Source organism: Heloderma suspectum, chromosome 2 (genome assembly GCF_057233095.1).
Source record: "Heloderma suspectum isolate Gila_16-S chromosome 2, 16-S_ref, whole genome shotgun sequence".
Taxonomy (NCBI): domain Eukaryota; kingdom Metazoa; phylum Chordata; class Lepidosauria; order Squamata; family Helodermatidae; genus Heloderma; species Heloderma suspectum.
This window is the reverse complement of record NC_139459.1, coordinates 300,307,182-300,420,862: the sequence shown is the minus strand read 5'-3', so window position 1 is coordinate 300,420,862 and position 113,681 is coordinate 300,307,182. Positions and strand designations below refer to the sequence as shown.

Sequence of the window (113,681 nt, the reverse complement as noted above, 5' to 3'; positions counted from 1 at the left end):
CAGTACAGCTAGGAAATTTCTTTCCCAAATTTCTCCCCCATGAAAGTCATTTTTGGAAAACAGTCCCAGATCCATACAAAAGCCAGTTAATTGATTCATTAACTTCAAACAAATGTAATTGTGGCATCTTACCATGATCCAATGGATTAAAGTTTACTTTTACTTAATTTCTTTTTGAATAATGAGTTAAGGAAGGTGTCTTTGTAGATGACCCTGTTCTTACTATAATTTACTGCAGAACTTACCCCCAACCCTACGAAAATAAACGTTTGATGATTGCGTCTCACCAAGAGATTACGAACACTAGATGGCAGCATTATAGAGCTATACTTAACTAATATTTTCAGTACAAAATAAAACAAAAAACAATTTAATATTAACTTCTCACACAAAAAAGAAACAAACATTTTATCTATGCAGTTAATCTGTTATTTCTATCGCATCTCACCAAACATTGAAAAACACATTTGGAGGTGGCCCACTTTAAACCATCGTTCTTTTACCATGAGAGTGGTGGCCATCTACAGTAGACAATAGCAAGATTTTCAGATTTAGCTAAGAAAAACATCAGTCTTTAATACTTCATATAAAAGGAAGCTAACCTCCGCACAAGGGGAAGTGGAAGAAGGGGAAGTGGAAAGCTAACCTCAGGGGAAGTGGAAGCTAACCTCCTTACAAGGGGGGTGGGGAAGGTACACAGAAAGAGATTGTTGTTGGAGGAAAAGGATGGGGATTCCCTCCACCACCACCACCACCACCACCCAATATGGGGGTGAGTGTACAAGAAGAACAATCCAGAAATCAGAAGTTGGGGGGAAGAAAAGCAGCAGAACACAATCGGGATCCAAGATGAGGGGATATCCCCACATACCATTCCATGGTGGCGACCACATGACCAGCATTTGAGGAATCACAGTGCATCTCTGGCCCTACTTGGCTGAGACATCATGGCTCACGTAGAGGCAAAGAAGGAAAACTCACAGAGCATGGGGCTTCCTGTCGTTTCTGCAGGGAAGGTCGTGGCTCAGTGGTAAAGCACATGCTTTGCAGGCAGAAGGTCCCAGGTTCAATCTCTGGCATCTCCAGGTAAGGCTGGAAAAGTTCCTGCCTGAAACCCAGGAGAGCCACTGCCAGTCAGAGTTGACAACATGGGGCTTGATGGACCAATGATCTGACTCAGTATAAGGCAGCTTCCTATATTCCCTCGCCCAGTGAACCATCAACACTGCTCTACTGCAAGGTCATGTAGCTGGCTGGGGATGATGGGAGTTGTAATCTAACACACCTGGATGATGCCAGGTTGGAGAAGGCCGGCATAACCCATCAGGAGCAAGGATAGAGGAGAATTAAAATCCTTTAGAAAACTGAATTTGCACAAGAACCCCACGCACATGTGAACCCTTGTAGGGAGTAGTGGCAATGCCCTCGCTATCACATCTGCTCCAGGCCCCATAAACCTGGCCAGCCCTGCAGTTGAACAATTTCTTCCCCTTGGGCTATCCTTCCCAACAGCCCGCTAAAAATAAACTATTCCCTGCAGCAGGCCCATACTCAGTCTAAAAGTTCGGGGAGGGGGGGAGCATCCAAAAAGTACAGGCGCAGTTGGTCTGGTCTGCAGGCCGGTTTAAGACAGAATTGTAAACTGTTTTTATCTGATTGCTCTGACTGTTAGGAGGTTTTTCCTGATGTTCAACTAAAAACTGTTTTCCTGTAACTTAAAGCCCATTATTTTGTGTCCTACAGTCTTGGATGACAAAGAACAGGTTGCAGCTCTCTTCTGTGTGACAACCCTTTAGGTACTTGAAAAGTGCTATCATCTCTGCCCTCAGTCTTCTTTTCTGAAAGCTAAACTTACCCAATTCCTTCCATCTTTCCTTGCAGAATTTGGTTTCTACTCCCCTGGTCATCTTTGTTGCCCTTCTCAGAATTTGTTCCAATTTATCTGAATCCTTCTTAAAGTGTGGGGTCTAGAACTAGACACAGTATTCGAGGTGAGGTCTGACTGGTGCAGAGCAGAGAGGAGTTATCACTTCCCGCGATTTTGAAACTATACTTCTATTGATGCAACCTAATATTGCATTTGCCTTTTTTGCAGCCACATCACACTGCTGACTCATATTCAGCTTGCGATTGACTACAACTCCAAGTCCCTTTTTACATGTACATTTGCCAGGCCAGTTATCCCCTATCTTATACCTGTGCATTTTATTTCTTTTTTCTAAATGAAGAAATTTGCCCTTGTCTTAATTTAATTATTTGTTTGTAAAAAAAAAATTAGGGGGAAGATAATGGGGGAGGGGCAGGGCTCCCTCTAGCCTTGCCCTGGCTATAGGCCTGCCTTGCAGTCAGGCTTGATTTTTGTCTAGAAAACCTTATTTCTCTAGGCTAGGATCAATTGTCTTTGCACCTCCGTCTTTCTTTTTCTTTCTTTTACTTTGCTGCACTACATTAATCATGGGTGGGAGAGAGGAGGGGTCTGGAGAACCTTGATCTTCCCATTGGCAAATATATTTTATTAATCTCCCCCCCCACACACACATCTTACCATAGCAGAATATTTTATTTAAAAATAAAACAATGGCACAGTGCATTTTTCACTCTTATGCACAAGTTGTTGTTGAGATGCTCCATGCTGGACTGTGACTGTTGCTATGACCATTTCCATTAAAGAAATCAGGGTTGTCTACAATTATGTCTCCATGAAATACCAGGGGCCCCCTATGCAGTGAAAGAACAGAGGACTCAAAGGTAGTATCACACATACTTCGACTCTTCCTGAGTCGCAGAATGATGGGACAGGAGGAGCAACTGAGTTTCCCATTCCTGCTTTGAAAATATTGGAAAAATGAAATACCCCGCAACAAACAGAATGGAGATATTGTTTATCAACATATTTTTCTTTAAACACCTTTCTATATGCTTTACTTAGCTCATTTAAAAAGGGGGCTGTAAAAACTAGTCTTTTATGAGAGACATGTATTCCAGTTGTCTTGACACATAGGTCATATGTCATATACCACATTGGATTATGATGAAAAGATGAGCGTTGTCTCTTTGAGAATCAGTGACACAGGATATGATCCTGCTTTGTTGAAACTGAAGGATCTTTTGCGCTTGATTTCCATGGGGTTGTTCTCCAAAGTTTTTCTACAAGTATTTGGTGGATTCCTCTGAGAATGTCAGCATATGCTTACCTTTTGATAAAGCAGCATCAAAATAATACAAGTCGGGGGGGCAGGGGGGAGGAAGAAGGAAGCAAATTGCTACCTCTTTAATGGTTCAACTGCTCCTGTAATCCAAGCACTTGGAAGACAATTAACAGAGCTCTGACAACATTGCCAACCCACTGCAGTGTGTCTTATGCCAAACACCATTGTTATTTTATTGACCATGTTCACCATGACATATGCATATGAAAAAATCCCAAAGCTTTTTCATCAGGATTACCCTAATAGCATTAAGAGATTATTTTTTAAATTTCATTGGAAGAAAATTCACTTAAATGAGATTACTTATACTTGACTGGTTTCCTATCATACTGTTATGTTTAGGTAACTGGAGTCCATTGGAGTATTATTTTTTTTAAAACTGATTTTATACATTAATGATTTCAAATAAAAGGGAAGTGCTATATTTGTGCACTGTTCTTTTGAGAAAGTTAAGTCTGATGTTCTGGTTAGACTAGATAACACTTTTTGTCCCACTTGGTGGCCCCCCTGGTGTCACCATTAGTGGCTAATTACTTGCAAACAAATAAACAATTAACTCCTCGTGCCTCTTGGTGGGGGAATCTTCATTGACATGCTAAAACTTTCTAATAAAAGATTTTAATTAATGACGTGGCAAATCCAACCTCCTTGTCAACAAAGCTATAAGGAGGACCTGCAAGGAAAAACCTGAACTATGGTGTGTTTGGTACCTAGATGGAGGAAACAAGAATGGCAGGCAGATCACTTTGTTCTCATAATGCAACTTCTCATAATCATCCGAACAAATCCAGGCTTGGGGAAAACAAAAACACGGCGTGTTCCTTTTCCATTGAAAGCATTTTGGGGTTAGAGCGGAGAAAAGATGGCACTCCAGCTGCAAAGCCTTACAGGCCGTGGGTGGATAAATACAATGATTTGGGTAAGATGGAAGCTTCACTTCTGTGTATTCTTAACTTCTTCTTTTTTTTTAACCCTGTGCTCAGTGCTTCATATTACAGTTTGCATCTATCAAATAAGCTGTAATTAAAATACCAGGTAGTTATCCTTTGGTTTTGTCTCTTTAAGTTTGAAACAATATGACCCAACATCTCATGAGTTACCATATTAAAATACTTTCGTATTTGTGCCTTTCTAGGAGAGGATTGTAACCCCTGCCTGCGTATTCCTGCTATTTCCTATGCAGTCCCTTTGTTTAATGCAAGCAACTACCCGGAGACAGAAGAAAGAGTTCTGAAATCTGAAAACTATTTTGCAGGCGATGAAAGGCTTTCTTACAAAAGGGAATTGAGTTGGTACAGAGGTAGGAGGCCTAGGACAGCGTTCACCCGAAACCAGGTAGGGATTTAGTACATTTCACCTATTAATGAAGCTAAGAATTGATGTTTTGCTTTGCTCATTGTTTAGTAAGAGGGCAGTTGTTAGTCCCAATCCGGAACTGCCCTGTTTCACGCAAGTTCTTATAACTGTACATTTGCTGCTGAATAAAGAGATCTGCAAATGTTATACGTAATCAGCTGTGTTGTTTGTCCAAAATAGCTTAATTTATTTCTGTTGACACGATATATGTAAGATGAGAATCTGACCCAGATTTTTATCAGAAGGTTCAACTTTACTTGAACGAATTCAGGTTTTTTCCTGCAGTGGAAATAAATAAATAATAGTGTTTCTGGATTTGTTTTGTTTTTTCTCCTTAGATTGAATTACTAGAAAATGTTTTCAGGGTGAATTCCTATCCCGGCATTGATGTTAGAGAAGAACTTGCTCAAAAATTAGATTTAGATGAAGACAGGATCCAGGTAACTTTTAAAAAAAGGAAGAATTATTTTAGTATTTCTGTGTTTGCAAGTATGGTGTTAGCTCAACAGGGATTACAGTGAATGGAAATAATAATGCTCTGCCAAGATTCTGCCCCCTATTGATGTGGTTAGATATATGGCTGTCTTTGGAGTGTTTTATAGGACGAAACCCCCGTTTTTCTCCCTCTCCATTCCTTGACTTCGCATATATTTGCATCAATGCAAACTTAGCGTGAAACAACTGCATTTGCTTTGCCTACCAGAAAATAAATGTATTGCCAAGATTTAAGGGACTGGAAGCATGATCCTATTCACATTTAGATAGAATTCATACATAATTCAGTGAGATTTACTCCCATGTGGAACTGCAGCTGGACAAGGTAACGTTACAACTTTTATCCGACATTTACATTAGCAAAAACTAAGGCTGCAATCCCATGCAAACATACTGGGGAGTAAGCCCCGTTGAATCCAGCACTGTACATTTTTCAAACTTCTGATTAAGTGGTACGAGTAAATGAAAATAGGAGTTACCATATCTATGAGGAAATTTAGCAAGCTGAAAATACTACCCAATGTTGAATTTAAAACTACATTTGGAATACTTTAAGCCTGTTTCAAGCCACTTTTTGTTGTTGTTGAATCAATATTCAAGTTGATCAAACTTCTCTCTTACTTTCAGTAACATAGAGGCATTCTTTTTATGACCTAATCTGATTTCTACTTGTTCTGCATCTAGTCCAGCACATCACAATTTGATAGACCTCCCTGTTTCAGACGCTGATGATGGGCTTCCCCTTTGTTTTACCTGTGCATTAGCATTTAATGCTAAAGACTTTGTAGTGCACCATCTCATGTCTTTTTTTCCCTACATCAGTGGATGCTGAAGCATCCGGAGTCAAGACTTTCTAGGATCTGTTCCTAGAAGTCTGGATAGACCTGCATCAGTGAGGCTTGTGCTTCAGTGAAAACACAATCTGATCTTCCGAAGCCAGCCACCAAATCCAGCCATTCTTACACATGAACTACCTTGGTTTTTGATTTTTGGTTTTAATCATCTCATCTTTACCTACAAAACGTACATTTTAATTGAGCATGAAGATGGGGTGGGTAATAGCTCAGTGTTAGAGCTCATGAATTGTACGCAAAGGTTCCCAGGTTTGGCCCCTGGCATCTCCATGAATAGCTGGGAAAGACCCCTGTCTGAAACCCTGGAGAGCTGCAGCCAATTGATGTAGGTGATACTGAGCTAGATGGACCAATGGTTTGTCTTGATATAAAGCAGCTTTCTATGTTCCTATGGTAGAATTTTCATATGAGTATATGGTTATACATTTAGGCCTCGTTTTCCAAAAGCCTCCCCTTTATATGGTACTGTATTATTACACACGTGTCTTTTCTTTAAATTTTAGATATGGTTTCAGAATCGCCGGGCAAAGCTGAAGAGATCCCACAGAGAATCTCAGTTTCTAATGGTGAAAAGTACTTTTTCTCAAAACATGATAAAATAGGAAGTCGCCACAGGATTCACTGTTACATTCAAGGATTGTGAATCTGAATTGCTCATAAACTGTAATGTGTTATCAAACAGTGATGTTAAACATTTGTTGGGATATTATTCAACTAGTTTTGAAAGAGTGTAATGGATGTACTGTTGCATATTATATGGAAATACTACCGTAGCATGATTCCTGTTAATAAGAGAGCATCTTTTTCCCTAACAAGTTGAATAGCTATTTTCAGGAAAATAATATTTTTTAAAATTCTGTACAGCAGTTTTCTCTACACCAGCGCCACTGGCCCCAGGGAGCAGTGTACGGGTACACTGAGCTCAGAGGATCCATATGGGAGGCTCATTACAGCAGATGCCTGGATTCTTGTCCAGGCAGCAGCATTTCTCAGCAGCAACCACCCAGCTTCTCCCATATGACTCTACCTGGGTTTTAAGAGCAGGCTTTCTGTTACAATTCAAAGTACTGGTTATGACCTATAAAGCTCTATACTACTCCTTGGAACCAAGCTATGTGAAAGTCTGCATTCTCCCATATAAGTGTGCCTGGGTTTTAAGATCTTTCAGAGAGGCGCTTCTCTTAATCCCACCACCAACAGAGGCACGTTCAGTGTGCTTGTGAGAAAGGGCCTTCCCCGTGGCTGCTCCCAGACTTTAGAACTTCCTGCTGAGGGAGAGTAGCTTGGCTCCCTCTCTGCTGTCCCTCCACTGACAGGCAAAGATGTTTTTATTCAAGCAGGCCTTTGGTCTGCTGGGTCTGTTGGGCTGAGTGCTGTTTTTATTCTTTTATTGTTGTGTTTTTATGTATTTGTTTTATTGTAACTATTTTTTTGTTTTAAATCTTGGTTCTTATTATTGTTAGCTGCCTTGAACACAATTTCCTTGGTGGAAAGATGGGGTATAAATCAAATAAAGAAATAAATTCTGTAAGATTTGAACTTCCACTAAAGGTGGTTTTTTCTTATGACCCAGAGAGGTACATGTGCTAATTGGAATGTGGCGGCTATTGTTACCAACATGTTTTTTTTGCTGTAATTTTATGGAGAGAGGTGTTGGTTGAAAATATCCATGGTATCCCACCTTGCATGTATGTGTCTGTGCTTGGTGGGAGAGTGATGTTTTTCTCCACATGTGAAATGAACAATATGTCAAGTAAAAGGATCAGTTCTGATGGAAACTTTTGCAAGAGTAATCCCTGGGAAAGTGGTAGTGTGAGCACTAGTGACATTGCCATTTTTTCACAAGAAAGAGATTGCGCGTGTGGTCATCCATCGTTGGTTTAGAACCAGTTCATTTCTACCCAGTGTGTGTGTACACACTGACCGGGTTTGGATCATAAGTTGGTCTTTGTTCAGTAAGGGAGAGGTGATTCCTGCCAACTCCCCCTCCACCTGAAGCCTCTTTACACCATATCCCACATCATTTGCAAGGGTTCCCCAACTCCTGAGAACAGATTTTAGGGGGTGGCAGAGGGATGACAAAACCCCATTCTATGAAGGGGAACTCTGCTCTTTTCACAGAAAGAACATTGGGAACCAAGCCACTGAGTATTATTTTTTCCAAAGGGGCTATTCTGAGGTGTTATTTATAAGTTAAAGCAAATATGGAATATGCATGCTATTTCTTTCTCTGTCACACTGAAGTGAAGAAGTAGGCTATATAAGCAGAAAATCAAATGCAAACCAGTGACTAGTCTAATTTAGTTGAATTACTTGAAGGAGGGGCAAACGTTTTTGCCTCCCTTGTTTTACTTACAGAATATGAAGCAGAACAGCCCCCCCCCCGGGGGGGGAGGGTTACCAGCATTGAAAGAAGCACCAGAAAGCATTTTGAGACTACGGGCAGTATTCCCTGCCGATTCCCTTCTGCCCCACTGGTTTCCTTCTGCAAGTAGTGGGTCCCGCCGATTCCATTGCGTAAGTGGGATCCACTGCTTACACAAGGAGATTTAGTGCTTCCTACAGGAAGCCCCAAAACGAGCGGAAGTGCTTGTTTCTGGAAGGAGGCAGGTTGGCAGAGCTCCCTTAGGTGAACTGCACCAACCTGCCTCCTTCCAGAAACAAGCATTTCCACTTGTTTTGGCTTGCCCTCAGAAGCGCTAAATCTCCCTTGTGTAAGTGTGTGTGCCGTTTGCGGAAGGGAATCTCCGGGGTGTAGGAGAATCGGCGGAGCATAAGTGCCCTGTTGGGACACTGCTCTAAAGATCAAATGTGTTAAACTATCATTTTTATTATGACACAACAACGAAATAATACATAGTTAGTGGTAAGAAGGCTTGTCTGACTGCAGATTGTAGTTTTGTACATGCTATTTGATTTTACACAAAGTTATTATCGTAGTAATAATTACAGAATAATAACAATAATATTATTATTGTACATATTTATACCCTGCTTTTTAGAGTAACTCCTTAGAAGGTATCTTACAAAAACGTAAAACAATAAAACATTACAACACGCACATTTACACCTCTCAAATGGTAGCATTTAGGAGACAATGGAGGCTACGGTCCTATGGTGTCAGAAATAACAAATTCCACTTGCAATAGCCTCGCAGCATAAATATCATCAAATTCACTTGTGTGAGGAAGGTAGTTGGGGAAAACTTGAGCCTCTTTGGCCTCCATTAGAAGGAAAGATATTGGCTGTGTTTACATTAAAGTAAAAATCTGCAGTCATCCTGTTGTGGAGCCTTTCTGGGTTTACAGTGAGCTCCCAGTCAGCAACCATGTGATCGCTGAGAGGGGAAGCCTTTAATTTTCAGGGTTCCATAGAGATCAATGAAACGGCACCATCTCGTGGCTGTTTTAATAGCACAACATCCAGACTTAAATTGTTCATTATTTCTGGATCTTTTTGAGATGGAATAACCAGGAAATACCTCTGGATGTGCCCTGGAGGTTGACGGCATCATGAAAAGGACTTGCAAACTTCCATGAGTGAGCAATCTCAATAGCAGGATAAAAGCTACATGTGAAGGAGCCCATTATTCTCATCCACTTCTAATGGTGAGGGAGAGGTGAGGTTTAATCATCCCCTCTTGATGCACAGAGGTCCCAATCCAAATTGGGACCATGCATGCTTATGCTAGAGTAAAGAAAAGGCTAACTCTCAGCTACACCCTATGCAATTAGTGTTACATGTAGTTTTTCTCTCTTCTACTGGCTGGGAGTTGCAAGCCGGCACATCTGGAGGGCACTGGCTTGGGGAAAGCTGCTCTAATAAGAGAGGACATCCCTTGCATCTGACTTTCATTGTTGCCTACCTCACTAAGAAATAGGCTCTTGCTCATGAGCCAATTATTACTCGGTGGACCCAGTCGCACATCACAATAAGCCAGTTTGCATGTCACAATAGCACGCGGGGCTCCGACATGTATGCCAACCACCATTTTGAATATGTAATCCATAGCGGGGGCACACTGCAGCTTGCCGTATTATGTGAACCGACCATCCTCAGTTATTTGAAGGTTACACATGGGTTGTTCTAGGGTTATCCAAGGGTTGTTTAACCCTCAAACAACCCACAATGCCCGGGTTCACACAACACGATAAGCTGCACCGTGCCCATGGCGCAGCTTGCATATGGTGGTCAGCACACATCTCAGAGCCCCATCGGTTAATTAATCCATGGTGGTTTATCCTGACTGCAAACCAAGTCATAAGGAAGCCTCTCTCAGATCAAAGGATCTGGCTGAGTGGGGGAGTTGACTGCCTTCTGCTTCTACAGCTGAGCTCTTGCTTCAGTGGCTACTAGGCTTGATGGCTATGTGCTGTCTCCAGTACCAGAGGCAGTATGCCTATGTACATCTGTTGCTGGGAAACATGGGTGGGAAGGTGCTGTTGCTCTCATGTCCTGCTTGTGGGTTTCCTGTGAGCAGCTGTTGGCCACTGGGTGAACAGAATGCTGGACTAGATGGACCCTTGGTCTGATCCAGCATAGCTCTTGTTCCCCTGTGGCTTCTCTCTCTGTTCAGCCCTCTGTCCTTTTTTTCTTCCCCCTCCCCCCATCACTTAATAGACCATACTCCTGAATCTTGCAGTGTTCCTTGAATCCCCACCACTTGGAAGTAAGCCCTATTGTTCTGAATGGGGTCGACTTCCATGTTAAGCATGTGTATGGGTAGAGTCTCAGTTTTCAGAACAGACTCACCTATAAATCAACCCTAGTTACCTGTAATTTAACACTGAAATATTCAAAATCAATATTAGGACAAATTATGGTATTGAGAAAAACTCCCACCTGAAGAATTTAATTTGGGACTGAACTCATGGAAGGCTCAACATGTTGTCAGTAGCATGGCATGACTTTGGATTGATGTCCTGAATCAGTGGGTTTTGCAACTTCGTTAATGAACCAGGGTCCTGAATGAAATAGTTTCTGGATCAGTTGAGTCTTGAAGGAAGACAAAATCTTTAGCCATTGGCTTAACACACTTTTGATTAGATTGTCTAACACAAGGAAATGTGACACTTGCAAGGAATTCCAGTGTTTATTTTACTAATCTGGACAAAAGACATACTCAACAAAAGATAACATCATTTGCAAACACCTTCATTTTGCTCACTGTTGAATGATGGAGCATTCAATACCTGTGTCATTAAATTAAATGCCACTAATTTGTGACCTTTGCGATTAATCATCACCAAATCAGGGTTGTTTAGGAAATAAATAGTTGAAGCTGAAGTTATTTTTCTTTGGATTAATACATTTTCTGAATTATTATCTTGTTGATCTTATTTGCTTTCTTACATTTTATAGACCTGATTATTTTATAATTGGATCAGTTATTTTATTTACTTCTGACAAAGAAGTTTTAAAAATGCTAAAATAGCACTGTAAATTGACTTCTGACAGCAAAAAAGGAGTGCCTTTGACAATCACCAAGTTGAACATTTCCACTTATTGAGAGATCTAGATTTATCTAATAACTACTAGACTTTAGTGGAGTATTAGAAAACCATACTAACATGGCAATATCCTGAGCCTGACTTCCCTGGAAGGTGAGATTAAGATTACACACTTACTTACACACTTGGGTATAATCCCATTGAATTCAGTGGGACTTTTCCCCCAAAAAAACATGCATAGGGCAGGACTACACAACTGTAGTACTGGGAAAACCATAGCTTTGATGATACGAACCTTTGTCGGCAAGGTGATGTCTCTGCTTCTTACTATGCTGTCTAGGTGTGCCGTAGCTTTCCTCCCAAGGAGCAAGCGTCTTTTAATTTCATGGCTACAGTCACTGACTGTGGTGATCTTGGAGCCCAAGAAAGTAAAATCTGTCACTGCTTCCATTTCTTCCCCTTCTATATGCCAGGAAGTGATGGGGCCAGATGCCATGATCTTCGTTTTTTTAATGTTGAGTTTCAAACCAGCTTTTACACTCTCCTCTTTCACCTTCAACAAGAGGCTCTTTAGATCCTCTTCACTTTCTGCCATTAGGGTGGTATCGTCTGCGTATCTGAGGTTGATCATTCTCCCGGCAATCTTAATTCCGACCTGTGATTCATCCAACCCAGCGTTTCTCATGATGTACTCTGCATATAAGTTAAATAAGCAGGGTGACAATATGCAGCCTTGTCGTACTCCTTTCCCAATTTTGAACCAATCGGTTGTTCCATGTCCGGTTCTTACTGTTGCTTCTTGAACCTCGTACAGGTTTCTCTGGAGACAGGTAAGGTGGTCTGGTAGTCCCATCTCTTTAAGAATTTGCCAGAGTTTGTTGTGATCCACACAATCAAAGGCTTTAGCATAGTCAGTGAAGCAGAAATAGACGTTTTTCTGGAATTATCTTGCTTTCTCCATGAGCAAAATATACTGGGTTGTATCCAATAGCAGTGTAATTTAAATCCCATTCATTTCAATGGGTCTACCCTAAGTAGGGCTAACTCTGGATACAACCAAAGAGATGACGAAATTGGAGTATCTTTTTTAGTTTTGAATGTCCAGAGGTAGGTAAAGTGTATTCCCAGTAGAACTAAAGTAATTTTCAGATGAGCCCTTAGAAAGTATTGAGCACAGTTGTCTAGCTTAGCTGGCATAAAGTCTGCATTCCATTTTCACCCTCTGTAGATTGACCTCTGAATAATAAAAAATAAATCTCTGCTTGGCAAGATTACAAAATGCAGTAAATTGAATTCCTCCTAATCTGTGTGGTGGCAGGGCATTTGCTCTTGGCAGTGAGATTCTGGAGTGCCAGCATAAGCACTATATTTAACTATGGGCCTATCCACTTGCTGCTTTACAAGGAGAAGGCTCAAGTTAGTACAAGTTTCAGGCAGAGCTCAGGATGAGAGTGAAAGGGCAAGTCATCGCTTTTCACTAACGCAGAGGCCCTCTCATGCTGCACCTTATGAACGGTTGCTTTTGAACAGTAGAACAGAGGATTGGGCCATTCAGTTATAAACATTTAAAAACATCATCCATTAATCATGTTTCTTTTTCCTAGGGAGAGGATCCAGTCAACTCCATTGTACTGATGGTATCCAACTTGCCTGCTTCATCTAGTCTCATAGGTAAGGACTGTTGTGTTGCTTAAGAGATAAGAGTTTAGTTTATGTAAATTTTATTTGGGATGTGTATGTCCATTTCCTTTAGAAGCGCTAGACTTTCATAGGGGTGTATTTGATTTGTCCAGAATCATATACTTTTGACAAATTGCAAGTTTCTAACTGTATGATGTGTAAGTAAGATGATAAATTATCCCACTGAGGTTTATTTCCCTCTTTTCCTTGCTCACTCTACTACTGTGGTGATTGTTTCCTGTTATCTCTCTACATGATCTTAGCATCTCTTACAATGCAATCCTATATGTGTCTACTCAGAAGTAAGTCCCATTGAGTTCAGTGGTACTTACTCTCAGGTACATAGGATTCCAGCTTTAAATGTCTTAATAACTGTGAGGTCAAAGCCATTTCCCAAAGTACTCCTGTCTGCATATTTTTGGTGTTTTTGTCTGCCTTACTTACACTTTCCTAGGATTCATATTTCATATGGAAGAGTATATTTTCCCATTTGTCCTAAACTGTCACTATCTTTCATCTTTCTGAAGTTGCTTTGCTCTTGTGTTGAATTGTTTATACCATTCATATATATGGAATTGCTTACATTGTCTAATGTGTTGAGATGCGACTAGTATGAAAAATGCCAAACACAGGAAGAAGAAAAAACAAAGGTACCCATGTTCCACCCCACCCCATGCTAAAATCCATATCACCATAATACCTTTATTAGGCCAACTCAAAAGTCACAAAACACTGTGCAAGCTTTCAAGTGCTCCAGAACTCTTCATCAGGCAAAGATGGTAAATAAAGAAAAAAGGTGGCCGGAGGATGCGGGGAGAGGGAAAAATGGCTGATGTTCAAGCAGTGAAGCATTTGGGAGGAGGCTGAAGACATTCAAATTAGGCTGTAATCGGTACAGTGGTGGTTTCAGGTTATATCTTGAACCCTCCCAAGTGTTTCTGGGAAGAAGATGGCTGATTATCCATTTTGAAAATATAAAATCCAGCTCTTGGCTGGCAAAGCACAGTGCGTTTATTAGCCTCACCAAACTCTGTGAAGTAGGTTAGACAGAGAGACAGTGATCAAAGCCACCCCCAGCACAATCCAATAAATATTTACCCAGAAGCAAGTTCTACTTTGTTCAATGGGACTTACTCCTAGGTTAGTGTGAATACGATTGCAGCCTCAGTAAGCTTTGCAACTAAAGTCTTATTCTTACAAACAGCAGATGGAATGGTAAACCTGCTCTCATGTTGACTGGAGCATGCTGGGAGTTGTAGGCTTTTTTTCTCTCTCTAACCATGCATAGGACCGCACCCTAGGTGTTTGAATACTGCAGACATGGATAAGCTAATGGAGTCTATACATAGCAAAATGGAAAATTAAAATATAACTAATACTGCAAATAAATGGAATAGCTTTATTCTTTACTGGAAAAGTCACTGTGGTCATATACATTTTGACAGGACACTGTTCTTGATATAATTAGAAGAAGATACTTTCTATAACCCTTTTTTGTTTGTATCAGATTTAATAGTTTTATAATAGATTTTTTTTTTGCAATGTATTTAATAAATACATTTTTAAAAAGAAGATCTTCAGAGGCTCTGCTCTGAGTGTTCCCACCAAATGAGGTGAGGCAGGTGACCACTGGGGAAAAGGCCTTTTCAGGGGCAGAACCCCAATTATAGAACAGCCTCTCCTGAGAGGCTCACCTGGTGCCAAAAGACCGATTTATTCACCCAGGCTTTTAAATAACATATGTTATTTTAGCCTGGATCTCTTCATTTAAAATTATGTGTTTTTAATTTTTTGTTTTTAGCATTAACCGTTTTTATTGTTTCATACTGTATGGAAAAGACCCTGATGCTGGGAAAGACTGAAGGCAAAAGGAGAAGGGGACGGCAGAGGATGAGATGGCTAGATAGCATCACCAATGCAATGAATATGGACTTGAGCACACTCTGGGAGAGAGCGGAGGCAGGAGGGCCTGGCGTGCTGTGGTCCATGGGGTCACGAAGAGTCAGACACGACTTAATGACTGAACAACAACAACAACAATCCCAGAGAACTTCTGTTATGGTTTAGCTATATAAATACAGTAATAAATTATTGTTATTATTTAATTAAAAGTTGTTTATAGACTCTACCATTTCAGTCTCTAGTTCGGGGACTACAAGACTGAATATTCCCCCCACATGGAAAAATTCCCTGCGTGCAGAAAACAAAATGTCAGAGAAAAAGCTAGGCTAGAAGCCTGTTTCTCTGGGAGCTCCCACCTGTAGGCTGAAGTGGCCTATAAACAGGTTTGCCTCCTCTTCAACTGTTTGGGAGAACCAGGCCCAAGTAGGAATGGAAATCTGGGTTTCCCAGTCCAAACCCAGCATTCTAACTACAGCATCACACTTTCCCTATTAAAAAAAAAACAGTTTGGACATAGCAAATTATCTCTAAAAAAAAAAAGAAAAGCTGCTGCTTTTTTCTTTTTTTTACTTTTTTTCATGTAATGTCAGCATTCTTTTTCAGAAACGCAACAGTGAATTATAAACTCACGGTAGTGTGATTTTTCTGTGTAACATCCTCCCTCTTGTGGCATAGCATGGATTTGCAGTCTTTAACCTAGTCAAAATAAAATACATTCTTGATGTCGCCAAGTTTGACAAGGCCCACTTTGCAAAGATAGGAAGCCAGAGAGCAGAAACATCAAATAACTATGGATCTATCTAAAAACAAACGTGGAACATTCTTTAATGTTCAGATAACTGCACAAGATATTATATAAGGCAAAAAGAATAGGGCTAATTCACACAACCTTTTCAGCCTAGGTGTTTTAATCCTCTGCACGTTGCTCTTATACTGCTTGGTGTTTGCTTTTCATTCTGCTGGGTGCTTTTATACTGCTGTTTTATATTCTGGTGTTTTAATGTTCTTGTTTTGATGTTGAAAAGCCTGGGAAAAATAAATATATATTTTCCCAATACCTAAATTACATCTTAGGCACCAGGTGGGTCTCCCTGGGAAGAGCATTCCATAACTGGGGTGCCTCCACTGAGTAGATCCTTTCCCCTGTAGCTACCCTCTGCTCTTCAGATGGTGGATGCACCCAGATAAGGTCCTCTGTTGAAGATGTTAGTGTATGTGCAAGCTGATGTAAAGAGAAGCGGTCCATCAAGCATTCCAGTCCCAAGCCATTAAGAAATTTAAAAATCAAAACCAGCACTTTGAACTGAGCCCAGAAACTAACTGGGAACCATTGCAGTTTACAAACCACATCCAACATGTGATCATAATGCTCAGTCCCAGTTAATAGCCTCATGGCTGTATTTGGGGCTAGTTGCTATTTCCAGACCATCTTCAAAGACAGCCCCACATATAAGGCATTTCAATAGTCTAATATGGAGGTTTCAATGGTTTAGGTTTGAATAGTCTGGAGGTTTGAATAGTGTAATCTGGAGGTGACCAGGCCATGGATCACTGAGAATAGACTATCTTTGTCCAGGTAGGGTCACATTTGGTATTCCTCTAGAGCAGGGGTAGGACGTTTTGTGCAGCTCAACAGCCAAATTCAATTTCAGCAAAGGCCTCAGAGGTAGCATTCCAGTGGTGGGCAGGGCTGGTGGCAAAAGGGGTGGTGCCAAAGGCAAAAGGGGTGGGGTCAAAAATACACCCCCCCAGCATATTATTATTATTGTTGTTCTTGTTTATTACATTTCTATACCGCCCCATAGCCGAAGTGCTCTGGGCGGTTTACAGAAGTTAAAACATTGAATACAATATAAAAAGTTTAAAAGCCATTTACATAAAAGCACACAGACAATATACACAAACAACATATAACTAAAAACAACTTTGAACTGTTGGTCATAACTAAAGACACATCCAGGACCGATTAAAACTCATCATGTCCTGCCAAATGCCTGAGAAAAGACATTGGTCTTAACCTGGCGCCGAAAAGATAACAATGTTGGCACCAGGCAGACCTCATCGGGGAGTTTGTTCCACAGATGGGGGGCCACCCTTGAGAAGGCCCTCACCTCTTTGCTGCCTTCAGAGCTTCCCTTGGAGGAGGCACTCAGAGGATTAAAGCTTCAAGCTCTTACTGCTAGTAATGAAGCCTTAGGAGAGGTATTTCAACCTTTAAGAATAGGGGGGAAACTGCACAAAAGCCAGGAAGCCAGCAAACAGTCTGTGGTTGGGGAAAGGGGGTGGGGCCATTTGGAGAACCCCAGAGGGCTGGACTGGGACCTCAGGAGGGCCAGATTTGGCCCCCAGGACGGGTTCCCCACCCCTTCTCTAGAGAGCATTCTTTATGCACTTCTACCTCCTTGCCTGTGGCCCCACACTTTAGTCTACAAGGGCCTAGTAACAACTCTACCTGCTTCTCTGTCATCTGATGGCAGGAGATGCCCTTGGCCAAGTCAGAGCACCTCGGAGGGAGGGAGGGAGATCAAGCAAATTGTACCAGACTATTGCAGGTGGTCATAATGAAGGCATTAGGATGATATGGTGAAAAATATTATCTTACTGTGATGAAGCACTGTGCAAAAACACACACACACACACACACAAAACAGCTCACCATGCAGTTAACAATTAATATGTGTAGCACTTTAAAGCAGCTCAATGTGTTGGCCGCAATATATAGACCAGCCCTTCATGTAAGTGTACACAATTGTAAGTTGGTTTGATTAGTTGATGAACCTAAAGACATCACATGATGGCATTGCCAAGTAATTCTTCCATAGTGAAGTTTCCACTCTTGGGTCCAGCACAGGTGGCCTCAGTAGCATGGAATACCTTTTATCACCGTCGGTTGATTCCAGATATGACCCTACCTGGACAGAAAACCTCTTGTTTGGATTACTGTAATGCGTTATATGGGGGGATGCCTTAGAAAACTTAAGCTGGCCCAAAATAGGGCAGTGAAATTGTTAATAGGGACTGGCTGATATTTATTTATTGATTTATATTTATTTTGTTTCTATACTGCCCAATAGATGAAGCTCTGAGGGTGGTTCACAAAAATTACAAGTCACAAATACAAGGTAATAAAATATAATTTAAAATCTTTAACATACAAAATTTAAAACAGCTAAAAACAGTTACAGCAAGATACCGGACTTGATAAAAAGAACTGACGTAAATGCCCCATCATCTACCATCAAATGTCTGGGAGTAGAGCACAATCTTAACCTGGTGCTGGAATGGTAACAATGTTGGCACTTGGTGTATGTCAGTAAAGAGAACATTCCATAATCAGGACGACCACAAAGAAGGCCCTCTTCCTTGTTGCCACTTTCCAAGTGTCTCTCGGAGGAGGCACTTGAAGAAGGGCCTCAGATGTTGATCGTAGTGTCCAGGTATGTTGATGTTTGGAGAGGCACTCCATCAGGTATTGCAGTCCCGAGCCATGTAAGGCTTTATATATTAAAATCAGTACCTTGGATCGCTCTCCGAAACATACCGGCAGCCAATGTGAGGGGGTCAGAATTAGTGTTTTGTGTTTAGACCTTCTGGTCCCTATTATTAATGTGGCTGCTGCATTTTGCACAAGCTGTAGCTTCTGAACAGTCTTCAAGGGCAACCCCAAGCAGAGCGCATTGCAGTACTCTAACTTGGAGGTTACCAGAACACTTACTTCTGTTCAGATAGGGGCATTGTTGGGCCTCTGGCCAAAGCTGAGAGAAGGCACTCAGTGACACTGAGGCCACCTGAGCCTCAAGTGACAAAGATGACTCCAGCAGAACCCGCAAGTTATGAACCTGCTCCTTCAGGGACCGTGCAACCCCATCCAGAAGTGGATGAACACCATCTAGTCAGAAGAACAACCCACTAACAGTATCACAGTCTTGTCTGGATTGAGCTTCAGTTTATTAGCCCTCATCCAGTCCATTGTCACAGCCAGGCACTGATCTAGCACATCCACAGCCTCACCTGATGAAGATGAAAAGGAGAAGTAGAGCTGCATGTCATCAGCATACTGATGGTAACACATTCCAAAACTTCAGATGACCCCACTCAAGTAGTTTTGTGTAGATGTTAAATAACATGGGGGCCAAAGCCAACACTTGAGAAACCTCATGCTGGAGAATCCATGGGGCCGAGCAATATTCCCCAAGAACTACCTTCTGGAGCCAGCCAGCCAGCCAAGTAGGAGCAGAACTACTGTAATGCAGTAACGCCCAGCTCAGACAGTCTCAGAAGAATACCATGGTTGATGGTACTGAAAGCTGATGAAAGATCAAGGAGAATCAACAGGGTCACACTCCCCCTGTCTCTCTCCTGACATAGGACGAAACCAAGTTTCAGGCCAGGTTTTACTGCGCCTGAACCCTGACTGAAATGGATCCAGAAACAGTCTAATTGAGGAGTGTCTGGAGCTGGTTGGCAACTGCCCACTCAAGGACCTTGCCCATGAAAGGAATATTTCAGCCAGCAGCCTAAAGTTGTTAAGCTCTTCCAAGTCCAGGGAGGATTTCTTCAGGAGTGGTCTCACTGCCACCTCTTTAAGGTGGCCCAGGACACTCCCTCTTGCAAAGAGGCATTAATCCTCTCCCTGGCTCAGCCAGCTTTTCCTTCCTTGCCAGTTTTTATAAGCGAAGAGGGGCAAGGATCCAATATGGATGTGGTTGCTTGAACCTGTCCACACACCTTGGCAATGTCCTTGAGCTGTCTCCTGACATATAGTCCAGCAGCTAGGTGAAACAATTGTGTCTTTGACGATAAAAGCATGATATTTGGCACACTTTTAGACCATACCATATTGAATATTTTTTGCTATAGGGCCATCTCAGGTTTGCCCTGTAACAAAATTGGCAGCCATTTTGAAATATGGCCACCAATTGCAGTTACAATTCCTCAGTTTTTGGAGAATCATGCATATTTTAGGGTTTATGAGAGCTTATTTATTTGTATTATAACTTTAGAAGTGTACAAAAAGCCAAATGGGAGTTAATAACAAAAAAAATCTTAAGGTTCTGTAATAGAATATAGACCTTTAATTTTTTTAAAGCTAGACATTAGGAAAAACAATAACTCAAAAAGAACAGAATGATTGCTGTTTATTTCATGTAAATACAATGTTGTCATTACCAGGCCTACCACACTACATTCTTATTTTTTTTAAGTCAAATACACTTGGATACCATTGGACACCCCCCACACACATATCTTATTAGTCAGTACAAAGTGTGCCACAAAGACAAAGAGTAGTACACTGTAGAGCATCCTTGTTGGACTTGGTGGCCTTATAGGCCCCTTCCAACCCTACTATTCTATGATTCTTGTCACACTTGCAATGTGCTCTATAGCCTTTCTTGCAGCCATATCGTCTAAGTTCCCTACAAGCTTGTGTAGCCTCTGGTACGGTTGTCCAGCATATTTCCCACCTACACCCATCCTTCTTCCACCCCCAATCACTCGGCTAGGGAAGCTGTGGTGTTCAGATTATCATTTGGGCCTGGCATTGACCAGCCTGATAGACAGCCCTTTTGATATGCTGAATGAGCACATCCTATGTAGGAGGTAGACAATCAATTGCTCTACCTTTCTGCATGAACAGCTGCTTCCTTGCATCATTAACATGCTCTTTGCTGCTGGTATGGTCATATAACAAAACTATGCATCTCTCCAGTGGCTTCAGCCATTCTTCTACTGTCTGCTGTCTTCGCCTATCAGCCAATTTACAGAACACTGAGGTAACATCTCCGTATGCATTCCAGGTGTCCCATGCGGTCCTTTTGCCCCTGCCTCCAGAAAAAGAGACAGCATCACACCCAGTAATTGTATGGAACATTGGCAAGGTGATACATCAATCAGGACCCAGAGCTCTTGCTAACTCATGAGCAGCAAGGAACCGGAAGTTCTTCACAACTCCAAATGCTACCCATACTTCATTCATGTCCAGGCATTGTGCCAATGGTATGGCCAGAACTACAATATCAGTGTCAACAGGGCTTTATTATACCCTTGCTGCACAGCATCACTTAAGTTAAGTAGGATGCGAGTGTCTGCCACTTTGTGTGAGCACGGAACCAGTCCCAGGACATCTTGATGATTTACACAAAGCAGACTGGTCTTGTTTGTAGTAATCACCTGTTAGTGTCAATGCCTGCTAGTGTCATTGCCAAGAAGGATAACAACTCAGTCTTGTTGTTATCAACACAGAGAAACTCTTGCCATTTTGGGGGGACTGGACTTGATGGCTTGACATGTTTCTGAACACCTTTTCCCCTTTTGCTAGGTGTGTCACTCTTTCAGGCCTATACACATCCCAGATGATGTCTAATCTTGTTACATACTGAAGCTGTGATTTAATATAGGGAAGGAAAACATCAGTGGCATAATCCTGGAATGTTTTTGCTAGCCCTGGTCTCAGCATGTTGCTGATGGCAGCACCATCAAGAATGGTCACATGCCCTATTGGATTGAAGAAATTTTCTGTCACAGGTGTGAGCTCATCCAAACAGTGCAACAAATCAGATTTTGTTCCTGTTCTCAGACTCACCATCTTTGACAGTGCTGGGGGATAGGCTTGATTCTCATGGCGAAATAAGTCATCTAGATCATCACTGCGTATCTGGGATGCAAAGTAAAGTCTAGAGAAGAGCGAACAGGCATTCTTTGGGGATATCAGTTGCAGCTGTTTCCTTGACTTTTCTCTGACCGGAGGATGGCTGAAGATATGGAGGTTGTTCCATTTGATAGGATCTGTGATAGGTTTGTCTTGGTTGACAAGCCTCTCACTGACATATGTTTCATAATGGGCAACTCCAAGTTTCTCAGTCTTGAGTAGTGTGTCTGCCACTGCTGGATCTACAATGTTTCTACTGTCAAGTACAATAAGATCACAGCTGTTTTCACTAAATGGGTTTCCCAGATCTTCTATAGCTTGAGTGAGAGACTTAACAGATTTTGCAAATGCCATCCGTGAGTGCTTTTTGGCCTCATGGTAACGCTCATCTGTGTCCCATCTCTTATTACTTGAATTCTCAAATTCTTCTATTAAGCAAGCCATCTCAGGACCAGACACCATCCATTGACACAGAGCTGCTGGGATTTCTGTTAGGACTACAGCTCCTCCATCTCCTTTTACAGATGCATTATTCTGCTCGTGGGCCTGGTCAATGGCAATAGCAGAGAAGGAACATTTTGACTTTTTTTGGACAAATTTCCCTTTCATGAATTCTTCATAGATGTTACAATGGTGCTCTTTAAGTGGAACCATATCACATAAGTGGACAGGGATCCATCTTGCATAGTGGGTATGGTCCAAAGCCAAGAACCAGGGAACAATCTTGGACAGGGCCTCAAAAGAAGTCTCCCTCTCGTATTGCTCTCACATAAGTTTTCAAGTGAAGCTCAAACTGTAGAATGATGTACCAGAATCAGAACTGGGGACATACATTCCTTCTTTCATTACACCAGTCTTCCAGCAACAAGAAGTGGCCATTGTCTTCTAAGTCTTGGTTGTCCTTATTATAGGCCTGCTGGAGAAATATATAAAGACTACTGGCTGTGATTTGATGAGCCCTACGGGTACGTGTCACATGGGATGTTTGTATAAATGAATCAGCTTTTCCTGCTCTGGCAGCACCAGCCTGAACAAGCACTCCAGTCCACCTGCTTTCATCCAGAAGATCTCCAAGTACCTTGAGAACCGTCATCTCAATATGAAGCCCACTAAACATTACAAATCATAAACAATTATTTATAATGTTATAATATTATAAATATATTACTTATTTTACTTAACTCCATTTTGCGTGTGCATTCACACACCTGTGTGCACTCCTGTGCTTGTGTGTATTATTGTCTATGGTGGATGTCTGCCCATGTATTTACACACCAAATTCAAGCAAAATCACATTCATTTTGACCCACAGAGCATCAGACATACAACAGGGCAGACTGAAAATGTTTCTTAGGAGGCCATTTTGCAAAAATGTCTGCCATTGCTGTAAAGGGGGAAATCTGTGATGGCCCTATAGCCTAAAAATGTTCCTGAGAATATGTCCTATCTGTGCCCCAAGTCTCATGCTTTTATCATCAAAAGCACAATTTGGCCAAATATTGCACCTATCTGCTGGACTAATAGGTTATCATGCAGGGCGACCATGGAGCTGTACAAGTTCTACTGCAGAGAGGGCACTCAGGATCAATCGTGTCAACTGCCTGGGTCATTTCTGAATTCCACAGAACGACCAAGAGTGCCAGCCATATCAGCTGGAACCCTCCCCCCCAACCCCTCTGGAAACCATCTGGTTCCATTAGCCTCTGGGGTGGACCATCTTAATAGGACCCCACCCTTGCAGAGGGGAAAAGCTGCTGTCAGTCTAATCAGTAGGTGATCTGACCATGGCAAAGGGACTGATTCAAACACCCACCATCAGATTACCATCTCCATGGTCAGCTGAAAAAACCAAGCCTAGAGTGTGCCCTGCTACATATGTTGGGCTGATGACATGTTGGGACAATCCCATGGTTGTCCTGGAAGGTCATGAAATCCTGAGCCCCAGACAAAGTGCCCTCAGCATGAATGTTGATGTTGTCCCAAACCAGCAACCTGGGGGACCTCAGCATCACATTCAAGACCACTTCTGTCAGCTCAGGTAGAGAGACTGCTGGGTAGTGGCGGCAGGGTGGGGTGGGGTATACCAGCAGATCCTCAATCTGTCCTGCTGGCCCAACATAAGATGCAAACACTCCAGACTAGTGGTCATATGGACAGGAAGCCTGGAGGGAGAGAGAATCCTTATAGACCACGGCTAGCCCCCCTCCCCGGCCATCAAGTCTACCCTGATACTGAATCAAGTACGCTGATGGGCACAACTGGGAGAGACAAATGGTCATACTATGCCAGTGCTTTGTGATCCGCACCAGCTTCCCGTCAATTTCCAGGCCCAATTCAGAGTGCTGGTTTTAACTTTCAAAGCCCTAATCAACTTGAGGCCAGGTTACCTGAAGGATTGGCTCATCCAATATTTACCTGCCCAGACCTTAAAGCAGGGGTCCCCAACCTTTTTGAACCCATGGGCACATTTGGGAATTTGAGAAACTGTTGTGGGCACCACCACAAAATGCCTAATCAGTGGATCGCTGCTTTGGTGTCCACTTGTCTCATCTATGGATCTTAGGTTGCATCTCATTCAGCATTTTTGTTTTGTTTTGTGTCTTTTGAACATCACATTGTCTCTTTAATAAGGGATTGTCTAATTCGACTAATTGCTGGAGATGCAATAAGCTAATGCTTCTTTTAAACATATGTTTTGGCAATGCTCAGTAGATGCTTCTTTCTGGGAGGACGTTATCACATAGATAAATTTTGTACTGGAACAGTCTTTAATATTCACTGGTGTACATGCTCATTTAAATTATTTATCTGCTTCATGGAAATTAACAAATGGTTAGCATAAATGGATCCTCTGCACCCTTTTGACAGCTAAAAGACTGATACTACAACATTGAAAGGATAAACACTCACTTCCCATAATACAATAGATTGAGGACCTTACAATGTTTTCAATATTTGAATGGGTTGCATATAGACACCACCTTCAAATGGATATTTGGATATTTGGTCCACTTTTGTTGGATATTTGGTCCACTTTTGTTGAAGCCTATATATAATTGCTAGAAAGTCGGGTGCATTTCATCCAAGTCCATGTAGATATATTTTTGTAAATGGGAAAAAATAAAGTTTTTGTGGGTACCCGCAGGCACCACATCAGGAATCCCTCCACAGGCACCATTGTAGGTGCCCGTGTGTGGTGCAGTGCCTTTGGGCGCCACATTGGGAATCTTTGCCTTAAGGAATTTCCCACATTGGGAATCTTTGTCATCGTTAGAGGCCTTTCTCCAGATGCCTCCACCAAGTGAGGTGACGTGGGCAGCTACTAAGTAGAGGGCCTTTCAGAGATGGCAGCCCAGTTGTGGAATGCCCTCCCCAACGAAGCCCACCTATGTTGTAGTCTTTTTGCACCAGGTGAATATCTGTTTATTTTTCCAGGCTTTTTAGTCCTTCAATTAAAAATAAAAAGCATGTTAGTGTGTACTGCTGGCTTTTACTTTGTTTTTTATTCTAGTTTTATTCTGTTTTAAAGACTGAAATGCTTTTTTTGATGTGTTACTTTACTGTATTTTATGGTTTTAAGTCTTGTTTTGGGAACTGCTCAGAAAGCTTCAGCTACTGGGTGGTATAGACATGTAATAAACAAACAAACAAACAAACACCACTTTTAAATAATGTACACAAAGCAGTTTACAGTGTAAAACATAACTAATACCAACAAAAACCCGAATAAGAACAGAAGTTCAGCCAACTCCATAAGACAAATCAAACCAGTAGCATACAGATCTTCACATTTTAGTCTCAGTTAGCAGAAGTAATTATCTCAAAAGCCCAGTGGAGTAAAAATATTTTTGCCTACCTCAAAAAGGACGAAAGTGAGGAGTCCAAATTAGAATCCAGGGAAGGACATTCTATTGGGGCAATGACTGAAAAGGCCCAGCTCCTAGTGGAGGGCTGGAGAACTACAAAGTGTTGGGAGGCTGGATGGCCCCCCACCACCTGGCTGTCCAAGGGCCTGATGATGTCAGGGTGTGTGTGGACAGCCCCCCATCCCCGACATAATTATGTCCCAAGCCAACGCGCCAGTGGGAGATTCTCCAGACGGTGCTTCAGTTGTGGACCCAGCTTTGCTGCCCCAGTGAAAGTTTGGAGTGTTCCTCCACCTGGTGCCTCAGCCATAGACCCAGCTTCACTGTGCACTGGCTTTCCCCAGCCAGAAAAGCTGCTAAATGGCACCCTAGGCCATAGCCACTGAGACTCTAGAAGTAGAGCAGGATTCAAGAGAATCCTCAAGCCACGAATCTGATGCACAGGCATTTCCTGAACCAACTGGGCCACTTAATCTCCCACTATCACCACTTCTATCTTGTTTGGACTAAACTTAACATTTTTTCAGCCTCATCCACTCTGCTACTAGTTCTAGGAACTCGTTCAGGTATGTTACTGCTTCATGTGGATCTGATGAAAAGGGGAAATGGATGTGGGTGTCATTAGAATACGGATGGCATAATGAATCCATATCCCCTTTATGGAGATCTTAGTTTCTTATCAGAATTGAAGTGATGGGGTGACAACAAGAACTGTTTAGGAACTTCATGTATAAATAACAGCATGAAAATATCTGACGATTCATCTTATTTTCAGTTATCATCCAAATGTAGATTAGTAAGAAATGTAATGGGATGACTGTACTAAAGGTTTTCTTATAAATTTCTCACAGTGTTCTGATGTTGCTAGGTAGAGAAAATACTCTCTAGCTGAGCGCAACTGCAGCCAGCAAGCAGAAAGAAACAAACACTTTCAGTAAGAGTATTTGATTAAAGCTTTCGTAGTGTACAGGTTTGGGGCTTTTAAAAACAAACAAACACAGAGTGGTTTCTTCTTATTCTCCTCCCTCATTAAAGACAATATTACTTTCAGAACACAAAATATTTTAAACAATAGAAAGAGACCGAATTCTAAACGTCAGGAACTAGGGGCAAATAACTATGATCAGACATTACATTTCAGTGAGCATTGGTTATTCTCTGACCCACCCCACACAACCCATAATATATTTACTTAGAAGCAGGCCCAATTGATTTCAGCAAAAGTTACACTGAAATAAGCGGTTTATGATAACAGTCTAAGGCAAAATTCTAAAAACATTTTTGTAAGGAAATCCCCCAGGAATCATTAAAATTTACCTACGGTAAGTGAGATTAAGGCTGCAGTCTACATTTCTATCTCAAAATCATTTTTACAGTCAAGAGCCTTGCAAAGTGGTATTCCCTACAGGGAGGGATTTATGGCATTCTTTTCTGCCAGTGCCAGACGTGTGAGGTTTGGGTGTAATATATGTCTGCTAAAATCTCAAGATTTATTTTTTTTGCAAAGTGATAGGAAGATCTGGTGGGAAACTCCTGATCACACAGCAAAACTGCCTATTATTTTCTAGATTTTGCCCATTTCCTTAGGGGGAACCGTCATGCTCTACAAGTTTCCTCCATCTGGGAGCAGCTGCTGAAGAGGCAGAGAAAGTTTTTAGCTTGAAGCAAGGAGGGGAATGGCAACTAAAACCATCTGCAGAACTCGTTACACTGATAGCCATGACTTTTGAATGGGTTCCATGTCAAAGGTACTCATTTTTATTCAACAACAAGAGGCTATTGTAAAGAAAGAGAAAACTGGATTTGAAACCCCAGCTACAAAGATGCATTTTGCCACTAAATTGCAGCATTGCAGAGCATGTTTCATTAGACTGATTCCCTTTACCTCGAAGCAAGGGGCACTTAAAAAAGAAAGAAAATTAAATCTATTAAAGAGCTAATTATATTGCAGGGTTCGTACAGCCGTTGCCGTTCTGCAATAGAATCTGATAATTGCCAAGAGCAGGGATGCGTAACTGTGACACAATAGTGCAATATGTCTGTTTTGTATATTGATTCTGTAACAATCCTACCATCCTTGAATGAAAAGCCTATCTAAGGTCAAAAGTTCAGCCTCCCGCACTCTCAGGTTGTTTGTTCCTTCCTGGAATGTATATTGAAACCAGTTCTCACCTATTAATTGTCCTGCCTCTAAACCACAATTTGTGCCTTCCTGCCCATTTGGGTGGCAAGAGAATAACCTTTCTAATGAGACTCCTAAAAAGGAGAAGTGGGCTTGTTTCAGGCTGCAATCTATGCCCGCTTACTTGGAAGTAAGCTCCACTAACTCAGGTTCAATGAAATAAGCTCCATTGAACACACTGGAGTTTACTTCTGAGTAAACACCCATAGGTAGGACTGTGTTGCATCTGCATTAATGAGAATACGACTTCCTGTTTTCTGTCATATGCCTGAACCTATGTTCTCTTTGCCCAAATAACTCTTATTCTTTGATTCTTTGTTTGCCCCATCGGTATTCACAGCTCTTCTACCCAACCTCTTTAACTGAAATCCAAACTAATTTGAATCTGTTGCAGATTTCTCAGGCATCCCTGAGAAATCTTCTCCCATTCATTTCATTTCAGCTGGTGTAGAGGTGCAGGAGATTGAACCATAGAATAGTAGGGTTGGAAGGGGACTACAAGGCCATCGAGTCCAACCCCCTGCTCAATGCAGGAATCCAAGTCAGAGCATCAAATTGGACTGACTATGTATGAAGTCAGTACGTCTTCACACTGCACATAGTTTTAAACTATGGAGTTTGCTACCTCAAGATGTAGTGATGGCCATCAATTTGGATGGCTTTAAAAGGGGGTTAGACAAATTCATGGAGGAGAAGGCTATCATTGGCTACTAGTCCTCATGGCTGTATGGTACCTCCAGTATCAGAGGCAGTATGCCTATGTGCACCAGTTGCTGGGGAACATGGATGGGAGGGTGCTGTACACGCATGTCCTGCTTGTGGGTTTCCTGTGGGCAGCTGGTTGGCCACTGTATGAACAGACTGCTGGACTAAATGGACCCTTGGTCTGATCTAGTACAGCTGTTCTTTTGTATGATATGTATGGTACCACAATATGTATGTTGTGTATATATATATATATATATATATGTATATATGTATGGTATATACCACACACGTATGGTAGAGATTTATGCAGACACATTTCTGAACTCTACAAAAATGAATGGGATATGGATAATGCTTTGAGAATGTATCCATGGCTGTATTCCTACACTGTCATTCTTGTGGAAGTCTCTTGATACTTGAGAAGGAAGACAAGGAGAGAGAAGCCAGCCCAAAACTACTTTGGCCATTCTTGGCTGGAATTCACAGCTTAATATACTGTCTAATCTGGAAAGGCTCAGGCCCAGCTCAGAGTCAGGGGAAGGGAACCTTCAAACCTGGCCAGTGTTACGAGACATTCATCTAGCAGCCTTCCCCAGCCTGGCAACCTCCAGATGTGTTGGACTACAACTCCCATCATCCTCAGGGATGATGGGGATTGGAGGATAGCACATGTGGAAAAGGTGAATCTGGTTGGGGAAGCTCAATGCCTATCATAGTACTACTATTACTACTATTGTAGTACTACTATTGGAGTACTACTATTGGAGTACTACTATTGGAGTACTACTATTGCCCACTCTCCAGAGTAAATATCTGCTAGCCCTAAATGATGTCTGAAGGTTTTACAGGCCATCTGACAGTGTATCTCTATCTACTAAAGAGAGACGGTGTGGTGTTGAAGTTACAGTGTGGGTTCAAATCCCAGCTCAGCCATGAGGCTTACTAGGTTATCTTGGGGCACCATGTCTCAGCTTATAACAAATTTACAGAACCTCTGGCCTGCTGGACACCCCAATCCAGCCCATGCAGCCCCTTGGGGTCCCCTCAAGGGGGCAGGGCTTAGCTTTCAAGCCCCACCTCTTGGTATCGCCCCACTGCTGTCTCTGATCGGAGTTTGGTGATAACAGTGGGGCACACCAGCAGCAGAACCTCCACTGTTATCTCCAGTCTCAGACGGGAGATAGCAGTAGGAATGCAGTGTCACTTTCTATGTGCTGCAAGGAAAAAAAGAAAAAGGGGGTGATGTCAGAAGGTGGGGGCCACACCCCTTGGCATGATGTAAGGGGCAGGGCTATGCCCCCTGATATCATCCAGCTCCCCACCCCTCCACAATTCTGCATCCCTGACATATACGGGGATTGTGAGGATAAAATGGGATGTTTTTGTCCATGCCATTGTCTTCAGCATCCCTTCTACTTGCTACCTGGTATGTGTCAGGGATGTACTAAAACAAATTACAAGGAGGTCCACTGGAAACTAACCCTGTCTGAAGGTCTGTAGGAAATAATGGGATGTGTGAATGCAAAGGACCAAGACTGGGCTCCATTGAAATAAATGCAAGCTACAAATACAGCAAGGAATGGGTCTGGAGAGGGAATGGAATGAGTCACAGGGACAGAGACGAAATGAGATAGTTGGTTTATATCGCTTTTTCTGTTCCGTTATTTCAAATGTGAAGAGCCCAGCCATGTCACCTGGCATTTGCAGCTCTCATTGTTTCCTTTGGACTTTCAGGAATCTCCTATTGTTTCCAATGGGCATTCTTATTACCATTCTTTTTAATACATCCCTATGCTTCACCCTGATGTTATCCATGAACTATTTGCAATGGTTTCAAGAACTCTTTCTTGACACATGCCATAACTAAGGCATTAGTAAGTGGTGCACACATTTTAAAAAGAGTGTGCCGGAGTGCAGCAGAATGCCAATAACCACACATCAGGGGCAGAACTTCTCTACCTGTAGAGTAAAACCTGTTCCTGAGGGAAATTTGCTTTAGCAGGATGCTGGAATGGTGTTTGGAGACATGATCAACCCGGGCAACTCGTCTATTTACATGGTAAGGAAAGGAAAAGAGAGGACCAAGCCATTCTGCATCTTAACTCCGTAGCCCAGACTCCTGTTGGTCCTTTTGTCCTGTTGTACTTCTGGACGTGTGAACAGGGCAGGAGTGAATTAGCAGGGTTCTTTGTTAAGATCCTCACCTCCCTTTCCTTTCAACGTTATTTTTGGGAGCCTGATGTGAGTGTTTGTCCCCCCCCTTTTTTCTTTTCCAGAACAGCTTCTCCTTCTTCCTTTGATGCAGGGGGCGAAGGAAGGAAATAAACGCTCTCCGTTGATTTTACTGCATCTCAGATGTTGCGAATTAAACAATACAGCCCTCGAACCGGGTGGAGGGGGAGCAATTGACCCCTGCCGCACCTAGACACATGGTAGTGGTTGCCCAGCCCCTCCCCCGCTCGTATCCTTGGCAAGGTAGTGGGTCTTGCGGGGTGGGGGGTGAAGCGGGGAAGGAAGGAGGGAGCTGCATGGCCATATGTCTCAGTGGGCCCCGGCGCGCATGCGTGCAGCTCCCGTTTCCCTCCCCTCCTTGCCTTCTCCAACCTGAAGTTGCTGCTGGAGCTCAGACTCCGGACGCTGCGGCGGCGAGACGGGCGATGGCAGCGTGGCTCAAGTTCTGCTCCTTCTTCTTCTCCCTCACTGCTTGTTTCGATGGCCCGCGGCTCGCCGTCTCCGCAGGAGGCAGCAGAAAAGGGCCAGCGGGCGATGCATGTGGCTGGAGGGTAAGTAAGGAAGAAAGAGAAAGGAAGGAAGGAAGGAAGGAAGGAAGAAAGAAACAAACCTTTTGTTTTCTTTCTTTCGCCGCGGTGAGTTGCGTGGAGTGGCCTTTTTCTGTCTCCGTTTTGCCTGCACAACTTGCGCTAACGGGGAAAAGAGGTGCCGAGACCTGCCAGGTACCGCGTTGCCTTTTGGGGCGCTTTGGAACCCGGCTGGGCGCTCGCAGGTGGCGGCTTTGCATGGGCAGCTTGCCATCCTGAGGGGAGGCGCAACGGGATGCAGGGACGCGACAAGGGCAGCCCCGAATACCCCCTTTTCTCTCTCTCTCTCTCTCTCTCTCTCTCTCGCGCGCGCGCGCACACTTTGCTCGCTCGCGCTCCCCATCTGGCAGATGATCCCAAGAGATGGCATTTCTAGATTTGGGGTGGCTGCTGGTGGAGAAGCTCGACTGCATTTTCGCACCGAAGGAAGTCGGGGGGGGGGGAGGAGGGAGGCCGGCGGGCGGCCGAGGGGAGAAGCCGACAAGTGTGAAGTCACTCAACAGGTCTTTTATCCGCGCCCGCCCTTCTTCCCCCTCCTTAACTAGACCTGCCCTGGGAGAGGGGATAAAAGGCGATCGCTTGGGCTTTGTTATTTTAATGACTGGAGGCTGGTTTGGCTACAGGCCTGGTCGTTAGACCGAGGGGGGAAAGGGGACCGGGGATGCTTGTAAGGTGATTAAAAAAAAAAAGTGTTTTAGGGCCTTACCTTTTGTTCTTGATAGCAGCTTGTTAGTTAGAAAGTTTTCCTCCTTGGGTTCCTAAGTGTGATTTGTTACTGCCGGTGTGTGTGTGTGTGTGTGTGTGTTTAAAAAGGACTTCTAGTGGATTTTACCTCCACCCACCCCCCATTCCATTTTCAGGCTTATTAAAGATTCCACATGAACGCTCGTCGAAGACCATGACTGACTTTCATAGCCTCCTTTTTTTTGTTAGACTGTCACAGAGATTTTCTTGGGTTCAGATCATAAGGGGGGGGGGGGTTACAGCAAGCATAAAAACAAAACAAAAAAACAAAAGCCCAACTAGTAGAACTTGTAGGGAGTAGTGGCATGTTTTTACAGGAAAGGCAAGTGTCCAAAGAACAAAACAAAAACTCTTGGGGGGGGGGGAGTAGAAAAGAAGCCAAAAGTTTGTAAAGAACTTAACTCTCCACTGGGTATATTTGCATCTTGAATTTTGTTAGCTGATAGGTCTGGAAAGAAAATACATTTAGCTGCTGCTTCTGTTTAGCGTTTCACATAACAAAAGTGAGATTTGATTTGCATCTTTTAAAGCTGCACATATGTTAGGTTGTATAGGTCCTAAGAACACTAGCTATTAAAATGCTTGACTGATTTTTACTTTGTTTGTAGTGGGTCTTTGATAATTTTCTGATAAAACTGAAATTCATTGATCTAAAGTAGAAAAAGAGTTATCTAAACTAATTTTAAAACTACAGAATGTTATGTTTATGGTACAGTGTGACAGCATTGGTTGTGTTACACAGCGAACTTATAACTTGCTTTCAAACACAGGCTACTTTAATCTGTATTTCCATATGTTATTCACTTCTTGGAATATATTTGACCCCGTTACTGGAATATATTTGACCCCGTTACTTTAAAAAGTAGACAGTAGATTTGAATTCTGCATACTTTTGGGAGAAAAAGTTTAACTGACTACAGAAAGGGAAATATTTCCAAGTATTGACTGCAGGATAGGACCAATTGTCCTGTTTGTGTAGTATTTATCTTGGGCTGCATGTAAGTTTTGAATAGACTTGACATACTATTGAATGACTGATGGCCCCTGTAACACATTGTCTGCTCTGGGGCAAGGCTGCCTTTGAAGTGCTACCCTGTAGGAAGTAAAAAGACTATTTGCTCTATTAAAATTCCTCAGTATTTCCTCTGTTTAACCACAGGCTGCTTCCCCTCTGCCACTTTAAACACTGCAGGGACACTGATAGACTGAAAAGGCACAAGCCCCCAAGTAATTGCATCCCATTCAGACAGATATCCTTAGTGTAGCTTATTTATAATGAGTAGTATCCTATAGATGAAGGATGGGCACAAATCTTTGTTTCATTTTCTTTTAAAGACAGAAAGATAAAAGTGATCTCACTGACTTGGTACGCATACTCAGATTGTGTTTGTAATATTTCTTCAGTTAATTAAGAGGGAATTTATGGCACGGTCCTAAGTTTCTTTTTACTTAGAAAGAAGATTTGCTGAGTGGTTTGGGTAATCCTGCAGATGGTGAAATTTAATAGTGTATAAGTATTTGCAGACTAATTATGGAATAACAAACAGTATTCACAGTATTTTGATATCCTAATTAAAATAATGCCTCCCAAACTCGTACTGATAAATTTAATATTATGCATAACTTGCTGTAGCACCTTATCGGAAAAAAAATAAAAAGCCCAGAACATGTATCCCTTCATATAAAAAATCCAACTGACATCAGTAGGGTTTACACTCTGGTAAGAGTGTCTATGCACACTTATGGAGTAAGACTGCAATTCTGTGCATGCTTACTAAAGAGTAAGTCCCACTGAATTCTGGGATTTGCTTCTGAGTAAACATGCTTAGGCACATGCTGCATGTCATATTATAGGTACTGGCTAATTAAAGCTGAAGAGCAGTGTTTTACAAGACCTTCTAATAAAGACCAGCTGCCATTTCCAGCAGCTCAGTCTGGAGATGATGGGGCAAGGCATTGATTTGAACTTGCCCATTTAGTTCTTCTTAAAAGGTAGGGCTTGCTAGGAAGTTTGGGATTTTATTTGCTAGGATATAATAAGCATGGCAGAAGTGTAAGGCTTCATTTGTGAACAATAAGATTAAAACCATTCTTCAGGATTTGAAATGGAAAATAATTTCCCTTTTCCATTCTAAGTAGTAAGTACTAAATAATAGGTGTGGAGACTTTTAAAACCAAACCATTATATTTTGGTTGGGAAAAGAACATTCTGTGTTAAGTACAGAACCTGATAAATCAGTTATATCTCATTGTTAAGTATTCACTTTTTGGGGGGAGGAATCAGGACTCTTCCACGAAGTTAATCAGAACTACCTATTTGCTTTTTTATAAGCTGGATTTACATGATGTTTTGAGAGTTCCAATCATATTAATAATTGTAATATGCACTGATGCTATAATCTAATAAGGGGGCTTCACCACCCATAGAAATTGATTTCTGCAGTCACATGGGAAATGTTTGCTGCAGGTGAGGATAAATCACCCATGAATGCACATTAAATAAATGAATAAATAAATATGGCGCTTTTGAACCATATGCAAATTGTGGAATCATTGATCAGCAACATTACCTTGACCACCTGCTGGGAAGGAGTATGATTCCATTGTCTTGGTATCCCACCACAGGAAATCTTAGCAAACAATGGTTACCTGTTGTTAATAACAATATAACCTTATGGTTTGCTCATGGCTATGTGAAGTGGGACATAAACATGGATCTGCCCATTGAACAAGCTGTACTTTCCCCACCATCACTAGCTCTGTTGGGACATTCCCCCCCCCATCTAATGAGGGGGGACAAAGGGAAGATCCTGTTGGCCTTGCCCCCTCCGTCATATCCCTGGCTGTGGCTTCGGCTTCATCACCTATTACCCTCATGTCTGGCATGTGGGTTTCCCTCAGGCCACTGGTTAGCTGCTGTCTGAACAGAATGCTGGACTAGCTAGGCCCCTGGTCTAATCCAGCGTAGCTCTTCTTATATTCTTAGAGCCCCTCTTGATTGCTTGGCTCCTCTATGAGAAACAGGCAGCAGCAGAGTAAATCACTGTGAAGCTTTACCACTGCTGGTGTAAGATATTTTGGAGTATTACAATACAGGTAAATATTTGCAGCTGCTTTTGCACTCCCATTGGGAAGGTTCTTTAGCTCCCAGTATGAAACTGATGGGGAACCCAGGTTTAAATATGTAGTGGTACTTTTGCAGAATTAATTGACATGCATCTGACATGCAAGTGTAACAGAGCTGTGAAATCCAGATTGCAGCAAGTTGTCTGTGTGATTTCCAGGGTGCGGGTGATGCAGAGTTGTCCTATGTGACACTATTCCTAGTCACTGAGATCCAGAGTATAATTGTTTCTTCATTTCCTTCTTTTGGAATGGCAGCAGTGAAAGGCATAGACTCAAAATCTTAAATATTTATCCAGGCTCCTCCTGTAGCATGGGAGACAGGCATTTCCTGCCCATTTTCTTTTTTCAAAACTTAGGCCTTGATGGTATTTTTCAAAAGTTTCTGTTTACTAATTACAAGGATCCCATAATAACATATGCCAGCACCAAATAGCAAAAAGCAGAGGAGAGATAATGCTGTGCTTATTTCACTACAAAATGTTTTCATTTTTTAAATGTCCACAAATCTGTGTAGATTTCATTTTTCTAACTTTACAGCGCTCTCTGCATCTTAGTGCTATTTCTGGTAAAAAGATGAAGATTGTGAATGGTAGATTCACTTTTTAAAATTACATTTTTAATTTAATTTTTTTTAAATGTGCAACATGCAGTGAATTGTAGGTTCTTTCAATATAAAATGCATATTGCTGTTACATTGTCTTTATTGCAATTGTAGCTCTGGACTGCAAGTTTTGAAGGGCAACAAAGTGGCATTTAATTATCAATGCATAGTTCTTGTTTTTATTTTAAAGATATATCTAAGCATGGTCGGAACACTCTTTTAACGGGCAACATGTTTTAATGCCTTTTCCAAATAGTGTGAAAGTATATTCAAAAGTTGCCATGAATGGACTTGGTGATGAAGCAAAACCTGGTAGAGCATATTATCTTAGTGGGCAGCCTTGGGTTTTAATTTCTAACCCTCCTCTGTCTCCAGTGGGAGGGACTAGATATTTCTGATCTTACTTCTGACCATATTCAGATCCAGCCAAGCACTCAGTGACTTCCCTGACTTTTTTTGTATATGGCTGTGGGAAAATTCCTGGTTGGCTGGCTATGAATTAATGAAAATCCTTACAATGAGTCACTAATGATAGCTCCTGTGGCTTTAAAAAAATGCTATTGCCTTTTTTAATTTGAAGGAGGTCATGGAGGTTTACAGAAACTAAGAGAAGGTAACATCTGGTTGTGCTCTGGTGATGGCTGCTTTTGTGTGAAGAAAAAAGTTATGGTGTTTCCTCAGCATCAAAAGCTTTCAAGGTGATCCTCATAAGAATTCCTTGTAAAATGCTCTTCACTCAAGCTGTGAGTTCTAATTAACAGTACTCTCCATCTGAAATGCTGGATCTTACTGTTAACTCCCAAATTTCTAATACTTTAATCCCAAAAGATTACCTAACTATTTGTTTGAAGATTTATATAATAGACAGTTGAGTTGTTTAAAAAGATTTCTTTTTAAGAAATTTGAGATGTCCTAAAAATCAAAGAATAGCCAATTCACCTATCAAAGTCCAAGTTGCAATTGGGCTCCCTTAAGGAATTCTAGAATAAGGAACAAGAACTCCTGTACCTGGTGTGCTTCATTTACCTTAGAAATGCCTCTTCCTTTGTGTGTCTCATGCATCTGAGATGCATACAGGGCACCCTCTGAATGATATCATCCAGGCATTGGGTTCAGTCATCAATTGCATAAAGATAAGCATTCTTGGTGGATGTCTTCCACTTATGGTTGTCTCCTGCTACAGACCTGTCAAAGTTCAAGTGTGTGCACATCTTGGAAATACTGTAAAAGCTACCTCTTCAGGCTAGCCTTTGGAGCTAAGCTAGTGTAGGATGGAGAAATCTCATTCAGCTAGATTTGTTGTTGTTGTTGTTGTTGTTACTACTACTACTACTACTCCCTGTCTGAAACTTTGGAGAGCCACTGCCAGTCAGTGTAGACAATGTTGAGCTAGATGAACCAATGGCTTGATTTGGTATAAAGCAGTTCCGTATTAGGTCTTGCTAATTTTTGCTTTTGTTGCCTGCCCAAAGCCTTCAGGATGTAATGAGTTTATAAATCTAAATTCTATAGTGTATTGCAGTTGGCGTGGTGAAGCTTGCCACATTCTGTATGCCTCTCATGTAGAGGAGAGAGATGCAGACTGGCACCTGGTGACTGGAGGAAGGGGAATTGGGGCTAGGCCACAGAGTCCCAGCCATCAAAGATGTGGCCTGTACTCTAGAGCTGAGCACTCTACAGTTGAGCATTGAGTGAAAGCTGATGTCTGCTGGGCCTGGGAGCAGCCATTCTTTGACCCAATATGCTGATTAGGGCCATATGCTGATTAGGGCTTAAAGGGGTATAGAGCATGATCAAAGGGGCCATGGAGATGTAACAGAGAGGTGGGAGCCTAGACAAGCAGGCTGCTTCTTGTCTGCTGCTTTAATCTGACCAGCCTGATGTAGGAAGGTTCTATGAGGCATGCCTCATATGGCAGCAGTGGAGAGGTTGCCTTCTACCTTCTCCTCCAAGAATATGTAAGTTGGAGTCCACAATGGCATCCACTTGCATGAAAGCCCAACTTCAGCTGTAGCTGTGGACTAACCATATGTTCTTTGAGGAGTGAGGTAGAGGGCAAGGTTGCTCACCTGTTCTTCCCCTGCGTGAGGGCTGTGGTAGCAAAATATGAATTGGGGCAGAGATAGGCAAGAAAGGTGAACGTATATGCTGAGGTGGTGGAGAGACAGTCGAGAGAGGTGGCATCCTGTGTTTGTGTGTGTGTGGATTTGGGGATTTTGCCATAGTCCACTGATTGCGGGGAGGGTCATGTGCTTAGGAATTTCCCGGCCAGAATGTTCATGATGGGACTCATAGATTCCGTTCGAAAGCAGCTTATTATGTGAGGGCAAAAAATATTTTGGGTTGTGGAGTAAAAGTACTCTACAGACTTATGCCATATTAAATGTGGCAGAAGCTGGTTTGAGAAGATTTTGGGGTGGGGGGAAGCAGCTCCTTTATACACATATCCACCTCCTTTGCTGTGCTGTTGTTTCCTGAGCTATGGGAAATTCAGGGCAAACATTCTAGAGTGAGTAAGATTCCTTTGAAGGTGAAAGCACTGGAGATCTAAGATGTCTTCCTAGTAATCAGCTAGATAGACTGAGCAGACATAATGAGGGTGCAGACGCAAACACAGGCAGTGCTAATACTAAAACACCATCTTTCCAGCACCCCAAACTCTCAAAACAGCTACCCATGTTCATAGTTATCCTTGTACACAATTTCTACCAAGTTTATTATTGCATACAACAACAACAAAGGTTTATCAAGTCTACTGTACTTTATTATGTCATAATAAATCTGTTAGTCTTTAAGGTACTACAAGTCATTGGGTTTGGTCTAGACTTAGTCATACTTACAGTAGACCCACTGAAATTACTAACTTAAGTCCCATTGATTTCAGCGGGTCTACTCTAAATATGACAAAGTCTGGATCTAGCCCTCTTTGTTGTTCTTCTTACCATGAAATTCAGGTCCATTTAACTCTAGTACAGTCCAGGATAGAGTGTGGGGTTTCAGCTAGCCCTTGGCAGATGATCTGCGGGTACCTAATTCACCAGTATGAAATGCAGTCTTCTAATACTAAAGTATCTCAAGTGATTTCACATGAAGATGTTTCAATTATGAGCATTTTATCTTTGCAGAATGATTGTTATTTTTTGCACCCAGGAAACCTTCAGCCACTTTTTAAACACGGCCTCACAGAATGTGATGCAAATAATACATTCTGGTGGTACAAATATTATTCTGATCAGAAACAAAGAAGGTGTCATCAGTCCAGTGGGAATTTCATTAGACTCCAGGTTCATTTTGCAAATGAAATTTTGAACAGGGCCTCCTAAGTTGCAAAAAGACCCAAAGGACGAGCAAGAATCTTTGTTTTGTATCTCATCTCAAAGGTAGTACTTCCATCAACACAGTATCTTGTAACAAATACACCAGTGCTTGGTATGCTATTGATGTAGCCTTAAGGGGCTTTCCAAATTACCAACACCTTTGATTTGTTTATATGTCACCAGTACTACCCTCCCTACATTCCAAAACGATTTTATTTCACCACAGATTCTGTTTTAGCAGTCTCCAAACATCATCAATACGTGAGTCATAAGCAATGCACTGCTAAATTCCCTTACAGTAAAAGCTTTGTCAGACACAATATTCTCCATTAGCATAACCCTGGATTTATGTTCAGGACCTTAATATTCTGCAATTACATGTTTGTAATTGCAGTTATAGTTCATCTCTTGACAAAAATGGGGTGTAAGTCACAAAAAAAGAGGTGAACATGTCAGTAAACTCTGTACCCTAACAGGTGACAAGCCCTTATTGTGTGCTGTTCCAGAACAGCAGTAGAAACAAAAAAAACCCCTTCCATCTTTTATTCATAAGTTCAGGATAATACCAGGGGGTACAGCTTAGGTATTTCCAAATAGTTGCATTTCTAAGGTTAATTCACTAATCGTACCATTGACTTTTTCAGTAAGGACTACTAGCTGTGAAATGTCATGGAGAGATTTTAAATGGAACATTCAGTTTGCTAAAGAATAAGCTGCAAAGACAGAATTTTATCTTTATGATGGTTTAGCTGCAAATGCAAGAATCAAAGCAGCAATCTGAATGAGAGGTGAAAACCTCCAACAGTTTTAATTGGTATGAATAATTATGTTCATTCCAGCTTAGTTATACTTTACATGTGTGTGTTTCTTGTTTTCCACCTGCTTCCAGAACATTGCTGTCAGCAACACATTTTCTGAAGGTTTATATTTTTATGTAAAGAATTGATTTGGTTCTGTGTAGTTTTTTTTCTTTGCTAATGTTTTGTATGGTTGCACTCAGGGAGAACAGGTGTATATACGTCTTCATATTTTGGTTTATAAACACTAGGTATAATTCACCCAAGTTGAAGTCCATTGTTGGTTTCTCATTAATTTTTGATCAATATAAATAAGAATTGCAATGTCTGAAGTATGTAGCTTATCGGTTTGCCTTCAAAGCGGAATGTGTGCCGCTTGCTCAAATGACCTTGGCCTCTGCTCCTTCCTTTTACTTATGAAGTAAACCAGTAGCAGCAGCGAGAAAGAAAGAAAGTGACTGACTGTGTGTGAGTAAAAGAGAGTGAGACTGTTTGTATGGTGAAGAGCGGCCATCATTCAGTGGGGCGGCAGGGTCAGGGGAGGCTTCAGGTGTTGCAGGCTAAAACCCCCATATTATTGAACAGTATTAATAGGTATGAATAATTACATTAATTCCAGCTGAGTTGCATTTTACATGTGTCCATTCCTTGTTTTCCACCTGCTTCCAGAATGTGGTAAATGGCTATAGAGAAGTCAGTCCCTCTCTCCTTCCAGTCATTTGGTGCCAAGCCCTAACTAAAAAATCCAAAATGGCATTTCCACTCCTTCATCCACTCATCTACCAATCCATCTGTTGAGTGATCTGGGGGATGCTCATGCAAAGGGGTGTATTTTGGATACTTTCACATCTTGCTGTCCATGCTTACTGTTGAGTCATCCATTACTTCTAACTTCTGAGCAGACATGTGTAAACTGAATTTCTGAACTCTGTTGCTTCTGAATAGATATACAAAGGGATAGTTTTGGGGATGTTTTGTGGATATGAAAAGATTTTGGATACTCTCAGATGCTCAGTTTCCCCTTTCTGTGGTATGGATTGCTGGCTGCTGAGGAATCAAAAGACTGCTTTTTGGTGATTCTGCGTGGATTTATTCCACCTAACCCACACACACTACTTTGAATGCATGATGTTACATTTAATGTGTCTCAGTTTCCCCTGTGGAATGGATTGCTCCTGGGTTCAAAAGAATGCTTTTCTTTGTTCAGCTATGGTGACCCTGCCTCCATTCTACCAGCTCCAATGGGCACCAGCCACCACTGGTTAAACGTCTTACATTTTCAGCTGCAGTTCTGTGCTGCTGAACTGAAATTAACTTTCCACCCAAAGTTGTTTAATCCACAGTTATACAGAACTTCATTATTGTCAAATGGGTCAGTTAATATCAAGAGCTTTTGCAATTAATTTTTTGAATTGTAGAAGTTGTGAGTCTGTTTTTGCATTCAAAAACATCTCCCTCCTTCCCTCCTGCCTATTGATCAAAGTAGTGTAACCTGTGCCTCTGTTTTTGTTACACACACTGACAGTCTATGGATAACATTACATTTTTTCACCATGAAACTGAACACTCTAAATCCCTAAAGCAGTCTCAAATGTATGGTTAATAAAAGAATTTATTGTACTGGATGTCATCTGTTATATCACTCTGGGAACAAACCTGGCAGTGAGTGGACAGGAAATATTTCCATTTCAAATCACTGCAATCTTTTATGGTCTAGGGCAAAAGTGTCTGATTTCAGCAAAGTCACTGAATAGTGTGTAATGAAGGTATTTTCGTTGATGTTAATGCATGTTATCACTTTTCAAGCAACATTAGGGTCTTTTGTTTTGTTATGGCATTTAACACAAGTGGAAATATATATTATACGTGTTCTGCTTGCAGTACTGAACACTGGTAATTTTTTTCCATTGGCAAAGGAAATAGTGTATATTTTCAGATAAACAGTTGAGTATTCCCAAGAGAATAGCAGGAGGATAAGCTTATGAACCATAGCCAAAGCACTTCAAAGATATAAACTGCTGTTTTTGTAATCAGTTACTTCCTTAATAGAGGAGTTTGAGTTGCTCCCGTGTATTAATTGGTGTGTTTGGCATACTGGTTTACTGAAGACTGCTTCCTCTCCTCCCCATCCCCATTCCAAATATCAAGCGCAAAATCTGTGGGTGTGATGTTAATGTGACTAGAAATTAAATGCCGTCACAATTAAGTCTGAGCACAGTTTGAGCAATGAAATACTATTTTTTAGTCCAGTGCTCTGCTGTGCAAAAAACAACATGCAGGATTGTACTAAGTGTCCAGAAATGCAAGTAAAGTTTTAGGATAATAAGGGGATATCGCTCAGAAGTAAAGCACATGTATTGTAGGCAGAAGATCCTAGGTTCATTCTCTGGTATTTCCAGTTAAAAGAACCCTGAGGAAGAGGGCCAGGAAAGTATTTTCCTGAGATTTTGGAGACTTGCTAGCTGGAGTAGACAAACCGGGGTTTCATAGAGTCACAGAATAGTAGGGTTGGAAGGGGCCTACAAGACCATCGAGTCCAACCCACTGCTCAGAGCAGGAATCAAAGTCAGAGCATCCCTGACATATGGCTGTCCAGCCTCGTCTTGAATGCCTCCAGTGTGGGAGAGCTCACCACCTCCCTAGGTCATTGGTTCCATTGTCATGTTGCTCTAATAGTCAGGAAGTTTTTCCTGAAGTTCAGCCGGAATCTGGCTTCCTGTAACTTGAGCCCATTCTTCCGTGTCCTGCACTCTGGGATGATGATTGAGAAGAGATGCTGGCCTTCCTCTCTGTGACAACCTTTCAAGGACTTGAAGAGCGCTATCATATCTCCCCTCAGTCTTCTCTTCTCAAGGCTAAATAAGCCCAGTTCTTTCAGTCTCTCTTCATAGGGCTTTGTTTCCAGTCCCCTGATCATCTTCGTTTCCCTCCTCTGAACCCTCTCTAGCTTGTCTATATCCTTCTTAAAGTGTGGTGCCCAGAACTGGACACAGTACTCCAGATGGGGCCTAACCAATGCTGAGTAGAGGGGAACTAGTACTTCCCGGGATTGGGCAGCTCTACTTGTATTAATGCAGCCCAAAATAGCATTTGCCTTTTCTGCAGCTCATCGCATTGTTGGCTCATATTCAGCTTGTGATCTACAACAATTCCAAGATCCTTCTTGCTTGTAGTATTGTTGGGCCAAGTATGCCCCATCTTGTAACTGTGCATTTGGTTTCTTTTTCCTAGGTGCAGAACTTGGCATTTATCCCTATTAAATTTCATTCTGTTGTTTTCTGCCTAGCACTCCAGCCTATCAAGATCCCTTTGAATTTTGTTTCTGTCTTCCAAAGTATTAGCTATCCCGCCCAATTTTGTGTCATCTGCAGATTTGATCAGCATTCCCTGCACCTCCTCCTTCAAGTCATTAATAAGAATGTTGAAGAGCACTGGGCCCAGGACTGAGCCCTGCTGTACCCCGCTCGTTACCTCTCCCCAGTTTGAGAAGTTTCCATTGGTAAGCACTCTTTGAGTCCGATTGTGTAGCCAACTGTGGATCCATCTGATAGTTGTGAAACAACTATCCCACTTCTAGCCCACTTCTAGCTAGTTTGCTCATCGGGATATCATGGGGTACTTTGTCAAAAGCTTTGCTGAAGTCGAGGTATATTATGTCTACAGCATTCCCACAGCCCATAAGAGAGCTCATCAAAAAATCAGGTTAGTCGGGCAGGGTTTGTTCTTGACAAATCCATGTTTGTTTCTGTATTGTGTGAAATGGTCCTAACTAGAATGAATAAAAGAAAATGACCTGGTTCACACATTGTCAACAACCCATGGTTTGTCAACAACCCATGGTTTGTTGAAAATGCAGCAGGAGCGAGTGTGTATTCTAGTTCCCCTGTGTGTGCCCACTCTGACTGCAATAAATAACCTAGGGACAAACCTGGAACTCTGGGTAGTTGGGGACAAATAGCCCAGAGTTTGATATGGGTTCAAAGTCAGGGTTGTTATCCCCCAACAACCAAAAGTTCTGGGTTTGGATGTCATGATACCAACTTTGGTCGGTGGCCCAGCTATGCCCCTATCTGGACAGGGATAACCTGGCTTCAGTTGTCTGTGCTCTGGTAATGCTCTCCAGTGCTCTCCAAGTTAGATTACTGCAATGCACTCTACATGGGCCTGCCTTTGAAGACAGTTCAGAAGCTGTAGCTCGTGCAAAATGCAGTGGCGAGATTAATAACGGGGACCAGAAGGTCCGAACATATAAGACTGACTCTGGCCCATTTGCACTGGCTGCCTGTATGTTTCTGAGCCTGATTCAAGGTGCTGGTTTTAACCTATAAAGCTTTACATGGCATGGGACCACAATATCTGATGGAGCGCCTCTCCCGACATGAACGTACCCATACACTACACTCAACATCTAAGGCCCTCCTCCACCTGCCAACGCCAAGGGAAGCTTGGAAGATGGTGACAAGGGAGAGGGCCTTCTTGGTGGTACCCCCCAAATTATGATCTCCCTGACGAGGCCCACCTGGCTCCAACATTGTGTTCTTTTTGGTGCCAAGTTAAGACCTTTCTCTTCTCCCAAGCACTTGGCAGTACATGATAAGTTTTAATTGATCCTGAAATGGCTTATGATTATGGTTGTTTGCTTTGAGATTGCTTGTTTGAAGTTATATGTTCTTGTGTATATTGTCTGTTCATGTGTTTTTTATGGAATTGGCTTTTAAAATCTGTATATTGTATTTTTAAATGTTTTTAATCTTTGTAAACTGCCCAGAGAACTTTGGCTATTGAGTGGTATAGAAATGTAATAATAATAAAAAAAAATGATAAAACAACTCTTGGACAGTGTGTCTCTGGGCTGTTTATCACAGCAGGAGCAGGAACGCACACAAGAATTAGCATAGATGCTGGTTCCTGCTGCATTTTCAACAACCCATGGTTAACAAACCATAGATTGTTGATGACATGGGAACTGGGCCACTGTTTCACCAACTTGACCTTGGCCAGTGAAGATGAATTACACACTCTTCTTCTTTTTGCCTCTGTTGTCCTAAGCTCTAACAATATAGTTCTGAGTGGACAAATGGGATTTGGATATCCACTCTTCCACCAATCTTAGTGTTATGGCTCAAAAAGTCTTTTGAATGTTAGGGGCCGCGGTGGCTTAGTGGTTAAGACGCTAAACTGCAGACTGGAAGGTCGGCAGCAGTTCGAGACCCGAGTGCTGCGTGACGGAGTGAGCTCCCGTCTTCAGTCCCAGCTCCTGCCAACCTAGCAGTTCGAAAGCAAGAAATTGCAAGTAGATAAATAGGTACCGCCTCGGCGGGAAAGGTAACAGCGTTCTGTGCACCTCGGTGTTCAGTCATGCCGGCCACATGACCACGGAAGCGTCTTCGGACAGCGCTGGCTCTTCGGCTTAGAAACGGGGATAAGCACCGCACCCTAGAGTCGGACACGACTAGTTGGGGACACCTTTACCTTTTTTATGCTATGTAGAAGTAACATTTGGTACTCTGAGGATAGATGGCAGTATAACTAAATGTGTGTGCAGATGGGTTGAAGTCCTAATTACTTTAACAGAACTCCCACTCACATAATAATCAGTTGGTCTATGTTGTGTTATTTGGACTGTATGGTTGTTGCTTTCTCAGAACAAATGGGGGGTTGCTGCAGAGTAAACAGCTCCACTATTGATAGATCTAGACTCTTTCGACCCTACGATAACTGCTTTGGCTCACAAAATAACATTGGATCATGTCATACATACTGCTAACACTTTCTTTAGTGTCAGCAACCCGAATAGAAGGTTATCTTTCTTTACTGTGATTAGTATATCAGATGTTGACCACTTAGTGCAACTTGGACCGCTTTAAGTGGCTGCTAATGGGCAGTTTCAAAACCCTGATGGGAAAGGACAGCTTCCTCATAGAAAGGTTTCCCATGAGGTCCCTGCAGTATCTTAAAAATAAAAAATAGAGTTCCTGAGTCTAAAAATTCTCAAATTAGTAATCCAGTTTCTCTTTAATTTCTTTAAGTTCCCGATGCAAAGGCTAGTAGCCCTCATATTTTGTAAGGAGTCTTATCACTAAGATTTTTCTTTTTAAGATGTCTTCCTGTGCCACATTCTCCCCAGCAAAAGTTGCCTTTCTTTGTTTCCTTACTAGTCTGCTACGCTGCATTCTTCTCAGCAGTCACTACTAGAAGGTACTTAGCAGTGTAATCAGCTCATTGGTCCAGCAAGTCCAGTATTGTCTAGTCTAGTTTATGGGCTAAATCAGAAATTATGTGTTCTTTGGGTTTGTTTTAAAATACTAATGAGTGGCTTCTGCAACAAAATGTTGCACTGTGGAGTGGTCCCATTCAGTATTCAGCCAGCTATGAAACTACATTATATTTCCCCTCCACCCTAATTTTCTGTCCCCCCTGCTCACAACAGTCAACGTTTTGTCCTGGCATATAGAAGGGGAAGAAATGGAAGCAGTGACAGATTTTACTTTCTTGGGCTCCAAGATCACCGCAGACAGTGACTGTAGGCATGAAATTAAAAGATGCTTGCTCCTTGGGAGGAAAGCTATGGCACACCTAGACAGCATAGTAAGAAGCAGAGACATCACCTTGCCGACAAAGGTCCGTCTAATCAAAGCTATGGTTTTCCCAATAGTAATGTATGGCTGTGAGAGCTGGACTATAAGGAAGGCTGAGCGCCGAAGAATTGATGCTTTCGAACTGTGGTGCTGGAGAAGACTCTTGTGAGTCCCCTGGACTGCAAGGAGGTCAAATCAGTCCATCCTAAAGGAAATCAACCCTGACTGCTCATTGGAAGGACAGATACTGAAGCTGAAGCACAAATATTTTGGCCACCTAATGAAGAGAAAGGCACTGGAAAAGACCCTGATGCTGGGAAAGATTGAAGGCAAAAGGAGAAGGGGGCGGCAGAGGATGAGATGGCTAGATAGCATCACCGATGCAATGAATATGAACTTGAGCACACTCCAGGAGAGAGCGGAGGACAGGAAGGCCTGGCGTGCTATGGTCCATGGGGTCACGAGGAGTCGGAAACGACTTAACGACTGAACAACAACAACAACAAAATCATGCTCATTCCTTCCCCACACCTCCCTTTAGGGCTTCACTTTTCCAAAGTCTTTTTGTATCTCTGCAAATCTTGCCCTTTCCCCAAGCCTGCTGATAGCTTCCTTTTGAGGAATCATAGAAACATGGAAACATAGAATAGTAGGGTTGGAAGGGGCCTACAAGACCATCGAGTCCAACCCCCTGCTCAGTGCAGAAATCCAAGTCAGTGCATCCCCGACCGATGGCTGTCTAGCCTCGTCCTGAACGCCTCCAGTGTGGGAAGAGCCCACCACCTCCCTAGGTCATTGGTTCCGTTGTCGTATTGCTCTAACAGTCAGGAAGATTTTCTTGAAGTTCAGCTGGAATCTGGCTTCCTGTCACTTGAGCCTATTTTTCCGTGTCCTGCACTCTGGGATGATGGAGAAGAGATGCTGGCCTTCCTCTCTGTGACAACCTTTCAAGGACTTGAAGAGCGTTATCTTATCTCCCCTCAGTCTTCTCTTCTCAAGGCTAAACATGCCCAATTGTTTCAGTCTCTCTTCATAGGGCTTTGTTTCCAGTCCCCTGATCATCTTCGTTGCCCTCCTCAGAACCCTCTCTAGCTTGTCTGCATCCTTCTTAAAGTGTGGTGCCCAGAACTGGACATAGTACTCCAGATGAGGCCTAACCAATGCTGAGTAGAGGGGAACTAGTACTTCCCGGGATTTGGAAGCTATGCTTCTATGAATGCAGCCCAAAAGAGCATTTGCCTTTTTTGCAGCCACATCACATTGTTGGCTCATATTCAGCTTGTGATCGACAACAATTCCAAGATCCTTCTCTCTTGTAGTGTGGTTGAGCCACGTATGCCCCATCTTGTAACTGTGCATTTGGTTTCTTTTTCCTAGGTGCAGAACTTGGCATTTATCCCTATTAAATTTCATTCTGTGGTTTTCTGCCCAGCACTCTAGTCTATCAAGATCCCTTTGAATTTTGTTTCTGTCTTCCAAAGTATTAGCTATCCTGCCCAATTTTGTGTCATCTGCAAATTTGATGAGCATTCCCTGCACCTCCTCCTCCAAGACATTAATGAAAATGTTGAAGAGCACTGGGCCCAGGACCGAGCCCTGCGGTACCCCACTCATTACCTCTCCCCAGTTTGAGAAGGTCCCATTGATAAGCACTCTTTTAATCCGATTCTGTAGCTAACTGTGGATCCATCGGATCGTTGTTCCATCTAGCCCACTTTGAGCTAGTTTGCTCATCAGGATATCATGGGGCATTTTGTTGAAAGCTTTGCTGAAGTCGAGGTATGTTATGTCCACAGCATTCCCACAGTCCACAAGGGAAATTACCTGATCAAAACATGAGATCAGATTAGTCTTGACAAATCCATGTTGGCTTCAAGTAATCACCGCATTGTTTTCAAGGTGCTTACAGATGGATTGCTTTATAATCTGATCCAGAATTTGTGAATGTATGGTGCTGTTTTGCCTACATGGGGAAAGGCTTCGAATTCGTACATAACAACTAGCTATGGGTTGTTTAACTCATAGTTGCTATGGCCACGTGGCAATGAGTGCACACACTGCTTTCTGCGTGCTCATCTCTTCTGCTTTCCTAAACAACCCAGAAACGTTTGTGGGTTGTTACCATTATGTCTGAACCTGGAAACTCCGGATTAAACAACACAAAATGTTTGATCCATGTTAACTGTGGGTGTGCACTGTGTCAGATAATTGAATTTGCCCATCAATATAGGTGGTGGTGGTGGTGGTGATGGTGATAGCAACTGTGGAAGGGCCTGACTCAGACGAGGCTGTGACAATTGGTGGGAAGGGTGAGTGTAACTCTTTCCCCCTGTGCTGTTTTCCCGAACTGAATTCCGCCCCCTCCGCTAACTTGGAGCTGCTTTTTGCCTTAGGAAAGAAAACTTGGGTACCATATTCAGTATATCTTAAATGCAGATTTGATCAGGCCTTGTATCATAGATGGGCATCTACTGATGGTGGTTTTCCCTATACATTTAAACTGATATAGCTTCTTCATAATGAGGGGATCTGTCCCTCACTTTGAGAAACACTGTTGTCTTGCATCCCAGATATGTCGGGCTATTTATATTTATACGATTTTTAGTTGGTCATGGTTGCACTGGACATGATTAAAAAGTTGACATGAAATCACCATTCTAATGCAACCATCACAACCAAATGGAAGGATAAAAATTCAGCATAGAACACATCAGAGCGGATAAAACCTCATTAAACCAATTCATGCTAAATGCTGAAAGGCTTGCTCTCCAGTCACCACCCACTTAACTTCAGATGGTGGAGGAGTGTCTCTGATGCAGACCATAGCATGTGGGCAAGTTCATGTGGTGAAAGGCCGTCCTTTAGGCATGTGTGTAATAGGTATGAATATATGCAGAGTGGCTTTTACTTACAGGCATCCAGTATAACTCCTTATTATTGTAGATACCTGCATTACTAATGCTTCTTTGTTACAAATGTGAAATTCATTTTCTATTGTATTTCTTGTCCAGAGCAACTTCAATAGCTGGGGCCAAGGCTCAGTTGTAGGCCACATGCTTTGCAAATGGTAGGTTCTGAGTTCAATCTCTGGCTTCTCCAGCTGAAGAGGACGTGATGGGGAAGACCTTTGCCTGAGACCCTGGACAGTCACTGGCAGTCAGAGTAGGCAATACTGGGCTAGATGAATCAATAGCCTGACCTGGTAGAAGGCAGCTTCCTAATTCCTAAATTAAAACAGAGACACAGGCTCCGCCATCAGGTTTTACAGTCAAATATGTTAAACAAGTGATTCCCAACCTTGGATACCATTACAGCTGCCATCATCCCTGACAATTTGGCTATGTTGGCTGGAGGTGATGGGAGTTGTGGTCCAACAGCAACTGGGACCATGGTTGGGATGCAATGGGCTAGATACACAAAGGAAGATGAATGGAAGGCAAGTGGGGAAACAAGTCAGAATGAAAGCTTGCGTTTTCTTTAACAGGTGTTCCATTCCAGTTTAGCCTCATTTTTTGGTTCTTATTATTGTTACCCACTTTGAGTGCTAGTGTGTGTGTGTGTGTGTGTGTGTGTGTAAAGGCAGGGTATAAATCCAATCAGTCAATCAATCAATGGAGTGTTCCTTGCTTGTGTTCTTGCACACAGGGAAGGGGCTGTTGTCTTCCGTTAACTGTAACAATCCAAAATTAGCCAGAATGGACTAATTTGCAGTGAACACAGTGGCCTTCTAATGAGTGGCAGTTCTGTAAGCAACCAAAGACCATGCAGCCTTTCATGGCAATAAGTTGAGTAATGCTACTGAATGCATTTGTATTGGGCTGGCTACCAGTTGGTCCCCAAATTACAGGTTACTTACTTAACATAGCAGCTTTACTTAAACTAGGTCAGTCTTTCCCATAGCTGCATTACAACCCCCATCACCCCAGCCTTCATGGTTAGTGATCATGCTGGCTGGGGATGATAGGAGTTGTAGTTCAACACATATGGAGGGCACTAGCTTGGGGGATACTGCACTAGATATTTGTAATCTCAAATTTCTCCCTTCCCTCTTGAATAAACAGTTGAGATATGTAGGCTAAAATTTCCACTGGGAATCTTCTTATCCAGAGAGTAATTTCCTTTGTTCTTTTATCCTGGGATGGTGGTGGTTAAGGATACAGAGAATCCACTAGAAGGTTGCCTTTGCAGCTTTAGACATCTCTTGAGTTCTTCTCCATTTTTCTTGCAGGAAAATTATTTGTAGCACGTGGGAATATTTCTCCAATGATGGATAGGAATTAAATATTATTAAGAACTCCTTGGGGAAGGCTTTAAAAGACACCAAGCGTTCAGCTGCAGTGTGCATTTTTTTGTGATCCTTCACATTCCTTCCCCTGAAATCTTTTCCAACTCCTTACTATGGTATAAGTATTAAGAAAACTAATGATGGAATTTGCATTCTCCCCGCCCCCCCCCATATGTGCATACTTCATTTTGTCCCATTCCTGAGGAATCTATTGAAACCATGTGTTGGCCAATTTCCAGGTGCTTGCTAAGGTTTTAGAGACAGAGGCTGTGCGCCATGCTTCCTATGCTCCTTTTAACTTCCTGTATTTATACCTAGGTGGATAGTAAACGGAACTGCCAGCAGTTAAATTCTTTTCTTTTCTCTAAACAATTGCAAGAAGTATGTTTTAGGCTATGTATGTTTTGGTATGTTTTAAGCACTATGCAGACTTACCTGGGAGTAAGCCTGATTAACTCCGTGGGGCTTCCTTCTGGGTAGACATGTATAGGAGTGCAGCGTTAGTAACACACTTAGAACAATTGGCCAGTTGCTGCTGCTCCTTGTATATCAGGTCCCATTGGTGAAGTTCTATCAGCAAAATACTAGACCCCTGCATTCTTGGAATATTCTAGAAAAGTCAGGGCTGGCCCATGGCATGTTGCTGCCTGATGCAAAGGACAAGAAGGAACCCCTTCCCATTCCATCTACAGAAACCGACTAGACTGGCAACTGAATATTAGTTCAGCACTGGGGACAAGACAACATTCTATACCACACTTTAGGGCAGTAGGCTAACTTAGGGAGTACAGGACAGGCCATGTGACGCACACAGACCTCTGTATTCCAGCACCTCATCACTGCTCCTTGTCCCTCAGAATCTGCCACCTGAGGCAACTGCCTCATTCTACCTAATGGTAGGTCTGGCCTGGAGAAAAGTGTGTCATTTTATTTATGCTTTCAGTCATGTACATCTTGATTTTTTTACATTTCCCTCCCTGCAGCCATTCTGTCATGAAAGTGAAACTTTGAGTTTATGCATACCAGTTAGGATACACACTTGGAACTCTTCCCCACCCTTTGCTTTCTTTTTTAACCTGTTTGGTTCAAAATGACATACCAGCTTGGATGTCGCCTCAAAGGCAACAGCCCTAACCTGTTCTACAGTTAAATGTGGCAGGTCAGGACTGTTCAGAATGTCTCCACTTGCAAAAGACTTGGAAAAAAGTGATAGTAGTATCTTCTTTTTGGCACACCCAACTGCACTAAATTCCTGAGTCTGACGGAAGACTTCCGAGAGCTTGTGCTATGTGCTAAGGTTAAGCCTTCTGTTACAGGTGGTACCTTGTGGTTTTGGAATTGTTTGGTCCTTAAATAAGCCACTATGAGGCACATCCAGCCTATAGTGCTATAAAGATAATAGTGTTTATGATATAGGCTAATTATGAGCCTTTACTTATCCAGTAACTTTGTTGTGTAAGCCCGTTCATTTCTAATCCTATGAAAAGGCCCAGTAATAAGAACACCAAGGTTTAAAATTGTAAACTGTGAAACTGTAATAACATTTTATTTTACTTATTTTGCAGTGCAGAGTAAAGAAAAAAACTACAAATTTTATGTTGAGGAATTCAAGTCCTGCTTGCTAAAGCAGTTGGGAAGTCATTTGTGCATTCTCACAGCTATTCAAACTAGGGATGTACGAAAGTTGCTTACCTTTTCGAAGGGTGACATTTGCAGTGAGAGGGAGGTGCTCCGTCCCTCCCCCCCCCGGAATTCTTTCGGACTGGCTCCACTATGTGGCGATTGTGCAGAGCTGCCAGCCGGGGCCACCTGCAGCCGGACATCCGGCCGCTGGGCAGCCTGCACAGGGACGCAAATGGCGGCTGCCATAGCTGCCACCATTTGCGTCCCTGTATTTTGCCATGATAGGCTACGTAAATATCACGGCAAAAAACAAAACAAAACAGCGAACACAAATGGCGGCGGCTACGGCAGCCGCCATTTGCGTTCCCCCTTTTTTTTTTTTTTGGCCGTGATAGGCTATGTAAATATTTACATAGCGTATTACGGCAAAAGAGAGGGGTGAAAATGGCGGCCACTATGCCATTTGCGCCCCTCTCTTTTGCCGTAATAGGCTACATAAATATTTACGTAGCCTATCACGGCCAAAAAAAAAGGGGGAACGCAAATGGCCGCCGCCGTAGCCGCCGCCATTTGCATTCCCTTTGTTTTGCCGTGATAGGCTGCGTAAATACTTACGCAGCCTATCACAGCTTCCGCAGGATAGTGTCCCTGTGTTAGCTGTGATAGGCTACGTAAGTATTTACGTAGTCTATCATGGCTATAATGAAGGAGCGAATGGCGGTCGCAGCCACCATTCACAAAGCAGCACGAACGGCAGCAGGTAGGTGTCCCGTTTCATGCGCCTTTCGCAGGGCGGGGGGGGGGGGCTTCGTTCCGCTATGGATTTCGGGGGGCTGAATGCACTGGCATTCGGCCTCACTGAGATCCATGGTGGAATTCTCTGACATCCCTAATTCAAATATCGGGCATTGAACTGTTCTGATTTAAATTTAGGATTATGAGAACAATCCAAGGCAAGCTTCAGGCTTGCATGCTCCCCACTCCTCTGGTATGGCTACAAGTAGGCTTTGGGATTTTTAACTTCTGATTTTGATTAACCACAGCTTGTTGTGGTGTTCAAACCTGACAAACTGTAGTTAAGCTTAAATACAGTTAATGCAAATAAGCCAACACCAAACTGTAGTTTACAAAACTGGCTTGTTTCCATTAACCATAGTTAAGATTAACCACTATTTGGAGTTTGATGATGCACTAAATTGTGATTAATCTAAAACAGAAATAAAAGCTTCTGATCTCCTTGTGTTCACACAGGTGGAGGGAGAGAGTATGCTCCTGAACTCGCCAAGGCCTATGCTTGTAATGCTAAACCATAGTTTAGTGTTGTGTATGAATTGTCTCTGAACCAGGAGTGGTAACCTTAAGTAAAAGGGACCTGTACGAACTTGCACAAATAAGTGCATGGTTATCTTGTTTTTAAGCTATGATGTAGAATTAATGGAAGTAGGCTCCACGAACACATTTTATATGCCTGGATGGTATTTCCACTTTCCCCAAATGAGCCCCATGTCTTCCCAACTCAAGCTGTATTTTATATGAGTCAGTTCTTCAATTATTACCTGAGCAGCATGGTTATTTCTATGTGGTCTCCTCCCATACCGTTCAGGCAGCTTTTCAAATGTGAAGACCACAAGCACAAGGCATATTGAATTGTTTTTTGGACAAGCAATTGTACCACTCAGGTACTGTAAGAATAGTCCCTAGGCTTTCATGACATGTAGCATGATGAAAGGGACTGGGAACCCACTTTGTCTTGTTGTATAGCTAGAGTATATATGTATATGTGTCTACTACATACACATACACATAACTGGAGCACTCCTGTGCTATATTTTAGCCATATGAATGTAACCATTGTCAAATCATAATTCTTAATGGATATAATCTATTTCCCTTCAAAGATAAGGCTTGCATAGTTCTTTAGTCCTTTTCCCATATTTCCCTCCTGTTATAGGCCCCAAATCATCCCGTTATACCTTCTGCATGGTCTTAATTCACAAAGGAATCTAAATAGGCCACACCTGTCCCCCTATATCAGCAGGGTGTTTAGCCTTCAGCTATCTCTTGGAAACCCACACCTCCTAACAAGTTGGAACACCGTAGGAATAGTTGCCACTTTGTCACATTCTATTATTCTCATGCAGTCTGCCTTGGCAAGGATTTTGAAATCTTTTACAGTATTCCTTTTTCTATTTGTAACTTGATACGGTTCTGACAACTGATACCAAAAGGCATGCTCAATAGCTAGAAATACTTGCACATGATGAACTGACCTAGATCCAGTTGCATGAACTCTCCACTTGTTTTTGTGTACCTTTTCATCAGAGATCTAACACTACATTTTAACTTCAGATGTAGATCAGTAATGCTTTGCAGCATATAATTTTACCTTCCAAGTAAACAATGCCTTTTGCACAGCAAGAGTCCACTACTTGCGGGGGGGGGAGGGTGACAAGGGGAAGTATGCCAGACAGAACAGACTCTTAGGCTGCAATCCTATACCCAGTTTCCTGGGAGTAAACCCTGTTGAATTTAGTGAGATTTACTATTGCATGGGCATGTAGGATTGTGTTGTTAATCTATCAAATATAAAGGTTAGGATCCAAGAGGAGCTATAGGCACACTCAAGACTTGGGCATGCCCTGTGAGATGTTTAAACTATAAATCACAGGGTTCTATGCCATATCACAAGCTTTAGAATGTTTTTGGATGGATTGTGCTTGCTGCAGCAAAGCACGTATTTTTTCAGTAATATATGTATAAATATCACAGTGAGAAACTCAGTGGGAAATGAACTAAAAGACAAAAGATGACATGTATTTAGAGAGAAGAATTCTTCGGCATTTGATTAGAAGCCTAATCTTCAGCATCACAATTTTGCATAAAGAGACAATAAAAAAAAGGTAAAGGTAAAGGTGTCCCCAACCAGTCGTGTCCGACTCTAGGGTGCGGTGCTCATCCCCGTTTCTAAGCCGAAGAGCCAGCGCTGTCCAAAGACACTTCCGTGGTCATGTGGCCGGGATGACTGAACACCGAGGTGCACGAGACGCTGTTACCTTTCCCGCCGAGGCGGTACCTATTTATCTACTTGCAATTTCTTGCTTTCGAACTGCTAGGTGGGCAGAAGCTGGGACTGAAGACGGGAGCTCACTCCGTCACGCGGCACAAGAGACAATACTGCATGGCAAATTATTTTTAAAAATATTCCTATTGCCTAAATCGGTGGCCCAATTTGCACATAATGCTAAAATGTTCTTGACATACCTATAGCAACTTGCCTATTTTGACAGGCAGTTCAGCGGTTCCTTTGAACTAAAGCAGAACGTAGATAGAGGATCTGCAATACAGTTTTATTAAGGCATATTGAATAAATGTTTAATACTTGAGAATCCTGTATTTGGATTAACTTTCACTAATTCCTGATCTCTGCCCCCCTAAAATCACCCATGTTCAATAGATAGAGTTATTGTGTTGGTCGCAGGAGAAAATAGAGAGAGTTATTGTGTTGGTGGTCACACACAGATACAGAATGGTAAGATATTTTGGAGAACTCCCATACAGAACAGAAAACTGTTCATCTGAACAGAAGTTTGTTCAATTAAACTTTCCATCAGTAGCATTCCTCATTTACCTTTCTAACTATAACAGTTCGTTATACTGAATTCTGGTGATTTAGGGTGGTGGGTCGGGGAGAACTCTGTAATTTCCAGGAGAGTTTGGAAGGAGGACACAAATGTGCAGCCTCTGGAAATGTGAAACAAAAGAAAGTATTTAGTGACTAGATCAGGTCGCCAGGAAGATTACTCCCTGGAAGGCTGCTTTGTGCTCTGAGGAAGTCAAAACATTAACTGTGTTAACATGAGAACAAAGGTGGGGGGTTTTCCCATCCTGAAGGAAGAGGCTAAAAGGTATACCAGACAACAACAGTGTATTTGTTGAAAAGGACAAATTGTTGTAGAATAATGTGCTAACATCTGAAAGATTCATTCCTAAATTTTCTTTATTATGCTTTTGTTGGGAGGGCACAAAACTGTGAGATGAGTGAGAATGTGACTGTGGATCTCATGAGGGCCAGTCTGCTATGTATGCTGTTTCAAACCTTGGTTCAAATTCTGAAACAGCTATGAAACTCATAGTAATGTTGGGCCAATCACAACTTCTCAGTCTGACCTACCTCCAGGGCTGTGAGGATACCCCCCCCCCCCCCCGCAAGCCACATGCTCTGGATTGGTTCCAAATTTTTTGTACTATTCACAGAAAGGGTTGTTCCATGAAAAGCACAACAACTTTTGGATCCAGTCCACTGCCCTGAACTATTTGGAGGAAGGGTGGCATAGGATGAAATGCTGGAGTAGCAGCTTTCTTTCTGATACAGGTGTTCTATTCTTAAATAATATACAATTTGTTCAGGCATGCTGATTTTGATTTTTGTTCCTAATGCCAATTTTTCAGTTAGCGAACAATAAACACCTTTAATTCTTATGTTTCTTATTCTGTGTTTTGATTTGCCCACCTTTGTTTGGGCTGTGATATCTTAACACTGTGTTAATACCAGTGGCACTCAAATATGTACCTCCAAGTCCATCATTTCTGCTTAGAGCATTGAATACCTATTCATGAAAGTGAATACTTCTGAATCTTCAAACTGGAGCCTTCCTCATGTCCATGTGGTATATTTCCGAACATTGGTGGTAGAAATAAGGAGGTACACATATGAGTGCATATGAGACCCAACAAAATCAAGTAGATACAGCATACGGGAACTTGTCACTCTCCAGATGTTTTGGCCTCCAGCTCCCATCATCCCTCACCACTGGCTATGCTGGCCAAGGCCGATGCACTTATATCTGTACCTCCTTACTTCTACCAGCCATGTTTGGGAATATACCACGTTTGATGATGTAGAAGAAAGTGTTTACTTTTTTATTTTTTTACTTCCATTGAGTTGTTCTTGAATAAGTGCTTCGTAAACTGCAGCATGGATCACTTACATATTAACAAAAGAAAGTAAGATTAACAGCAAGATCAGTAATAGATTGGAACACAAAAGATGCATAGAAAAAGCCTTATTCAGAAAGAGGATAGTCAAGTCTTGTATATACGCGCACATTTAATTCTACCTTTAAATACCAGTATATATGAGTGTTAGGTTAATCTGACACGCCTTGTATTTTTAGGTAAGACTGGCCAAAACATAGCATTAAACATAAATTTACATAAGCATTCCTATCAAATCTTTCAGCCACTTAAATGACCTTCAGAGAGTTTGGCAATTTGAAACTTTAATAAAGAGCATTTGCATGTAATATTGATTATTTCTGTCTGTGTTAAAACTCAAAACCAATTGTTGCCTTCAATTTGCCTTGTGGGAGCATGAAATTAGAAACAGATGCATGTTAATTAGCAACATGTGAAGGATAAATTGTGATTGCTGTCTTGGTCTAGTGCACAGGGCTATGCTTGGGGGTAGCCAGTTCCGTGACCCAGACTATAATTAGTGCAGGCATAGATTTTTGTGTCTTGTGCCGATGTTAAAATTGATTATATGTCTCCGTGCCTGTCCACGTTATTGCATCATCGTGACTATGCATTGGATGTAGCCCAACTGTTGAAATAGATCTGAGCATTATTTATAAAGATAGCGTATTTACCTTTTGGACCCCATTTTATTGTAACTTGAGGTTCAACCTACACATAATTAACCACCACCCCTGAACTGAGTTTTCTTCAGATGGAACACCTTAAATACATGAAGTAAATGGGATTTTTGCTGTATGGTTCATATTCTCAAGATCTTTAATGACAACTCTAGTATAAATATGGGAATAGCTCATGTTAACCATTTGCATTATGTTATATGCAAATGAAAACTGGATCAGGATGCAACATTTCAATCCTATGAGCTAAAAGCAACAGTAGAATCTGCTAGAAAAAGGAATATAAATTGATCGTGATGATTCATAAGCTATTCTGGAATTTGCATCATCTCAAATTCATACGGGAACCATAAAATAAAAAGAGCAGGCCTGCAACTTTGGGCTTCTTTGGATACCACATGTGGCAAATCAGAGAGAACAAAATTAGCCAGCTTTCCAGACTTTGGGCACTATGATTGCAGAAAATAAGCAAGTTATCAGTTCTTTTCTGCTGATTAACAAAGGTAGGCACCATTCCTTTTACACTACCTGTGTGGGTTTTAAAAGAGACACGAATTAAGCTGTTACAGATTTCTTCCTCCCTGTGAATGAAAGAAAATGGGAATCCATAAGTAACACCTTTTTGTTGAAACAAATGCTATATAATTTTTACTGCTAGTGTGGGGATTTTTCATTCTGATTTAGAACCAGGAAAGTGGAGAATTTCTTAAGTTCTAGCCAACTCGGTCCTTTTCATGATGCTCACTTTCTTTACGAGCCAATAGTTGCTTTCTTGAGCAGGGGTATTGAACCCTTTTCAGCCCGAGGTGGAATTTCATTTCAGAGAAGCTGGGGGGGGGGGTGCTTCTCAGTGGTGGGTGGGGCAGCTGAAGCTCAAATATTTTGGCCACCTAATGCGCTATCTGGAAAAGACCCTGATGCTGGGAAAGACTGAAGGCAAAAGGAGAAGGGGATGGCAGAGGATGAGATGGCTAGATAGCATCACTGATGCAGTGAATATGGACTTGAGCATGCTCCGGGAGAGAGCGCAGGACAGGAAGGCCTGGCGTGCTATGGTCCATGGGGTCACGAAGAGTCGGACATGACTGAACGACTGAACAACAAATATTTTCACTTAGAGCTCTTACTGTCAGTAATTAAGCTTTAGGAGAGGAATATAAACCTTTTTAGAATGGGGAAAAAACTGCATAAAAGCTGGTGGTTGGGGGAAAGGGGGTGGAGCCAGGGGCATGGCCATCTGGGGAACTCCAGGAGGGCTGGATATGGCCCGTACTGGGGTTCTGCATTCCTATTCCAGAAGACGAGTACAGTGGGCAAAGTAGAGCTAGCCTCTTGTGGGCCCTGAAATGATGTATGCTTATGGAACTTTCCCTTTTGCTTTTCCCAGCTACAGTGAGATCTGGTTTTGTTCATGCTGTGGTAACCTTCCTGTTGAAGGGACAGCTTCTATCAGTGGAACAGGAAGGGGAGCAATTCTTCCTCTGCATTGCAGCCCCCTTGCATTTCTTCAGCATTTGCTTTTGCGGGTTGCGGGACACAGAAGTCTACAGGGGAGAGGAGAGGAGGGGAAAGTCTCATGCGCGTAACTTTGGATTTCACCCATGGTTTGTGAATGGTTTACTGGTTTGGGGATCAACAAGTCTAGACAAATTCTTGGCACTGATCCTGTCTCTCTGAAATTTAATTAGAACTTGCCTTGGACTTCTGAGCCCAGAATCTCTGTTTAGCAGGAGATGCATGGCATAGTCTTGATTTTGGATGTTTCATCTTTATAGTTAGCCCTGAATTTCAAGCACTGTCTGATGGAGATAATAAGGGTACCACCTATGTACGCACAATTCAGTGAGATATGGCTATTCAACAATTGCACATTCATAGACTCATGAGCAGGCATACTGATGAATAATATCACTGGATATAGTACAATCTGCTGATGCTTTTTGTTTGTTGAAATTGCGATTCTGCAAAAACTATATATTCTTTGCGGCTTCTCAATAATGTACCATTTGTAGCATAGGTCATGCATCCTAATTCTGATAATTTGACCTTTGAAATGACATGAATTGGCCTTCATGAAACTAGAGTCTGTTTCTGTGTACCCATTTTCTGGACTTTACAAACAATTTCTGCACGCTGGCTAACATAATTATCCTTACAAATGATAGCCTGTCAAGTGCGTAGTTGCTTGCAAGCTTTTGCTGCTAATATTTTAGCTTTTGTTATTCTAGCATACACTTAAATCTCATCAGATTCCATTTCCCGCTAAAGGAAACTTTGGGTCATTAAATTTTTCTGTGTTACCTCTCAGTTATGGTGTGCAGACCAAAGGATTTTTTTATAGAAAAAGCTCCAGGCGAGGGAGACTTGTTTTTTAGCAATACTCGGACCAAATTAAAAGCTGCCCATAAGTTCAACAAACTTTAGTGACTAATTGACGGACTGTGTAGTCCTGAGGCACTACATTTACATTTATAGTTGAAGTTAAGATATATCTGAAACAAGTCTTAATTGCGAGCTAATTAAATAGCATAGCTGCTTGGCAGTTTGAATTTCAAGCCATGTGTCTGTAGGTGTTTTATTAAAGTCATATGCTTGGGGGACAACATAATATGCTCTCAAGTTCAAAGCTTATAAGGGAAATCGCTGTAACAGAGAGGCACTTATTTGGTTTAGCCATTGGCCCATTAAAGGTCTTTATTCCTTTGTGAGGCCTCTGCTTGTGAAGTAATATAGGGCTAAATAGTGAATGCCTGACACCTTCATCCTAAATACAACTATTTAATTTCAAATGGGACTGACTTGCAAGGGAATTTAGGATTGCAGTTCTGGTTATTGTTCTTAGGATCTCTGGCCAGTGGCTTTCTGTCCATTGGGACAGAGGTCCTGTCTGAATGAATGGCTGCATTATTTAGATTTTTGCTTTCATGTTGGAACATATTTAAGAACAAATCGTAAGGTTTATGAAAAGGGTGAGACTTAACTGTGTATATCCAAATGTGAACAGTAGCTAACTTAAGTAACCAAAGTCATTCAGAAGACATTCGGGGTATAACATCTATTATGTGTTTATAAAGTTATCAGTTCATTGCAAAACAGCAATCTATAAGTCACCATTCCTTTCCAGATTAATAACTTGCTATAAATAAAATCAGTCTCTTCTGTAAACATTTTCATGTAGACAATATAGCAAAAGCGGAGTATTGCCTAATGCATCCTTTCCCAACCTTGGTCCCTCCAGGTGATTTGGCCTACATCTACCATCATCTCTGGCCATTGGCCATGCTGGCTAGGGTTGATGGGAGTTGTAGGCCATAGCAACTGGAGGGACCCAGGTTGGGGAAAGCTGGCTTTAATGTAATGGGCAGGTGGGTCCCATTCCATTTTCTGAGCCTCAAGAAACCCCAGCATACCCCACTGGCATCCAAGTAGTATTTAACCTTCCTTCCCTGCCTCCCGAGTTTCTTTTGCTGAGAGGCAAAGAGTGGGAGAAAGCTGTTGCCTTCATGACTTACTTTGACAAATTGTAGTGATGCCTTTGGATGGCTTTAAAAGGGGACTGGACAAATTCACGGAGAAGGCTTTTGATGGCTATTAGTCCTGATGACTATTAGTCCTGATGACTATATGCTACCTCCAGCATTAGCGGCTGTATGCCTATGAACACCATTTGCCGGGGAACATGGGCAGGACGGTTCTGTTACACTCATGCCTTGTTTGTGGGTTTCCTGTGGGCAGCTGGTTGGTCACTGTGTGAACAGACTGCTGGCCTAGATAGACCCTTGGTCTGATCCAGCATGGCTGCTCTTAGGTTCTGATTTGTGGGTTTCCCTGAAACATCTGGCTTGCCACTGTTAGAAACAGGATGTGTCCAGCGCAGCTCTTCTTATGTTCTCAAAAGAGGTGAGAGGAGAGCTGTCCCAGCGGGAGGAGGCAATTGGAAAGAATGATAATCTACTCACCTGTGGCATCTCTTGACACGCTTTAGTTCCTTCATGGCCTTCTCCTTAAGGGATCAGCCTTCCCTGACCCGGCATCCTCCAGGTATGTTGGGCTACAACTCCCATCATTGCCCAGCCAGCATGGACTGGGGCAATGGGAGTTGTAGTCCACATCTGGAGGGAGCCAGGTTGGGGAAGGCTGATTTAGAGGACGAAGGAAAGGGAAACAAAGCAGGATGGGGGCAAGATGCTTGGTGAATGTCACAGACTTTAATCCTGTTACACACTTACCTGGGAGTATGTCCCATTGGAATCAATGGGACTTACTTAAGAACATAAGAGGAGCCATGCTGGATCAGACCAAGGGTCCATCTAGTCCAGCATACTGTTCACACAGTGGCCAACCAGCTGTCGACTGGGAACCCACAAGCAGGGCATGAGCCCAACAGCACTCTCCCACCCATATTCCCCAGCAACTGGTGTACATAGGCTCACTGCCTCTGGTTCTGGAGGTAGCACATAGCCATCAATAGCCTTCTCCTCCATCAATTTACTCCTGAGTAAATACGCATAGGATTGCACTGACCATTGTGCCAGATTCTAGTGGAGGCTATTTTTATTTTCAAGACAAGCGTAGGGATAAGCGCTATATAACGCCCAAATAGATAGGCTGTTCTACTTGTCTAGGACAAGTAGTTATCTTACTTTAACTATTGTGATTTTCTGCTTTCTGGCCTTTCTGTCTGGTCTGGGTTTTTTTCTTCTGTAAATTTAGAATGCCTCTGTGATTTTTTCCCCCTGTTGGTTAATAACATGCCTCCTCCAAAGGGCCGGTAGGCCTTTGGTATCCTCCCTTTGATGTGTGCCTTTCCAGTCTTCTTAAGTAGACAGACATCAAAGGTGGGAGGAACAGAGTCAGAAGGCATACTTAGGTGAAGCTGGCCCTGAGCAGTTGCCTATGCTTCCCCCCTTTGTGTCCTCTCACTACAGTTCTATCACCTATTCTTTAGGCTTTGCTATCTCCCTGTCACTTTGTAGTTAAAGTACCTGCTCATACTTCTACTGCCCGACTGGTGGTTGCTTCATCTTCCCAAATGTCCTTCCTTGCTCTCTTCAAATGGACTGTGCCATTTCAGGCTGCAGATATGGGATTGCATGTTTAAATGCTCCCCCACAAAATATAACTCCCTTTACAGAGATAAATAGCATATTAAGGAGATGATGCATAGTTTTCTATATGCAGGGAGTTTCTTTTCTGTGGGGAAACTCCCACCTGCAGCCTGAAATGGTACAGTCCAGGAAAAGCTGTACCACTTGATGGTGCTGAGTGTTTCAGCTGGTCCTGTAGTTTCTTTGTCCTGTTCCTGCCTCCATGGGTTCTGCTGTGCTTCTTGCCTCTATCAGCATCCATGGCATTTGATGGTATATGTGAAGACAGTACACTTTCATCAAATGATACTCACGGGAGGAAGCATTTTCTTAGGCAGGAACTACTGAGATGGCACCGTGCATTCATGCAGCTGTTGAATGGTCAGCAGCAGCCAATGCAGGCCAGTGACATCACGCTGCCCTGCATATATCACCACTGTGTGTCAGGATTCTCCTCCTTTAAATCCTAGTCAAAGCACTCATTTCCCTGATTAACCTTGGCTTCAATGTCTGCTGCTGCTGATTATGAATCAACCTTCCCTATCCTGCCCCTTCAACTCATGCTGTTTTGCATGTATTTATATGCTCAACCCACATCTTTAAACAGGCATATTTATGGACAGTCAAGTCTTTTCTGCAAGGCTTTTGATTTGTCTTAATTCCTACCAGCTATAGATTTGTTTGTGGGCTTTGTGTTGTTGGTTTTTATAACTTGGTCTTAATTTGAATTTTAATGCTGAAAACTGCCTTAGGGGCCAAAGGATGTTAAACAGATGTGAGGGAGGGCAGCATGGTGCTATTTCGGGTAGTACTTTGTAGAACATGGGTATTGAATTGCTTTCAACTTGAGGTCTGGAATTCAATTTCAGAGAAGCCCTTAGGGACCATATTCCAGTGGTGGGTGGGACCAAAGGCAAAATGGCGCAGGGCCAAATACCAGCGTATTTTAGCTTAAAGCTCTTAAAGCTCTAATTGCCAGTAACTAAGCCTTAGGAGATGCATTTCAACCTTTCAGAATGGGGGTGGGGAATCTGCAAAAGCCAGGAAACCACCAAACAATTGGCAGTCAGAGAAAAGGGGTGGAGCCAGGTAAAGGGGGCATGGCCCTTTGGGGAACCCCTGGAGGGTCAGATTTGGCCCACAAGCCTAAGGTTCTGCACCCCTGTTGCAGAAGGTCCATTCTTCTAAACCCCCTCAGTGCATAGTAGCTTTGGTTTTGAGTCAGTGAACTGGTTCTGATGTAATACTAAACCATAGTTCACTATTATGAGAATGCGCCTAGATTCCACTGGGCATGCAAGCTCCTCCTTCCTCCTTGGATGTGGCAACAAGGAAGGGTTTGGAAGTTTTCTCTTCATTGTTCAATTAAACCACAGCTTGCTGTGTTGTTTGATCTTGGACAAACTATGGTTAATTTTAACTGTAGTTAGTAGAAACAGCCAACTTCAAGCTGGCTTGTTTACAGTAATCATAGTTAAGTTTAACCTCAGTTTAGGGTTTGGGCGACATGCTAAAATGTGGCTAATCTAGACTGGAAGCAAAAGTGTCTGATCGCCTTGTGGCTGCACCAGGAGAGGAGAGGGGAATGGGGAGCACATCAATCCAGGGAAACCAGGCTTGTTCTTATAACACTGAACTATGGTTTAATGTTACATCCAAATGCAGCTTTTGTGTATTGACTCTCAGGCATGGGTGCAGTGCTGGCTCAAGACATTTTGCTGCCTGAAGCTGAGCTCCAAGGCCCCCCTGCCCCAGCCTGCTAGGGCCAACATTTTGAAAAATCTTGCTGATTCATTCACCCAATTCCTGCCTTCCTGCTTAGATGGTACCTGAAGCAGATCACTTCACCCAGCTTTGCATGGGTGCCACTTGCTGTGGCAGTTATGAGAATGTTGACACCACATGCAGAAGGCAAGACATATCTTGTCTTCTGCATCCTGCTCCAGTCTACCAACAAACTAATCTTTGCTACCTTGTGTGCATGGGATCGACACTTCACAGGAGCCTTGTCAGTGCTTGCCAACCACATGTTGACTCAAAACTGCAGCACCATATGCAGAGAGGATTATAGAAATAGGCTCTTACCCTTGGTACTGGACAGGAATTGCATCTTGTAGTGGCACTATAAACATGGCTTCTCAGAAGTGCTGCAGCATGCCCACTGGTCTATCTTCCTTCTCAGCAGCTGACCCTAAATCTGTGACAGCAGAGTGCTTTTCAGTACTTCAAGACAGCTGGATTTGCTCTTTCTTCTTTCTCGGCACCATATGCATGCATATCGTCAAATCCAGCCTTCCTCAACCTGTTGTTGTTGTTTATTCATTCAGTCGCTTCCGAGTCTTCGTGACTTCATGGACCAGCCCACGCCGGAGCTTCAAATATGTTGGGCTACAACTCCCAGTGGCCATGCTGGCTGGGGATGATTGCCCAGGAGGGCACCAGGATGGGGAAGGCTGCTCAAAGCAACTGATGCAGGTTGTGACTGCTATATGGTGCCTGCACTTTGAAAATCTTGTCCAGTTCTGAATATGTGGCCCCATGCTCTTTGTGTTGCAAACATCCACAACATGCATGTAAACCTCATAGAGATTTTGCTGTGTTAAGTGGCTTATAAGTGTTACCAATAAATAAAATAAATACATGTAAAGTGGTTAAGTCCATAGGCCACAAAAGTAAAAAAAGAAAAAAGAGCCGCTATGGTAAATACATTTTTTTTTCACTCTTCCTGGTTGGCCTGTGTTTTTGTTTTGTAGTAAATGACTGAAAAGGTTTTCATCTGCTTCTAACAAGGCATGAATGAGTAACAACAGATGAGACTACTGGGAGGTAATTTTGTCTCCTTCCTGTTTCAGGAAACCTTTTTAAACTTGATATGCTTAAGGCTAAAGATAAGATAAGCAAATGAAAAGGAAACTAGACAGGGTAGCCAGATTACAAGGTGCACTCTGAAAGCACTAAACAGTATCTGTTTTGATCCCTTAAGTAGCAGTTTACATCTCTTTAAAAGAGGTTTAACTCAGATGCTAATTACGCTGGGATGCATTGTTTTCCCTTCCCCTACACCTGCCTTTGACTTCTAAGGTTAGTGAGCAGCATTGCAGGTTTATACATGTTCTTGATGATACAGAATCCTTTTGTTTAGTGTAGCAATGTTGCCAAACTTGGCATCCTGCAAATGTGCTTCAACTCGAATCTGGAAGGACCATGTTTTTGCAGTTCCTTAAGCCCATAAGAAGGAATGAGGGTGGAACTACAGCTGAATGGTGGAACACATGCTTCAGTCCCAGACAATCTCTAGTTAACTGATTTCAGGAACAGGGGTTGTTCCTCTGTCCTCTGTCTGAGACCCTGAAGCGCCTTCACCATTGACAGCCACAATAGTATGGTGGACCAAACCCTGCGTGGGGAAGACACCACCTATCAGCCAGCTGGGACAGCTTCCAGCTTGGATAGGAGCAGTAGCACCACTCTTCAAAGTGGTCTTAATAGACAAGCAGCTGGTTAGGATCGACTCTTCAGCATTAGGACCCACCATTATCTACACCACTCATACTTCCATTGCCAACATGATGGAGACATGCCAGGCCCTGAAGCAAGTCATAAGAAGATAGGAAGAGCCACGTTGGATCATACCAAAGGCCTGTCTAGTTCAGCATTCTGTTCCCACACCAGCCAACCAGTTGCCTATGGGCATCCCAAAAGCAGGCCATGAACGCAAGAGTACTTTCTAGCTCATATTCCTCAGCAGCTGGTGTTCAGAGGGCCACTGCCTCTGATATGGAGGTAATATATAATTGTCATGATTAGTAGCCATATGCCCATGAACTTGTCTTAATCCCCCTTTAAACCTGTCCAAGTTGCTGACCAACACTACACCTTGTGATAGCAAATTCCATAGCTTAAGTATGTGTTTTGTGAAATGGAGCACTCATAGTCAACAAAAGGGTGGGAAAAGCAGTACTGGGGTACAATCTCAAAAACAATAGAATGATATCAGTACAAATCCAAGGCAAACGATTCAACATCACAGTAATTCAAGTCTATGCCCCAACCACTGAGGCCGAAGAAGCTGAGGTTGATCAGTTCTATGAAGACCTACAACACCTTCTAGAACGAACACCAAAAAAAGATGTCCTCTTCATCATAGGGGATTGGAATGCTAAAGTAGGAAGTCAAGAAATCACCGGGATAACAGGCAAGCATGGCCTTGGTGTACAAAATGAAGCAGGACAAAGGCTAATAGAGTTTTGCCAACAGATCACGCTGATCATAGCAAACACGCTTTTCCAACAGCACAAGAGGCGACTGTACGCATGGACATCACCAGATGGTCAATACTGAAATCAGATTGATTGCGTACTTTGCAGCCAAAGATGGAGAAGCTCCATACAGTCAGTAAAAACAAGACCTGGAGCTGACTGTGGCTCAGATCATGAGCTCCTGCTTGCAAAATTTCGGCTTAAATTGAAGAATGTAGGGAAAACCACTAAACCATTCAGGTATGACCTAAATCATATCCCTTATGAATATACAGTGGAGGTGAGGAATAGATTTCAGGGATTAGACCTGATAGACAGAGTGCCTGAGGAACTATGGACAGAGGTCCGTAACATTGTTCAGGAGGTAGCAACTCAATCCATCCCAAAGAAAAAGAAATGCAAGAAAGCCAAGTGGCTGTCTGAGGAGGCTTTACAAGTAGCTGAGCAAAGAAGGGAAGCGAAAAGCAAGGGAGAAAGGGGAAGATATATCCAACTGAATGCAGAGTTCCAGAGAATAGCAAGGAGAGACAAGAAGGCCTTCTTAAATGAACAATGCAAAGAAACCGAGGAAAGCAGCAGAATGGGAAAGACTAGAGATCTCTTCAAGAAAATCGGAGATATCAAGGGAATATTTTGTACAAAGACAGGCATGATAAAGGACAAAGAAGGCAGGGACCTAACAGAAGCAGATGAGATTAAGAAGAGGTGGCAAGAATACACAGAAGAACTATACAGGAAAGATCTGAATGACCCTGATAGCCATGATAGTGCGGTCACTGAACTTGAGCCGGACATCCTAGAGAGTGAAGTCAAGTGGGCCTTAGGAAGCATTAGTAACAACAAAGCTAGCGGAGATGACAGTCTTCCAGCTGAGCTATTTAAAATCCTAAAAGATAATGCTGTTAAAGTGCTGCACTCAATATGCCAACAAATTTGGAACACTCAACAGTGGCCACAAGACTGGAAGAGGTCAGTTTACATTCCAATTCCAAAGAAGGGCAACGCCAAAGAGTGTTCACACTACCGTACAGTTGCGCTCATTTCACATGCCAGCAAGGTGATGCTCAAAATCCTACAAGCTAGGCTTCAGCAGTATGTGAACCGAGAACTACCGGAAGTACAAGCTAGGTTCGAAGAGGCAGAGGAACTAGAGATCAAATCGCCAACATTCGCTGGATCATGGAGAAAGCAAGAGAATTCCAGAAAAACGTCTATTTCTGCTTCATTGACTACGCTAAAGCCTTTGATTGTGTGGATCACAACAAACTGTGGCAAATTCTGAAAGTGATGGGAGTACGAGACCACCTTACCTGTATCCTGAGAAACCTGTACGAGGGTCAAGAAGCAACAGTCAGAACCAGACATGGAACAACCGATTGGTTCAAAATTGGGAAAGGAGTACGACAAGGCTGCATATTGTCGCCCTGCTTATTTAACTTATATGCAGAGTACATCATGAGAAATGCCAGGTTGGATGAATCATAGGTCGGAATTAAGATTGCTGGGAGAATTATCAATAACCTCAGATACGCAGATGATACCATCCTAATGGCAGAAAGTGAAGAGGATCTCAAGAGCCTCTTGTTGAGGGTGAAAGTGGAAAGTGCAAAAGCTGGTTTGAAACTCAACATTAAAAAAACTAAGATCATGGCATCTGGCTTCCTGGCATATAGAAGGGGAAGAAATGGAAGCAGTGACAGATTTTACTTTCTTGGGCTCCAAGATCACCGCAGATGGTGACTGTAGCCATGAAATTAAAAGATGCTTGCTCCTTTGGAGGAAAGCTATGGCACACCTAGACAGCATAGTAAGAAGCAGAGACATCACCTTGCCGACAAAGGTCCATCTAATCAAAGCTATGGTTTTCCCAATAGTAATGTATGGCTGTGAGAGCTGGACTATAAGGAAGGCTGAGCGCCGAAGAATCGATGCTTTCGAACTGTGGTGCTGGAGAAGACTCTTATGAGTCCCCTGGACTGCAAGGAGGTCAAATCAGTCAATCCTAAAGGAAATCAACCCTGAGTGCTCATTGGAAGGACAGATACTAAACTGAAGCTGAAATATTTTGGCCACCTAATGTGAAGAGAAAACTCTCTGGAAAAGACCCTGATGCTGGGAAAGACTGAAAGCAAAAGGAGAAGGAGATGGCAGAGGATGGGATGGCTAGATAGCATCACTGATGCAATGAATATGAACTTGAGCACGCTTCAGGAGAGAGTGCAGGACAGGAAGGCCTGGCATGCTATGGTCCATGGGGTCACGAGGAGTTGGACACGACTGAATGACTGAATAACAGCAACAACAACAACTTCTTTTTATCTGTCCTGAATCTCCCACCATTCAGCTTAATTGGATGACCCCAGTTTCTAGTATTATAAGACCTTCCACTTTCTCTATTCACCTCATCGTGTCCCTCCCCATTACTTGCCTTTTTTGTAGCTGAAAGTCCCAGATGTTGTAACCTTTCGTCATAGGGAAGTTAGCTTCAGCCCCTTGATAATTTTGGTTGCCCTTTTCTCCACCTTTTCTAGTGCGGCAACCAGAAAGGTGTATAGAAAGTATGGGCAATTTATGGTCCACGGATCCCCCCCCCCCATGGGCTGCACCCTCCCGCGGCTGCTGAAAAATAAATACGTTTAAAATGGCTTCCATTCTGCCCAAAGGGTCAAAATTGCAAACAATCTAATTTTAACCCTTTTGGTATACCTTAGACACTACAAAGCCATTCCTCCCCCCTAAAAAACTTTTTTAAAAAACCCTGAATTTGGGGGGCAGTGGTGGTCACATGCGGCCCATGAGCTGTGTGTTGCCCACCACGGGTATATTGCATTCAGAGTACGGTTGCACCATAGTGCCTTGTATAGATGCTGGACTAGATGGACCATTGATCTGATCCACCATGGCTCTTCTTATGATATTGGCAGTTTTATTTTAAATTTCTTTCCTAACAGTTCCCAAAATGGAATTTGCCATTTTCACAGCAGCTGCACACTGGATTGCCATTTTCATTGAGCTATTCATCACAACCGCAAGACCCCTTTCCTGGGCAGTCACTGCTAGGTCAGGCCCCATCAGTGTATATGTCAAGTTAGGATTTCTTTGCATCACTACACTTGCTTACATTGAACGTGATTTGCCATTTTAATGCCCATTCCCTCAGTTTTGACAGATCCTTTTGGAGCTCTTCACTGTCCCATTTTGTTTTAACCACCCAAAATAATCTGGTGTCATAGACAAACTTAGCCCCTCACTGCACATCCCTGACTCTTATTTATTTTTTAAAAAAATGATTAATACTACTTATATACCACTTAATATAATAAAATCTCTAAGGTGCAATCCTATGAAGATAGTTGCCAGCCTCTGAACTCATGACTATCCTATGCAGGGTGGCTGGAGAATGGAGGGGATCCTCCCCTCCATGCTCTAGCCACCCTACATTTCTGGCTAGATGTGTGATTTTGTGCATCTAGCCAGGGACATTGGAACAGGAGGTGGGAGGCTGAACGGTGCATAGGAAGCCCTGTAAAGAGGCTTCTGCGGTCTCCTCCCTGCCCCGGGGACTGTCCTGTTTTTGCCCTTTCTGTGCTCTGTTTCTGAATTCAGAGATGTGGAACAACTGCACCAGCTATGAGGGGGAGGAGGCAGGAGCCATGGTTTCTGGGAACTGAGCTCAGAGCCAGGGATCTGACCTCAGTTTCCATAAACCAAAAAATCGTATGGCCGTCTAGACCTTGTTGTTGTTTATTAATTCAGTCGCTTCCGACTCTTCATGACTTCATGGACCAGCCCATGCCAGAGCTTCCTGTCGGCTGTCGCCACCCCCAGCTCTCCCAAGGTCGAGTTCGTCACCTCCAGAATATCATCCATCCATCTTGCCCTTGGTCGGCCCCTCTTCCTTTTGCCTTCCACTTTCCCTAGCATCAGCATCTTCTCCAGGGTCTCCTGTCTTCTCATGATGTGGCCAAAGGACTTCAGTTTTGCCTTTAATATAATTCCCTCAAGTGAGCAGACTGGCTTTATATCCTGGAGTATGGACTGGTTTGATCTTCTTGCAGTCCAAGGCACTCTCAGAATTTTCCTCCAACACCACAGTTCAAAAGCATCTCTCTTCCTTCGCTCAGCCTTCCTTATGGTCCAGCTCTCGCAGCCATAGGTTACTACGGGGAATACCATTGCTTTAACTATGCGGACCTTTGTTGTCAATGTGATGTCTCTGTTCTTAACTATTTTATCAAGATTTGTCATTGCTCTCCTCCCAAGAAGTAAACATCTTCTGATTTCCTGGCTGCAGTCAGCGTCTGCAGTAAATTTTGTGCCTAGAAAGACAAAGTCTGTCACTGCCTCCACATTTTCTCCCTCTATCTGCCAGTTATCAATCAAGCTGGTTGCCATAATCTTGGCCTTTTTGAGGTTTAACTGCAACCCAGCTTTTGCACTTCCTTCTTTCACCTTCGTCATAAGGTTCCTTAGCTCCTCCTCGCTTTCAGCCTTCAAAGTAGTATCATCTGCATATCTGAGATTGTTAATGTTTCTTCCAGCGATTTTAACTCCAGCCTTGGCTTCATCAAGCCCAGCACATCACATGATGTGTTCTGCGTACAGGTTGAATAGGTAGGGTGAGAGTATACAACCCTGCCGTACTCCTTTCCCAATCTTAAACCAGCCCGTTGTTCCATGGTCTGTTCTTACCGTTGCTACTTGGTCGTTATACAGATTCCTCAGGAGGCAGACAAGATGACTTGGTATCCCCATAACACCAAGAACTTGCCACAATTTGTGATGATCCACACAGTCAAAGGCTTTAGAATAGTCAATAAAACAGAAATAGATGTTTTTCTGAAACTCCCTGGCTTTCTCCATTATCCAGCAGATATTGGCAATTTGGTCTCTAGTTCCTCTGCCTTTTCGAAACCCAGCTTGTACATCTGGCAATTCTTGTTCCATGAATTGCTGGAGTTTACCTTGCAAGATCTTGAGCATTAGCTTACTGGCATGTGAAATAAGTGCCACTGTTTGATAGTTTGAACATTCTTTGATGCTTCCCTTTTTTGGTATGGGGATATAAGTTGATCTTGTCCAATCTGTTGGCCATTCTTGTGTTTTCCAAATTTGCTGGCATATGGCATGCATCACCTTGACAGCATCATCTTGCAAGTTTTTAAACCGTTCAACTGGGATACCGTCATCTCCTGCTGCCTTGTTATTAGCAATGCTTCTTAAGGCCCATTCAGCTTCACTCTTCAGGATGTCTGGCTCTAACTCACTGACCACACCATCAAATCTATCCCTGATATTATTATCCTTCCTATACAGATCTTCCGTATATTCTTGCCACCTTTTCTTGCTCTCTTCTGCTTCTGTTAGGTCCTTGCCATCTTTGTCTTTGATCATACCCATTTTTGCCTGGAATTTACCTCCGATGTTCTAATTTTCTGGAAGAGGTCTCTTATCCTTCCTGTTCTATTATCTTCTTCCTCTTTTTAAATTGCTTGTTTAAAAATAATTCCTTATCTCTTCTGGCTAACCTCTGGAATTTTGCATTTAATTGGGCATATCTCCCCCTTTCACTGTTGCCTTTTGCTTTCCTTCTTTCTTGGGCTGCTTCCAGTGTCTCAGCAGACAGCCATCTTGCCTTCTTGGTTTTCTTGTTCTTTGGGACGTTTTTTGTTGCCACTTCCTGAACAATGTTGCGAACTTCTGTCCATAGTTCTTCCGGGACCCTGTCTACTAAATCTAGTCCCTTAAATCTATTCTTCACCTCCACTGCATATTCATTAAGAATATTAGAGAGTTCATATCTAACTCATTTGTGGGTCTTACCTATTCTCTTTAGTCTGATTTTAAATTGTGCAATAAGTTCATGATCTGAACTACGGTCAGCTCCAGGTCTTGTTTTTACCAACTGTATAGATGTCTGCCACCTTTGGCTACAAAGGATGTAGTCAATCTGATTTCGGTGTCGACCATCTGGTGAGGTCCATGTAACTAGCCCCAGATGTGATGACGCAGCTAGCTCAAAGCTGAAAGGCCGGCTAGCAGCCGACGGTGCTGGTGGCGAACGATGAATCCGATGTTCTAAAGATCAACACACCATAGGAACCTGGAATGTAAGAACTATGACCCTGGGCAAATTGGATGTGGTTATTGGGGAGATGTCAAGATTAAATATAGACATTTTGGGTGTCAATGAACTGCAATGGACTGGAATGGGCCACTTCACATCAAATGGCCACCAGATCTACTACTGTGGACAAGAGGACCTCAGAAGAAATGGAGTAGCCTTCATAATTAATAATCAAGTGGCTAAAGCAGTGCTTGGATACAATCCAAACAACGATAGAATGATCTCAATTTGAATTCAGGGTAAGCCATTTAACATCAGTGATCCAAATATACGCCCCAACCACAGATGCTGAAGAAGCAGAAGTAGATCAGTTCTACGAGGATCTGCAGCACCTACTGGATAATACGCCAAAAAGAGATGTTAGTTTCATTACAGGAGACTGGAATGCTAAGGTGGGTAGTCAAACGACACCTGGAATTACAGGCAAGCATGGTCTGGGAGAACAAAATGAAGCGGGACATAGGCTGATAGAATTTTGCCAAGACAACTCACTGTGCATAACACTCTCTTCCAAGAACCTAAAAGACGTCTAGACCTAGACAGTGTCTATTGGCCATAGGATTGCTCCCTAAGTGGTTCACATATAAATATTAACTTTCTCTAATTAATAAATGGAAGAACAATGTACATGCTGTGGCTCCTGATCTAGATAATTTATGAACAAGTTTGAAAGCACCAGTCCCAATACAGATCTTTGGAGGACCTGTTGCAGAGAAACTTCAGTGGTGCTGGCTCCCTAGCATGTGTTTTGTGTACTATGGATTTAATTAGCAGTACCCTGACACCTTGGCTGAAAGATCCATTTTGGTTCCAGAAGCAGCAGCATGGGATGCTGACAGGGTTGTTGATAAGGCCCTGGACAGCCGCTGAGGCCCATGAGCCACAGTGTGTACATGCGTCCTCCATTTATTAGATTAAGGGAAGTTTCTCCCTGTAACTATGGGAACATTCAAATGCCAGCCTGATTGCCATGCCACTACCCAGCTCACTAACCCACAAGCATTTGAATTGACCAATCCAGAGCCTTGGCAGAAAATATGACCCAACCCTCAAGCATTCCCACCTCCCAGACAGGCTAAGAGGTTCAGATTCCACCTGGATGACCTTAGTGGTAACTTCTGTTTTGAATGCTGGTAACTAATTGTCTTCTGCTATGATCCTGTATAGCCAGCCAGATGTCAAGTCAGTCAAAGGGCAAGGAACCTCCCTGAACTTTCTTTTCATTCCCCAGCCTCCGATCCCTCAAGGTCTGTTTATATCATTCCACTGTAAGAACTATCCATTCATTCCTACTCTCAGTTTTCTATTGTTTTTTTTTTTTTTAAACAAGTACCTAACCATAAGGGGATCTCTCCTCTTACCCAGACATCTCATATAACTTCAAATGGCCAAATGCCCACACCAAGCCTGTGCAGCTTGCTGGGCTCACTTTATAAGGGGATGGGGGGGAAGCCAAGGCAGAGATGGATTGGCTCCCTTGCCCATGGAAAAAAAAGCCAGTAGTCAGCCAGGAGGCGAAGGAACAAGGCCTTCAGTCCCACCCACCACTGGAATGCAGCCCCCAAGAAGTTCTCTGAAATGGAATGCGACCCCAGCCTGAAAGAGGTTCTGCACCCCTGGTCTATGTGTTTTATGAGTGCTGTTAGTCTTCAGAATCTTGATTTTTGTTCCCATGTTTTCGTATGATACATGTCTTGACATTCAAAATTAGTATTCTGTTAAAATGGATTATAGTTTCCCTCAAAGATGCATCTGCAATCTTAAAGCAATGCCATGAACAGTAAGAATCCCAACTCATTAAATTATATTTGCTAATTCAGGATATGTATTTATGTTTCAAAATAGTGAAGTTCTAATCAGCAACTGGTTGGATTTTCATATTGAGTGACTGGAAGCAGAAACTTAAGATCACTCCGTCTGTTCCTCTTGCCCAGCTAAACAGTTCACCAATAAATTCCCACAGGATGAAAAGCCACTTTAAGTGACAAAACAAACTTTTTACCCTGGAGTTCCTAACCTAAATTCATTTGTGTTGCAACTCTGTAGGAGGTAGGGAATGAATTTAATCCATTGATTGTTCTGAGAGAATAGATAACAATGCTTGGTTTTTCTGCCACAATTATGGAGGCCAAGAATAGTGCTGAGGGGTGCTTTGGAGAAGCTGCCCAGGCAGGTTTTGCAAAAGATTTGTGAGAGAAAGGAAATAATCAACTGTAGTTGGATAGTATAGCTATTATTTCATTGTTCAATCTTGAGTATGCATAATTAGTGACAGTGTTGAAACAAGGAAAACTATTTGATGTAGACTGTAGATACTTGGAAGTCTGGAAATACAGTTTTCTTTTATTGATTTATTTTCATTATGAAGGATCTTCAAATGTTTGCTAGTGTCCTGATTTTTTCTCCTCTCTCAGATTATGCATTGTTATAGAATTATCTTTTTGACATGTTACTAACAAGTATTTTGTATCTCAATTCAATCTTGTTTCATGCAACTCTTACTGTTTTAGCTGAAGAATAATTAAACTGAGTGGGTACATACTATCACCATCGTTGTGCATACACTTCACCACTGGTAGTATCTTGTACATATTGTATAATAATTGACCTTGCAGGGGGTTGGGGGGGAGCCTTGAAGATAAATTTATGCTACGGAAAGAATAAATAAAGCAGCAAGACGTCTACTGCAGCAGAAGTTCCAAATTGGAGAATCTGGATGGGTGATAACCTAGCCAAGAAACAACGGAAAGGCATTAAAACCTTCTTTTCTGAGTCCAGTTAAAGATACCAAAAAGTTAGACACAGATAATAGCTTTAGGGCACAATCCTATGTGTGTTTAGACAGAGTTGTAGGACTTTTTTTGGTCTAAAATACACACAGAATTGCACCCTTAGAGCGCAATCCTATGCATGTTTAGACAGAAAAAAAGTCCTACAACTTCCAGCATTCCCCAGCTAGCCATCTACCTTGGGATGCCAGTATACATATATCAGCTGTCAATCTGCTGACATTGCTAGAGTGGGCTGATTTACAGCAGCTAGGAAAGCAGTTTTTATAGTCAACTATTGGTACCTGATGCAACATATAGGAATGTTTGGGGGTACTCTGTGTTTTAAAAAAAGAATAAAATTCTGCCCCAAAGAAATCAAATTCTGTGCCACAGAATGTTGAATAACCTTTATAAATGATGGAACTACAGCAAGTTTGCATAGCTTTTATTTGCATAATTAATTTATTTTGTGTTTGTTAGTAATGGAGGAGGTGTCAAATTATATTGAAGCATATTCCGAACTATTGGGGAGTTTATTCAGCCACTTTTCTGGCTTCTGAGATCTCAGCAGACATTGCCCATTCACTTTTAAGCATACTTTTTCACAAACATAAGGACTGGAAGCTTTGGGGGGGTTTAAACAAAAACTGAGTTTCTCTGGAAGCTGATTTTTGTGGCCATTTCAACAATTTTTCTGTGCTCCTGTAGACTGCAGCGTGCACACAGACTTGCTTATATTGGTCTTACCAAAAGGCATTGTTAACTAAAACCTGACCGCTTACTAAAAGGAGCACTAACTAAGGGTGGAAACTTGCTAGTAATCATGGGTAAACTCCATTGACTTTAATGGAACTTAAATGTGATTGACTAGTGCATGATTGCCCTGCACCTACTCTAAAGTAAAAAGGAAGGAAAACAAGATTGTAGCTTGTAATGTTTGCTTTGGCCCTGAGATACCTGCTTTAGGTGCTGTTGCCACCTGAGGTTCACTGAGTACCCATTAGGAGCAGGGCCTTCTCAGTGGTGCTGTCAGCCTTTTGGAATTCCCTCCGAAGAGAAGTTTGCCAGGCTCCAATTGTACTCTTAAGCATTTTTGGATAATAGCTTTTCTGAAAAGTTTTAGCTCATACAGTCTATTTTTGTTTTAGTTTTTGTTGATATTTAATGGTAATGCCTCCTGTATCTGGCTGCTACATGATATATGCTGATTGGGTCATTTTTGTGTATGCTCGAAGTCATTGCATTTTGCATCTCTATGTCTCCATTAGGTCAGAAAATGTTTGACCTTTTTAATAGTAGAGAGGTGGCACTCCTTGCGCAAAATCTGGGTCTAGGTAAAGATAGTCTTCAGCCCCTATGGGCTGCGCAATGTGGATTTTCCTTACCAATTTGCAAGGTAGTATAAGGTATTGTATTTTTTTCTGTTAAAACAATGTTACATATAAGTATTTTTTCACATTATTAATGTTTTAGTCTTTGTTCATACAACCATGTACATCAGTTAACAACCTGAATATATGAAACAGCTGCCAGAGATGTATAGATTTCATAGTTTATTTTTAATGTTTCTTCCTGACTTTCGATCTGAATTGGAATCTGCAAACATAGTATTGCTTCAAACACAATAATTTTCAATGGAGGCAGTTCAAATATTCAGCTAAAAGTCATCAAGGATGGAGTGGCCAAATGGATTCATGATCTGGGCCCCAGAAAATAGTTTGTCTTACACTCTTTTCTCTTGTTTCCCTATAGGGTTTGTCACCAATTGGAAGGAATGCTGGACTGCTTAATATCACCTTTAAGTATGACAGTAAGTTCTCCTTTCTTTTGGTCAGGCTGCTTTCTGTAGAAAATCATAGAATCATAGAACAGTAGGGTTGGAAGGTAGGCTGACCATACCTACCGTTTTAAACGTGACAGTACTGTTTTTTCATATTTCCCGACTGTCCCGTCGTTTTCATATAAATGTAAATTTTGTCCTGTTTTTAATTTTTTGTAAAAGACTGAAGGCATTTATCATAAGGCTCTGTGCTAATCAATGCGTGCAGTAAAACTACTAGTGTGATGAAAGAGGAAGTTCCGTTTCCTTTGTCCAGCCAGGGCCAGGCCTCTTGAGCTAGCGACGATCAGACGCCGCCCCCTTGCTTGTCTGCAGTGGCGGGGAATTCAAGAGGCGGTTGCTAAGCCCCATTCAGCATGTGGGAGCCAGGAGGGTGAGTCTTGCTGTTATTTCTACCGTCATTCCACCCACAGAGATTCTTTCTGCTCTACATTCAGTTTGATTCGGACTTTTCAGACTTATATTTTGGTTCAACAGGCTGTTAGCTATTTTTTTATTACAGCAGAACTCTCCGCTGTAATAAAAACCCTGTCCCATTTTTGTTATCCCAATATCCCATTTTTGTCTCAAGGAAATATGGTCAGCCTGTTGGAAGGGGCCTATAAGACCATCGAGTCCAACCCCCTGCTCAATGTATTAACAAATGAAATGAATATCTTTATTCATTTCATTTGTTAATGCATTTAATTAGTTGAAAATACCGTGCATTAAAATAATGTTCTAAAAAGAGACAAACATAACAGAGGATTGTTGAACTGGCCAATTTTAGGGAACCCTAATGATCTGTTTGTTTAGATTTTTAACCCACTGGAAGGTTCAGAATAGAATGGACCCGGTTCCCACAATTAAACAACCCAGAGTTTGTTAACCAGGGGCTGTTTGGGAGAATGCAGGCATGCTGACTCCCGACCACTTGCCTGTTTCCGGTCTCCTAAACAACCCAGGGATACCCCATCCCTGGGTAGTTCTCTGTGACACGTGAACCTGGAACTCTGGGTCATTGAAGGAAAAATAACCCAGAATTAGAACCCAAGGTTTGTTCTTGAGTTACAATTTGCAGCATTCACAACTCACTGAACACCTTTTTCTTAGCATAAACAGAGAGATGCTGAATTAATTTTATCTTAATAGGTGCAAAAATTCCTTATCTTTTCCATAATGGTGGTGATGGTGAGATGCTTGCTGGATGATTTTGTAACCTTCAGAATTATACAAAGTGATTGACATGCATTTTAGATATATCTTCAGTTTCACATAACCTAACTAGATTTTTTTGTAAAGGTCATGCCAGCGGCTAGAGAGTGAAATGTCAATATCTACTTGTCCTTCCTATCTTTGGCTGAAGCAGAATAAAATAAAATAGAATTTGCTTCTATTTTCTTTATTCTCATAATATATATTCATCATAGATTTCAGCTTTTCTTGATGGCTTACCTTGGTTTTTAAATCTCATGTAGCCCTGGCTCTCCCCATATAAAGAATTGTAGTTTTTGTCTTTCAGATGCTTTGAATACCTGTAGTGGCTGGAGAGTCTGGACCAATCCACCCAAGGTTAATCATTTAAAAATTAATACTTGAAAGAGTTAATTTTGGATGGATTGTGCTGTCTGTTAACAATGTAATCTGTGTAATATTATTTAATCCTGCCATTCATGGTATACAGAGCAATCTTAACCCCCAAATCTGCTCGCTGTTGGGTGTTAGGATTCAGCAGACAAGCCCTTCTGCCAGTGGAGAGGGGTTTGCTGGTACCAGGGTCTGGGGGGTGCAGGAGTTTGCCCCAGCCCCCAGAAGCCTCAATTATGCCTGCAGAAAGCTCTATGGGCATGAATTGACTGCCAGTGGCAGGTCATGAAACGGGATGTTCTCGGGGCAGGAACACAAGGCCCCTGCAGGATAAGCTCCTCTGTCAACACAAGCCTCAAGAAACAACAGAGGGGGAAATATAAAAACAACAACCCTTAAACCTGTGTGTGTGTGTGTGTGTTTGTGGTGGTAAGTCATGCCGCTCCACCTGGCCTGCAGAGGGAGCCAGCAGGGTCTTGGAAGTGGCAGAGGATTCTCTGTTTCACTCGCCTGATCTCTTTTTTTCCCCTTAATTCTGCAACTAGGGATACCTATTGCGCCTTTTCATAGAAAGTGTTTAATTCAGGTTGGCAGGTATGCGTAGTTTGTTACAGGATTACTGGAGAACACCCTTTCTTAAAACCTACTTCCTATCAAATACAAACGATACATTGGTTTGAAATCTGAATCTTTGGAAAAGAAAGCAAAAGTTGGTCTCATTAGAAACCAGCATGTTTCTTTAGTGGAAATAATGTCGTGCTATTTACATCTAATAACGTTAGAATCATAGAATCATAGAATAGTAGGGTTGGAAGGGGCCTACAAGGCCATCGAGTCCAACCCCCTGCTCAGTGCAGGAATCCAAGTCAGAGCATCCCTGACAGATGGCTGTCCAGCCTCGTCTTGAACGCCTCCAGTGTGGGAGAGCCCACCACCTCCCTAGGTAATTGGTTCCATTGTCGTATTGCTCTAACAGTCAGGGTTTTTTTCCTGATGTTCAGCTGGAATCTGGCTTCCTGTAACTTGAGCCCATGATTCCGTGTCCTGCACTCTGGGATGATCAAGAAGAGATGCTGGCCTTCCTCTCTGTGACAACCTTTCAAGGACTTGAAGAGCGCTGTCATATCTCCCCTCAGTCTTCTCTTCTCAAGGCTAAACATGCCCAGTTCTTTCAGTCTCTCCTCATAGGGCTTTGTTTCCAGTCCCCTGATCATCTTTGTTGCCCTCCTCTGAACCCTCTCCAGTTTGTCTGCATCCTTCTTAAAGTGTGGTGCCCAGAACTGGATACAGTACTCCACATGGGGCCTAACCAATGCTGAGTAGAGGGGAACTAGTACTTCCTGGGATTTGGAAGCTATGCTTCTATTAATGCAGCCCAAAATAGCATTTGCCTTTTTTACAGCCACATCACATTGTTGGCTCATATTCAGCTTGTGATCGACAACAATTCCAAGATCCTCCTCACTTGTAGTGTTGCTGAGCTACGTATCCCCCATCTTGTAACTGTGCCTTTGGTTCTTTTTCCTAGTTGCAGAACTTGGCATTTATCCCTATTAAATGTCATTCTGTTGACATCATGTTATAATTTGTTCTTTCTTGTAATCTCAGCCACCTACTTTGGTGATATACCTATAAGTTTAATGAATGTCTGCCAGAAATTAATGGATTGGTATCACTGGACAACATCCAACGTTGAGTGAGTGGACGTCTGTTCATAGTGGAGGCTGTTCGCTCCCATGTCAGTGGGGTGGTGAATCTGCTCTGGGTTTCAGTCAGAACGAGTGAGCACTCTAAAGGAGCTGTCCAAGGTGCTTTAGAATTCTGACTGAAACCTGGAGCACATTCACTCCCCCTCTGACATCGGAGCCACCAGCCTCCACTGTCTATTCATGCAACAAGACTCCCCACCCCTCCAAGGCTTCTCAATAACTGCTCCGGGGAAGGGAAGCTGCTCCCTAATACCTGCTTTATAAGAGGCAGTGACATGGGATTGGTTCCCAGGAATCATCTAACTCCCCGTTCTGGGAGGTACTAGGCTGTGGTGCTGGTGGCCCAGCTTGGCTACCTACAATCCCATTGTATGCAAAACTGTTTGATGTACAGGGCTCATGCTTCAAGCCCTGTGGTGTCCAGTGCCCATATGACCTCCAGGCTCCTTTTAGTCTTCTTCCATGAAAGAGTCCAAAGACAACTTAAACTCTGATACAGGGACCCAAGGAGGCTTACGTAGACTACGGCGAAATAAGGGCAACGCTATTTGCGTTGCCCTTATTTTCGCCGTAGTCTACGTAAAGATTTACGTAGACTACAGCGACCAAATAAGGAACGCGAATGGCGGCTCCCTATGGGGGCCGCCATTATCCGTACGCGCTTTTTTTTTTTTAAAGTCACCTGTGATCGGCTACGTGACGATTTACGTAGCCTATCACGGCTGACTTTGCAAATCTAGCCGTGATAGGCTACGTTAATCGTCACGTAGCCTATCACGGGGGCGTGTTTTTTTTTTCTTTTATTGGAATGGCGGCGGCGGCAGCCGGTCGAAAGATTGGCTGCCACCCCCGCCCCTGACCAAGACCCGACGAACCACCGGCCGGACCCGCCGCTGGGAGGGACATTCGCCCAAGGTAAGTCCCGTCCCGGGGGGGGGGCGGGGGGGGTACGGAGAATTTCTTCCCGAAACTTTGGGGGGCCGAACACGTTGGCGCTCGGCCCCCCGAAGTTTCGGGGAGAAATTCTCCGCCAACCCTAGGTATGACTGGGTTCCAGTCTGGAGCCATGTTGCCCTGGCAGTGTTCTGCGGAGGCTCCACGGGACGCTATCTCAAACAGCTTTTAAAAGGTTGAAAAACTTTTTTATAAAAGGGGAAGCAAGAGCAGCATCTGGATGAAATCTTGGAAGACTAGCTCCTTTTGCAAAGCAGCAGAAGGGCTGGACTCCTAGGTTAGTCTGCCAGAGCTTAGACACCGCTCAAAGTTGTTTTGAAACTCCTATCTAATTAGGAGAACACAAGGCTGACGAGCTGTAGTTTTTAGTGTTTATGGACTAAGGAATACCAACAATATTTGAGGACCTGCAAGATCTGTTTAAAGAGAGGATGGCAACATCAAGGGGGTCCCTGCTGTCCTTAAGGAGGCAGTAGTGTGGCCATTCCTGAAGAAGCCCACTCTGGACCCAACGGAATTAGACAACTACCGCCCAGTCACAAATATCCCTTTCTTAGGTAAGGTACTTGAGAGGGTTGTGGCAGAGCAACTGCAGGCACTCTTGGAGAATACTGATTATCTAGACCCATTTCAGGCTGGGTTTCGATCTGGTTATGGGACTGAATCAGCCTTGGTCACCCTGATGGATGGCCTTTATCGAGAGAGGGACATGGGGAGTGCAGCCCTGGTAATTCTGCTCGATCTTTTATCGGCTTTTGATACTATCAACCGTGGTATCCTCCTGGATCGACTCCATGGGATGGGTATCGGAGGCACTGTGTTACAGTGGTTCTGGTCCTACCTACGGGGCTGATTTCAGAGAGTAACATTGGGTGACTATTCCTTGGCCCCTTGGCAACTGAGCTATGGGGTGCCATAGGGCACTATCTTGTCCCCAGTGTTGTTTCACATCTATACAAAGGTGCTGGGAGTGTTCATTAGAGGATTTGGAGCTAAATGCCGTCAGTATGGTGATGACAGGCAGCTTTGTCTTCCTGTGACATCTGAATCAGGAGAGACTGTGTAAGACCTGGATCAGTGTCTGAACCCAGTAATGGGCTGGATGAGGGCCAATAAACTGAAGCTCAATTCTGGCAAGAGGAAGTCCTGTGATTGAGTGGTTCCCGAGTCCAGGAGAAAGGCACATCGCCTGTTCTGGATGAGGTTGCACTTCCTCTGAAAGATCATGTTCGTAGTCTGGGGGTACTCCTAGATCTGTCATTGTTGCTGGAGGTCCAAGTGGCCGCTGCGGCTCAGAGTGCCTTTTACCAGCTTCGGCTGGTTCGCCAGCTATGGCCTCTCCTGGACAGGGATAGCTTGCCACAGTGGTACGGGCACTAGTAACCTCAAGACTGGATTACTGCAACATGCTCTATGTGACGCTGCCCTTGAGGCTGGTCCGGAAGCTGGAGCTAGTGCAGAACGCAGCAGATCGGCTGTTGTCATGAGCTGCCCCTTTTTAGCATGTAGCTACTTCGCTGAGGGAAATGCGCTGGCTGCCTATTTGCTACCGGGCCAGGTTTAAGGTATTAGTACTACTGTACAAAGCCCTAAACAACTTGGGATCAGGATACCTGAGAGAGCACCTTCTTCTTTAGCAACCTGCCTGGTCACTGAGGTCATCGGAGGGCACGCTCCTGGCATTCCACATGGACCTATGGCCCGGTTGGAGTCCACCAGGAAGAGAGTCTTCAGTGTAGTGGCCCCCTTCCTGTGGAATTCCCTGCCTTTGGAGGTCAGGCAGGCGCCAAGGTTGTGTTGCTTTTGGCGCCTCCTGAATTTGTTATTTTGAGAGGCTTTCCCTGAGTGACCAGCCACAGTTTATTATGTTCAGAATCTCTTCTTTTAAAATGTTTTAATTGTTTAATTGTTTAATTATGAGGTTTTATTATCTTATCTTGCCATTCACTGCTCCGAAATCTTTGATGTGGAACGGTGTGTATATATATATATATATATATTGTAAATAAATAAATAAAAAATTAAGACCTCTAATAGCAAGTTTAAGCATGAATTATTTTATCATGGAATTCTTCAGGAGTGTCAAATAATTACCCTTCATTTATGTCTGAAATGTTTGAGATAATTTGTTCAAAGTTGAAATTAGTTTCCAGTTGCTTATTAACTGAAAGAAATGTCTCTAACCTACAGATCTCAGATTTTGGCGGATGGTCATTTTGGAGCACAAACCTTCTAGCAACATGGATCCAAAATGCAAGGCTAGCTATTAATTGGATCCAGATGTTGTCAGAAGCTCTTGCTTCAAACTACCTATTAAAAGACAGGTTAATGTTTTACTAATAGGAAGATCTTGCTGTCATTCATTTGAATTGCTGCAGCACAATTCCACGTAACAGTACCAAATCTGCTCTTAGCGATTCAATATTTGGCCTTTGTAATATAGCAAGTGGTAGATTTCTCAAAGACACAATTATCTGCAGCTTTCAGAGGTATTTGATTTGAATCTTTCTTTCTTTGCTTTAGGAATATTAATCAGCTTTCATCCTAGGGGGAAAAATGTATATGCGGATATTGAGAATAAGAGATTATACATACCAAGAACATCGTTTTCATCTAACAAAGAACTGAGCAAGCTAGAGGTGCTAAGGCCACTACTTAAGGATTCCTACAATTAACTGAGAATGGCAGCTTTTGCTAATTTATGGTTATATTTATTTATTGAAATATAGAATTAAAACCTTTAAAATCAGATTGTGCCAATCTGAATGTGGCTGGTTAGTCAGAGAAGGCTTGTTTAGATAAAGATATCTTCATCAGGTGCCAAAAATGAAACCATGTTGGGGCTTGCCTGACTTCAACAGGCAGGGAGTTCCATAGAGAGGGAGCCAATACACTAACGGCTCTACTCTTGAGTGGATTCCAAACGGACTGGAGGTTCATGCAGAACCACCAGGAGTGCCTCATCTGATTACCTCAGTGACCAGACAGGCTGGTAAGGGAGAAGGAGCTCTCCAAAGTATCCTGGTCCCAAGTTGTTATACACCAATAACAAAACCTTAAACCTGACATGGTAGCAAATAGGCTGCCAGTGCAGTTCCCTCACTAGAGATGTGTTACATGCTGAAAGGGGGCAGCCCTTGACAACAGTCGAGCTGCTGCATTCTGCGTTAGCTGCAGTTTCTGGACCAGCCTTAAGGGTGGCTGCAAAGTCATGGTAGTGAGCTCAGAGCAATTGGTTAGAGCAGCTTCCCCTAACCTGGCACCTTCCAGATGTTTTAGACTACAGCTCCCATCACCTCCCATGCCATGCTGACTGGGGATGCTAGAAGCCGTAATCCAACACATCTGGAGGGTGCCAGGTTGGGGAAGATGCGTTAGAGAATAGAATTATGTTATCTGAACTAGAGACCTGATTGACAGCAGGAGCATTTGCTGTTGAGAAATCTTTGTTTGGAATGAACATAAGCAGCTGTAATGGTACAACTTATTGTAACGGTGTCTTTGGGTAAGGCTAGAATTAAAAGTATTTAACCAGATCATTTTTCCTTTTCAGACTGCACTCCTTATTTGAATTCAGTGGGAAAACATGTGATTGGTGATGTACAGAACATCACTATTAGCCAGTATGCATGCTCTGATCAAGTTGCAGTAACAATTCTGTGGACAGCAAATCCCATTGGTAAGTAGGGAGAAATGAACTGCAGTCACATGCCTATTGAGAAGCAGTCTATTGACAATTTCTGCTTCAGTCCAGCTAGATGAATTGTAGTCACCACCCAGGACAATGCATAGAATCTCATTCTTTTCAAATGTTCTGAAATTAAGCACTCTAAAATTGAGGCTAAAAACTTGGTCCAGCTCTGACCAAACTTAACACCGAGAAGGCTAGGAAAGGAATTTCACAGTCTACTTAAGCCAGGCTAAGCAGTCCTATGTAAAGGACACTTGTTTCCAATGTTTAAAGACACTCGGAATTTTAAAAAGCTGCATTGTCTGTATCTTCTTCATTATTATCACCATCTGAATACAGTTCAGCAAGAGTTGCTTTTAGTGGATGGGAGGGTGCTTAATTCAATCCCATTCAAATCAATGGGGTTTAAAGGTGCTTATCTTGGCACATTGCCTCTATGTTAAACTGTATGTGTCTCTTCTGTCTGCCCTTTGCCTGGAAATAGATTTTAGTGAGAGCAGTGGCACTCACATCCAAGTATATGTGTCTGAGATATGCTTGGTAATCTTCTGGATCAGATAATGAAATTGTAATTCCTAGAATAAAGAAAGATGCAAGTAACCAAGAGAATTTATAAATGTAATTTAAGGCACAGATACATTCTAAATATTGAATTCCAGAACAATTGTGTCTCTCAATATATAATTCCCAGTGTCTTAAATCCATGTTGATTGTATTGGAAGTTGTTAGACCTTTTAAAAGGGCTGCAGTAGTGAGCTGAAAGTAGAAATGTACTTGCCTAAACAACTAATAAATGTATTTTGTGGAAACAGAAAAATGTCTAAAGCTTGATAAATTTTAGCTTATTTAATTATATTAATTATATTCAATAGCATTAAATTTGTATATGAAATAATGTTGTTCAGTCGTTCAGTCGTGTCCGACTCTTCGTGACCCCATGGACCATAGCACGCCAGGCCTTCCTGTCCTGCGCTCTCTCCCGGAGCGTGCTCAAGTTCATATTCATTGCATCGGTGATGCTATCTAGCCATCTCATCCTCTGCCGTCCCCTTCTCCTTTTGCCTTCAGTCTTTCCCAGCATCAGGGTCTTTTCCAGGGAGTTTTCTCTTCGTATTAGGTGGCCAAAATATTGGAGCTTCAGCTTCATTATCTGTCCTTCCAATGAGCACTCAGGGTTGATTTCCTTTAGGATGGACTGATTTGACCTCCTTGCAGTCCAGGGGACTCGTAAGAGTCTTCTCCAGCACCACAGTTCACACATTATATGAAATAATGACTAGTTACTAAAAAGGAATGTGGAAGTGATACCCAGTGCTTCCAAGAGTGCAGACAGTTACTGAACTGCTAATCTGCAGCTGCAGGTTGGGCTGCATCCAATCTCCATGGGATACAAAGCTTGGTGTTTTCTCTTGTAATGATTAGAGGTTAATCCTTTTGAAAGCATCAAGAGAGAACTGTAGTTGAAAGATCTCAGGTAACAGGGACCCCGTTAACTCTTCTCTTTCATGGTCTGTATGTTAGCACAAACACTGCTTTTATTCTTCTAAATATTAAGAACACAGTGGGTGGCTCATTTGCCTTTCCCGTCGCAAGATCATTGAGGTCCGAGAAATAAGATACTCATGCAAACATACACACTTGGAATACTGAATTCAAACATGACAAATATACAAAGTTAAGCTATGGTAATCAATTTTGGTTTAAGTACTTTTCCAATATAGGAGGCTTCCCCATTCTTTCTAATTGCACGCAGTCACCGGATGCCAGGCTTAGACTCTTTTATTCCAGCCTTTTGTTCTGAATGCATTTTCTTTAACAAATGGTATCCTTACTCTTTAGGGGCCACGGTGGCTTAGTGGTTAAGACGCTGAACTGCAGACCGGAAGGTCGGCAGGACAGCAGTTCGAGACCCGAGTGCTGCGTGATGGAGTGAGCTCCTGTCTTCACTCCCAGCTCCTGCCAACCTAGCAGTTCGAAAGCAAGAAATTGCAAGTAGATAAATAGGTACCGCCTCGGCGGGAAAGGTAACAGCGTTCCGTGCACCTCGGTGTTCAGTCATGCCAGCCACATGACCACGGAAGCGTCTTCGGACAGCGCTGGCTCTTCGGCTTAGAAACGGGGATGAGCACCGCACCCTAGAGTCAGACACAACTGGCTGGGGACACCTTTACCTTTACCTTTTTATCCTTGCTCTAAACACCACAGAGTGCCAAATTAGCTATACATCTGCCTTTCATTCGTTTAATTTAATTTCAATACTGCCCAATAGCCGAAGCTCTCCCTGGGCGGTTCACAAAATTCAAAATCCAATAAAAACATATTATAAAATCATCAACATAGAAAAATTAGAAACAATTAAAAAAATTAGCAAACATTCTGAGGCTTCTGCTATTTAATATACTAGATTCCCTGTTGGGCAGCTGTGCCAAGCACCTTTGCTTAAAAATCCTGCTCTCAAAGATACAGCTTTGTAGCCATTTTTATAATCGTTTTTTTCGGAACTTGGTGTGCCTCTGAAATGTAGTGGATGGTCAGGACGATCCCCTGCCCTTCGCTAGCTCCAAACTTGGAGGGGGGCGGGCGGCTGGGTTCTTTTATGTTGCATTGCACTTTGGAGGCACTCCGGGTGCTTGCCTCCTTATGTGGCCCTTCAGAGGTACTCCAAGTACCTCCACAGCACAAACTCAGGGACAGAGCCTGAAGGGACTTGTCCCTCCTGAAGGACAGAGCCCTGGCAATCTCATATTTTGGCCATATATCAATGTCAGCCAACATTTGTGGATGCCTACTTTTGAGCAAAATGTAACTACAGATTTCATGCTGATTGACTAATGAATTTAACTCTCATCAGGATAAAATATACACAAATTATTTTGGGCAAGTATCAGAAGTCTGCTTCCCTGGATTGTTTTCTGTTTAAATAATCCCAAAACATTAAGTCTGCTGGGACAAATAAAACACCCAATTGAAAAAAAATCAATAGATCTTTTGGGATTTTTTTTTTTTTGTCCCAGGCTCTTTTTGGTTTTGAAAAAGAAAACTCTGTATAGGCACTTAATTCTATTTCCCTGCATATGTTTTTTGTTGGAATGGTTTTTACCCCAGCATATGACATTGGGATAGTTTTCTGAGATACTTTATTTAGTTTACATAGTTTTCTGGGATATTTTATATCCCAGGCTCTTTTTTGCTTACAGAACAAAAATTGTAAATGGTAAGTGGCTGAAATTTGGGGAAAATTGGGTAGAATCCAGTGTTAGTCCTATGACCTAGACTCATCAAAATGAATGGGAATTAAGTTAGTTGTGACAAGTCTCATTCATTTCAATGGGTCATAAGACTCAACATAAGACTAACATTGGATACTACCCATTGTTTACTTTCGTGCAGGTGACAATGTCTCAGAACGACTACACTGAAGGCTATCTCTGCGTGAATTCTGCAACAAAAAGTGCACCAGGCCTGATGAGCTACTTAAAAAGAAACAGGGGGGGTAGGCACACTGTGACACCAGGCATTTTAACATCACAGAGCCCCTTCCAGCAGTATGTGAGGCATGTGAGAGCCTCTGTGGTGTAACTCTTTCCTGTTATACTCCATTAATCGTAGGAAACTGGAGGTCACACGGAAGGAGACAGCTTATGAATACATGGGCAGTATCCTATTTGGTACTAGAAATAACATAAATTTTATTGCGCCAGCATAACCTACCTCTAGTGCAACACCGATAGAGTCTATTGGCATGTCTGATTTACCCAGAAAACCCATCTTTGGAAAACCCATCATGCTACCAAACTCTGTCGGTGTTGTGCTAGATGTAACTTGTGCTAGTGCCACATAATTTACGTTAGCACTAGTGCAGAATAGAATACTGCCCAATGTCTTTATATATAATCAGCCTACAGATAAATATGCATCTTATTTTATTTTAAATGCATGCAGGTATTGAATTTGTGAAGGGATTTCGAGTGATACTTGAAGAGTTAAAATCAGAAGGGAGACAGTGTCAACAGTTGGTTTTAAAGGACCCAAAGCAGCTCAATTCAAGTTATAAGTGGACTGTAAGTAGCGTGCTTTAGGGAAATATTCTGCTCTGTTTAGGTTTAAAAAAGAAATCTTGCATAAGGTGTTAGATCTCCTGGCCAAAAATCCCAGAGCCATTCTTTTATGAGAAGCCCCGCTAAAGTTGATGGGGCTTTTTGCTATCAGTTCTTTTCAAAGGTGTGACCGTATCCCTGTGCAGGCATTAGCCTGCAACATGCATAGGGCTAAAGTGGGGATGGAATGTGTGTGAGCAAACATGCCACATCCCCTAGCGTCCTCACACATCTGGCCATGTCATAGACTTTTGCGCACTGAACACCAAGTCCATGTAGGGGCTTGTAAGCATGTTTGGCTGAATGTGCTTACACAGCTCCCATGATCAGGAGTCCTGCCACCTCTTCGCTGCAAAGGAATAGCCCCATGGAGACCCAGAAGAAAAGTGAATGACTACTTTGCTTGGAGAGGGCTCCTCTTTGGAACATTATGGAACAAGTCAAAAGACCTCTAGTTTCATCAGTTAGTCTCTACTTTTATGAAGAAGTAGTGCTTGAATTGTGGGAGAAATGCTTGCGTGGGGCTTTATGAAATCTACAATCCCCAACCCTGAACTCGTTTCAATTTTAGTCAAATCCTGACTGAAATGTTAGCCTTACCCTTCTTTAAGGCAGTAGCTAATTGGGCCATCACAAAAGATAAGGATGCTGGTCCCCTGCTGATCCCACTGTAATTCAAGCACTGAAAAGAACTATGGACTTGGATTAGAAAAATACACCTCCCCACACTGAAGTGGCCATATAGGAAGTGTTAAAATACATTACTGACTGGCTTAAATTTCTCCCCTTGCAGGGAGTGGAGTCTCAGCCTTTTCTAAATCTGAAATTTGAAACTGACTACTTTGTAAAGATTGTTCCTTTCCCATCCATTAAGAATGAAAGTAACTACCACCCCTTTTTCTTCAGAACTCGGCGTAAGTACAACAGCAATTATTGCTTTTTGCTTTTATAGATAGATATCTATGTCTTGATTCTTAATTAAAGCAGATAGCAGCTGTAACTGCATGCTTCCAGCTCTAGTTAAAATCCACTTCAAAGCATACCTTAACTGAAATGGATTAGGGAAGATGGGTATGGGTGTCACAATCTCCAATACAGGAATTATTAGGAAAGTTTTGGTAGATTAAGCTGACATCAATGTTATGTTCTTGTAATGTCATTCAAATTGTGTGTGTGCTTTTCTCCCAGTGATTGATATTGCTTTTAGGGAGTTAAAAGACCATTAGAGGACTAGTTCACACAATACATTAGCATGTGAGGTTGGTTCAGACAACAAGACAACCCAGAGTATGGGTTGAATCATAGGTTGTTGAATCATGGGTTGTTGTGTGAACACAGCTGTGCTAACAAACCATGGTTACCATGTTGCATGAACCAGGTCTGTGTATGCATTGAGGTGTGAGAGCAAGTCTTGGGCTCCTCTTCCACCATGCTCCCAATCTTTAGTGAAAATTGGATCATACACGTATAAAGGCCTCTGCAAATAGGGCCGTGCTCATGCAGCCTGTCTACCCTCTTTTTTGTGTGTGAATGGATTGCCTATCTGTGTAGGAACTTACCCTTGTAACTTCACATTCAAAGTCCTGGGTGTGGTAGCGGAGGCTGTGTCCCTCCACTTGTACGTCTCACATGCTCTATGGACCGGCTGTTGGAATAAGTACAAATTCAAATGACAGAGCTATCATTTGACAATTGCAACAATCTGAATCTATCCCTTGTAGCTTCTCTTTAGGGTGCCAAACAGCATGAAGCTTCAGTGTTAACCTATTGCTGAGGAGCCTGTAGCTCTACTTTCCTTTTCTTTCTCCCTTGGTGAGATCAGATAGCTTATCAGTGTATGGATGTTCTTGCTTTTTGTATTGTGCACAGCAAAGTTATAAGAAAATGCTATCATTGTGTTAGATTTATCTTTGGAAACAAGGTTTCTGATATGGGTGGGGTTGTCTAGGACCCTCCCTAGTAGCTCTCAAGCTGTTATGCGAGCCTAACATTTTATGGCTGATACAGGATCAGCTATGTCCAACCTTCTATAAAAGGAAGATGGGTATCTCTTCATTTCTGAAATCAGACCTTCTTTTTATGAAGTAAGACAGCCTTCCCCCTGCTGGTGCCCTTCAGATGTGTTGGACTACAATTCCTACTATCCCCAAGCATTGACTGTGCTGGCTGGGGATGATGGAAGTTATAGTCGAACACATCTGGGTTATGGGGAAGGCCAAAGTAAAGTGTTTATAAGACTTGAGATTTTAACAATTCTTTTTTGTACATATTTTTTCTTCCTAGCTTGTGAATTGCTGCTACAGCCAGAAAACTTAGCCTGCAAACCTTGTAAGTAGAAATGTTTGCTTAGCATTGTCCATACCAGGATTATATGAAAATCCAGCACCCCAATGTTATTTGAATAGTAATTAATCCATGTCTAAATGTTTCTTCCTTGATAGTTTGGAAGCCAAGGAATCTGAATGTTACCCAGCAAGGCTTTAATATGCATGTGTCTTTTGACCACGCACCACATAACTTTGGATTCAGATATTATTATCTGCACTACAGACTGAAAAACGAAGGGCACTTCAAGCAGAAGACTTGCAAGCAGGTTTGCTCAGCATGATTTACAATGATATATACATGAAACTGTTAAACATTAACAGCTGAATACTAGCGGATTTCATTTTTAGTAGATTTAGGGTGCAGTCCTATACTGGAGTGACATCAGTTAAGGAACAGTAGGATTCAGTGGGAGTTCTGTTATGCCAGTGGAATGGCAGATAAACCAGCACCATAAAGATATGTTGGCGGAAGAGTCCACCAAAAGAACTCTTCCACCAGCAAAGATATGTGGTTAGAATAGTTGAACACAACTATGGGAAAGAAACGGTTGGAACAGAGAAGGAGCGTACTTAACCCCGGATCCTAAACCCCTTCAATCTGTGGCCATCCCTTTAATCTGATGGCACAGTTTTACACCAGGCTCAGACCTGGCTCAATAAATTTCCCTTCCATTGACTTCAGTGGGCCTGGCAGAGCTTTGAGCTTCCCCCCCATCAGTCTGTCCCACAACAGTGGGATCATAACACTTATTTGAATTCATTTTGCATTGATCCTTATATACATATGCTACAAGACAGTAGAGTATTTATGCTTTAGTGTTAGAGCATTTGAAAGCACACATGCAGTATTCTATACATATCAGTTTATTACATGGATAATGTTTTTGTAGATGGAAGTTGGTTTTAATTGTTATGACTGCTACTGCATTGTTATTATTTTGGCAACTTGGGAACCATCAGCAATATATCTGGGCTAAGAGTGTGTTGAAGTTGTGCTGCTTTCTGTGGATACTAATGTAATGCAGTTATAATTTCTTTGGGTTAAATGCTGATAGCATTCAATCATATGTATTTGTTTTTGGAATCTACTCCCTTGGGCTGACTGATAGACTTGGCCCCAATCCAGCAGAGCCAGCCTACGAGCGCCACAAGGCTGTCATCTTGGCTGTGGGGAGGAAAAGAGCCAGGCGCACCTATGTTCACAGGGGGCTTTGGTTTATAGGCTCTGAGCTCTTAACTTTTTGTATGATCACTGAAAATATTTATTAGACCAAGGATCCTGATGTCTTTGGGTTTAATGATCTTGTTCTGGGTTTGCATTTATCATACCAGATGGATCTTAGATGCCTGGGAAGCAGTATGAATTTCCAAACTGGCGGCCCTTTAATGCAAGTGTATTATGCTAGCATTCAAAAGTGCGCAAATGTCTTATTTTAAAAAAATGCTTTCATTTCTTCATAGGAGAAAAATACAGATGTCACGAGCTGTATTCTTCAGAATGTCTTACCAGGAGATTATATAATTGAGGTAACACAATTATTCGTAGTTACATAAGTTGGGACTGCAAGAAATGGCTTACCTTGTAAAATTAAAGGAACCAGCATTCTGCATTCACTTCTTTCTTGGAGCCTAGGTACCTAATAGTGATTTGTCATGTCTCTAAAAATAAATATTGCCATACAACTTTTAAATGAGAGCTTCCCTGTTTTGTTTTGAAAGCTGGTTGATGATACCAACACAACAAGGAAAACAATGCACTATGCCCTCAAACCAGGTATGATTTTTTTGTTCTCCATAAGAAAAATGTGTCAGCATGTCATTACTGTCTGCAGCTGCTTTTTAAGATTTACTAAGGGAGCGATCCTATGCCCCCAAGACAGTGTAGGATAGTTAGGTTTCCTGGCTCCAAGGTTGGAGACGGGGCTCTGGCTTCGGAGCCAGGAAACCATGCTTTCCTCCCCTTTCCCCTTGCAGCCAGCATGGAGAGAACCACTTGGGCTACCTCTCCGTGCATGGAAAATGGAGATGGGAAAAGGGGGCATTCCTGGGGGTGGGGAGGAGACCGGGGTAGCTGTGATACAATGTATCCTATGGCTACCCCAGCCTTCTTCTCTCCCACTCCAAGGCGCTGCTGCTAGATACTAGCAGAAACGCAGGGCGGCGGGAGTGCGGAGGAAAAGATCACCTCAACTGCCCTCCCGCCCTGCATTGGATACTTGGCATCCTCCGAGTTCAGAGGCTGCTGGAAATCCACATAGGATTGCGCCCTAAAATGGTTATGGTAGTATAATTTTTTTTAACATTATTGACCAACTCCATACTAATATTTTGCTCTGAAACCTCTTTAATTGGGAGAAGTGGGTGGATGGCCAGATTCGGTCTGATCACACCCTTCCCCTGATGTCACTGTTCCTGCATTACGCAGGGAGGAATCCTGCAATAATAGCAGTATATGTATAGCCTCCTACTGCATGCTGGTTCCCCTGGATTGAAGGGGTATGTATTGATCTGGAGGCCTGATTTACTCAGGGCCCAATCAAAATAGATTCTTTGGATTACCGAGATGAAACTAGACCACTTGTGAAAGGAATGACAGTTCATTGATAGAAAATGGATGCAGAACAAAAATACAAAGAAAGCTCACATATCTCTTCAGCCAATGAAGCTGACACTTTCATCACAGCTGCATGTATGCCGGGACCCTCAATCAACAGCATATGAGACATCATTCCCAGAACCAAAAGTTCTCCAGGCTGGTAGCATGCATATTTCCCCTTGGAAGCGAGACCAAATTGGTTGAGCCTCAGCCCACCCTTTTAAACCCTTTTCCAATATTTTAGGAAGTGCACAAAGCATTGTGGGCAGGGAAATAATTTACCTCTCCCTATGCCTAAGAATCCCAACCTTCCAACACTGGGGGGAGCGGGGAGAAACCCTCTCCATCTCCTCAGTGAGATAGAAAAGTAAAGCAAACAGAGGAAATTTAAGCAGCTGCATAACTTTTGACATGAGGATTGCACCTTTACCAGCGTCAGACAGCTAGCAATTCTTAACCTGTGGATTGGTGCCTGCTTGATACCAATCTCCCCATTGGTATTTAGTAGGAGAAACTACTAAAAGCTGCTCAATATATGGTGGGCCTACAACAGAACTGCTCTTTATTCAATGCTTGATGTGCCTTTATAATTTAATGAACAGCATATAGGACATTGTGTCAGTTCAACACCTGACCTGACTCTTTGCCATTTTTTCCAGTGTCAAACTCACTACAGAGTGTTCTGTAAATTTTATATGAATTGTCATAATTGATGGAAATGTGTAGTGTACAGCAAGCCAGGGTAGGAATTATTTGTATGTTAGTCCTTCTAACATTCAAATTATATAGAAATGGGATAATGGCTGTCTGTATTTCAGATACATGCACTACAGTAGACTAAAGTGAAACGTAATTAATATAGTGCAGTATTATTCCATGTAGCAGTATGACAAACATGCTTTCAGTTAAGATAGGCTTGTCTTGCGTGTGCCAGCAATAACAATAGCAAGATGAGATTGTTAAAGTATCTCAGTTTGAGGAGAACTAATTTAGTGTTGTTGTTGTTTTTCCTTTTCAAAGTACACTCCCCGTGGGCAGGGCCAATAAGAGCAATAGCCATTACCGTTCCCTTGGTTGTCATCTCAGCATTTGCAACTCTTTTTACAGTGATGTGTCGCAAAAAGCAACAAGGTGTGTATTTTTCTAGAGGATGAATTTTAAGAGGAGAATGTCCACAGCAGGGCTAACATAAAAAAGAAATGGATTTGTTCAAAAGCTGGTTTCAGTTGTCAGACATTCTCTCCATCAACCTATTCTGTTGGTGGAATCTCCAACCTCGCCATAACCCTGTATTGAAATTAACTTGCTTCTGCTCACCAAACTCTAGCCTTTGGATGACGTCACCTTGGGATGACGAGATAGTCATGCAGCATGCAAGCAATGACACTGCTGTGGTCAGCCCTTCGTCAGGTGCCACAGCTCAGTGGGGTGCCACATCTCCTGGCTAAGAACAGCTGGAACTCTAATCCATCCTAGCAGCACTGGTGGTTTGCTGTGTGGCACCTAGGTCACGTAGTCTCTTGAGCTCAGGAATGGCTGAGGTTTCTCTGGGCTCAGATGCTGAAAGAAGCTAGGGTTGCTCCAGCACTGTGGAGTTTTCCCCCCCTTCAGATTGTGCTTAGAAATTTTTGGGCTCTAGTGCCTCACACTCGAGTGGCATTATTGTAATGTTTAGGAGGAGGCTCTGCATTTGCAGTATATCAGGCTGTTGTTTTCTGTGGTGCCTTAGGCGTATAGCCAATGTCAGTAAACTGTACTTGCCTCATTGTGCCTAATGGTATGGCCAGCTCAATTCTTCCGGCTGTTGTGTATTGATGCCATTTTCTGTCACACTGCTTGAGCTGTACAGGCAGTAGGCATCCATCTTGCTGAAAAGCAGCATTACCTTCAGCTGTGTTAAAGGTCTGAAGAAAATTTGGTTTCATAGCATTTGAAGTTGGAAGGAAAACTGGAATGTGTTTGGAATAAGGGCAAACTAGTAAAGCTACAAGCTAAAGCAAAAACAAAACCTGCAACACTTGTATGTGTGTAGATAGTAAAATACTTCACTTTCAATTTTTTTGTTTCAATTTAGAAAATATCTATTCCCATTTAGATGAGGAGAGTTCAGAATCATCAACCTACTCTGCAGTTCTTCATGTGGAAAGACAACGGCCTCGGCCCAAAGTGTTCATCTGCTATTCCAATAAAGATTGTCAGAAACACATTAATGTCATCCAGTGCTTTGCCTGTTTCCTTCAGGACTTCTGTGGCTGCGAGGTAAAAGTCTTTGTAGTGGTTGGCACTGCTTTGTGCTTACATGTACATAAACACGCAAATTACGGACACAGTGTCATCATGATTGGTTCTAGAAATGGTCACTGAAAAGTACCATCCATGACAGAGAACTGGTAGAACACACATATTAAAACATGAAATAACTTTAGTTTGCATAAATCCCTGAAATCTTAATACTGTCTCTCAGAATATCCTTGATTCTGACCATCTCTCTCTCTTTTTTAAACATCAGAATTAGGTGAAAATATGTATTTTACATAGCTAGACTTGGCAAAGTCAAAATAAGAGAAGAAAATTAGCCTGCAGGATTTATTTAGAGTCTTCTTTGTACAGTGCTAATCCTGTCTCCGTGAGGTTTTACATTAATTGGCATTTGTATGAATTTAAATGTTTGTTTGTTTATTTATTTATTTATTTATTTGTATAATGAGAGTTATACAGCAAGTCTGACCTCTAGTGGTCAAATCTTGGTAAAAGTAATTGTTTGCATTATTCTGTTTTTGTTACTTTTCAGAGATGTTTGCAACTTTTATGTTTTTTTAAGGGATGCAAATGAATGCTAAAATGCTTTATCCTCAGTCCATTAGATTTATGTGTATGGGGCTTTGGTGAAATATTCACTTCAGTGTTCGGCAAAGCTCCATGTAGCCTTCCTAACACAGAAGTGAATGGGAGGGACTTGCTCACATGGAGCATCATGTGTACATCTTAGGGATATCAGAGAAATCCACAATGGAACCAAATGAGTTCATATTTTCATGAATCCAACCCAGGGATTCTGCAGCAGACAGTCTTTTCCCCCTGTCAGGCGGATTCTACAGACTTGCAGACCAGTTTTCTAACTTTCCTGAATTTTTCACTGAATATTTTCCTGAATATTTGTAGAAAAATATGCATTTTTTTTAAACTGGGCAAAAATGCGCATTTCCTCCTTAGGCTTAAGCCTGAAAATGCGCATTTGGGGGGAATTTGCACATTTTTGCCTGTGTGAATTTGTGCAACTGTGCATTTGTGCAAGTGTGAATTTGCACAAATTTGGAAGCAAAAAAATCTGATTCCTCCAATGGGAGGATGATGGAATGACAAGCACCTGACAATCCGTGACACACAGATAGAATGGACTTTACACAATCTATACATCCCTAGTGCATTGTGGCGTCTGTAGACATTTGGATCAGGCTAGTGCTATTTGAGCAACCTACATTTCTCCTGCATTCTGGTGGATTCATAATGCAGGCTTGGAGCAAATAAGCCAGGCTTACAATTTACAACTCACCTGGAACCAGCAGCAGTTGGCCCCCTGACAAGCCCCTGAACCACACATCTGAACTGATTATGTAGCTGGTCCCTCAGACTGGCTACTGCCATTTTAAATGGCTCTCTCAACTCCCATATCCTCAATGACTGCTAGCTTGACAACACCATCTAAAATGGTGTTCCTGCCTCATCCAAACTCAGAGATCTAACAAAGGCAGAGATGGAAAGGGGCAGACACCAAGAACAAGGCTGGGTGTTGACCCTCTGAGGCATGAAATAAATGCTTTGTTTAGGATATAATGAACCAGAAGTGTGTATACATACTATTGACCTGCCACTGGAATTTTAAATTCCTTTGTGTTTAGAAAGCAATTCGGGGATCTGGATCAAGAGTTGCTGAAGGTGAAACTTTGTAATATCGACACTAAAGTTACTTCTATGATTAAATGAATATACTGGCTATTGGTCACACCATAGACTAAAATACTGTTACTGTACTTCGTGTAAAAGGTTTTAGACCCAGTGCTGATTTTGGGCACAAGATTTTTTAAATCTGTGCAATGGCTTTGGGAATTATTTTTATAGATGGATAAATATGAAAATATTTCCCTCAGAATGAGTGTCATGCTATCTTATTCAAAGGGAATCTTAAGAGCTCATTGGGTTCCCTACTGAAACCCATCCAGCCTGAGAGGATCATCTTTGTTCATTGGCTTGAGTGACACATTCCAAGGAAAAATGTTCATGGTTTACATATCTACATTCCAAAAACAAGCCTGAAGATGCAAAAATTACTTTGGACGTGCCTGTTTGTGTAACCAAGTGTTCTTGAAATCATATTTGCACATTCTCAGTATTGCTATGTATCATAGATGGTAGTGGGAAATTTCTCCACAGCAGGAGTGATCAGGTAACTGGCCACAGATTTTGTAATTATATAACTTTGCAGAAAATAGTGAGCAGCTATGCCAAATGTTTTATCTAACTGGCTTGCTGGAGACCGGTTGATTTAGTCTTCTTTGAAGAAATATAACAATTTGATATAAAGTTCCCTTACTGGCCATATATAGGTAACACAGGTAATACTTTGTTGCAACCAAATAGTTTCTTGTTCTAGCAAGGTGTCATTTGTACTGCAGGTCTTGCAACACAGATGATGATAGTCTAGGTAAATATCAGGTCAGTACACACATGACAGCTATTCACCTGTGCTAGCCTTACACCAGCCATGCAGAACCATCATGCAAGCATAATCAGGCCACGAGCCCTGCAGTGACTCCCCACCCACTTGAGACTATCACACGGATGCTGCCTTGATGTGTGAACCAGCTCCAAGTCTATTACTATTCAGTTATTGCTTTTTACAACAACAACAACATCAAAGCATGACCTTAGGCAAACTTACAGGAAATAACTGCTCATAAAAACACACAGTAGACTGACTGGAAAGCATCCACAGAGAGACACATTCTCTCTCTCTCTCTCTCTGAATCCATATGCACACATACAAACACATTCATTAATGAGTATATGTAAGGTATGTTAATTGTTGAATGTCAGTCCATTATTCAAGGACTATAACCTATTTTTTCTAGGTTTCTTTAGATTTATGGGAAGATCTAAGGATTTGCAAAGAAGGGCAGAAAGAGTGGCTTCATCGAAAAATCAATGAATCCCAATATATCATCATTGTGTGTTCCAAAGGAATGAAATACTTCGTGGAGAAAAAGAACTGGAAGCACAAGGGTTCTAGGGAAAAGGATGCTGAGAAAGGAGAACTCTTTCTGGCTGCCATTGCTACAATATCAGAGAAGCTGCGTCATGCAAAGCAGAATTCGCATGACCTCTGCAAGTTCATTGCTGTCTACTTTGATTACTCCTGCGAGGGTGACATTCCTGGTATTCTGGATTTAACTACAAAGTACAAGCTCATGGATAACCTGCCTCAGCTTTACTCCCATCTACAGTCCAGAGATCTTGGCCTTCACGATTCAGAATTGTATCCTGTGCACATTAGCAAAAGAAATTATTTCAGGAGCAAATCTGGACGGTCCCTTTATGTAGCCATTTGCAACATGCACCAGTACATTGACCAGGAGCCTGACTGGTTTGAAAAACAGTTTGTTCCTTTTCCCCCAGCTCCTTTACATTACCAAGAGCCTCTGATGGAAAAGTTTGACTCTGGTTTGGTGTTGAATGACTTAGTCAGTAAACAAGTGACTGATGGGGATTTTTACCTAAAAGCGGATGCAAACATTGTTCCTCCTTTAAATTCAGACTCTCGTTGTGTGATGCAGCATTTGAATCTTGGAGAGGACGGAGAATCTCAGGATGTTCAAATCAGTAGCTCCATTCTTCAGCCATTGCTACATGTTGTCAAAGCTGCCAATCTCCCCGATATGCCCCGGGATTCTGGAATTTATGATTCTTCTGTTCCTTCATCTGAGTTATCATTGCCATTAATGGAAGGGCTCCTAGCAGACCAAATGGAAACCTCTTCCATTACAGGGAGTGTCTCCTCTTCATCAGGACTGGGTAAGATGGAACAGCAAAGAGAGATGTATACCAAAGCTGCAGTCTAATACGCCTTTCCCCAACCTGGTGCCCTCCAGATATGTTGGACAGCAGCTCCCATCATTCCCAGCCAACATTGGCCTGAGAATGATGGGAGTTACAGTCCAACACATCTGAATGGCACCAACACGACTAAAAAACCCGAATGATCACGCCTGGGCCCAATTTAGTTGTTACCAGAGTGGGATGGTTGCCACTTGCTGGATCCCACATACTGTTCAGGTAATAATGCTTGAATGATGACAAAATCATGGAAGGTAACCAGGAATACTGCCTACACCACTACCCTGATCCATGTTGCTGACATTGCACTTGATCCTGGTAAAAGATGTGCACTGAAACATTACCAGAACAGCATAGGTTCTAGCCATGGGGAAGCGGAAGCCACACTGCTCTTGTAACATCTGTATAAGGCTCTAATTAGGACAGTACTATAGTCAGGTAATCCCTTAAGTGAAATGATTGTGGGAGAGGCCAAGAGAACAATGTAGAGCACTGAAGATCCATTCCCTGGCCACTGGAAGTCTGTCTTGGCCTTCTTCGTTTCTGAGCTATACCTAGATCTGACAAACATTCCCAAGTGACTATCTGCAACATGAGAGCGAGAAATGTGCTTTAGAAGAAAAGTGGAGATGTTCAGGTTTTTACATGCCACGATAGATCAGTGTGAAAGGCAAACTCATAGACTTGGATCCTGAACAAGGTGCCTCTGCCTGAGTTTGGCAATTCCCCCTTCCCCCAGCAGATCCCATGCCCCATTTCCCACTGCTCAAGATGATCCCCTCCAGACTCTCTGGAGAGGCTTTTCAGGGGTGCAAAGGACTGCAGGTGGGAGGAGAGGAGCGGGAAAGTTCTCTTCTGTGAGCGTACTTTTGCTTGTGCTTCCCCGGATCCAAGCCACAGAGAACATGTTCTCCTGATAATTTTTTTGTTCTGTTCTAGTGGCATCTCTGATCTGAGTGGATCATATCCTTTTGTAAATTTTTTTTATTGTTTTGGTGTTTGTTCTTTTCTCTTTTTTATATTTATGGAAATAAATGAATAATGATGATGATTATGATAATAATGATAGTAATGGTGTTACATTTTACTATATTTTGAAGTGAAATTGAACAAATTAAGTAACAGGACATTTTGAATGTTTTTCCTCCTAGGAGAAGAAGAACCTCCTTTGCTTGCTGCCACCAAATCCCTAATGCCTGGAATATGTAAAGCAGAACTTCATTGCCCTATCCACACTGAAGAACTGCAGGCAATTGCACCTTTATAACACATTGGAAGATTGTTACGCATTGCCACTTTATCAACGGTCTCTGTGTATGCATTAATCTGTACATCGTCACAGCCACTTGACTTACTTGAAGGAAAATGTGCTTTCCTGGTGGATTATCTTTTTTGCTTCCCAGGGGAGTTCATGGCCAGTATATTTTTATACATAGTTTTTAAAAAATAAAAGTATTTTGTGCTTTGATAGTATAATACTCAAGATTAAACAATTGAAATTCTTCCTACAAACAGCTTAGATTTAATGATTAAGTTATATTTATAAATGTTAAAACACACTAACTTTCTCATATGAAATAATTTTTTTGAAAAAGTACAAAATGTTTGTGTTTAGCCATAATACTAAACCAGCCTAACCTGCGCTTGGGCTTGCATGCTTTCTTCCATCTTCTCCTCATGGAAGAGGAGAATTTCGGAAGCTTTTACTTCTGGTTTTACTTTTGTAAAACCATTCTGTCTGAAATGGGGATCATAGTTAACTAACCATAGTTAGTGTTTAAACAAGCCAGCTTCATAAACCACAATTTGAAATGCCTTGCTTTGAAACAGACCATAACTAGTGCTAAACTAGGATTTCCAATGGGAAACTGATCAGTTAAAGCCAAAAATAAATGCTTCCAAGCTGTGTGGTGTTGGGGGACTTCAACGTACATTCGGAGGCCATCCTCACAGGAGCACCTCGGGACTTCATGGAGACCATGGCCTCCTGGGAGCTGCACCATATTCTAACTGGGCCCACCCATGTAGCCGGTCATGCACTAGACCTTGTGTTTGTTTCTGGAGAAGCGGGGAGTGATCTGGAAGTCGGGGGTATATCCACCACCCCCTTGTCATGGTCAGATCACTATCTGGTGATGTTGGACTTCTCGGTTCCACAACCCCTCCGCAGGGGTGGAGGACCCATTAAAATGGTCCGCCCCAGGCGTCTTATGGATCCAAATGGATTCCTGAACGCGCTTGGGGATTCTCTGGGGCATGCCAACGGCCACTCGGTCGAGACCCTGGTGGGTGGCTGGAATGCCGCAATCACTGGGGCATTAGATCGGGTGGCTCCGAAACGCCCTCTCCCCCTGAACAGGGCTCGGACTGCACCATGGTTCAGTCCGCGGTTACGAGCTCTGAAACAGGAGGTGAGATGGCTAGAGCGCCGGTGGCGGAAGTCTCGCTCCAAAGACGATCAGACACGGGCTAGAGCTATATCTTCAGCCTATCACGTGGCGGTGAAGGCAGCAAAAAAGGAATATTATGCTGCCTCCATCGCGTCTGCAGAGTGCTGCCCCAGGAGGCTGTTCCAAATGGTCCGGAGCCTGGTCGGTCCTGTGGCTCCGGAACCACTGGAGCATTCTAAGGCCTCCTGTGAGGCTTTGGCAAGGCACTTTGCAGATAAAATTGATCAGATTAGGTGTGTTACTCTGCACACTGTGGATACAGTTAGTGAGCAAGAGGCGGCCTGTGGCAAACCGGTTTTGTGGGATCGGTTCCAGCTTCTTCCTCCTGATCAAGTGGACAAGGTGCTTTCATCTGTAAGGCCAACCACCTGCTTACTTGATCCTTGCCCATCTTGGCTCATTATGAGCTGCAGAGAGAGACTGGGTGAGGGGATCAAGGCGGTGGTGAACGCCTCCCTTGAGGAGGGAGTGATGCCATCACCCCTCAAGGAGGCAGTGATAAGACCGCTCTTAAAGAAGCCCTCCTTGGATCCCCAAGTTCTGAACAACTTTCGCCCAGTCTCAAATCTGCCATTTTTGGGCAAGGTGATTGAGCGGGTGGTGGCGGTGCAGTTGAAGGCACACTTGGAAGAAACTGATTATCTAGACCCATTTCAGTCGGGCTTCAGGCCTGGGCATGGGACAGAAACGGCCTTGGTCGCCTTGGTGGATGATATGAGGAGGGCTCTGGATAGGGGTGAATGCTCCTTCCTTGTTCTCCTCGACCTCTCAGCGGCTTTTGATACCGTTGACCACGGTATCCTCCTGGACCGCCTGGAGGGGTTGGGCATTGGAAACACTGTATTGCGGTGGTTCCAGTCCTTCCTCTCTGGCAGGTACCAGAGGGTAGCACTGGGAGAGGAGGTTTCGGACCCGTGGCCACTTACTTGTGGGGTGCCACAGGGTTCCATCCTCTCCCCGATGCTATTTAACATCTATGTGAAGCCACTGGGGGCTATCATCAGGAGGTTTGGGGTGCAGTGTCATCAATATGCGGATGACACTCAGCTCTACCTCTCATTCAAATCTTCACCAAGGTTGGCCGTAGAATCCCTGTCCAAATGTCTGGAGACGGTGAGTGGCTGGATGGGGAGGAATAAGCTGAAGCTCAACCCTGACAAGACCGAGGTACTTTTGGTGGGAGACAAGAGGAGGCTGGGGGATGTTGACCTGGTGTTGAATGGGGTACAGCTACCCTTGAAAGACCAGGTCCGCAGCCTGGGGGTCATTTTGGACTCCCAGCTGTCCATGGAGGCTCAGGTGTCAGCTGTGAGCCGGACAGCGCTGTATCAACTCCATCTGATATGGAGGCTGCGCCCCTACCTTCCCGACCATCTGCTCCCATCGGTAGTACATGCCCTGGTCTCCTCTCGTTTAGACTACTGTAATGCGCTCTACGTGGGGTTACCCTTGAAGACGGTTCGGAAACTGCAGCTGGTACAGAACGCGGCGGTTCGCCTGATTAAAGGCAGCCGCCGGCGAGATCACATCACTCCAGTGCTGAAGGAGTTGCACTGGTTACCAGTTGTTTTCCGGGCCAAATTCAAGGTGTTGGTTTTGACCTTTAAAACCCTATATGGTTCCGGCCCAGCCTATCTTAAGGAGCGCCTCCAGCAACACCAGACAGGCCGCTTAACAAGATCAGCCTCGGATGGCCTTCTCTCTGTCCCATCAGCCAGGACAGCTAGACTGGTGGGGACGAGGGAGAGGGCCTTCTCTGTGGTGGCCCCCACTCTGTGGAACTCCCTCCCTAGGGAACTCCGTCATGCCCCCTCTTTAATGAGCTTCCGTCGTGCATTAAAAACGTGGTTGTTCAGGCAGGCATTTGGGGTGGGTTAGGGTATTTTTTTAAAAAAAAATTATGGTAAAATTTTATTGTTTTAAATTGTTTATGGTGGGTTGTACATCGCCCAGAGTGGCTGGGTGACCAGTCAGATGGGCGATTAATAAATTTAATAAATAAATAAATAAGAGAAGGAAGGGATGGTGCACACAAGCCCAGGAGGAGATTAGGCTCTTTCATGTAGTGCTAAGACATGGTTTAGCGTTATGTCCAAACCACGAGCGTTTGGCTCTCTGCTATTCAGTGCATTATATACCATTGCTTCTGGTTATAAATTCTAAAGTAAGTGGTTTTGATAATATAATAAGTGCGCAGCAGGATTTGTGGATGGGAAGACAAGCTTCACAGTGTTAAAATGCCAAAGACCAGACCTACAAAAGAATAGGCTTAATTAAAAGAGAATTTCACTTTTTTTTGGTTAATCGCTGTCCATGTTTGTCTGGCCTACTGCGTTTTGGCAGAAAGTTTAAACATATTATGTTTGAATTGCTTATGTTAACCTGCGGACATATTTATGTTCATCTCTGTTTTCCCATTTCAGTTTTAGAATAGTTTAAATTTAAACTCAGTTATATTTACTAGTTCTCTTCAAATTTTCATTTTGGAATTAATTCTTGGTTGCTTGGAGAAACTGGCATCTCTGTATATGCTCCTGGCTGAATCTATAGAAACTAAAATACAACTTAAAGTTCAGTAGAATGAACCATCAGGTTTGAGGGCAAAATGTATAAGTAACTGTTATAAAGCTGAACTTTTCCTTATATGGCTGATAAAAGTGTCCTTAACATGATACCAAAAAAGTCCCAGGAAATCTGAATAGAGTTATGAGCAATAAGGCCTCCACTTTGCACTGGTGTCATGATTTCTTACATACCTTTTTGTTTACTCATATACATTACGTTGTTTTTCCACAGTATATTTAATATTTTTTAAAGATTCATATGTATTAAGCACAAATAGGGAAAAATGTTCACATGCAACAACAAATAATATGAGTTAATAACAGTCAAACAAATGAACAATTCTGGGTGTATATGTAGATCCAATATGCAAAGTCTTTGGAGCTATTATGCAAAGACATTGAGAGACAACTCTTGCAAATTGGACTAAATGCTTTTTTTCAAAACTGTCCTGAGCTTGTTTTAGCCTAAGCTTTATTACAGCTTTCTCCTAAGCTGAAGGAGAAAAGTTTGCAACTTGATGTTGTTGGTCTGTATTTTCAGATGGAACGAATGTTTTAGGTGCTCAGGCCTACAGCAATATCTATGCCAATTTTGCTGTAGCAATATCTACACCAATTTTGATAATCAACTATGTCAAGGTTATTCCAAAAAGGGATTTAAACTTCCTTGAATTGTTTAAAATTGAGAATTTTGCTGAAGAAATCACTCCAGTAAATAATTATGCTTCCACATGTGATAACTACACTAATTATTTTTAAATGTTGCACTGCCTATTGCCTGCCCCTAACTATATGTGTGCTGACCACTTGAAAATGTAGCCCATGTATCCTGTTTACTTGAAAGTCCATACAGTAGTTGTCCCTTAATACTATCCTTTCCACATTAATAAGGTTATTCTATTTGACAGCCTTTAATTTTAAGAGAGTAAAATGTAGTTAGTGAATTTTTAAAACTTAAAAACTGCTGTAGCAAATTCATCAAATGACCCATGGTACAAAAGCACATAATAGAAAGTTTGAATGGAGGGTCCAGCTGGAGGTGACACTAGCTAGAAGATGGGGCACCAATGAACAGATACAGAGCAAGGGACCTCAGCACCCTGTATGTCTCCTGCCCATGCTTTTCCTCTCAAAACTCTTCTCCCCACCTCCATATGCTTTTTGCCCCAGTTGGGCTTAAAGACCAGAAGCAAGTCCCATCAGGAGAAAAACTGTGGAAGATGATTTCCAGTGAGAAAGTGGCAGTGAGAGAAGGGTTCAGCACATCTCATATCTGATTAGACCCTACAGCAAGGGTGGGTCAAGTTGTAGCCTTCCAGATTTTTTTGGCCTACAACTCCTATCAGCCCTAGCCAGCATAGCCCAATGGTGAGGGATGATGGGAGATGTATCCCAAACCATTAGGAAGGTCACAAGTTGTTCACCCCTGGCCTAAAGTAACATATATGCTTGGGATTGTAATAGCTTTTGCAGTTTCTCATTCTGTTGTGTTTGTCTATGGATTGGTAATGCCCTTTTACGTTTTAGCTGGTGTATCATAATTGAATATCTATTACATCAGAGTCTTGTTCATAGGGCATTTTAACACCGATAAAACCCCTAGTTCAAATGACCAATCCTAAGATGCTATCAATTCCTGTATCAGCTAAGAATTTGAATGTGTACATTAGATTGCTTATTTACATAGTTATCTTTGAGGCAAGTAAGAGAAAACTCACAATGTTGTTTTGATGGAAACAGAAAATTAAGTAAACATGCTTTACCACTCTTCTAAATCAGCAACTCTTGAGGGAGGAAGTGCTTTTTAAAAATTAGTTTCTCCTGAAAGTAGTTTCCACATCTTCTGGTGCTGTCTTCCACAGATCTGGGAACGTCAATAGTTTCCCTTACAGATGTCAAGTATTCAGACACTGGTAGGAGAAATATTTGCAACTTGATATTGTTGACCTGTATTTTCAGATGGAACAAATGCTTTCAGTGCTCAGGCCTACTTATCAGTCAGGCAGAGCAAAAAGTAAATGCCTGAGTGCTGCATCGAAGTACTTTGATCTTTCTGCTGAATTGAGACCTCTCTTCTGCTCTACTACCCATTCTAAAACACCTTTCCCAAGTAAAGAGAGAAAAAGGTGCTATTACAACCAGCTTGTCATTCTTGCTTTGTTCTGTTCTGTTGTTCTGACATAGACTGTTGGTAGTGAGCAACTAATTATTTCCTGTAACCCGGTGTAGATGACTTCCTGCCTAGAGACAAATAATAGCCAGAAAAATTAGTAGAATCCATATGGCAAGAAACTGATTCCAACAGTGGAATTATAGATTATCAGGGAACTCTCTCATCCCCTACAGTTTCTCAGGTTAAGAGATGGGAACAATACTTTATTTCTTTTAGTACTTTCAGAGAAGTGGGTTCTTAATCCTTTCCCTGACAACTGCTTTTCCATTTTTCTGACAACTGCAACACCAACACCCGCCACCTCTGTTTTCCAAAGCATGCATCTAGAACTTCTTGCAGGGAGTATCTGGAAGGGAGTCAATGGTTCTCCATTCCAAATTGCTCTCTTCTGAAGTACACGTTTGGGCAATATCTTTAGTAGGACCAAGCAAAGTGTTGCAGAATAGTGTGCAAGCTTCTGAGTTTTCCAGCACTCTTCACCAGGCTTGATAGTACAAAAAATGGGATGGGGAAAAAAATGAAAAAAGTACACAAAGTAGGCCAGATGTTATGGTCATGAAGTCTGCAGTTTAGATCCAGTCCCAAGATGGAGATTACAGACTGAATAAATTAAGTCACTACTAGGTGCTGTAGGTAACAGGTTACATCTAGGATACTGGGGCAAACAAGCAATGCCTGCCCCCCTCCCCCATTTCTGAAAAGAGCCTGGCTGTTACCCAGATCGGTTTCTTGCCTTGGGCAAAACACACAAGAGTCCTGGGTAGGCAGAGAGCAGATGTAAAGATAAACATGACAGTCTTTATACCACTGCACTAGGTAAAAAAAAGTCAATTGACGCCAAGTTGTGTAGAATTACTAGTGGTGTGAGGGAATGGAACCCTCAAAATGAAAAGTCCCTCTTCATATGGTAGGAAATAATCTTCCTCTGGTTATAGACTCCGCTCTGGGCAGCTAAATATGGTATTCTCCAAGGCACACGAAAAGCAATGATAGCTATGCTTGTCAATGGGAGAATAAAAACCCAAATCCACAGTTGGGCAATACTTTTTATTAGGACCAACCAACATGTCACAAAATAGTGTATAAACTTTTAGTTCTCCAGAACTCTTGAAGTCAAAAGCTTGCATGCTATTTTGTGACATGGTTGGTCCTAATAAAGGTATTGCCCAACTGTAGATTTTGAATGCCTTTCTCATTGACCAACATAGCTATCTGTGCTTTTTGTGTCTCTTCTGAAGAAGCTTTTTCTAACAAAACTGGTTGTCAGGATTTAAGTGCATTTGCATATAATATTCAGTCCTACTCTCAAAAGCTATAAAACTGGCCTCAACATTAGATAGTGGCTCTGAATGGAAACCTGCCACTTAAATGGGTGACGGCAAGGCATCCCACTCTTTCCCACTGTATTATAGGATCTGTGTGCCCTGTGCCAAGGGAACTGAATAAAAGTAAATGACAACTTTACATTGTCTGCTGATTGAATCCAGCAGGCTTCATACATTTGGTAGGTACTTGAAAGTATTTACAAGGCAGATTGGTAAACCAAGCATTTATTAGGAGCACGATTTCCCTTTAGTGTAATGCTCAGAATCAATTTTAAAATGAAGCTGTTTTGCTGGTATAACAGATGCAACGGCCTCCAAATTGTTCATCAAATAACTTTAAAAGTTTAAGAAATATAGGTAAGCCAAAACATTCAGTTTACTTGTGCACTGGAAAAATCACATAATTGCCTCAGTAGCAAAATGCTTGAACCATTTCAATTAAAATTAGTTCTTCAAGTAAATTAGTTCTGCTTCATTTACTGGTGATAATCAGGGATCCCAGTCCAATAGGAATGTGATATTATTCTACAGGAGAGAACACAGGCTGTCGAATTGCCTGGAAGCTTAATGGGACTTTTTCTTCCCTTAAGCTACTTAAATACTGGCCACAACTCTGTGCACAGCTATATATGCTTTATGTACATGCTTTTTGGGTAGTGGCCAGTTGCCTACAGTGGGCAGACAGCAGGCTTAGGGATGAAGCAAGATACAGTACAGTAGATCAGCCTTTCCCAACCCAATGCCCTCCAGTTGTGAGGGACTATCACTCCCAGATGCTGGAAGTTGTAGTCCAACACATTTGGAAGGCATCAGGTTGGGGAAGGTCTGCAGACCTACAGGCACAGATCAATTGTGCACATGGACTAGATGTCTTCTCATCCTCTTTCTCCATGTACATTGGTTTCCCCATGGGAAGTCGTTTCTCTGACTTTGATAGTCATACTCATTCCTAGCAAGTAGTTTTACTGTGACTCTTGGGGTAACTTATCCCCACTGAAATTGACTGTTAAAACTTTTTTCTTCCAATAAGCAAAAGATTTGACAAGACCATAGTTATTTTCAACAAGAGATGGTGAAATTACAGAATACTTTCTGGTTGAGTCCTGTCCCACAGCCTCCCATTCTGAAATTTTCTTCTCAGCGTTAAAATTGTATTGAAGGCTCAATCTTTCCTTGATCATGGTGAACTTTCGATGTAGGACAGAATATGCCAGGAACTAAACCTGTGCAAACTCCAGTGGAATTTGTGCCCCTTTGCAAATCCATTAATTCCAATGAGACTTGCACTGGAAATACTTGTGGAGGAGGATGCCCCAAATAGACTACTCAGACCAGAAAATACTGGATATGACCTAGTCAAAATTAGGCACTTTTCATTTTAACAGGAACATATTAAGCATGTGCTTAACTCTCCCAGTGAAATCAATGGGACATAACTGTGTTTAACTTTTGTCTGGGTTGTACCCATTGTATATTAAGGGCTTGAGGATATTGGATTGGATCCAGAGTGTCTCTTCCATGAACAGAAGGGCTCCTTCCATTCATGGAAAGGACTTGGATCCAATGGGGTTCCTGCTAGAGGAAGTGGGGAGGAGGTGAATCATTGAAAATTAACCCCCTTCGTCCTTTAGGAACATCCTGTGAGTGGAGTTCCACTCATGGAAACCTTGGATCCAAGCCACTGCATTTCAGCATTTTAAAGAATTATGTTCCCCTTGTAAGGTCAGCAATAAAACCTCTTGTAAGCCAAAAACGTTAATATACATTTTAGAGGTTAGGTTACTATTATTTTAATGTTGTTACTAAAGACTGAACAAATTTTAAAATAGAAACATAATCCCTTGTCTCTCTTCTAGATTACATAAATGTGGAGATATAATTTTTTAAATGTTTATAACTCTTATGTGTGAATAAACTGAAAACTGCAAGATGTGTCTACATGGGTCAACACTTAAGTAAATGTCGCAGTTTTCATGCTTATGTACATGAATATAAGCTCCTGACAATAGCGGATATTTTGTTGAATTTAATGTTTATGTTGTCATAATTTAGAAATTAACATCAGAATAAAAAGTCATAAAACATCCTGAGTTCCTTGGTCTTTTTATAATACTAGATGCATGCTTTTATAAACATGTGTATTTCTTTCTTCAATTTATTTGATCCTTAGCAACACAAGAGAAGCAAACATTTTTTTTAAGATCATATACACTTGTTTTTCCTTGGAATGACCTACTTCTGATTAAAATACATTTACAACTTTTATTTCCAAGCACATTTTCTGTATTAAAGGATGACAAAATGAAACTGGTTTTGTGAATGGCAACTGTTAATGTAATTATTACTGTCTGTATTTTCTGCATTTCAGTTCCCTCTAACAACACATTTTACATCTCTCCCTGCCCCCTGACAGTATATGTATATAAATCTTCCAATTTGAACACTTCATGCATTTGATGAAAAGCTTTCGAGGACACTGACCATATGCCAGAATAAATGTGTTAGTATTTTAGGTGCCACAAGACTGTTCTTTTTGCTGCAACAGATGAAAACGGCTACCCCTTTATAAAGTGCTATAAAAACTCTTTGCGTGTTTCCCTCCCCGTCACACAGGTGGATCAGTTTGGCACTGAATTGTTTGAAGGTATCTAATACCCCAATGCCTTTCAACTTGCTTGTTGAAAATGTGGCATAGTTGGATGTGCCAGGTCTCTTCCTACATGAATGCCATCACATTACTAACGTTAATTGTGTGATGGGGCGGGTGAGCAGGTTAATGGTTGCCTGTATCCAACCTTAGCATTCTGACACATTTTGGAATTAATTTCACAAAATGAAATGGATGTGTATATTGAATGCCTGCATAATGTTAGCAGCGTTAGGATTTGATCCTGATTCAAAAAGGCTTGCTTGTTGCTAATTATCTACATATTAAACATACGCTGTTGTGTGACTTAACCTGAACCTTATTTGGATCACCATAGAGTTTTTTTTTTAATGGCTTTACCTTTTGACTAAGCAAAGAATGGATGTCAGGGAGAAGAGGAGAAATGCATACGAAGTACCTGTTAAAGAGAAAGAGTTTAGGCTGTCTCCTGGGTGATATGAAAAACAAGCTGCTTCATGCATCTTTCTTTGTGCTAAAAGCCCCATTTATCTTCCTTCCAGGTGTCTACAATTCCAGTTTTTCTTCAATATTCAACAATGAATGTCAGAGTGTACTTAATGTAAAAGTTTGCTGCATGTTGAGAATATGGGGACAACTACCATTATGATACTGTGTCAGTCAAAAGCTGAATAAACTAAAACAGCAAAGGGTCCCGTCCCCCGCCCTTTGCTCTTATTATTGCTATGGAATGTACCGCGTTTCTAACGGGTTGGAATAATTTGATTCAGCAAGCCTTCAAGCAGAGTTATGCAGCTCTGAAAGTTGAGCTTGTCCTGTCTGAGTGATGTCACACTTCCCGGCACCCCTAGGCATGGCCCCTGCCATTGTGCACCCCTATAGTCCCCAGGAGGAGGGGCAGCCATAAAACTGTCCTGTGGACTATTCCTCCTGACTTCAAACTGTGTCAACTACAAAGCTGTATGCTAGTTCAACCCCTAGTGACTGTAAATGGCACTGCAGGCTTCAAACACATGGACATATTTACATTAATTAAAATTAATGTGTTTTAACAACCCCATGGTGCATACCCCTAGGCTCCTCTTGGTATTCATGCCAAGTTTCAGATGTCTAGGTTTTATGCTTTTGGCGCTATGGTGCTGACACACCTCTTTGATCGATCGATAAGGGCTCAGTCTATCCAGGTTGTTGCTTTGAGGCTAGAATAAGGATGGCCATCTATTTCTTTGTTCTCGTACATCGTGCAATTTCTCTTCGATGTTGGAAGGTAGTAATGGAATTGGTTGTTTAGGCGGCCTGTTACAGTTCATCTTTTCCCTTTTCATTCACACGTGTTTTCACCTATGCCTGCTGCACAATCTAAAGTGGAGATATGTGTGTATGTGTGTGTGTGAGAGAGAGAGAGAGACTGAGACTGACTGTTGGGGTGCGTATTTTTAAATCCAGGGCTTCCTTCCATCCTGGGATTGAAAAGTCTGTGGGCATGGAGTGAGGCAGGCAACCACCGAGCCCT

At 42.3% G+C, this 113,681-nt stretch overlaps 2 protein-coding genes across 2 annotated transcripts; both read left to right on the top strand.

Moving 5' to 3' along the window:
- Positions 1–3,868: 3,868 nt before the first annotated feature.
- Positions 3,869–7,689, top strand: HESX1 (HESX homeobox 1). The gene is made up of 4 exons (XM_084832477.1): positions 3,869–4,128; positions 4,345–4,544; positions 4,904–5,005; positions 6,418–7,689. Exons 1-4 carry the CDS (start codon positions 3,924–3,926, stop codon positions 6,514–6,516), a joined length of 606 nt encoding a protein of 201 aa, XP_084688603.1. The 5' UTR covers positions 3,869–3,923; the 3' UTR covers positions 6,517–7,689.
- A 23,221-nt stretch (positions 7,690–30,910) lies between these two features.
- On the top strand, positions 30,911–102,511 carry IL17RD (interleukin 17 receptor D). The gene is made up of 13 exons (XM_084832476.1): positions 30,911–31,134; positions 77,892–77,949; positions 85,762–85,887; positions 89,842–89,960; positions 90,790–90,910; positions 92,280–92,324; positions 92,438–92,589; positions 93,785–93,850; positions 94,043–94,097; positions 95,940–96,050; positions 96,994–97,178; positions 100,049–100,988; positions 102,182–102,511. The coding sequence occupies exons 1-13, from the start codon at positions 31,009–31,011 to the stop codon at positions 102,295–102,297; spliced, it is 2,220 nt and encodes a 739-aa protein (XP_084688602.1). The 5' UTR covers positions 30,911–31,008; the 3' UTR covers positions 102,298–102,511.
- The last annotated feature ends 11,170 nt before the right edge of the window (positions 102,512–113,681 follow it).

Excerpts from the sequence above, each read along its gene's own strand:
- IL17RD (XM_084832476.1), top strand. The coding sequence starts at position 31,009 with ATGGCAGCGTGGCTCAAGTTCTGCTCCTTCTTCTTCTCCCTCACTGCT. Across the intron at positions 31,135-77,891 it reads GCGATGCATGTGGCTGGAGG|GGTTTGTCACCAATTGGAAG; the intron begins GTAAGTAAGGAA and ends GTTTCCCTATAG. Across the intron at positions 96,051-96,993 it reads GTGTCGCAAAAAGCAACAAG|AAAATATCTATTCCCATTTA; the intron begins GTGTGTATTTTT and ends GTTTCAATTTAG.
- HESX1 (XM_084832477.1), top strand. The coding sequence starts at position 3,924 with ATGGAGGAAACAAGAATGGCAGGCAGATCACTTTGTTCTCATAATGCA. Across the intron at positions 4,545-4,903 it reads CAGCGTTCACCCGAAACCAG|ATTGAATTACTAGAAAATGT; the intron begins GTAGGGATTTAG and ends TTTTCTCCTTAG. Across the intron at positions 5,006-6,417 it reads TAGATGAAGACAGGATCCAG|ATATGGTTTCAGAATCGCCG; the intron begins GTAACTTTTAAA and ends TTTAAATTTTAG.